The following is a 144,179-nucleotide window of genomic DNA, read 5'->3' as shown; positions in this document are numbered from 1 at the left end:
CTCACGGATGTGAAGACACCACATAGAAATTCAGGTATGATCTGAGTATATGAAGAGCCGAATGGAAGTTGAGAGTCGCTCACGTAGATGACTGACAGTATTTTATTTAATTTATGTTTTTCAGATTGTGTTGTTTGGTCCTGAAGAGAATCTCCCGATTTCTAGGGATTCGAAACGCGTCGACCCTCCTTGTTTTATATTCTTTGTTTAAATAGACCAATCGTTTCTAAAAATGTATTGTAAATAGAACAATGATTGATGGTCTATTCTATGAATATTATTGCATTTGTGTATCTTTCCATTGAGTGGAGTAGGTTCCACCTGCTAAACATAAACAGAATCCTTGCAGGGCCTATAATATAAAATAAATCTCTAATAGAGGAAAATTTCCCTCTTTCTTCCTACCACCAATTTTTGTTGTCTGTCCTCAATTGATGTCCGAGAGTGTTATGTGTTAAATGTTTAAACTTTCTCTTTTCCATTCCCTGGCATACTTGCCCTACTTTTTCTAATTTCATAGCTCAATCGTCCTTTTTTCCCTACATTGTCTATAATGAATGTATTAGACTGAAGCCAAATTATACATTCTGTTTGTGTATTATTAAAAAATAAAAAACCTCCTTTCTTCAAAAAGAAAACGAAATTAAAATAAATGTATCTAACTTTTGGAAAAATCTTGATCAAATGATATTAGAACATGATGTCTTTATATTTAAACGGGAGTGGTTTCAACAACGTTGTGGAGTAGTGATGGGTTTCAGGTTTACGCCGTCTTTTGCCTGGTTTGAGTCGTCAGCCCTCGGGAGCTAAGGTGCATGAATACATCGTATACTATGGCTGGGGGTATTGATGACTGCCTACTTATTTGGACAGGGACTGAGCAGGACTTAAAATATTGTTTTGAACATATGAACAATAATTTGTACAATATGTCATTTACCATGACCTCAAGTAAGGAGAAGATCATCTTTTTAGATAGAACTGTTTGCGGCCAATGACAAGATCAGCTGCAAATTGCACAGGAAGAGTACGTCTTGTAACTCAGTGTTGCAAGCCACTAGTGCACACCCTAGGGTTTAAGTCAATGCAAATCATTGCCACAAAAGAAATTGCAGTAACGATGAAGACTTTCTTAACTGCTCAAACAATATTGAATTGAGGTTCCTGTCTCGGGGATATGACCCCAATATAGTATGCAAAGCTAGAAAAAGAGCAGCGGAACTACCCAGGAGTGACACAATGAAAACCAAAAGCAAGCCCAGTATCAAATCAACTTTGTTGGTCAAAATGGTCACCAATTACCATCCCTAATCTCATAAAATCTACAACATTTAAAAAAAACATTGGTGTTTGTTGACTTCTGGTTGTAACTTGCGTTCCCATGTTACTAGGACCCCGGGTATTATATATCTTAAGGGCCGCACGCTACGTAACGTTGTCAGCCCCAGCTACCCTAAATCTAAAGCTGGAGAACTGACTTGGCTGTACACACTTAATAAGGGCTCATACAAGTGTGGTAATTGCAGCATGCGCCGACAAGCCTTACACGGTAAACTAGAGTTTGAATACAATGGTTCCATCAACTATCAAATTAAATAACATATAGATTGTTCTACCAAATTTGTGGTATATGTGATTTTATGTGAATGTAAAAAAATATACATTGGAAATACTTTATGATGCCTTAAAGACCGTATAGCAGAACACTTTAGAGCATTACGGAATCAGGATGCAAGATATCCTATAGTTGCACATGCCCTTGAATGTACAGAACAAAGAACTAAGATGTCCTTCACATTCCATGGAATTCAGGTGATTCCATATGACAGCAGAGGTGGTGATAGGGATAGGAAATGTGAAGCCCGATGGATTCTCAAACTGCATTCGGTGGAATGGGTCATTACCATTGACTCAAAGTTACAATATTTTTGGGAAACTTGAAGTTCTGATGACTCTGGCGAGATCATAGGTTTTATCCACTCTCAACTTATTACATAGAAGAACTTGGTAGATGTCGGTAACAACAGAGCTCAATCATTACGACATGCCTTATGGTACTTGCTGTTTTGGGACCACTTTGGTCTGCTCCATGAGGATTCTGTTGTAGTCTGAGTATGTAGGAAACTTAATTAGGATGTGAAATGTAACTGGCTTGTTTGGTCGAACTAGCATTATCATGGTGGATTGTATTTAATGTGATGCTGCTATAATATTGTACATGTAATCATTGTAACGATTGGAAATTGTGATACATGGAGGGATTACCGGCTGGGATTCCCTATAATCCGATGTGTACACTGATTTGTTTTGATATGTTCATAATCTCTGTTTTATTCCCTGTACCTAAGCAAATGAATAACAAATGTTTTTTATTAACAGCCTCTTCCTTCTGATTTCTAATCTTTATTTGGCATGTAAAACAATTTCTCTGTTAGATTCTCCTTTTGACTCTATCACACTAACTGTGCACAATTCCCCATCCTCATCTGTGACAATTATTAACATGTAAACAAGCATTTTCTCACCTTTGTACTCGTTTGGAAGGGCCGCTGAACCATCCTGTCCTTCGAGACCAGTCATTGCAATAGGGAGTGTCATCTCCGACTACTTTGCCAGTTGTGGCGATGTTATGGCTAGTCTCTTTTTATTTTTGGAGGTACTGTTGCAGGGTCCTTTCCGATCAATTGAGAAAAGCAGATTGATGTTTGTAGTCTTCTTTATTTAGATATTCTCACTGCAACGCTCCTACGCTCCAGCTTAAGTCAGAGACACAGCGCAACTGCCTAAACCTCGAATCTCTCAAACAGTCGAATCCCCCAAACATTCCAATACCGCAGAGTCCCATAAATGAAAGAACATATACATTCTGCCTACTAAAACCATAGAATATAACACATCTTCCCCTTTTTCCAAAATAACCAAACCAAAAAATTCATTGAATATAGTCTTTAACCACTTGCATGCTAATGACAAAGCCAGCTCGTCATGGGCTTTACCTATGGTGCACTCATGACGAGCTGGCTTTGTCATGAACAAGCCTTTTTCTACTTCTTCAGCGCACAGCGGGAAAACGCGGTAGCGCTGAAGCAGTTAAGATAGGATGGAGCATGAATTTTAGGTTTACCTCTTATCGACACAGAATCTCCATCAAAACCGACATTGTTCTCCTCCAAAGATGTAGAAATTGAAGATGCAGATGTAGAACTTTCTTGTGAGACATCCTCAGGAAGATTTGTTGAATCATTGAAAACAGTATTTTCAGTGGTATGAATATTCCTCTTCATAGAATTTAATGGTGTAATATTCTGTTGAGAATCTCCGTCACCATAAAGTTGAACGGGATTATTTGAAGAAGAAGAAATCAAATCTTGACAATTTGGAAAAAACACATCTGAACCATCGTAACTCATATGAGATTGAGAATCCTTTCTTAATTGTTTTTTATTCAAAACAACATTTCTCTTACTCCACCATTAACCATTTTGAACTAGAACAGAATGTTTGGAAACTTTTATAACACTAGTCATAGAATAACATTTTGATTTATAACATTTATCTCTAATAGGTCTTTTAACTTTTACAAAATCACCAATTTCAAATTGTAATTCTTTTGTCTTCATTTTATCATCATACCCTGCTTTCATTTTGTTTTGACTCTTTATAACATTGTCACGTATATGTTTTACATCAGGTAACTTTTCAGAACTTTTACTTTGATCTAAAACCCAATTCGGATTAAGCTTAGATGACCCAAAGCATTTTTTCAGAAGGACAAAAGGTGTAACACCCGTCGTGGAATTTGGTGTGTTATGGTAACTCCATAACCTCTCTTGAACAGCTTTTTGAATGGAATTACCCTGAGTAACAGCTAGTTGTATGGTGTCTTTTAACATTTTTTTACCCTTTCTACCATTCCATTTCCTTGAGGACTATACAAAGCCACTGTCATATGTTTAATATCTAATTTGGATATAAATGAACACATAGATAGATTTAAACTGAACACCGTTGTCAGAAACTATACATTTGGGAAAGCCTTCTCTACAAAATATTTCATACAAAAAATTAATTACAGATTCAGTGGAAGGTTCAGAAAGAAATTTACACTCCACCCATTTTGAGAAATAGTCAACATCGACTAACGCAAATCTCATGTTCTGCTTCAAATTATACATAGGTCCAATAAAATCCATGCCTAATTTCTCCCAAGGTTTTTCTGGAAAATCCACAGGATGAAGAAGAGTCATTCGAAGTTTCAAAGACTTATCAGACTCAAAGCAACTTGTGCAACGCTCAACAAAATTCTCTACGTCAACATCCATCCCTGGCCTCCAATAACAGAACCTCAACCTCTTCTTAGCACCAGTCATGCCAAGGTGACCTTGATGTGCTAAATTTAATAATTGTGATTTGAGTTTACTTGGAGGTATTAATAAAGTTCCTCTCATCACAAAACTATTCTCCACTGTAAGTTCATCTTTAACTTTGTAAAACTGACGTAAACCAACGTCCAAATTCCTTTCAACAGACCAACCATTTATAAATTATATTACTTAATTAAATTTTGGACATTGTCATGTTCAACACAATCTAACCACTATGCACAATTTATAGTACTTTCAGAAACAAATAATCCATCAAATAAACCCACAACACATTCGGTGTCATCATTGTGAAAAGTGGAATTATCATCTAAGTGTAAAGGACACCTTGACAAGAAATCAGCACATGTGTTTTTTCCACCAGGAATGTATTTGATGGTGAAATTAAATTCAAACATTCTTGAAAGTAATCTTGTCAACCTTGGACTTACTTTATCATGATCTTTCTTTGATAATAAAAAGACTAAAGGTTTATGATCTGTTACCAGAATAAATCTTCTCCCCCACAGAAAAGTTTCAAAATGTTTAGTGGCCCATAGACAAGCTAACGCCTCCCTTCCAATAGTGCTATATCTACGTTCAGTTTGCGATAATGATCTAAATGCAAAACCAACCGTGTGCTCAATTCCATCTGTAAGTTGTGTAAGTACCGCACCAAGTCCAACACCACTGGCATCGACTGTGACAATTGATTGAATGTCATCTATAAAAGAACGTAGAGCAGGTGCATTTATAATAAGTTTCTTTAAAGTGTTAAAAGCTTCAATTTCAGACTCTTCCCAGATGAATTTTTCACCTTTCCTCAGCACTTTTCTTAAAGGTTCTGTTTGGAGAGCAAAACTATCAATGAACCTTGAATAGTACTCACAAATCCCCGGCAAGGATCTTTGTTGATCTCTATTTGTGGGACATGGACTATCAGTAATGGCCTCTACAAGGTCTTGTTCAGGAGAAATGGCAGCCTCAGAAAAATGATGTCCTAGATAGTCAATACTATTTACCATAAATTTGCATTTCTCCTTCCTGACCGTAAAACCATTTGACTCAAGAATTTCAAGAACCTCAGATAACTTGATTTGTTCATCGGAATTTTTAGAATATATCAAGATATCATCTTGATATGCAAGAACATTGCTGCAATTTCCAAACAATTTAAACATCAATTTTTGAAAAACCGAAGCGGCTGATGCAAGGCCAAAAGGCATCCTTAAAAATCTATAAGCACCAAATGGAGTATTAAATGAGGTTAGCGAACGAGAGTCTTCAGTGAATTCTACCTGATGATATGCGGATTTTAAATCAAGCCAGGAAAATCTTTTTGCATCTCCTAACTGGGCCAACATGTCTTGGATTTTGGGTAAGGGAAAACAATCAATATGAATATTTTTGTTTAATGATCTTAGATCAACACACAATCTGATGTCTTTAGAGTCCTTTTTCTTCGCGGCAATGATAGGAGAAAACCATTCAAAGGAATTAATAGGTTCTATCACTTTATCTAAACAGAGTTTCTCCAAATGTTATTTGAGTTGATCCCTAATACTAAGTGGTACATTTCTTACTTTATGGATAACTGAAACAGCGTCTTTTTTAAATATGATCTTATGTTCAAAATTATGTACTAGCCCCAATTTATCATTAAATAGGGAATCATGCTCTCTAAGTAATACTTGTAGAGAAGTACTAGAAACTGGAATGTCCACTAATGATATATGATATGAGGTACCAGGTCTTAAAACCATTCCAAACTTTCCTTGATCTTTCCAACCTAATAAATTGTACCCATTCTTAGATACCTACATTTTAGGAGAAATAATCCTGTCTTCAAATTTATTAGAATCTTGAAAAAATCCAAGCATGTCAATATTATGCCCTCCAAATGAAATTGTGTGAATATCAGGCGGAAAGAGCTGTACAGTGTTCCATTTTTTATGAAATAACGTATCAGTTATAAAGATAACTGGAGAACCAGAATCCACAGTTATTTGAACATCTTCTTCACCAATGGTAACTCGACATAGAGGACCCCCATCATCTAGATCCGAGTCAATAGACAGGACAATTTTCTTTGAAGTTTTAACTGTGCAAACATTATTTTCTGGTGATTCCTCTACATTTTCAATGGAATGCACCTTGATAGGATTTTTATTACACATCCTTGTAAAATGACCATATTTTTTGCAATTAATACAAAGCTTACCCAGAGCAGGACAATTTTTTGCATTAGCAAGATGGGAAGAAGATCCACAACTATAAGAATGGCTGTGTTTTCTAGTATCTTTGCTGTAATCTTTATTTTTGTTGAAATTTGATTTAGGTTTAGTGCTTAAAGCATTATTTGCTTCACACACATTCTCAGTTTTATTTTTATTCAATTCCTTTTGAGAAACAACTGATCTTTCAATCCCTCTAGCTAATTCAAGTGTTTCCTTTAAAGAAGGATCTCTACAACAAAGAAGTCTCTCCTGAACCTTCTTGTTATAGCAATTAACAATTAGTTGATCTCTAAGATATGAGTCTATATTACCATCAAATTTACATGTTGCAATTAAGACTCTTAATTCCGTCAAAAACGTATCTATAGTTTCAAATTCATATTGACGTCTATGTAAAATTTGTGTCTTTCCACAACAACACTTGTTTCATCAATAAAGTAGTTAGCAAGTCTAGATACCGCTTCTTTATACGCATCCCAATCAGTTTCGCTAGTTTGTGTGGCTAAAGGTAAATGATAAAAAATCCATTTACCTTCAGCACCTAGATTGTTATACAAAAGTGCTAATTTTCTGTCAGGTTCGAATTTAGAACCATCTAGAGCAATAATATTATTATCAAAACCTTTAAACCACTGTTTCCATTTCGTTTTGGGAATACCTGGTTCAGCCAAAAAATGTGGAGGAGTAATTATATTTTGTGTCATATTAAGAACAGTAAGTTTTGAATATACCTTGAGAAAAAACTTGCAATAATATATATATATATTGAAATAAATAATAGCGAATACTGACAACTCACTATTCATTAACTTAAATCAGTGAAAAAAATTGCAAACATAATGATATTATATGTGAAATAATCAGTGTCAAAACTACATTGAAATGAGTATGTGCGCAATTTTGAAAATTACTTTAAAAAAATTTAAATAAGACAAATGAGTTAAAATGTGCACAACAATGATCATATATACATATGAGTTAAGTATTTCTATATACAATGTAAGGATCAATGTGAAAATGTTTCAAATTAATTGTCGAGAACCTGTTATGTGAATTTGGGTAAATGTGCGCATCATCGTAGAAATGTTTCAAAATAATGGTTTAAATACTTTTGTGCGCATTTGAATAGATGTGCGCATCATCGAGATTAAGGTTAAAACCTTTTGTGCGCATTTAGGTAGATGTGCGCATCATCAAAATTAGGTTTAAAATATCCTTGAATAAAGACTTAATAATTCCGTCTTTAAGTATGTGCCTGGTTTACAAATGGAGGAAGTGTTGCGTCAAATATGCGTCCGATATGTGAAATAATTTACGTGACGCTTGACGTGTCCAATACGCCTGACGTAACCTTACGCTGAATGGGAGAGAGACAAAATGGCCTTGGAATATGATATGCTGAGGATTCTAAGCTGCGTGTGAAAGGAAAGGTGATAGCTCGCGGTGAATGTCAGTTGAAAAGGTCGGAGTAAAATAATAAGAAAATACGACCTGAAAGTGATCTTCAACTAATTCTGTTCCGCTTCAGCTCTCCTTGTACCTTTCAGTTTTCCGCTATAGCAAAGTCCACAGAAATAAGCTAATGAAATGCCAATAAATCTACCCGAGGTTCAGAACATCGCAGTGAAGTGAAAAATCCCATCCTCGTCGCCACAATGTTGCAGGGTCCTTTCCAATCAATGGAGAAAAGCAGATTGATCTTTGTAGTCTTCTTTATTTAGATATTCTCACTGCAACGCTCCTACACTCCAGCTTAAGTCAGACACACAGCGCAACTGCCTAAACCTTGAATCTCTCAAACAGTCGAATCCCCTCAAACATTCCAATACCACAGAGTCCCATAAATGAAAGAACATCTACATTCTACATATTAATAACAGGTACCACCCCCTGTTTACTGATTTATGTAACTTAGTGTAGTGCTTGTCTGTTACATCAATTGATATCTGTGCGGTTTGTGAGTGGAACATTTTTGCCAATATACTGATTAACTATAGCTTGGTTTGACAGATATATGAAGAATTTTAAATAATGTCACAATTGCAGGCATCATGCAAACTTTTTTTAATTGAAATATACACAGGTCGATCTAGCTAGCTTCGTCGTAATGAAGCCTGTTCCCGGTTTATTATGGCGGGCATTTTTGCTGTTATAGGCTGGATATAGCAATTAGTCCTTTCTTGATGTTTGTTAGCCAAATTGAGGCTAAATAGTCTAAACTAAGATGGTACTCACGCAGTACACCGTCATTTCACTTTGGCTAGGAGACTTTCCGTGTCGGTTTTTCCGCTTACAGACAGGTATGGGATACTGATTTCTAACAGATATATCACTTTGCTTTTATGGTAGTGGATATCACGTTCCGAGATTATGGGGAACGGGTGTTTTTTTTTAACTATAACTATCATTAGCCAGTGCACTGACTTTGCGTTGTGAATAGTTTGAATGTGGTTTTTAATATCAACGATACTCGTATTGACTATGAATGGCACTATTTGACCTGCATTTTCATGTACATGATATGTACATTGTGCTATTTAAGTAATTCTGTGAAATTTCCTGAATACTGGTTATATTTATTGTTATTATTGACTGGTGACTGTCCCTCCCCTTTTTTATTAATATTGGCTTCTTATGCCTCACCTGGTGGTCACTCCTTTTCTAACACAATTTTACAATAAGGCACCTTATGTATTATAGGGGCCCATGGATAATTGTGGGGAGTACTAAGATGGTCTTTTTCAAACTTAGGAAGGCTGATACACACTTACGTGTTGACGTTTATTTATCATCTGGTTTAGACTATACTTTTTGTCGCTGTCCTGACTACTTCCAACTAATATGAAGGTGATTAAGAAAAATTATTTTTATTGCACCCTTGGATAACTAGTGGTAAGTCTGTGTAGGTTTTTTGATATTAATCATGTCACATGTGCATTGTGGTCTGCTCTGTACTTGATGGTTAACATTGCAACCATTATCAATGTTTGTTGGTTAGATTTTTAGGACTGTTTTAATTTATGGGATATCAGCAACTTTCGATGCTTGACTGAATATAGGATTTTTGTGCCCGTTGGATATTTGAGTCTTTGGTGAGCTTTTTCTGTGATTTTTGTAGTATTCATTCTATCATTTAGAAATTCATGTTTTTCTGTATCATTTTCTTTTCTCTTAGATCCCATATAATAGCGCTTATCATTAATTTTAAAATTGTATGGTGCACTGGGGTTGTGGTTTTACCCGCTCTCTCCATCTCTTTTATCTCTCTTTTTCTTTTGTTTTTGGAACTTTTGGTCCACTCACTGAACTCTCATCAGATGATGTACACAAGACTTGGCAGTTGTCTTCTTTTCCTTCACGTGGAGTTTGTCTCTCTCTGGTAACATTTCTTGCAGTGGTGATGGTTTGTGGTTGTGGCATTGATGCCCGTTAGTAACCTTTGCATTTGTTTGTTGTAACCCTGACGAAACACTTGTTGGCTCAACTTGTGGCTACTTGTCACACCGATGGAGTGAAGTACACTGAACCTACACATGAAACTTGAATAAATCATCAAGAAAAAAGATTATGAACACTATTAATTGGACGTTTTTACTTTGTTCTGTGAATGTGGCTCAGGAGTTTACTATTTGTTTTGGCTACTTGAGTGTGGAATTATCTGTTCTCCATTAAGAATGCTGGGCAGTCGTTGTTTAAATTCCTTGGAGCACTGCCACAGATGAAATAGATATCACGCTTTCCTAATACACAGTAGCATAACCGTGCACAACCTTCATACCACTACTGCCTTTTCTTGTCAATGTTGTCCATGTAGGAGTGTAGGATCTGCGTACTATGGTTACCCCCACTTTTTGCTGATGTTTCACTGTTTTTCGACTTTAGTCTGGCTGCGGCCCTGCTATTCAGGCCCCCAGCCTAGCTGCTTCCTCTCTAAATTGATTCAATGTACTATAGGTACACTCCAGTTTGGGTACTTGGGGTACCCTTGTGAGTCCCTACTGTATGGTACACTAGGTACTAAGGGCATAGGTACCCCTGAGGCCTACCAGGCGCTGCAGCATGTATTATACCACCCCTGGGAAGTCTTCCAAAATGACACCACAGGACTGCTACTGCTGCCTGGGTAAGGTGGTGCATGCATCCCTTACCGAGATTTAGGTTACCTATATCTACCTTAAATCATTAAAATGGAGACCTATGACAGGCCTTATCAATCCTGAAGGCAGCGTGCTTGGTTTTATGTGAAAGGGTGCCCGTGCATGAGCAAGGCCCCTCTGCAGCCTCGGAACCTATTCTCTAGGGCTATTCTGTGATGCAGCCAGACAATATACGCTTGAGTGCATTATATCCTCACGGTAAATGCTACCTTTGTGTTGGTTGCACGGAAACATGTTGTGTCTGTTGTCAAACACTTTGGAATCCTACACCCCACCAGTCTTGGCGGTAGGAGAGACATGTACGCATTGGTCTACCTGGTAACAGTTTTAAAGAGCCCTGGCATCACAAAATGGATGCAGCAGCCACAGACATGAGTCTGGCCTCCTGCTGCTGACCGAAACTCCGGCAGGGGAGGCCTGGACAATAGGTTGCCCGTCACAGGGAGGTGTAACCACATCCCAGACAGGTTTTAGTGTATTGGGGCTGGGTGGGTGCACTTTGAGAGTGCTTTGAAGTGTGCACTGGGGGCACAGTTGGTGTTCCTGTGCATAGTCCAGTTCAGACCGGTTGCAGGGGCTACCAGCCCCTGCTCTGGTGCAAAACTTGACAAAAGGAAATGGGTGTAACCATCCTCTCTTCCCAAACCCTCCCATAGGTGGGTTCCCAAAGTATGTCCAAACCCTTCCTTGGGTATAAGAAAGGAACACAATGGCAACAGGACAGTAGATATCCCTTAACAAAACTCTACAACTGAATCCTTGAACTTCGACGCTCTACTCAAGACTAGAGGACTGAAGAATCCCCTTGGGGTCAAGGAGTGACTCTCCTGCTTGGCAGACACCAACGGACGGACTCCAAAGTACCTGCAGCCCAGGAAGAGGATTTCCAGACTTTGCAGAAGCCGAACCGAGTCCCCAGCAAAGCTGAGACCTACAGCCCTTGTGTGTGACGGGGAACCGAAATTCCTGGACACCGTGCACATTTGCTAGTGCATTGACTTCTCAACATCTCTGAAGTTGTGCTTTGGGTTAATTGTAGCCCAAACCTCGAGCATCATCTGCACTGAAAAATGTGGGCCTACACTCTACGAGTGTTCCATGAACCCGCTTCTTGCATTTCCGCTTGAGGTTCCTTTGCGATCCCTGGTCCTTCAACTGGTGGGTCCCCGTGAAGGCAACTCAGATTTTTCTTGGGCTTCCCTGGTTGCTCCAGACGTGCCCTGACACCCCTCTGCGTGGTGAGTCCCTCAGACCTTGGTGGTTTGCACCAAAGCATCTTTCTCCTTTCTGCGTGGGTTGCTGTTGACAAGGCTTGTTGGGTCCCATCCGGGCACTGACACTGCAGCACTCGACATCCTTTGTGGGACAGCTCGATTCCAGATCTTGGTCATCATGGATGCCTCCTGGTCCTTGCGGCTGAAGAGTCAAGCTTCACCTATTCGCGTCTGATGCACCCGACGTCAGTGAGCATTCGTCTATCATGCCCCTGGTCACGGGCTAGTGAACCAGACTCTGTCCCCTCTGCTTTCAGGTTCTCCTAATCTTCGATCCAGGCTTGGATCACCCCGAACACTTTCCTCTTCGGCGGCAGCAGCACTTTGAAGCAGATCTCCATTGAAATCAACGTCCATTCCAGACACCAAAAGACACCTATGCACCTGGCTTCCCTGGGTGAGGTAACTAGAGTACTCTGGTGCTCCTGTGGGTGTTGGCCCTAGAATCCCTTAAGTCTAAAGGGATTTGCTCAAAGTCCTCCTTCAAGTGTCTCTTTTCTTTAAATTCATAACCGCGACTTTCCCCATTGAAGTTAATGGCGATCAGCGGCTGTGTTCAGACACTGCACGCGTCCCCTGTGGGTCCCCTGCGTCACTACCTTGGGTGGATTCTTGTGGCCCCAGCACTTCTACAGACTCTAGGCCTTGTGTCTAGCAAAGTCGTGGTTCTTATACTACTTTATGATATATGGTTTGGTACGCTAGTGGAGCTCAACATATATTGTGCCAATTTACTGTGTGCTATTAGATTTTCTGTATGTACTTTTGCTCTAGCCTCATAAAGAGACTAGTGTGATGTGTTTTGAATAAATACATATATTTTATATATATACCTGGTGTGGTTCTCCTTTCATTTGGGCATTCACGAGATTATAGACTGGTAAAACAAGCTGCTTTACATTCCTTAAAGACTTAGCCTGAAGGCTGCTCTCCATAGCTACCACTAGGATAGCTTTCAAAAAAGGTTGTCATTAACCTATCATCAATAAGGGTCGTTTCGACTGATGCAAGGTGCCCAATAGAAAAGTGGACAGCATATGCCAGGCCAACCTCCCACACTTCATTCATGTTTACTCCTCACTTATCTTCTCTTCCTGCAGTTACTAACTGGATGCAATTTGGCAGCTGTAGGTCTTTCTAGTTTTACGCATAACATGCTCTCACACTGCTAATGAGAGGCTATGTAGTTCCCTTTTACGCAAAAATGTGCATAGTTATGGTGTGATCTTCCTTAGTGGCAGGACATCTGCTTATTGGCCCTTCTTCAAGTTGTCTCATGTGGAAAAATTAATTCTGTGGTGAACTACTCTTTGATTGCCCTATGGTTCAGTCATTATATGCTTGATGACTAGCTCCAATTTTACGTGAACATATTTTCTTGCTGATTTTTGTTGGATTTGTATTGTTTCCCTTATCATATGCAATGTCCTCCTTATTGTCTTACATGGGAAGATTAAAAAAATCTTTCATCAAGAATTCCAGAAGCTTCACTGTATTCTCTAAGATGGAAGACTCTATTTTCTCTACCAAAAGGGCCTGCATCATCTACTTCTATTCTCTTGGCTGCAGGAAAGATTACTACGAAGCGCTTGAAAAAGTACCCGTCCGCTCCACCAAAATCCTCATCCCCTGTCTCACTGGAACTGTTGCTGGAGGAGATATGTGCCCTCTGAGCTTTTGTGGAGGAAACAAACACCAAGCTGCAGTTCCTCACCAATAACTGGTCCCAGATGGATGAAAGACTCACGGCGGTTGAACATAGTGTGTCTTCTTTTGCGTTCACTGATACTAAGGTCAATGTAGTCCAGTCCCAGGTTACCACACTTCAAAAGCAGGTCAAAGACCTTGAAAATCAAAATAGGAGGAATAACGTACATATTTTGTCAGGATATGCTCCGCAGGGCCCAGTTGTCGCAAGTAAGGGTCCACCTCCAGACGTTACCAACACCCTGACTAAATTGCACAGGTTATTGGAACCATCAGGCAAGGGAAAGGAAAGGGACAGCAGGAATGGAGACCCGAAACAACAAAAGACAAATATATAACAACTGCATAGAATAGACGGCTACTCTCACGTGGTCTCACTAACGGTTTCTATATACCTGATTAGGACTGAATAGAGACATCAATGATATACTCCAAAGAAACTGTTCCTTGGTTCTATATGAAACCATTTGGTTCCATACAGAAACATCAATCAAAGAATTCCAAATTGTTCTGTGTCTTCAAAGAAAAGAAAAAAAACCTTTCCCAGAATAAAGGAAAGAAAGCTAAGGGAAGGATCAGGCTCCTGGTTGTCATTATATCAATGAATAAGTGAAAGGATTGCAATTCATCCCTACAGTACAGATCAGTGCAATATAGGCACCACACAAGGTACTGGATCTAATATGCGTACAACTGAATCAAAGACAGAATAATTGGTTACAGTCACCAATAAGTTATTTCCAATCTCATCTCCTGTATCTACATGCAAGAAAACGATAATGCGTGGTTGAGACCACCACTGCGCTCCGCTTCACCGGTTAAGTCACAAAACCAGAATACTATTGCACCGCACAATGTTACTGCTCAAAATGTAATTCCCAGAAGGAAACAAGAAAACGGCAGCGCGTGCCGTCCCACCATCGCGCTCCGCTTCAATGAAGAATGAAGGGCAAAGGAAACGGCAGCGCGTGACGACCCACCACCATGCTCCGCTCCAAGAAAAATGAAAGGGCAAAGGAAAAGGCAGCACATGGCCTCTTACCACAGGGCTCCGCTTCAGGAAAGAATGAAAGGCAATGTAAATGGCAGCGCGTGGCATCCCACCACCACGCTCCACTTCGAGGAGAATCCTAGTCAAAGCTGCCAAACACCGAACAGCACTGGCTCGAAGTAAGGGCTGGAATCGAGTCCGGGAACCAACACAAACTCCTCCTAGCGGATGGTGTCAACCAATGCAGGAATCAGAAGTGCACAGAATTACAAGCATCCACGTAAGCGCAGCACAGCCTTAAATACATATCTCCCATGGCATCTTGGGAGTTGTAGTTCTTTGTCCGTGAGGAAGGCGCTGCTACGTAAAACCTGACATATTTATTGCAGACTAGAAGGGAACAGAGGGCTCAGTCCCTCTCCCCTTCCTCAAAAAAATGTCTATGCCAGAGGATACTGTGCTCCCCATCTGGTGAGATGAGTCATATTGTATTTTCTCGAGCACACAGACTTACTAAAGGTTCTTGCAGCTGTCAAGTCAATTCAACGTGTCTTATGGTCTGGTTCAACCTTATTTTTCTCAAAAGATTACGCCAAAGCCACAGCAAATAGACGTAAAGAATTCCTCAATATGAGACCTGATTTACGCTCTTTAGGAGCCCGCTATGGACTTTTCCATCCATGTTTCCTTAAAGTCACCTACACGAATAGAACGACAACTTGCAATGATCCTGTTAAACTACAGAGGCCATGAAACTCTCAGGAGCCTCGTCATCTCACACCGGTTAATCATATTATTCTTATGAGATAACTCTCCCAGTTTTCTTCCTCTTTCCTCTCTGTTGTTATATTGGAATTATATTCCATGGTTGTTCAATAGTATGTGGTTAAAAACAAGTTAAAAAACTGGTAGCAGCAGTATGAATTAAAACTTAATCGCAGATCCAGGGGATCGGAAATACTGTTACTCACCTAAAGGTTAGAGTTATGGGGTGTCAACAGTACCCGGTGGGTTGCTGACGACAATCGATCAGAACATTCATATGCTCCAATTTCTCGATGCGACAACATCTTCAGACTGTAACTGTATAATTTCTTGCTTAAACTCTTTTCATGTGAAATGTCCTCCCACATTTCCTTCAGTTCTGTCTTTTCTTTTTTTGTGATGTAAGACGTCACATATCGAGCCACAGCAATAGAGTTGTCAGCAACGAATTGAATATCCATGTTAGCATTCCACATGGACAAAATCACTGGGTTGTAGTCGTTGATGTACTTGGACTCTTCGTTTCTTTTTAAATTGTATGTATTTTTTGGTGACTTCCTCGTCACAGTATGTCGTAGAGAAGACATCAAATTATTTACTCTTCCTTTAGAAATCACTGGTCGTGGAAAGCTGAAACGACATTTTGTGTAGAACTTGTCCTTGTTTCTGAATTTTCGGCGACAGTACTTTCCACAACGATGGGATTGAAAGCGTAAAACTTGTTGCCTTAAACTGTTTTCTTCGGTAGTTTTCGGAACAGCACATGTTGAATACTCTTCAATGAAGCTCATCACTGTCTCATCCGAATCTGTTCCAAATTTGGGTGCATCTTTAATCCACAACAACATATGTATGTGAGGAGCACCTCTCGCTTGATACTACTTTCTCCAAAAGAAATCCAAAACCTCTCCAAGGGGAGGATTTTTTTGTTGGTAATAAAAGACATCATAGCTTCAAATCTATGATTGAAATATCTGCATACATTCACTGGATCCAAAGAACACAGTTCTCCAGGTGTTTTGAATTCTATATTTTGTATATTTGCATTTGCCTCGCGTAGAAATTCAAGTAAGTGGTCCCATGCATACTCGGCACAGCTAAGAGTGAGGAACCATGTAGGATTTCCTAAGTTTCTAAGCATACATTTCAATTCCCCATGACGACGGTACCAATACTCGTTTGTACCACACTGACATGCCATGAGATTGATTAAATGAGATTCCAAAATATTATCTTGCAGATTCACTTTCTCCATAAAGTCCCTCGCCGAAACATTTTGCAGATGTGCTCCACTTTTCAGTATATGGTTTACAGCATAAGAAAGCCCAGACAAGTCACTTTCATACAGTAAATAAAACAAATAGGGAATGCATTGACGAAACCTTGGATCTTCAGCATATAATCTTACAGTTCGATATTCAGATGCAGAAATTTGAAGTGGTCGATCGTCATATCGTCCACCTCGACCTGTTGGAAATAGCTGTGGAAAACAACGAGCTTCCAAACTTTCTACTCATACACTAATGGGACTGCCTTTTGCTGCTTTCACTTGAAACAATTCAATTGCATTCCCCATTACTTCTTAGGAATGCAAAGGATGAACAGTATAATGTTCATATATTTCTTCACTTCTAGACACATCAACTTTTTCAATTTGGCCGCCTGAACAATCACTGTCTTCATCTGCAGCTGTTTCCTCTGCTGCAACACATACATCTTTGTAATACTCATTGTTTTTGACTAAATACAACGTTGCCTTTTTGACTTTCCTAACATCCACTAAATCGTGCCAGAACCCCATTAACTAGAATACCTAAAGGTTCCTCTTCTATTTTCTATACCAATTGTATCAATATTTTTTTTTAAATCTAGAGGCAAATTAACAACTCTTCCCTTTAAGCCTCTCTGCAAATCTGTAGGAGGCAATTTCCCTATCTTAGGGGGCCATTAGGATGGCGGGCGGGCTTTGCCCGCCCGCCACCCTATCGGGAAACGGGACCGCCCGCCTCGAGGGCGGGGGTCCTGAAATGTGCATTAGGATGCGCCCGCCACACAGGCGGGCGCATCCTGTATTTTTGCCATTGCGGCGGGCGGAGCAGTAATCTCCGCCCGCCGCCTTGTGAAACGTGCACGTTGTGCATTTCAAAGTGCAACATGACAGGCAGGTGCCTGCCATGTTGCACTTTGAAATGCGGAGGGGCACCATAGGTACCCCCCATGTGCACCCCCCACCACCACGGAGTCCCTGGGGGCCCACAACGGGCCCCTGCAGGGGGACTCCGCATGCCTTTCCGTGGCGGCATTGCCGCCACGGAAAGGGGTGCCAGAATGCGCATTCTAATATGGCTGGCGGTGTCTAACAGACACCGCCACCATATTAAACATATTCCGCCCCGGCCACAAGGCCACCGGGGCGGAAAACAGGCGGGCGGTGATTATCACCGCTGCGGTCCCCCCCGCCATCCTAATATGGCGGGGGGGAATTTGGCAATGGATGGCGGGCGGATTGCCTCCGCCAGGCCGGCGGTGGCTACCGCCAGCCTGGCGGAGGCAATCCGCCCGACATCATAATGGACCCCTTAGGCTCCATGCGAACAATTGCCTGAAAAGGATGGACACATTGAATCAAAATAGACTCATATGTATTTAAATCCATCAATTCACGGGGAATGTCTACCAACTCCAGATTATTATGAACAGCTCTGGCAGGCATTCTGTTTTGATTTAATTTATCAGAACAATATTTACAAATACGCTGATCACAACTCAAATCAAAACAATTCTCCACCCACAAATAAGTTGCAAAATCCTTCCACTCATAATTATTCATCTTTTCACTTTTTAAGTATAAATCAACTAATCTAGTTTGATGTTTATAATGACTTTGTCGACAACACACACAAGTAAAATGCGGCCTTTCACTAGATTTTACCTTAAATCTGGTAATTTCCTGCTCAAACTTTTCTGTACTTGAAATCTGTACATTCTCTTCCACATTACCTTGAATTGCTGTCTCAATTTCTACACTGTCCTCTTTTTCACCAAAATAACAAATCTCAATTTCTTCACAAATTTTCTTCACATCTAATTCAGTTCCATGCCAAAGAGCACTGTTTAATTGTTTAAGCTTAAGTGATGGACATTTTGCATAATACAACATTCTCACTAATTTCCTCATTTTGGTATGATGCACTGCTAACATCCTAAAATGATGAAAAACACTCTGACAGACTTTTCTAGAAAGACAAGCCAGTGAATGCCCTTGCAAACCTGTGTTTTCTCTCACTCTGCAAGGATCTAAGTCTTGCAACAACTTCACTTTCTGCTTTAGACTTTTCTTACTATATGTACGTAAGAAATTACAAAACAAATCAATTGACTCTTGTCGCACACTACAAATACGACTACACTTCCAAGTGTACACTGGACCCTTAGTACGTCTCCCTAAAACTTCATCAGTTAACACCTCTTCTGGTTCTCTAGGCACAAGTTTCTCTTTTTCAATCGGTCAACCGTCTTTCACTTCATACGCTCGACCACTGGTGTCAACTGCATGCACTAAATCATTCTCCTGGAAGTAACTCTCCTCAATAAAAAATGGCTCACAACTTGAACTGTGCATCCATTCTCCTGAAAAAACTTTACAAAAATTAGTCCGATTAATTACTCTTTTCCATCTACTGTTTGATTTGAAAACATCAATTGTCTTGTTAAGTGTCCAAATTCTATTGATTATTAAAATAAATAATTTTTTCTTAACTTCAAAAGCCTGATCAACAATCTTCTCTACACTTTTCTTTTTCTTATAAAAAGCAGCTCTCTGTTTACCTTTCCTAATGTTTTTTAACAAATTTAAAACCACCCTATTGCGAAACATTCGTTTACGAATGTCTCTAAACTGATTCTGCCTTCTATTCCTATACAAATTATTCTATCCGGCTCCAGTTGCAGGATTCTTTGAGGTTCTCTCCTTCCTTTTCAAATGTACTCTCTCATTCTCTTTTTCTACATGCTGTCCAACATTTTTACTTGATCTACATATGTTCCGTAAGAAAGACTTAGTGGTCCTACCAGGAGCTTTGTTCCTGTTTTTTGAAGTATTTGTTGTTGAAGAGTGCTGTAATTCCGTTGCTGTTTTTGTTTGGAACCATATTTCATTCTTCTTTCTTCTTTGCCTTGAGGGCATCTTTCCTTACTCTTGAAATCTTGATTTCAATCTGTGTTAAAAAAAAATAGCACATTATAGACCACTATTATCAAACAACAACAAAGCAATGACAAAAAGCAAACAGTCTATTCAGGGTTACAGATCAAGTGAGGATTCTCCAAGGATGCAGAAGAGGTGAGACCTGTATTGAAGAGTGTAGTGGAAGGGAGGTATGTCCAGGGGTACAAAGAAGGTGAGGCCTGTGTCTAAGACTGCAGTGGGGGATAGGCTTCATGAAGTCTAGTCCACTGCACTCTTAGACACAGGTCTCACCACTTATGCTCTCCAAGAAAAGCCTCTCTCCCACTACAGTCTTGAACACAGGCCTCACCTCTTCTGTCCCTCTGGACATGCCTCACCTCATCTGTACAATCTACTTCCTAATCTGAGGTAACACAGGTGACATGATTGTGAAAAGGTCAAAACATTTTATGTAATCATGCACACACTATTTATTCTTTCTCAAAAATGTAAAACACATTATTTTGCCCCAAAAATGTTTCACTAGTGAAATGAAAAGCTTATACATATGACCTTTTCTCTGTTTTTCAAATGTTATTCTAAAAAAAGATTATGAGGCCTAAGCAGGAGTGCAGATGTGATAAAACCTGTCCAGGGGAGCACAAAAGGTGATGCTTGTGTCCAAGAGTGCAGTGGACAGGACTAAACTGGAGTAGTGTGCAAAAAAAAGATGAGCCTCATTTATAAAGCCCTGCGTCAGTTTTGCGCTACTGATGCGTCACTTTTTGTGATGCATCGGCGGCATAAAACATGTGCCTTGTTGCGCCATATTTAAAAAGTGACGCATGTAGGCAGATGGGTCACTTTTTAAACCTCTGCACCACATTATACCTCTTTCAGGTGTAATGTACACACAGAAGGGTCATTTCTCCGCAAAAAGCCTCGTAATAGTGACACAGTGAAATGTATGAGATTTCACTGCGTCACTTTTAGGACACTTTTACGTTAAAATCTTGCGCCTGCCTTACAGCAGATATAAGACTGAGGCAAACGCTTTCACATGCAGCTTTCCCCATGTGAAAGGATGCATTGCTGGAGTACAAGCATTGCATTTCAGTACTGAAAACTCACTGTTTTACAAAATACATTTCCTCTCTCTTGCAAACAATCCTACCAGGCATTACCAAAAAAATAACACAAACCAACAGCAAAGAAGCTCAGTGTGCTTCCTAATCTGAGGTAACACAGGTGACATGGTTGTGAAAAGTTTAATTTTTTTTATGTAATCATGCACACACTATTTATTCTTTCTCAAAAATGTAGAATTCATTGATTTGTCCCAAAATCGATTTTTCAATAACATTTTAGAAACACAGTGCAGGTCCTACTATTTATTCTTTCTCAAAAATGTAAAACTCATTAATTTGCACCAAAAATATTTTAGTAGTGTAATGAAAAGCTTATACATATGACCTTTTCTCTGTTTTTCAAATGTTATTCTAAAAAAAGATTATAAGGCCTAAGCAGGAGTGCTCATGTGATGAAGCCTGTCCAGGGGAGCACAAAACGTGAGGCTTGTGTCCAAGAGTGCAGTGGACAGGACTAAACTGGAGTAGTGTGCAAAAAAAAGATGAGCCTCATTTATAAAGCCCTGCGTCAGTTTTGCGCTACTGATGCGTCACTTTTGTGACGCATTGGCGCATAAAACATGTGCCTTGTTGCGCCATATTTAAAAAGTGACGCATGTAGGTAGATGCCTCATTTTTTAAACCTCTGCCCACATTATACCTCTGTCAGGTGTAATGTACACAGAGGGGTCATTTCTCCGCAAAAAGCCTCGTAATAGTGACACAGTGAAATCTATGAGATTTCACTACGTCACTTTTAGGTCACTGTTACATGAAAATCTTGCACCTGCCTCACAGCAGGCATAAGACTGAGGCAAACGAATTCACATGGGGCTTTCCCCATGTGAAAGGATTCTGACACATAAGCAGGAGTGCAGATGAGATGAAGCCTGTCCAGGGGAGCACAAAAGGTGAGGCTTGTGTCCAAGAGTGCAGTGGACAGGACTAAACTGGAGTAGTGTGCAAAAAAAAATGAGCCTCATTTATAAAGCCCTGCGTCAGTTTTGCGCACTGATGCGTCAGTTTTTGTGACGCATTGGCGCATAAAACATGTGCCTTGTTGCGCCATATTTAAAAAGTGACACATGTAGGTAGATGCGTCATTTTTTAAACCTCTGCGCCACATTATACCTCTGTCAGGTGTAATGTACACAGAGGGGTCATTTCTCCGCAAAAAGCCTCGTAATAGTGACACAGTGAAATCTATGAGATTTCACTGCATCACTTTTAGGACACTGTTACGTCAAAATCTTGCGCCTGCCTCACAGCAGGCATAAGAGTGAGGCAAAGGATTCTGACACCTAAGCAGGAGTGCAGATGAGATGAAGCCTGTCCAGGGGAGCACAAAAGGTGAGGCTTGTGTCCAAGAGTGCAGTGGACAAGACTAAACTGGAGTAGTGTGCAAAAAAAGATGAACCTCATTTATGAGGCCCTGCGTCAGGTTTGCACTGCTGATGCGTCACTTTTTGTGACGTATCGGCGGCATAAAACATGTGCCTTGTTGCGCCATATTTAAAAAGTGACACATGTAGGTAGATGCGTCATTTTTTAAACCTCTGCGCCACATTATACCTCTGTCAGGTGTAATGTACACAGAGGGGTAATTTCTCCGCAAAAAGCCTCGTAATAGTGACACAGTGAAATCTATGAGATTTCACTGCATCACTTTTAGGACACTGTTACGTCAAAATCTTGCGCCTGCCTCACAGCAGGCATAAGAGTGAGGCAAAGGATTCTGACACCTAAGCAGGAGTGCAGATGAGATGAAGCCTGTCCAGGGGAGCACAAAAGGTGAGGCTTGTGTCCAAGAGTGCAGTGGACAAGACTAAACTGGAGTAGTGTGCAAAAAAAGATGAACCTCATTTATGAGGCCCTGCGTCAGGTTTGCACTGCTGATGCGTCACTTTTTGTGACGTATCGGCGGCATAAAACATGTGCCTTGTTGCGCCATATTTAATAAGTGACACATGTAGGTAGATGCGTCACTTTTTAAACCTCTGCGCCACATTATACCTCTGTCAGGTGTAATGTACACAGAGGGGTCATTTCTCCGCAGAAAACCTCGTAATAGGGACGCAGTGAAATCTATGAGATTTCACTGCGTCACTTTTAGGACACTTTTACGTTAAAATCTTGCGCCTGCCTTACAGCAGATATAAGACTGAGGCAAACGCTTTCACATGGAGCTTTCCCCATGTGAAAGGATGCATTGCTGGAGTACAAGCATTCCATTTCAGTACTGAAAACTCACTATTTTACAAAATACATTTCCTATCTCTTGCAAACATTCCTACCAAGCATTACCCAAAAAATGAAACAAACTAACAGCAAAGAAACTCAGTCTGCTTCCCAATCTGATGTAAAACAGGTAACATGTTTGTAAAAGATTCAAATATTTTTATATAATTATGCACAAACCCATTGATTTGCACTAAAATCGTTTTTCAATTAATATTTTTGAAACACTGCACAGATCCTATATACAAGCATTCATTTTCACTACTCAAACCCATTGATTTGCACTAAAATCGTTTTTCAATTATCATTTTAGGAACAGAACACAGGTCCTATGTACAAGCATTCATTTTCACTACTGATAGCCATTAATTTGCCCTAAAATTGTTTTTTATTTAATATTTTATGAACAGATGACAGATCCTATTTATAAGCATTCATTTTCACTAATAAAGCCCATTGTTTTGCACTAAAATCGTTTTTCAATTAACATTTTAGAAACACTGCACATATCCTATATACGAGCATTCATTTTCACTACTCAAACCCATTGATTTGCACTAAAATCGTTTTTCAATTACCATTTTAGGAACACAACACAGGTCCTATGTACAAGCATTCATTTTCAATACTGAAACCCACTCATTTACCCTAAAAAAGATTTTTAAAATAACATTTTAGATAGAGAGTGCAAGTCCTATGTACAACCATTCAACTTCACTACTGAAACATCACTATTTCACAAAATACAAATCCTCTATTTTACAAATATAGAAACCATGCATTTTCAAAAAGCATCACACAAACCAACAGCAAAGAAAATCAATGTGCTTCTTAATCTGAACTCTCTATCTAAATGAATCATAACTCACCTTTACAAATGCTTTGGGAGATTCAGAACAGTGTCAGATACACCCACCAATATTTCTTTAGCAGAGCAAAAGGTATGTTCTCCAGGCACTGCAACCATTAATGGCACAGAAAACCTCTAATTGTACACACATATTCCTCATGGTAACCAATCAAAACTCTTCCCTCTCTATTTTCAAATCAACACCCTTACCCCCTCAGCCCTTTCTACCTGTTACCATAGCAACTCCCTCCTCACTGAGCTCCCAGGGTTAAAAGTTTATTCTACAATGTTGCAAATCAAATGAGCAAGGATGTTTGACCTCTCAATACACCAGCTTATCCACTGCAATCTTTCTTTAAATGACTTTTTTTAACCATTCAAATTACTTCTTACACACAACAGAACCATGCACCCTAACTTTCGGTTTTCAACTATCTGAATCCACCAATCATTGCACTGAAACTCCACAGTTTTTTTTGCAAACTCCTACTGTTCCAACTGCCATTTCATTCCTACACTTCATCTGACTGCACCAGAACCTCCTCTCACCATGTACTCTGTCTGGATTATTGGACATAGCTACATTCACTGGGCTCAAAGGTATGCAGCTACCAGAAATTTTCACAACCTTGATTTACCAAATGTGCACATAAAATGGATTGGCCAAAGAGGATTGAGATGTCATCAATTGATACCATTGGTGAAAACCTTTTACCATCTGCCGCACCCTGACCTCATAATTTTGCACTGTGGTGGAAATGACCTAGGCACTTTGACTGGGGTAGGTCTGGAGATGGTTTTAAAGGACACCTTTGGGCAATTGATGACACTTTTTCCACAAACTGCCATGGTATATTCCAATATATGCCAGAGACAGAAATGGAACTGGTCCAACCAATTTTGTCCACAATTTGAGAAAGCACGGAAACATGTGAATAAATCTGTTTCTGCTTACATGGGAGACTATGGAATGGGTTCAATATACAACAACAACTTGCGTTACAACGGTAAACAGACATAATATCGAGTCCAAAATATCGTTTGGACAGAATATCGAGTTTGAAATATCGTTTGGACAAAATATCGACAGGACAGAATATAGACAGACAAAATATCGTTTTTAAGGTAAGTGAAGTAATATCGACTGTAAATAATATAGAAAGTGAAAATATCCAAGTATATAATCTAGATAGTAAAAAATATAGTTTTTTTAAACATATTTAATTATTTATAGTGTTTTTTCATGTTATAATATGTGTGAAAAGTGTCATTTTATGTTATAATTATTTTTAATTAATGATTTTTTTTTATTATTGTGTAATTTTATTCTGTAGCGGGTTGTGGGTTTATGGGGGAATAGGGTGGGAAGTAATTTAATTATATTTAATTAAATATGTAAATGTATTAACTGGTAGTAATATTTAATTAATTGGTAATTAAATAATATTTGTTAATTATTTAAAATGTAATTGGTAATTAATTTAATTTAATTGATTAATTGCTAATTATGTAAATTTAAATAATTTATTTCCTGTAGCGGGTTGTGGGTATATAGGGGAATAGGGTGGGAAGTAATTTAATTATAATTAATTAAATATGTAAATTAATTAATTGGTAGTAATATTTAATTAATTAGTAATTAAATAATATTTGTTAATTATTTGAAATTTAATTGGTATTTAATTTAATTTAATTGATTAATTGCTAATTATGTAAATGTAAAAAATTTATTTCCTGTAGCGGGTTGTGGGTTTATAGGGGAATAGGGTGGGAAGTAATTTAATTATAATTAATTAAATATGTAAATTTAATAATTGGTAGTAATATTTAATTAATTGTTAATTAAAAAATATTTGTTAATTAATTAAAATTTAATTGGTAATTAATTTAATTTAATTGATTAATTGTTAATTATGTTAAATTAAATTATTTATTTCCTGTAGCGGGTTGTGGGTTTATAGGGGAATAGAGTGGGAAGTAATTTAATAATAATTAATGAAATAATAACATTTATTTAATTGTATTTAATATAAAATAATTGTAAATTAATTTTTAATTATCAAATAAATAATTGGTAATTAGTTATAAATTAGTATTAATAGGTAACTAATTGAAATATGTATAGTTAATTAGTAATTTTAATATATTAATTATTATGTTATATTAAATAGTTAATCATTTTTAAATAAATTTATATTGATATTATTTTGTAATTTATTTATTAATATATGAAGTATTTACTTTCTCTAATGTTGCACCCACTGGAGTGGGAATAGTAATTTTAACCCTTACGCTATCCAACGCTTTACCTACTGTTGCACCCACTGGAGTGGGAATAGTAATTTTAACCCCTACGCTATCCAACGCTTTCCCTACTGTTGCGGGAAACATCCTTTACAACGCAACTTTTACAACGCACTACCATTACAACAAAACTTTTACAACGCAAAAACTATTACAACGCATGTTTTTACAACGCATGTTTTTACAACGCAGATACCTTTACAATGCATACCATTACAACGTAAGTATTGGTAAGTATATAATAATTTTTTTAATATAAATTTTTGTAATTTTTGGGTAAAGGGGTATTTTTAGGGTTCAGGGTCAGTTTTTAGTTTTTGGGTAGAGGGGAATTTTTAGGGTTCAGGGTCAGTTTTTAGTTTTTGGGTAGAGGGGTATTTTTAGGGTTCAGGGTCAGTTTTTAGTTTTTGGGTAAAGGGGTATTTTTTGGGTTCAGGGTCAGTTTTTTGTTTTTGGGTAAAGGGGTATTTTTAGGGTTCAGGGTCAGTTTTTAGTTTTTGGGTAAAGGGGTATTTTTAGGGTTCAGGTCAGTTTTTAGTTTTTGGGTAAAGGGGTATTTTTAGGGTTCAGGGTCAGTTTTTAGTTTTTGGGTAAAGGGGTATTTTTAGGGTTCATTTTTAGGGTTCAGGGTCAGTTTTTAGTTTTTGGGTAAAGGGGTATTTTTAGGGTTCAGGGTTAGTTTTTGTTTTTTGGGTAAAGGGGTATTTTTAGGGTTCAGGGTCAGTTTTTAGTTTTTGGGTAAAGGGGTATTTTTAGGGTTCAGGGTCAGTTTTGGGTTTTTGGGTAAAGGGTTTTTTTTAGGGTTCAGGGTCAGTTTTGGGTTTTTGGGGTACAGGGGTACAGTGTAAAAATAAAGTAAAATTAAATTTACATTAAATTAATTTAATGAAATGAAATTAAATTAAATTATATTAAATTAATTTTAAATAATTTAAATTAAAAAAATTATTATATACTTACCAATACTTACGTTGTAATGGTATGCGTTGTAAAGGTATCTGCGTTGTAAAAACATGCGTTGTAAAAACATGCGTTGTAATAGTTTTTGCGTTGTAAAATTTTCGTTGTAATGGTAGTGCGTTGTAAAAGTTGCATTGTAACGTCATATATCCACTGTTGCACTCTTTGGAGTGGGAATAGTAATTTTAACCCCTACGCTATCCAACGCTTTCCCTACTGTTGCACCCACTGGAGTGGGAATAGTAATTTTTACTCTTTTGTATTTGTACGTTAATAATATTGGCTATTATTTAATAAAATTGTGTTACTATATATATATGTTTTAAGAAATATGAATAAAAAAATATTATTTTTTTACTTTCATGAATTATTTAATTATTAAAAGTTATTTTAAATATTGTTAAGTATATTTTAGTAATTAATTTTTTATATTAATATAATTAAACATTGTTTTTATTAAAGTCGATATTTTTTACAACTATATTTTTGTAAACGATATTTAAAACTCGATATTTTTGTACTTACCTGTTTGTACATAGAAAGTCGATATGTTGACAGTCTATATTTTGTCAACGATATTTTTGAAGGTCGATATTTTGTCACTCGATATTATTTCAGTGATCCGTTACAATATGCAAGATATCTACAGAGGAGATGGTGTGCACTTTTCAGATGAGGGGAATAGAATATTCCTCCTGAATTTAAGACTGTGCATTGGTACCTACTTGTAGGTACCTAAATCAGCCACAGAACCCAAAAGCCCTTTTCAGGGCTACCCTATCTCTAATCACTCCAAAAGATTATCTTTTTCTAACTTTTTTCACTATTTTTCACCAAAGTACGCTCCCCGGTACGCTCCCCGGTGCGCGTACCGGGCGCTCTCCCCACGAAAAATTAAAATTTTTTTTTTTTCTCGCCTATATGGGCCTCCTAAGACCCCCTCAGACAACCTAGAGGGTCAGGGAGTGCCTACGACGCCCCCTTATACCCATTCCCAACGTTGTTTTTTCTCCATTTTCTGTCTCAAATCTACCGAAACACAAAATGGAGGACTCCCGTTGCGCTGCCGGTACGCGTACCGGGGCGCGCACCGGAAGGCGCTCCCAAAATTTTTTAAAAGTTCATTTACATAAAAACCACTGGAGACACTTTCACCAAATATAGAATAGGCCATACTACATACCAGTCCCTACCATTTTCCCAAATTTGGTGGAATTCCATTGAGCCATTTGGCCTGTAGCCCTCTCTAAATATCCTGAGGTGGATTACTTGACAAAAACACATCTGAAGTGTTAGAATTTACAACCAATTAAAATGTTACTTTCATTTTCTACTATTATTTCATGACATTTGATTGGTTATGTACATGAATATATATAAAGAAAGAGAGGGAAACACAGCCATTTTGACTACTACTTCCTGAAGTACATTTCAAAAGGATTTTCACTGAGAACTTAAACTTCTTTTTCAAAGGTAAGATGTTATTTTGAAAACTGAAGTATGTTGTGCACTTTAAGTTAATTTGAAAAACATTTTCTGATAGTTATATACTATCCCTCTGTAATAGTTATAGATTGAGATAGGCTTCTCTGTTATAGATATGGATGGAGTTAGGCTTGTCTTGTATAATTATCAATTTACTTAGTCGTTATGTTATATACTTTTTTATATTTCTACTTCCGGCCTGATACCATACACTGCCCAAAGATAACTTCACTGTTAAAAAATTAAAACTACCTTAAACCCAACAGTGCACTATCTCTACTGATATATTTATTTTTTATGCAATTTACAGCAACATAATGGAAGGAGATCAAAATAAATGTAATATTTCATTCGAAATTGATCTTCAGGACAACCCAGAGGAAGAGAATAACGATTCAGATTTTTGGGATCAGTCACTTGATGAAGAGTTTCTGAAATATGTGGAAGAAATGGAATCATGTAATCCAAATGAGGACATTCCCGACAACATAATGTTGGAAGTCTTATTAAATTTTGAAAAATCAGAGCAATACATTTATATTTAATAATTAAAAATTGTTCCAGACATTATTCTTTTTTATATGTAATTCATGAAATAGTACCAACATGAATATAATATAATGTGAGACTTATAGTATACTGTGCAATTTTTTTTGTGTTACATAGTAATTTTGCTCATAGCTACTTCCTTTCTCCCACTTTATTATCTCCAATGTGTATTTGACATCGCTTTTTCATCTCCTGCCTCCATGTTGTTTCTGCTTTCCTGACAGACTATGGTATGGATTCCATATACCACAATAAATTCTGTAACAACATGCAAATTATCTACAGATGAGACAGTCTACATTGAATTTAAGACTCTGCATTGGTACCTACATGTTGGTACTTATATCACCCACACAACACAACAACTCTATGCAGAGCTACCCTACCTCTAACAACTTTAAATTATTATTTTAGTGTTTCACTGTTTTCCCCATGTGTGGGGGGAGGTGTGTGTGGGGGATGTGTGGAGTGTGTCTGTGAGGTGTGTGTGTGTGTTTGTGTGTGTGTGTGTCCGGGGGGGATGAGGTGTATAGGTGTGAGGGGTATGTGGGTGTGGGTGGGGATGTGGGTGTGTAAGGTGTGTGTGTGGGTGTGGGTGTGTTGGGTGTTTGGGTGTGGGTGTGTGAGGTGTGTGTGGGGTGTGTGTGGGTGTGGGGGGTATGTGTGTAGAATGTGTGTGTATGTGTGGGATGTGTGGATGTGTCTGTGAGGTGTGTGTGTGTGTGTGTTTGTGTGGGGGTGAGGTGTGTGTGTGGGATGTGTGGGGTGTGTCTGTGAGGTATCTGTGTGTGTGTGAGTGTGGGTGTGTGGGATGTGGGTGTGGGTGTGGATGTGTAAGGTGTCGGTGTGGGGGTGTGGGGTGTTTGGGTGTGGGTGGAGGTATGCGTGTATGAGGTGTGTGTGGGGAGTGTGTGGGTGTAGGGGTGTGGGGTTGTATGTGTGTGGGTGTGTGTGGGACGTACTTGTAGGTACCTAAAACAGCCACAGAACCCAAAAGCTCTTTTCAGAGCTACCCTACCTGTAATCACTCAAAATGATTATTTTACACTATTATTTTCACTATTTTTCACCAAAGTACGCTCACCGGTGCGCGTACCGGGCGCTCCCCCCGTTTTATGGCCCCCACATCAAACCTACGGGGTCAGGGGGGGTCTACCCTGCCCCCTTATGGTCATTTCCCCCTTTGTTTTTGTCACCTCTTGTGTCTCGATCCTACCGAGACACAAGATGGCGGCCACTGCGGACTGTTTCCAATGTTTACAGACACCCGAGAGCCAATCAGCTTTCCGTGCGCAAGTCGCGTGGCGCGCCCGGAGCGCTCCCCGGTGCGCGTACCAGGGCGCGGCTATAGATATATAAATTTTTTTTAACCTAAATTACTCAAAATCCTCTGGAGCACATATCTTGAGACATAGCAAAGGCACATCGGGCTACCAGTCCCTACAATTTTGCCAAGTTTTGTGAAAATCCATTCAGCCATTCGAGCTGAAAGTGAGTTTGACCGCCCTATGGAAATTAACATGGGGAAAACACGTTTTGGGACCCCCCTTTTATCTCAGCCCCCGCTTGACAAATGCCCCCCAAACTTTCATGGAAGGAGCGGAGCGCCGCGAGGCAAAGTTGAGGAAAATTTCAGGCAGATTCCTCCACCGGCGCCAAAGTTATTCCAAATAGAATGTACCGATTTCCCTATGGAAATCAATTCTAACTATAACTACCTACTGGCGACCGCCAGTAGGTAATATATATATATATATAAATGAATATATACATGTGGTTTTTAATTTTGAACATTATTAATATTGTTATATTTTTTTTAATCAACTAAATATATCTAATTACATTTTATATATTTAATGTTTACTATTTAAATGTATATATATTTAAAAAACATTATTTTAGACAATGATATTAGTGACAATATCTTATTTCTGATATTTTTGTTATGTACATGATAACTATAGGATAGCTATTGGATGAAGATTTTTTTCACATTGATGTTTATGTAACATTGTTTTTGTATGAATATATTTTCAGGTTTGATATTTTGTCAGGGAACCAATGCTAGAAGCAGAATAATTACACTCCATGGCGCACTATTCCACATCACACAAATCAACTAAAAACGTTTCCATTCCAAACCGCATAATTCTACAACAAATCTTATTTTTATAATCAACAAAGCAGTAACATAACATAAAAATATACATCTGAAATATACCAAATAATTAAGCCTGGGCAAAGCACGTAGCACAGTGCAAACACGCGTAGCGTAGTATAGTGCAGCTGTCATTTTTTTTCCTGATCACGGTCCTCAACATCATGTTGGCGCCCGCGATCAAGCAGAATGACATCCCGGCGAGACTTTTTCCTCATTCGCAATCAGCGATCAAGTTGCCGATCACGAGCATTGAAAATAAACCTCCAGGCGAGCTTTTCAACGCGGGGAGGTCAAGTTTCTCATTGCTATGCTCACGACCGCTCACGATGAGAAACTACCAGTCCTCGTTGAGAAAGCTGCAGCTCGAGTAGAAATCTACTCGGGCTGCAGAAAACGACCGCTCGCACTGTGCAAGATGCTGTTTTCAATGATTGCACTGTGCGGACAAGCAGTTCACGTAGTTCAGTACGCAGTTCACGTAGCGCTATATATAGCTCACATAGTGCGAAGTGCACTTTGCGTCGCTACGCGTAGCGCTACTTTACAAACTACGCACTGGGTTACAAATAATCACACATCATAAAACAAAACTCAACATAAAAACACAGCAAAACACCCAATCCCACCAAGCATCCTTCCAAATAACTCCAATTCCCTATAATTCCTATCCACATAATTCCACTATTCATGAAACCACATAATTCAACAACATAAAACTAACCCACAACACACAATGTAACTTCACACAATAGCACAACTACTGATTACATATATTTACACTACACACCACAAGCATCCTCTCCATAACACATAAACACATTTACAATGCCAATAACTCTAAACTTCACCATTGCAATATCTATTGCATTTTTAAAGCTTGTTATAAATTGGTGTCAGACTTTTATTGTAGTGCATTTTCTTCCTATTCAGATATTGTGGTACTTCTTCATGCTTTACACTTGTTCCTTTGAGAAGGCCTGACTGCTCAGAGCCACAGCTACTCAGGGCTGAGCTAAGGTTTTTCAAACAAACCTGACTGGACCCAATACAGGTTTGTGACTTTATTCCACAGTGAGGTTGCACATTCATACCATATAATAAACCTTTTACCTCACAGAAAGGCGTTGCCAGGCATCTTTTTTCTTCCACCCCTTCGCCCAAGGATCACGGCTAGTCTCCATTGTACTAAAGTCATACCCATGTTCCTAATGTCTACTTTGGGGCACGTTGACACCAAACAACAGATGCCCACTTCCACCCAATTCAACTGCACACACTCCACCAACCATAGGCGGATGAGAAGCAGAGTGGGCCCATCAGGAAAAGAGGTCAATGTGACATCCCTGCAGAGATTCCACCACTCCAATAAATCACCAGAACACAAGTGCCCCCTTTCACGGATTCATCTGAAAACAAATCCAGTTGTAAACCTTATAATGTGGGTCCAATGATCATCTGGGCCTTCAGGTTGGCATAATACAATACCAAACCATGAACACAATGCTTTAAATATAAACAAAATGCTGTGTAATTTCAACACCAGGGCCACATGTCTGCATGTTGCATTTAATCATTTTCATATTTTAGTAAAAAGGATCAGACTCCAGATTGTTCTCTGTTTGATAAAAAGTGAAATACGGCCAGTTAGGAAGATTTGAAAAAGCTTGCTCCTACCTGCATACTTTGTAAAGAGATTATTCCCTGAATCACTCATACTTCACAGAAGCACAGAAAACAGACAGTTTACTTAACTATTAACAGCAAAGGAAATGAGGGGATCCTACTCGATTCCGGTTCAAGCAGCTATTTCTGAGCAAGATCTGGCAAGACAAAGTCGGGATTTGAAATGTAATGCACCAATTGGTTTTGTCTATACTAACACTACTTTATTACTACCTAATGAACCTGCTTTAACACCATGCGTGCGGCGCATTTTACCGCTGTGCGCTGAAGTTTTAAAAAAACCCCGGTTCATGACGATCTCAGCTCGTCATGAGCGCACGAGAGGTGTACCTCATGATGAGCTGAGCTCGTCATGAGCGTCAAAGGGGTTAAAAACCAAGAATAACAACATATTGAGAAACAAGAAGAAAGATCTAAGCCCATGCCTTGCGGTTGGTATGCACCTCCATGATGCTGGCTCAAAACTAAGGGCCTCATTATGAGTCTGGCGGTCCACGAACCACCAGACTCATGGAGTCTCAGCCATAGCGGACTTCCAACAATCCTATTAAGACCAGGGATGTCAGGCGGCCCAGGAACCACTGCAATCGCTAGGGATCAGAGTTCCCTGGCGGGGGCGCCGCAATCCTGAGGCTACAATATGCTTAGTGGAGCCACGGTTAGGGGGTAAAGGGCTGCCCAGTATTTCGTACGCAGACGAAGTTGTCCTAGTTAGTCACACGAAAGCTGGCCTTCAAAACCTTATTAACACGCTTCATGGTTATGCCGTTGAAAACCTATTAGATGTGAATATCAGTAAGACAAAAGTTTTGTCCATAACAGGGAACAAAAAGTCATACACTTGGTCGCTTGGCACAAAAGAAATTTCAATTTGCTCAGAATACAAATACCTGAGAATCCTAGTTGACAAAGGGGGCCGCTATCTAAACCAACTAGCGGCCATTAAGAGGAAAGGCATGTTAACAGCCACGACACTGAAACAGCTAAAGCCCAACCTGAGATGTGAAACTCTACTGACACTACTTCAAGTAGCTAAAATCAAAAAAGAGTCTTCAATTACGTATGGCAGTGAGGCCTTAAGAGGAATTGACGCAAAACTTCTGGATACAACCATTTCAAAGGCCTATAGACTTCTGTTTAACCTGCCATCGTACACTTCGCAAGCCCAGATTTGGCTCGAATTTGGGCTGACGAGCCAAACTCTTGCACGAAGAGGGTCATACATCAAGTGCTGGCACAAACTAAAGAACTCTCCAGAAAATACCCTGAACCGACAGCTCTGGCTAGACATAAATACCTCATCCAGAATGCCGGCAAAAAAATACTTAGAGGAGTCCCTGGCTGTCACAGGACTGACAGAGCTATGGGAGTCTCCCCTATCACATGCGCAATTTAAGCTCATAGTGAACAAGAGCTTAAAGAGACACTCGCATGTGGAGGACAAAGCCACGTTTTCTCACAGACACCATGCCTGGATGGCCCTGTGTACTTATAAAACTCCGGGGCTCCAAGCATAATTTGGTCTGGAGTATGGTTGGAAAACTAAGGAAGCACTTTTAAAGCTTAGGTTAGGGCTCCTACCCGCCATTCCTCACTTAACACCGTGGCTGAGACAGAACTATGGGACTAAATGCCGGCTTTGCGGAACGTGGATTGAAGACTTAGAACATCTATTATGCACATGCTCGAGGCTGAACGAGGAAAGGGTAGCCCTGTTGAAAACAGCCTTTAACAAACTAGGAGTCCGCACATGCAGACAAACCGTCCTCGCCTGCTTCGACCCTGGTCACCCGCCACTTTCTGAAACTAGCAGAACAGAAACAAACAACCTAGGCATTTGACTGAGAGGAAATCTTGGGCCAGGATCATCCTCCCATGAACAATATATCCGACCAGCATTTTTTATTCTCTTTTATCTTTGCCTTTTACTCAAATCTCTTATTTTTAAAGGTCTCTTTTAACTTCCTTCGTGAGACTTGTTGTTTTACCCTATTCTTCTTTTTGTAATGGTTTTTATTAACCTATAAACAATAAATAAATTACTTACTTACTTACTAGTGGAGCCACTGCAGCCCACCAAGCATATTACAAGTTTCCTCACTGCCACACTTTTCATGGCAGGGCGACCACCATAAAAGTATGGCATTTAGGAAACAAACGGGGCCCTACAGGCCCCCCATGTGCCTCTGCTCCATGGGGTACATAACGAGGGCCACATGTTGTGCCCTTCTGTCTGTATGTACCCCAGTAGCTGCACGGCATGGAATGCAATAGTCTATGCCGTAGAGCCCCCATGCTACTTTGTGAGTCAATACTGTGAACGGACATAAACACAGAACTCTGCAGAAATTGCATTAAGCAGCAGAGCTATCTTACTGAACTCTACCAGGTACTCAAATTTCACTACAACAGCAGAGCTTTAAACGGATAGGCACTCCTTACCTACACTGCTTTACTTTGGAATTGACAGTACCCGTACCTCTCTTCAATGCTCCAATGCATTTAATGGGAGAGTACCATCACTGCTCAGCAGCAAATAGATACTCTGGTACAAGGAGTACATGCACTCCTATATTTCTATTTCGGCCACTGTGCAGGGGGTGTAAGACATTTTAAGTACAACCTTTATGTGACCAATTAAGTAAGCTAGAACGGAATTACTGTCATATTTGTCCTTCATACCAATTCTTTTGTGCAGGCTCATGTGCCACCTCAAATTAAGAATTAATAACTAAAAGAAGAATGATGGAATGGTTAATGCAATGTCTTTTTTAAAATATTTTCTTTATTTACCAATTAATTCATTTGATTCTATTACAGATAGCATTAAACAGAATTTCTTTATTGCCAGAAAGTGCAAATAACACACATAATTAACAAACACAGTTTCAAATAATCAGCGCAGTCCCTCACCTTTCGTCGGAGTGGAGCTAAAGCAGAGACCCAGCCAGGTCACTATATGCAGTCAAACAAACACTGCCCCTCATCCTCTAATTCCGATTCCCCAAATATATAAAACATTAGACAGTTACTGCCCTCCTGGTTAACAGCCTGTAGCTAGCCAGTCCTCACATCTGAGGGAGTCAGTCAGCAAACTGATTAATGAGGAGCATACCTTTTTACCCTGCTCCGTATCTCCCCTGTTCTTACATTTATACAATAACCTTCCTACATTATAGATACCCAGTAATCACCCATTTCATGCCTGAACTGTAGGAGGTTCTGCATTTTTCCACGGTGTAGCAGTCAGGCTACTGTTATAGATATAATAATAAAGTTGGTCTGCATCAAACCTCTTTCATTATGATTATCATAACTTAGGAGCATCATAGGGGGACTGATACCTGTATCCCTCCCAAACTGTTTTTTTCCAATACTCTTCATTACTCTGTTTCAAAGTCAACAATTTCTCCCAGCCATAGACCATTTGTATCGTGTCCACCGGACCTTCTTCACACCTATAGCACTTATCATCTTCCCATTTACTCCATTCAAACTACTTCGCCACAGTATAATATAAGTTAAAACAAATTAAAGTGCTGAGCTCTCAAGTTAAATGAGGGAAGGGCCTTCATTCCTAGTCCAATGAGCATATTCTGATCCACGCCCCCCTCTTCTAATTTCCTGACCCAGTTGAGCTTGGTCTACTCCAGATCATCTAGAACTGTATCCCTGAAAAAGATTGTACATTTGCCCTATCCAACTGTATGACTGACTTATGGCCTCTGAAAAAGGTACTCTTTCTAGGGAACCCTTACTAACAATGACTCAACTCAGAGTTTCCCTTGCCAGCACATTCTTAAACAAGGACCATGCGGCAATAACAGAATCTTGTATCTCTGTAAATGAACATAGCTGGTTCAGAGCATATAGGTCCCATACCTTGATACAGCCTGATTTTTCCCATTGTCTGCCCGTTATATCATAAAAATTGGTCAGAAAAAGCGAGGACCACCATAGTGGGGGATATCTGTTATATTGTTTGATCTTCAACAATTTTTGAACCTTTCTCCAGACTTTCCAGGGAGTAATCACAATTTTGAACTACACTTTTTAAAAGTAACTCAGCTCCACTTGTCGTAGGAGACAGCCCCAAGATGCCTTACCAAGCGCAAGCTCATCTATTTTTTTTTTTTTTTTTTTTTTGGGGTTCAAACTGCTTTATTGGAGGAAACAGAGTATGGTACACAGCTCGATCCGCCTACAACCCGGAGGCTGGCAGCAAAAATTATGAACAGTACACAGCCCAGAAGCCGGCATCCCGGGGGCCCGGCGGCGTATAGGAAAACATACAGGACGCTGGTTCTGCAGCCCGGGGCGTAGGACAAGCAAGGATGAGCAGCAGTTGAACAGGGTGTTGTAGTCGAGAGATGAAATCCCTCTCCTTTTTTTTGTTTTTTGTTGTCAAACAGGAAACAAAACTTCCCAACTTAGGTAACAACTATGAGGCTGTATAAGACTGTGTGAAAGTTCCAATGAAGGGTGGTGTAGCAAGGCGGGTCAGGCAGGCCGCAGCCCATGGGGGAGCTAATGTCCAGGATTGCAACCCAGTGAGGCAGAGGTCTGCAAAGGTGCATCCCATAGAAGCATGGATTATAACGGGGTGTCACTCAGCAGTAGTGTGAGGCGTGCTGTGGATGCAGAAAAAATAGGATATGCATGCCCAATCACGAGGGGGGTGTGGGTCAGGCCAAGAGAGGGCGGCCCAGGTCACTCAGGACGCTGCAATGGCATGAGAGCGCATGGGGACAAGGAAAGTCAGACGGTGCAGGAGGTATTAACGGGTTGCGATCCGGGAGGGACGTCAGCGCGTTGAGGAGGGGGAGGCAGATCATCCGATCGTGCATCGTCATCCGAGCGCGTGAGCAGGTAGTGCATCAGAGGTTCCCAAATATCCCTGGGCCTACAAGAAAGGGGTATCAATTCAGCAAAAGTGGTATGCTGGTCTTGGCAATAAGTCAAATCCGTAAGCCAGTCCTTAAATTTGGGTGCCCTTCCTCTGCCCCAGCGACAAGCAACACGTCTCTTGGCTAAGAGCAAGGCGGTGTCAACAAATTTCCTGCATCCTCTAGGCAAGTGCACTGTGTATCCGAGGATGGCGATCAAGGGGTCTGCGGGCACCGTCTCACCCACCATCTCCGCGATAGCCTCCACAACCAGCTGCCAGTAATGAGCAACCTGGGGACAGTCCCATGCCAGGTGTAGGAAATCAGCATGGTCGGCATGGCAGCGTTCACATCGGTCGCTGTCAGCTAACCCGAACCTATATTTCCGAGCCGGAGTATAGTACATCCGCTGAAGGAATTTGTAGTGAATAATTTTCAATCTGCTGCTAGCAGAGACGCGAGAGGTGAGCGTGCAACAGTATTTCCACTGCTCATCGGTAACATCGAAGGCAAGTTCAGCAGCCCATCGTAGCCGAGCATTGGAGACCGGTTCCGGAGCAGCGTTTCGGATTTGGCGGTAAAGACCAGAGACCAAGTGGGTCCCGTCTTGTGATCCCAACAGGAAATGCAGTGGCGCTAGGGTCTCAGGTTCATTGGGATAATCAGGTAAGATGTCCCGCATCCCCGCACGTAGCCGAATGTAGTAAAAGAGTTCAAGGGAGGTGTGGTCCTGTGCCTTAAAGAACAGTTCCTTAGTCTTGAAACTACTCTCATGGAACAGGTCGCCCCAGCAGGTGATGAGTAACCTATCACATAATTGACGGAAACCTCGTTCCGACAAGAGAGATAATTGCGGGTGATAAGTAAGCGGTAATTTGGGAGAGTAGGGCATCGGACACGACAGGTGTCTAGCGATGCGGCGCCACGCATCTAATGTGCAGGAAACTGAGGTATGCGCAGTGGTGATGGATGTCTCAGGACAGTGTAGCAGTCCGTTGAGTGGTATAGGGTGCACGATCCAGTCTTCCACCGCTATGTGCGGCATGAAAGGAGTTGGAGCCATCCAATGGTAGGCAAAGTGTGCCTGTGCACATTGGTAGTAAGTTTCAAAATTAGGGATGTCAAAACCTCCTCTATCGTAGGGAAGGGTCAGCGTCGACCATTTTAAGCGGGGGGATTTGCCGCCCCAGAAAAGCCTGCGCAGCTCCGCACGGAGCGTCCTGAAGAAAAAGGCGCCAGGGTAGTAGGGGATAATGAGGAAAAGATATAGGAAGCGGGGCAATATCACCATTTTTATGAGTGAGGCTCTTCCCGCCATGGAGAGTGGTAACGTGACCCACCTGTCCACTGAAGCCGTTAATTTGGTCATGGCCACTCCATAATTGGCACGCAGCGTCTCATCTTTATCGCGAGATATGCGAATCCCCAAATATCTAAGATCATCGCTACACCACTCCAGTGGGTAATCGAGAGGGAAGGCATGCACTGCATCCGTGTGTGGAAAAAACTGCGATTTTGCCCAATTGATGTGGACACCCGACACTCCTCCGAACAATATGAATTCTCGAAGCAGGGGATTGAGATGCGTCTCGGGATGTTTAACGTAGAGCGTGATATCATCAGCATAGAGGGATACATCTATTTGCCGCTGCAGGCAGTGCACTGCCCCCGCTCGGTGTAACTGCCGTAAACGACAGGCGAGTGGTTCGACCGCGATGGCAAATAGCAGGGGAGAGAGCGGGCATCCCTGACGGGTGCCTCTAGTGAGTGCAATTGGTTGTGACAGGCGGCCATTGATTAGCACCCTCGCCGTCGGGTCCGTATACAAAAGTCGAACCCAAGAGAGAAATAATTTGGGGAAACCCATGCTGGCTAAAACCGAAAACAGGTATGGCCACTCGATCGAGTCGAATGCCTTAGTGGCATCTAGGAACACGGCCGCGACAGGGGTGTCAGGGTGGACCGTGCGAAGCAAGGTAAAAAGGGTGCGAAGATTATGGGACGTAGACCTTCCTGCCACGAAGCCAGACTGATCAGGCAGGACAAGCCGGGTCATGAGCAGCGACAGCCGGGTAGCTAAGACTTTGGCTAGTATCTTAACATCGCAGTTTAGGAGGGATAGTGGACGGTACGAATCGCAGGTGGCAGGGTTTTTATCCGGTTTCAGAAGGGAGGTGATCGCCACTTCACGCATAGAGCAGGGAAGTATCCCGTCGGCTAGTGATTCCGTGAAGACCTCACTGAGCACCGGTGCCATTATGTCAACGTAGGTTTTGTAAAATTCGGCCGGTAAGCCATCGAGCCCCGGCGCCTTGCCATTCTGAAGGGACATGATGGCCTCACGGATCTCATCCAGCTCGAAGGGAGCCGCAAGAAACTCCCTGTCCCCATCGCTGAGCCAGCACATCGCCACATCGTTAAGGTAGGCAGCATATGAAGTGTTTTCCTCTGCTGTAGAAGTATAAAGTGAAGAGTAGTGTGCTGTGAAGGTGGATAGTATCTCTGCCGGGTCCCTGACAGCCGTGCCGGTGTCATCAATAAGCTCCAGTATAGTGTTGTGCACCTGTGGTGGTCGTGTGATTGCAGCAAGCACTTTTCCGGGCCTATCTCCCTCACAATATCTCCGGGCCACCCAGTGTTTACCCCGGTATTTCGCCTCCCTGGCTGCCTCTTCTTCAAATTTTGACAGTGTCTCTCTAAAGGTGGCGTGTAAGTGTGGGTCAGAATCCGTGATCATGCGGTGTTCCAGAGTCCGCAGTTCGCGTTCCAGTGTAGAAATGGACTGCAGGATATCACGCAGCACCCCATGACTTTTAGAGATGCAGAAGCCCCTTATGGTGACCTTAAAAGCCTCCCAGATGTGCTCAACTGACTCTACCGAGCCCTTATTTCTAGGGAAGAAATCTGCTATCTCCTCCCCCAGCTCAGTGCAGAAGACATTGTCCAAGAGTATATCAGGACGCAGTCTCCACTGAGGTCGTGGATTGTCCCACCCGGGAATGCTGAATTGCATAGACACAGGGCTGTGATCGGAAAAGGTTCTAGGAAGGTGCTCTACTCTTAACAACTCTGCAGCAGCTTCTCTGTTAACTAGGAAGTAGTCAAGACGCGCCCATGTCCCAGTGTGAGAGGTAAAGTGTGTCCCTTCCCGCCCCTGGGAATGTAGATGTCTCCAGGCATCCAAGAGACCACCCTCCTCCATGATTCCCTCCAGCGTCTCCCTGGACCGGGGCTTGTAGGAGCTGACACCATCCGCCCTATCCATGGGGGGCACCAGTGCGAGGTTGAAATCACCACCCCATACAACATGTCTTGCCCCAACAGCTACAATCTTCCCCCACAATGTGGAAAAAAAGGCAGGAGTATCAACATTCGGTGCATACATAGATACAAATACATAGACATCGCGGCCAACCCTTCCCCACAGTAATGCATACCGCCCCTCCCTGTCCATTGCCTCTCCGAGATGAAGAAAAGGCACTCCGCGGGCAATGAGCACTGCAACCCCCCTGGCATAAGTCGAGTAAGAGGAAAAACACGAGTACTAGCCCATTTCGTCGCAAAAGCGGCAGCGCCCTGAGCAGGCAGATGCGTCTCCTGCAACATAACTTGCACATGATGTCTGTTCAGATAGGCAATGATATTTCTGCATTTCTTAGCATTGTTCAGCCCCCTGACATTCCACGATAAGCACGTCAATCTAGCATTTGCATTCAATACCGCCATGGATACAGAAAGCCTATATGTGAAAGTGACCTAGCAGGCCTAATGACAGTGCCACAGCCGCCCCGCCCCCACCCAAAGAAACACCAGTTCAGCATATAAAAATACAGTCTGAGCAACAGAAGCCTCTTAAAATCCAACCTCCCCCCACCCACCCCAGCATCCCAAACATGCCAGTAGCCATGGATCCCACCCTCGCAATCCCGCCCCCACCCCCCTTTCAACCGCAACAGCAACTCCAAAAAACACAACCAAGTAATGGGGAGCACCCAGTAGGGGTAGAGCATAGAGTGCGCACTGCCACTACCTGGTCCTTAGTCTCCACCGAGGGTGGTACAGTACTGGAGCTAAGGCCAAGGGAGTGGTCCTTGGCACACATTACCACTGGGGTGCAGTATCCATGCAGGTCCATCGTTCTCACAGCACTCCAGCCACCAAAGTTCTATACGCTGTTGGAGGGCCATCCGTTGTGGCCGGCACCGTGCATTTACCATGCAAATATAGTTAATTATCTTGTTGTCCAGGGGGTAAATCAGCATTCTCCAGGTCCTCTGCAGGCACATTTCCGCCTCTGCACGCTGTTCGAACCGATTTCAAAAAATCCTCGGCCTTCTGCGGGTTAGTAAAGAAACGCTGTTTACCCTGATGGGTAACTCGTAGTTTCGCCGGATAGAGGAGGGCGTAGTCAATTTGGGCTTCCCGCAGCTTTTTCTTTACGGGCAGAAACTTGCGCCGTTCGTCCTGGACCATCGGCGTGAAATCAGGATAGATTGAGAACGTAACCCCATTATACTGCAGTGATTTCTGAGTCCGGGCTGCCCTGAGGGCCGTGTCGCGCTCACGATAGTTCAAAAGCCGTGCTATTATAGGCCTAGGAGGTAAGCCAGGCTGGGGCACTGGTGCCAGTGATCGGTGGGCCCTCTCCACTATAAACTGGGGAGAAAAAGCGTCCTCTCCTATGGACCCTTTAAGCAACTTTTCCACGTAGAGCTCCATTCTGCCCGTGGCCGTGGATTCCGGCACGTTCGTTATGCGCACGTTGTTGCGGCGGCTTCGTGCCTCCAAATCTTCGTTCTTTGCCGCTATGACACGTAGCAGGTTGTCCATCCTGGCCAATTGTGACGTATGGGTCGCGGTGGTGTCTGTATTGTCGGAGATCCGTTGCTCCGCAGCCGTAATGCGTTCCTCATGGCGGTCAACCTTGTGCACAAGGGCATCCAACCGGGCCGTGACCCCATCCACCTTCTCCACGACAGTGGCGAAACCCTGTCGCATCTCTTGGATCAGACTTGTAAGATCCGCCGCCGGGGGCGGGGGGGTGGATTGTGGAGAAGATGTGCTCGGCCCTGGGTTCATCTGCGTCGATTTAGCGCTCTTGCGCGCGTTGTCGAAGCTCAGTTTAGGCTGGCGATTCTCAGGTCGCCCCATGGCAACTCCCAGCGACTGACCACAAACCCGGACGGGCAGTAGCAGGGCAGTTCGATAGGAGTATAGGCCTTGTAAGGAGTGGGCAGTTGGGGGTGGGCAGGTGGACCCAAACGCAGCACGATCTGATAGAGCAGAGCAGGAGAGACGTCGCTGAGCCCCGCCGGTGTGCACCCCCCCAGGCCCCAGTGGAGCGCCCGTGAATGTCCGAGCAGAGATATGCAAGCCTCGTTGAGGTCACTAGCGGTGTTGGGCTAATGGAGAACAAGTCCCAGGCATTAGGGTCCACAGCAGCCCTAGGTCAACAGGATCCAGGTCAGCAGGATAGGCAGCGTCGGTCAGCAGCGAGATAGCGTGCCTCACGGGAAGCGCCACACAGGGGGGCAACACAGGGCCTCCACGCAGGGTAGAGATACAGCAAATCCTCAACCAGACAGGGCCATCTGGCGTGGAGACGGCGCAGGGGTCCGCAGGCAAGGAGCACGCTCCAGCGGTAAGTGCCAGCGCGGCGGGGCAGGCCCCAGTCCCTGCAGGTCCGCCAAGCCGCGCCGCACAAGCCAGTACCGTCAGTGAGGCGGGGAGCAGTCCGGGCAGGATGGAGCCTCGTCCGGCATGCGAAGAGCAGCCCCCCTCCTAGCACCAGCAGTGAGGGTCTAGCGGCGATCGGAGGAGGGGGGGGGGGGGCGATCCAGCCCGAGGCAGGGCCCACAGTCGTCTCCTACCTGCGCGGCGACCGCCGCACTCCTTCACAGTAGGGTCGCAGGCTGTGGCGATGAAGAGCGGCCTGAAGCCTCGTGGCGATCCCCAGGGTCGCGTGGATATGGCAGCCGGACCGGCGCTTGCCTCAGTTCCAGTGGCAGAGTCGGCTAAGCTGCAGCTGCACGTATCTTCGGTTCTGGTGCACGCAGAGCCTCCAAATTTGGATCGGGTGTGGAGAACGATGCCAGGATACAGGATAAGAACTTTTGGGGTGAATCAGCACCCCGTGGCGCAGGATCAGTGGAGGATCTTGTACCAAGGGACGGGAGCTGCGTGTCTAGGCAGCCATTCCGTAAGCGCGCCCTCTAGCGCCCCCATGCGCAAGCTCATCTATGGTAGGAAGTAAAGCACTATGTTCTTGGTCCGCCCTGTTTCTACTTCCTGCAGAAAACAATTCTTCGATCTGTTGTAGGAGAGCTGTCCAATAATAAAAAAAAAATAAATAAAAAAAAAAAAGCTGGCAGCTGCCCACCCTCCCATCCCTTGTGGGATAATAAAAAAATGTGTGTGAATGCCTAATTTTCTTATATTGCCATATGAAGTTTGTGCATATAGCATCCATCTTTGTAAGGAAGGACCCGTCGACCTTACGGGAAATGGAAGTAAACAAATAAAGTCATTTAGATAAGACTAACATTTTAGGAACATTACCTCTACCTCTGATTGATTGGTGTTACCCATTGATAAGTCTCAACCCTAAACTGACCTTTCTAATCAAAGAACCAAGATAAATTAGATAAATTGTAGAAACCTTGGGGTTTATCTTAATCCCAAGATATATGGCTGCATCTGTGTGGTGCGGAATTGTGAAAGAAAAGTTATCCATGCAGATAGCTTTTTTTTCCCTATTCAGTAAATAACCAGATTTCCTCTCATATTCTCTGGCTATTGCTCAAACTCAGCTATTGCCTTACTAGGGTCAGAAGTTATCACTGTAATGTTTTCTGCATGCACAAGTACCTTTTTGTCAAATCCATTAATTCAATCAGGCTTTATAACCTGATTTTGACTGATTTGGCGAGTACGATTGGAGAACAGGGACATCCTTGTCTTGTTCCAATGGTTATGTCAATTCTCCCTGATTGTTGACCCATACTTTGAAGTCTAGCTTAGGGGGGTAGCATAGGTTGCCCAAATAGCCTTTACAAAGCATGGATCAAGCCTCTTTTTTTTCTACGATGTGCCATAAATAGCAGTCACTTGTAATTTCTACAACATCAAATAAGGTTATAGCTCATATGACATGGTTTGCTATTCCTCTGCCAGGTATAAATCCATGCTATCAAGGTGTGCCCGGAAGGACTGTGATCCTCCCTAAGTGGACTACCAGAATTTTGGAATGCAGCTAGGAGTCAGTAATTATCAAAGAGATTGGCCAATATGAGGCTGGGTTATCCAGGGGCTTGCCTTTTTTGGGGAAAAATGGCAAAATCAGTACCCTCATTCAATCAAAAAGGAGCCCAAGGGGGAACAAAGGGAAAAAGGCCGCCCCCCCCCTCATTCACTATTCAACAACAAAAAGGCCTTCCCCATCAAACACCAATATCCTTTCGACCGATAGCAGAGTTACACAGCCGATTTATACTGCTGCCCCAGATGTGTACCTTAACACTAATCTACAGATTTATGGTGTGTTCACGTTCACATAAAAAGTTACACCAAGGTCTAGTCCCACTCTAAAAATTGCAAATAAAGTGAGCAAAGAGAGAGTGCCTCACGGTAACAACACCCGAGGGGGTTCCTGGCAAGCAATTGCCAGTTTACCCACTTCACATCATCGGCCACTCTCTCTTTGTGTGAGTAAAAAACGAAAAAGAAGAACACAAATAGTGATTCCCTAATTAATATAAGTGTAGTGCACAAATGAAAAACCTCTGTTCCCTCATCTAAACTAAGGTGAACCAAGTGTATGTGTGAACCTAGAACCCCTTTGATAGCCAAGGTCAATCGGCCACCACTGCTAAAAAAAGGGAGAGACTTGCTAGCTATACAACTTTATTCTGATGCTCCAACAGTTCCCAGTTAAAAATGGTTCTTAATATACCATGTATATTTACTCAATGCTGACATGTTTCACTGCCATAAACTTCAGCAACTTCGCCAGGGCTAGATTGGGGTTCTGTTTTCAATCTTTACTTTAGTAAGTTCACAGGACCTGTAGTGATATTTAAAAACAAACACAGCGGAAATGAAAAGTTAGTCCCCAACACAGGACTACATGAAGCCACAACAATGTGAACGTACAACATGTAAAACACACACACGGTAGAATAAGTCCGCTATTACCTGAAGGCTGCCAGCTATTGCATACCTGCAGCCATCAAGTGCATTAGACACCATGTCGTAAGATCACGTGTCTACTGATGGCGTAGTTAAAATCTGGCCCCCTGCAAAGCAAATTACAAACGTACAGTGTGGCCACCAAAAAATTCACATGTATATCGTAACCCTCAGCCGAGCATATCGTGCCCTGCCCGGGAAAGCCGACTCGCTCTCCCTTGGTCCAACGTATGTTGCCCTCTCCCACAAACAGATACTAATCAGAGCGCTAATGCTCGACATTGACCCTGAGATTCTCAGCATTAAAGCAACACTTCCCCCTGTGGTGTCGCTAAAAGGCTAGGCGCTTTGAAATCATTATAGTAATGCCGCAGTTTGTACCCAACAGCTTGCGCAGCAAGCCTCGGTTGAAGGGACTCTCTTACCCCTACCGAGTGCACTCGGTCCTGAACGCTACTCCCGCCTAATGCTGGCGCCGCCTATGCTTAAGCCTCATTGCGACTGCTTAAAAAACGTGCTGACGCGTCACGTTACGCGTCATGCGGCGGCTGGGGGCTATCTTGGAACTAGTCCAATCACATAAATAAAGTTTGTTCAAAAACAAAATGTCGAGTGGATACCTCACTGAGACCCTCTCTCCCTGGGAGGAGAAACGTTATTCAAGTGTCAGGGAGGTTGTGGACCGAACGGCGAGAGCAGGGTGCTGTTATAAATGAGAGAGTCATAATCGGGTGTGCAAAGTGTAAAACATTATCTTTCTTTACAGAGCCATTGTAAATAAATTTACCACAAAAGGGGACATTAGCAAATCGTTAGCAACGCTGTTGTCAGATACTCAAATGTTTCGGTGCCACGGCTAAGGTCACGTAAGAGTACAGAGCTACTCATCACACTGCAGCCTCCAACAGATTAATAGAGCCAGATTGCCCAGGCAAAATCCTGCGTGATTCATCATGTCTACAATTCACTATAAAATAGTGTGAAAGAAACTTACTCAAGGGATGGGAGAAATGAATGTGTAAACAAAAAACACAGGGGATATATATTTGCTGCTGACTAGTCTAGTCTATGCCACCCCACTTGAAGCGCTATATCTATTAACTCCACCTCTAGGTCTTCAATTACAGTTAGCATCATCTTGGGTAGAGCAACAAATAGAACAGACAGTCACCCCGACTGGCAACTCCACGATTTCCCACCAATTTCTATTTGTCCACCAATTTCTTCTTTACAGGCCTGTGTTGCTTTTGGCAAACACAGCGAACCTCCTAATCATTGTGCTCTGAGTCAAAACTGCTACTAAGGTATACCCCCTAATTATCAACAATTCCCTCTTAGCCCATGGAGTATGCGTTCCTCTTGACATATGACCTCTAAACCCATGGATTTCTGTGACCCTCTGATGCTTTTCATTATCATTATCATTCAGGCCCCCAACGTTAGCTGAACATAGGGATAGTGTATCCATTTGGAATCCAAAGCCTTGTCCCTAAACCTACTCCCTACATTTTTGATATCTTAATATCCCTTACACTAATTTCTTTCCCTCTTTTTTCCCCTTGCTTACTCTTTGGGATTATTTTATTTAGCCCGCCATCCACAATTCCTCTGCCCCAAACCCTCAAAACCCACCCTTACCAACCACCCATCCACTCTGATACCCCATCTTGCCCCTACCCCTACACACCCGAGAAGCTGACAGACCATGCATTGGACTGTGGAGATGAGAGCATACTCTCTGACCAGCCACCCAGACACGTATTAGTTATTTAAAAAGCAACACATTACCATTGTAACTTGTTTAGAGGTTATAGAGATTAGAAAATCATAATTGAATATGTTTCTTTTTTCTGTCTATTGGGCTCTTCCTTTCTTTTTATAGCCAGACAGAACCTATTTCATGTGTTAGAGGGAGTGTCTTATGACTTCTTCAGGGCTCAAACACTATGAGAATATTTCCAAATAAAATAGATCCTCTACATATCACATTAGTCCGGTGACTTGTTAAGTGGGTTCTAAATATTGAAATACACTTGTGAACGTATAGTGGAAACCCATGCGATTTGTATTAATTGCAATTATACTTTTGTTCTGTTGCCTAACCCATCACATAAATACAATGATGTTCTTATTTGTTGAAACCATAAGGAGCATGGCACCATCTCTAGAACTTCACCTCAAAATATAATAAGTTATACCCTGTGTGCCAATTTCTAAAAGCAAAACGCATTTTCTGTGACCATGCAAACATTTCCAAATAGCTGAAAACTCGATTGTCTATGCTCTTGAGGAAAAGTGACAGTGAATTTTCATTAGAAGTGGTAAGTTTAGCCACTGCTTTTAGATCTTTATAGAAGCAAATCAACATGTTATGCTGTTTGGCACTCAACAGAATTATATTTATGTTATGGGGGTTGTAATAAGAGCCCTTTCTTTTGTATTTACGTATCATTTAAATGTGATATACTTCAATACAAGACTTCCAGCTCAGAATTAAAGCTGGGTTGCAGGTATGATCATTGTTGACCTAACCTAGGAATAGATATCGATAAATACATAACATTTTGTATCGTGGTGGTGAATAAAGAGCGTTCTTCAAGAGGACAGAGTCTCAAGTTTTCGGTAGTTTGAAGATGGGTTAAGCAACAGGGCAAATCCATAATTGCAATTAATATAAATTGTATGGGTTTCGACTATATTGTCACACGTGTATTTCAATATTTAGAATACAAATAACAAGACACCGGAGTAATGTGATATGTAGAAACATATTCAATTATGATGTTTTAATCATCATAAGTGTACATATTACAGTAACATCTAGACTCATACAAGGATTGCGTGAGCTAGAGCGGTGTATTGTATCTGGACACATAAACACTGGGCCAAACTAGCTCGCCTCGAGTACGAGAGCCATCTGTGTCCTTATCAAGATGCTCAACCCTGTTAATATATGACTGTAATGCCCTTTAAGAATGCAGCAAGTGGTTTATGGTACTTCAAAAGACGTGTGTAAAACCAGCCAAAACTTTGTATACCAAGAGACTTTCCTCAGAAGCATTCTGTTGAGACTCACCTGACCTCTACGTTTAATTGAATCATTTTGCTCCTGTATTGCCAAATACTTCTTATCTTCTCATTTCTTTAAGGTACATTCATATCCAATGAACAATTTGGCGAGCCTGCCATGAGTGATTGGTTTATCGAGCTTGACGGCTGCTGAAGGACAAGGACCACTACACAAACTGATTTATTTACACAAAATAAGATAGGTGAGCAGATGCCATAATTGATTAGAAGTTCTGCTGAACCCATAGGAAATAAAAAATTAAACCAGTGGGAAACCCAATAGACCCTTGGAGGCTTGGGCAGAAAGACTAGTGATAATTAAAGATGTTTACAAGGGATTTAATTTGTTAATCTTAGTCAAATGGTAAATAAACTTGTTATTTAGGTGTTAAGCTCCAATTGGTAACTCAACCTTGAATAAATCTAGACATCAATGAAATCGTTCATATTGTGAATATTCAACTGAACACTTAAAAACAGGGGTATATCTTTTTTCAAAAAGACACAATTTTAATGAAAACAAAAATGTAAAGGGTCCATTCAGAAAAAATAAAACACCATGATGGAGGGTACATGAAAGAACCTACAAATCATATGTGTAAACATCTATTCCAAATGAATACATGGAGAGAAAGGGAACCTAACACAATAGAAAACAACTCCGCAAAGGCAACAAATGCTAGGGAATTAGATGTAACAGTCAACGTTTCAGTCTGTTATGGCAAAATCATCCATCTGACCATCTTCAGGACATACAGTTGAATATTTAAAGAGACCCTATGATCAAGTTTGGTGATCAATTCGAAAAGTCAGATCTTGAAAACACCACACGGGCATTACAAACAGATTCCTCCGATGAAAAGGCGTATAAAAAATCCATACTCCAAGGACGCGAATTTCTAAATAATTAGTCGTCTCCAATAAGGCGCAGTAGTTTCTTACCGATTTAAAAGAAAAGTGCATGGGATCAGCTCTTCCAGAGAGCAAGTCGTGAATAAATCGTAGTCTTAGGACTCCCGCATCTAAAAACCAGCCGGTCAATTTGAAGGTGATCCACCTGGAGGCAGAGATTAATTCTGAACTTTAATCCCAGTAAGTAGCATATGGCAAGCTACAACAAAAGTTGATCGTTTTTTGTTTTTTCCCTAATCAGCACGCTAGAGAGGGTGAAGGTGACTACTACTGTTTTAGGGCAACTGTGGGGAACACAGTGTGTGCTTCATCCCTGGGAGTTAGTAAGGGATTTCATGGACTTTTGGGCATGGATCAGAGGTATACCTCTGTTGTTAGTAAGGAATCACTTGTTCCTTTAGGCGTGAATCAAAGGTACGCTTTTTCCTTGAGTGTGAGAAGAGGATCGTTTGGACCTTTAGGTATGGTGCAGAGGTACGCATGGGCCGTGAATGTTATATAGGTCTACCACCTTGATCTTAATTTTTAGCCAAATGGTTTTTCTTTGGGACTGCCATTTTAACAACTGACAGTGTCTAAAAGAAATTAAATGTGGATTTTTCTTTTTTGCTTGGATTCCTGGGAGTTTGACAGTCAGCATGCACTACCCTTAGGTGTGATGTAGGGTGTAATTTGGATGTTAGTGAAACATTTGGACGTTGGTGAAAGAGTTATATCTTCTGTCCGGCTGTAGATGTTGAGAAGTCCTGTGAGTCACTTCTGACGTTTCCTCTTGAAGCCGCAAACTCCCAACTCCCTCAAGGATCAATCAACACAATCAGGAACACAACTCTGACCGTATCGACTTTTCCCTCAGGGAAAGGGGAAGTGGACAGAGAGACTAACAACAAATAAATAAACACTGTCTTCTGTTGTTGTCTCTCAAAAGTGTTCCAGGCCGTAGACCTCTCTTGACTGCGCCTCACGGTTTTTTCACGCAATTCTGTTATGAAATAACATTAGTTTTGAAAAACAAACTCAACCCAACTTCTTAACACTAAATCATGTCTAAAACTTCTGTAACTGACCATTGAGTCAGGTGGCCCTTGTTCACACTCTTTTGATATCAGAATTTGCTCAGTCTTTTCTCTATACCTTTCTATAAAAACAAGAGGAAAGTTTCCACATTAACGAGAGCTTCTCTTAAGTATTAAGTTAGTTTGTTAAATGGTTTAGTTAACCAAAAAGGTTAATTCATGCAAACTTGTACCTGAAGACTTCAGCAACACTTCAGCTGGTTTGGAATCTGCAGTTAGGAGATAGAGAGAACAACAACCTACTCTCTACAACAACTGCAAGACTTAAAACTGAGAAGTAATCTCTAAAAGAATAACCCTACTTGACAGAGTCTGATTCTGCATCCTATTTAACAACTTAAGATATTATTGTACATTCTTTAGAATAAAGTCTTTACATTAACTTCTTGTCTTAGCTTAGGCTTGTTTTCTGCCGTAACTGACAATACTATTCCCAGTTGAGAAGTCTCTAACGTTTAAAACCCACTCAGTCAGTTTTAATAAATTCTCCTTGACTTTGCCAAGGCTTGTTTCTTTAGTCCCTTTAAATAACTAAAGTCTTCTTCAAAACGCTGAACTCAGATTCAGTTATCCTCTCGTGGATCTCAAACAACATCAGAATTAAAGTTCCTTCACCTTTAAAGATTATTGCCTTACTGTACTCTGTACTCGACTTTCACTTGCGAGCAGACTGCAGCCTCGAACTGCCATCAGCAGAAGGGAAAAAACGGAACTTGCTTTCCCACTATGTGCGGCGGGAAGGACTCAGGTTTTCAGCTTCGGCGAAGCCGCGGATCACTCAAGAGCAGGCAGCTGGGGGGAGGGCTCGAAGAGGGATCGGGAAATCAGCTGTGAAGGGAAGTCTCTTGAAAAAACTAGGATTAAGTTATGGCCTTAGGCTGACCGTCAGGGCGGGAGCAGAAGCGCTCGACAGGGCAGCAACACGAGACGAAGCGCCAAACCGTTGGGCTTCCGTCTATTTATAAACAAAGGCTGTCACGCGAGCAGCGCGAGCTTACACCTCATGTGAAGTCTTATCTCGAGCCAGCGCGAGCCTCTCTCAATAGATGAGCGCACAATCTATTATTAACCCTTACAACTTAACACAAGACTAAAATAAACAAGCATTGTTAAAGGCAAATACCCTAACAGTATTTATAATGACACTAAACAGGAAATTACCTTCTTAACTTATTCCTAAATTTCTAACTCTCGTTGAATCTTGTCTGGTAATTAAATTAACTCATGAACAGATCCTAAATTCCACAACATGCAGTAAGACGGCCAGTAGCACCCCTAACAGTTCCTCCCCCCAAAGGTCGTCTTACAGGTCGAGGTTTGTCAGGATGTAAAGCATGAAAAGACCTAACAAGTCTAGGGGCATGAACATTCCTTTCAGGTTCCCAAGATCGTTCAGAAGAATCATAACCCTTCCAATCAACCAAATAAAACAGAGAACCTCGAATCCTTTTAGAATCTAAAATAGATTTAACCTCATATTCAACATGATCACCAATCACCACTGGTGGAGGTGGATTATCAGGTCGAGTAGAAGGTTCAAAAGGTTTCAAAAGAGAAACATGAAACACTGGATGAATAGCATATTCTTCCGGTAAAACTAATTTCACAGATACAGGATTCAAAATTTTTTCAATTTGAAAAGGCCCTAGATACCTGGGTTTCAACTTCCTAGGACCCTCTAACTGAATGTTTCTAGTAGAAAGCCAAACCAATTGACCCTCATTGTACAAAGGAGAAGGTCTACGATGAGAATCGGCTGTTTTCTTCATAGTCTCCTTACTTTTAATCCACAGTTTTCTTGCTTTTTCCTGAATATCCATTAAAGAAGCCAACCTGTCATTAACTGCTGGCATGGATTGCTGTTCTTCAGGTAAGAGAATAGGGAGAGATCTTGGATGTTGACCAGTAAGAAAATAAAAAGGAGAACAACCCAAAGCCGAATGAGTGGTATTATTATACGAAAATTCTGCCCAGGGCAACACTTCATCCCATGGCCTAGAAGAAGTTGTTAGCAAACATCTTAAACCCTGTTCTACCTGTTGATTAACCTTTTCGGTTTGACCATCAGTCTGTGGATGAAAAGAAGATGACAGAGCTAACTCAATTCCAAGCTGTTTACTAAGCTGTGACCAAAATTTCGATATAAATTGAGGACCCCTATCTGAAATAATCTTTGAGGGAAGACCATGAAGTTTAACAATATTAAATAAAAACACATTACTAAATTCAGCAGCAGATGGAATCTTATGTAAAGGAATAAAATGTCCCATTTTAGATAACAAATCAACCACTACCAGAACAGTAGTATAACCATTAGATTTAGGAAGATCCGTAATAAAATCTAAACTGATCGTGTGCCAAGGTTGAGGAGGTATAGTCATTGGACGAAGTAAACCCATAGGAGCTGCATGTAAAGCTTTTTGTCGCGAACAAACTGGACAAGCTTTCACAAACTGCTGAATTGCAGGAATCATTTTTTCCCACCAAAAATGACGCTGACATAAATCCAAGGTTTTATTAATACCTGGATGAGCAGCAATTGCCAAATCATGATTCCACTGCATAACTTTAATTTGTAAGTCTCTTGTGGGAATATACAACTTATCATTGTGATAGAAAAGACCTTCTTTGATAGAGTTCCCTCCCTTTGATAACCATTCATGAGAATCAAAAGTTTTCAAAATCCCCTTAACAGAATCTAAGAACTTCTCAGAATGAACCTCTGCAGCAATTTTTTCCATGGGCAAAATACTTGGTGGTTCTTTAATAGAATTCATATTTTTTTCACAAACTAATCGAGAAAGTGTATCTGATAACAATTGTTTATTACCAGGTCGATACATAATTAAGAAGTCAAATTCACTAAAAAACTGTAACCATCTCATCTGTCTAGGAGTGAAGGCCTTAACAGAGGAATAAAATTGTAAATTTTTGTGATCAGAATATACAGTGATAGTATGTTTAGCCCCCAAAAGATGATGTCTCCATTCCTGAAATACATCTTTAATAGCCAACAACTCTCGTTCTGCAACTGTATAATTCTGTTCAGCTAATAATAACTTCCTAGAAAAGAAAGCGACGGGATGTAAATGACCAGTAATTGCATCCTTTTGAAGCAACACACCACCCACAGCTGTCTGAGAAGCATCAGCTTCCACAAAAAATGGTTTATCAGGATCAGGGTGAATCAAAATTGGAGCAGAAGTAAAAGCTATCTTTAACAAAGAAAAAGCTTGATCTGCTTCCTCAGACCAAGAGAAAGCTTTCCCCTTTTTTAATAACTGGGTAATGGGAGTGACAATTTCAGAAAATTTTGAAATGAATCGCCTGTAAAAATTGGCAAATCCCAGAATTCTTTGTATATCTTTGATTGAAGCAGGAATAGGCCAGGTTAAAATTGCTTCCACTTTTTTAGGATCCATATGAATCCCCTCAGGAGACAAGCAATAACCAAGAAACTCCACCTTAGAGGCATTAAAAACACATTTTTCCAGTTTAGCAAATAATGAGTGATCTCTAAGCCTCTGTAAAACAGATTGAACATGCAGTACATGCTCTTCAGTATTTTTAGAATAAATCAAGATGTCATCAATATAAACTATGCAACAGACATCCAGCAAATCATGCAAGACCTCATTGATGAAATATTGAAAGGCTGCAGGAGCATTGCAAAGACCAAATGGCATGACAGTATACTCAAAAAGACCAAATTTCGTACGAAAGGCGGTCTTCCACTCATCACCCTCCTTGACTCTAATCAAATGATAAGCTCCTCTGAGATCCAGTTTGGTATAAATACTGGAACCCTTAATTTGATTAAGAAGTACAGGAATCAAGGGTAAAGGATATCTATTTTTAATTGTTGCTTTGTTAACAGCTCTATAATCAATACAAGCCCTCAAATCACCTGTCTTCTTCGCGACGAAGAAGAGAGGAGACGAGACTGGAGAAGTGGAATGACGGATAAAACCTAATTCCAAAAGTTCATCCAGATACTTCCTTAGATAATCATTTTCTGGTTCAGTCAAAGCGTAAATCCTACTGCAGGGTAAAATAGCACCAGGTACTAAATCAATCCTACAATCAAATATTCTATGCGGTGGTAATTTTGTTGCTTCAACAGGATCCAAAACCCTAGAAAAATCCTTATACTCAATTGGAAGCTGATTAATTTCAGAATTCAAAGTAGCACAAAAAAGAGGCATCACCGGGTCTCTGGTCTCCTGGTAACAATGTAACTTACAAAATGAAGACTCTAAGGTAACAGTTCTTTTAACCCAATCAATCCTTGGATTATGTAATTCCAACCAAGGAATACCTAAAATTACTCCAAAGGAAGGTGCATCTATAAGATCAAAAACCACTTTTTCAGTATGCCCATTGTCTGCCACTAAAGTTAAAGGTTCAGTATTATATTTAATCATCCCAGAAGACAGAACCGAACCATCAACAGCTCTTACAGTTTCCGGTTCCTCCTTGGCAATAAATTTCAAATTTAATTTATGGGCAAACTCAATATCAAAAAAATTCCCAGTGGCCCCTGAATCCAAAAGTACAGGGATGCTATGTCTTTGAAGAGTAGTTAAAATAAAAACCATCCGAATTGTAAAATGCTTAGGAATATGTGTAGTTACATTAGTGACAAACTGAGAGATCTTAGAAAAAGATTTACTCGAAGAAACGATCTCATCTTTCCTCGAGAATTCTAGTTTTCCGACGGATTAGATGAAAAAGTTTCTATCACCAGGGCCTTCTTTTTAACAGGTTTAACTGTACAATCCTTAGCGAAATGACCAGGCTTGCCACAGTACAAACACAAGTTACCCTTACGTCTTCGTTCTTTTTCTTCAGGGGTTAAAGGTCCTTTAAACCCTCCCGAAAGAACAGGTTCTACCAAAGTATTTTTAACATCAGACTCCTTTTTTTCAACTCTAACTTGTGAACTCCTAAATTCAGTTCGTGTTTTCTCGTTTTTACGTTCACCTAAACGGTGATCAAGCTTAACCACAAGATCTTGAAATTCCTTAAATTCCCCAGGCTGATCGACAATGTGTGCAAGAGAATCTTTCAAATCGTCTCTCAGACCTCTATAAAATAAAGAAATTCTTTTATCCTCAGGCCAGTGAGTTTCAGTTAAAAGTCTATTGAAGGTAGTGATGTAAGAAATGAGATCCTTGCTCCCTTGTCGAAGACTCAATAACTCATTATCAGAAGACTGAACAAAGGTGTGCTTAGCAAATAAACTAGACATGGCTATTTTAAAATCCCGCAGATTATGAAGCAAGGGATCATCATTATCTATCAAAGGCATAGCCCAATTTGCAGCCACCCCTCCCAAATAAGAAATAATAAATGCTACCTTAGCTGTGTCTGAAGAAAAAATCTGAGGTTTACACATGAAATGCAATTGACATTGGCTAAAAAAGGTTGCAAACCTACTGTTATCTCCGGAAAATCTTTCTGGATTTGCCAGAGGGACAGATGTCGGGGTGACTACAGTGACTTGAACTGGTTGACTTTCAGTCCGATCATCTGAAGCATTTTTTTTTTTTTTTTTTTTTTTTTACACTTATAAAGCGCGCTATTGCCAATCGGCGTCCTGGCGCTGAAGTGATAATTCCAGAGAAGCGAGAATCAAAGAACTTATTGGGAGAATAGCCATGTTTTTAGCTCCTTCCTGAATGCCAGGAGATTTGTATTGAGTTTGAGGGAGAGAGGAAGGGAGTTCCACGCCATCGCAGCTCCCCTGACAAAGCTCCTTCCGCCCCAGCGTGCCCTCCTGATCCGGGTGGTTTTGACCAGCCCCAGACTGGCCGACCTCAGTTGTCTGCCTGGTCTATACCACTGAAAAAGATCTTGAAGGAACACTGGGCCAAGGCCATGCAGTGCCTTAAAGACAATGCAGAGGGCCTTGAACCTGATTCGCTTCCGTACCGGAAGCCAGTGAAGTTTAACCAATTCCTTGGAGACTGAGGAAAATCTGGGCAAGCCCCCAATCAAGCGGGCGGCCGCATTTTGTAAAACTTGAAGCTTGTTAAGCACTCCCTGTTGTGCCTCAAGAAAAAGGCTATTACAATAGTCGATGCGAGATAGAACGAGGGCTGTCACCACCGACTTTCTACTGCCCTCAGGAAGGTAGGGTAGAACCTTTCTGATAATTCTCAGAATGTAATGTACTGAGGAACTCATCGCATTGACTTGGGGTTTAAAGGTGAGAAGGTTATCAATGACAACCCCCAAATTCTTCACCTTTGTTACAGGGATGGGAGGAGACCCCATATCAGTGGGCCACCAGTTAGGGCTCCAAAGATTAGTGCTTGGGCCAAAAATGATCACCTCTGTCTTTGATGAATTCAATTTTAAACAACTTTTTGCCATCCAGGAGCTAATTGCAGACATACAATCCTGGAATCTGCCTGCCACCTCCGTCTCAGTCCCCGGGAGCACCGAGACCACATGTGAGCATGTGACTGTCGGACCTCGGTTCCAAACCTGCTTGGCGCTAAGACTGGCTTTTTCTCCTTAATAGGATCTCTCCAGACAGAGAACTCTGCTCTAGTTTCATCCAACTCCTGACGAAGTGTAAGGTTCTCTAAACGTAAATTCTCCATCTCCACAGTCATTTTCTGCACTAACTGTGACAACTCTGAGACATCCATGAGGGTGAGTTTACAGGCTCAAGAGGAAACGTTTAAGATAAGGCTTCGTCTACTGTTGAGAAGTCCTGTGAGTCACTTCTGACGTTTCCTCTTGAAGCCGCAAACTCCCAACTCCCTCAAGGATCAATCAACACAATCAGGAACACAACTCTGACCGTATCGACTTTTCCCTCAGGGAAAGGGGAAGTGGACAGAGAGACTAACAACAAATAAATAAACACTGTCTTCTGTTGTTGTCTCTCAAAAGTGTTCCAGGTCGTAGACCTCTCTTGACTGCGCCTCACGGTTTTTTCACGCAATTCTGTTATGAAATAACATTAGTTTTGAAAAACAAACTCAACCCAACTTCTTAACACTAAATCATGTCTAAAACTTCTGTAACTGACCATTGAGTCAGGTGGCCCTTGTTCACACTCTTTTGATATCAGAATTTGCTCAGTCTTTTCTCTATACCTTTCTATAAAAACAAGAGGAAAGTTTCCACATTAACGAGAGCTTCTCTTAAGTATTAAGTTAGTTTGTTAAATGGTTTAGTTAACCAAAAAGGTTAATTCATGCAAACTTGTACCTGAAGACTTCAGCAACACTTCAGCTGGTTTGGAATCTGCAGTTAGGAGATAGAGAGAACAACAACCTACTCTCTACAACAACTGCAAGACTTAAAACTGAGAAGTAATCTCTAAAAGAATAACCCTACTTGACAGAGTCTGATTCTGCATCCTATTTAACAACTTAAGATATTATTGTACATTCTTTAGAATAAAGTCTTTACATTAACTTCTTGTCTTAGCTTAGGCTTGTTTTCTGCCTTAACTGACAATACTATTCCCAGTTGAGAAGTCTCTAACGTTTAAAACCCACTCAGTCAGTTTTAATAAATTCTCCTTGACTTTGCCAAGGCTTGTTTCTTTAGTCCCTTTAAATAACTAAAGTCTTCTTCAAAACGCTGAACTCAGATTCAGTTATCCTCTCGTGGATCTCAAACAACATCAGAATTAAAGTTCCTTCACCTTTAAAGATTATTGCCTTACTGTACTCTGTACTCGACTTTCACTTGCGAGCAGACTGCAGCCTCGAACTGCCATCAGCAGAAGGGAAAAAACGGAACTTGCTTTCCCACTATGTGCGGCGGGAAGGACTCAGGTTTTCAGCTTCGGCGAAGCCGCGGATCACTCAAGAGCAGGCAGCTGGGGGGAGGGCTCGAAGAGGGATCGGGAAATCAGCTGTGAAGGGAAGTCTCTTGAAAAAACTAGGATTAAGTTATGGCCTTAGGCTGACCGTCAGGGCGGGAGCAGAAGCGCTCGACAGGGCAGCAACACGAGACGAAGCGCCAAACCGTTGGGCTTCCGTCTATTTATAAACAAAGGCTGTCACGCGAGCAGCGCGAGCTTACACCTCATGTGAAGTCTTATCTCGAGCCAGCGCGAGCCTCTCTCAATAGATGAGCGCACAATCTATTATTAACCCTTACAACTTAACACAAGACTAAAATAAACAAGCATTGTTAAAGGCAAATACCCTAACAGTATTTATAATGACACTAAACAGGAAATTACCTTCTTAACTTATTCCTAAATTTCTAACTCTCGTTGAATCTTGTCTGGTAATTAAATTAACTCATGAACAGATCCTAAATTCCACAACATGCAGTAAGACGGCCAGTAGCACCCCTAACAGTAGAGGGCTGATAGTTGTCATGTTGTTCATTTTCTCTGCACAAATCAGTGCAAATGTGTGTCCTCTGGGCCTATAGCAACAGACTATCAGGCTCACCTAGCTCTGCATGTTACATGGAGCATCCTCTCTCCTTAGGTTGTAGGCACTAGAAGAAGGCTACCTTGAACAAAATCATATTTTTTTCCGTCAACCTTTCTCTCTTATCTCTTTTAGATGTTCTCTTTTTTGCATTTATTGATATTTTGGTGCTTTAAGTAAAATGATGAATGTATAAATATTATGTTGTGTTAAGTCTCTATTTTATGGAATAGTAACCAATTTTTATGGAACAGTATTTATTGTGTGCTAGTCTACTGCAACAGAATTACTCGTACTGCTCTGAACTGCATTCATTTGCAGGTCGATACCATTTCATTTGCATTTGTCTATTGTTTAATGTTAAATGTAATTTTCAATGCAATTATTGCATATGGAACTCATAGCCAGTAGATTATTTTTGGTACCACCATATGTACAATGTTTCTCATAAGGATTTGTGAATATTTAAAGAATCTCGAGACAATCCAAATTTGAAAAATCTTTAAAACAAGTTCCCCAATTCATCATGGCGACTATATTAAGCCAGGTGCAAGAGAGGTTTCTAACCCATGGTTGGAGATTAGAGAGATTGAGCCGCGAGTAGCATGACCTTACCAAGGACATGTCTTCCCCAGGCCTGAGGGCGGAACCTTCAATATCAACATCATAGAACACACTAAAGCTTACAATCCAGGGTAGACATTGGGGCCAAGAGAGAGATATGAAATTGACTGTGCTGTAACACTGGGCCAACCCCAGGGTGGCCTCAAGATATAAAGCACATAACCCCAAAACTTGCAATACCAAGGAAGAGAGCTTCAGTTCCTCCAACTCTGACAGCGAGGACAAAAAGACAGAAGTAAGGTAGGGAGGTCATGCCAGGAACCCAGCGGGTGCTTAAAGACGTGCTCACCTCACTGACAGTACAGGACCACCCTGGGAAAGGTCCCTTGGCCATGATGTTAGTTTATGGGACACAATACGACTTTCTAGTGGATACTCGGGCGGCAAGGTCATGCTTGCTGGAAGGCTCAGCACCTGTGTCCTAGAACATTTCCACAGTACAGGGATTCCTGGGTTCCATGACCAAGGTCCCCCTCACAGAACCTTTTGGTCTAGAAATAGGGGGAAATAAGCTTTGGGGACAATTGCTATACTGTATGTCTTCCCTAACTAATATATTAGGGTGAGGCCTGTTGTCCAAACTTAGGATGCCCATCAAGTTCACTAAGGATGGATTCATAGCCTGTTCCTCCTCTGGAGTCTCCCCTCTAAAAGACAAACCATCAACCCTCTCCCTCATCCTGGGAATGCCATTGAGGCCCTGATCCTGGACCCTTAAGCCCATGCCAAACGGTTAATCGTGGACCATATGAGGAACCTCCTAGAATTATGTAAACTAGCTAAGCAGTGGACAGTCTCTGTACACCATTTCTTGGAAACAAAAACAAATAATGTAGCCTGTAGGGTGCAAGGGAAGTCAGAAGGCCAAGACCATGGCATGCACTGACCCATTGCTTTGATAGTAACTAGACCATGTGCTCCACTTGGGGTGCCAGATCCAGCCTTTGCCACAAACCTGGACCCTCCTCAAGGGAGAAAGTGGTACAGGCAAGATGGCACCATGATAATAGGTACATTTCCGGTATCAGGAGCCTCCCTGTCATCAAACATGACTTGGCGGACAGGAATAGTGGTACCCCATGGAGGTGTCTTGGCTGCCACCTGGGTAGAGTCCTCAAACCTGCAATGGAAAGACCACCGGCCTCATCCCCAATGCAGGAGCCCCCTAGGTGTGATGAGGTGCCAGACGAGAGTGCCCCCAAAGGTGCTGTAACAGCCACAGGCAGGCAAGGTCCATCAGACTGGACAAAGACTCAGCTACAGGGACCCAGAGGGATGCAACAGAGCACCTGCACCCAAAAGCCGAAGGACCGGCAACCTCCAACTTCTAAAGACTGCCACTACTGTTACCGAAATAACTGTATAGACAAGTATTGTCTTCTGAAAATGTACCACAAACAAAATAGAATGGTCCCAAGGCAGTTCCCACAGACAAAGCAAACAAAAGGAGATGATGGACAGAGCGCTGAAACTTTTCAGACACTCACCCCCAGTTACAGATATGGGTTGAATCGATCATCGTTCTTTAGCTTACTTCACCACCCCAGTTCAGACACAGTAATATGCAAACCAGACTTGACCCTGTGCCTCATGGGAACAGTTCAGCCCGAACTGCCAAGCCATGTCTTCCCTGCACCGGAAACAAGCATCATGGGACCAGTTTGGAGCAAACAGCCCTCATCAGCCAGTGGCAAATTGAGCAAGGGAGCCATGTCTGGGAATACCCTGTTAACTTAGGGCTAACAAAGCAAACACAAGGGGATGATGAACGGAGCACTGAAACTTTTCAGACACTCGCCCCAGTCACAGATCTGGGTTGTATCCATCATCTTTCTTTAGCTCACTTCACCACCCCAGTTCAGACCCAGCTATATGCAAATCAGTCTTGACCCTGTGCCTCATGGTAACAGTTCAGCCCAAACTGCCAAACTATGTCTTCCCTATACAGGAAAAAAGCATCCTAGGACTGGTTTCTGGCTAACAGCCCTTCTCAGCCAGGCTAGATTGAATCCAGTGGCAAAGTGAGCAAGGGCCCCCACCTGGGCATACCCTGCCAACTTAGGGCAAACAAAACAAACACAAGGAGATGATGGACGGAGCGCTGAAACTTTTCAGACACTCACCCCAAGTCACAGATCTGGTTTGAATTCACCATCGTTCTTTAGCTCACCTTGCCACCCCAGTTCAGACCCATCTATATGCAAATCAGTATTGACCTTGTCCCTCCTGGGAACAGTCCAGCCTGAACTGCCAAGCCATGTCTTCCCTGGAATGGAAACAAGCATCCTGGGACTAATTTCAGGCTAACAGCCCTGATCAGCCAGGCTAGCTTGAATCCAGTGGCAAAGTGAGCAAGGGAACAAAGTCTGGGCATACCCTACTAACTTAGGGCGAACAAAGCAAACACAAGGGGAGGATGGATGGAGCACTGAAACTTTTCAGACACTCGCCCCAGTCACAGATCTGGGTTGTATCCATCATATTTCTTTAGCTCACTTCACCACCCCAGTTCAGACACAGCTATGTGCAAATCAGTCTTGACCCTGTGCCTCATGGTAACAGTTCAGCCAAACTGCCAAACTATGTCTTCCCTATACAGAAAAAAGCATCCTAGGACTGGTTTCTGGCTAACAGCCCTTCTCCACCAGGCTAGATTGAATCCAGTGGCAAAGTGAGCAAGGGCCCTACACCTGGGCATACCCTGCCAACTTAGGGCGAACAAAACAAACACAAGGAGATGATGGACGGAGCGCTGAAACTTTTCAGACACTCACCAAAAGTCACAGATCTGGTTTGAATCCATCATCGTTCTTTAGCTCACTTTGCCACACCAGTTCAGACACAGCTACATGCAAATCAGTCTTGACCTTGTGCCTCATGAGAACAGTCCAGCCCGAACTACCAAGCCATGTCCTCCCTGAAACGGAAACAAGCATCCTGGGAATAATTTCAGGCTAACAGCCCTGATTAGCCAGGCTAGCTTGAATCCAGTGGCAAAGTGAGCAAGGGAACAACGTCTGGGCATACCCTGCCAACTTAGGTCAAACAAAGCAAACACAATGTGACGATGGACGGAGCGCTGAAACTTTTCAGACACTCACCCCCATTCACAGATCTGGTTTGAATCCATCATCGTTCTATAGCTCACTTTGCCACCCTAGTTCAGACACAGATATATGCAAATCAGTCTTGACCCTGTGCCTCATGGGAACAGTCCAGCCCGAACTACAAAGCCAGGTCTTCCCTGAACCGGAAACAAGCATCCTGGGACTGGTTTAAACCAGTGGCAAAGTGAGCAAGGGACACACGTCTGGGCTTACCGTGCCAACTTAGGGCGGACAAAGCAAATACAAGGAGATGATGGATAGAGCGCTGAAACTTTTCAAACACTCATTCCAAGTCACAGATCTAGGTTGAGTCCATCATCTTTTTTTAGCTCACTTCACCACTCCAGTTCCCGCAGATTACCTACCACCAAATAAAACCTAGAACCAGCCAAGTATGTAGGGAACCCAAGAACTCAGTGTATCACCCTCTGCATGCCACTCTCAGTCACTTTTCCTTACCTGCCACCACCTCCAGCCTTCAGGACGGCCATGCTGTGTCGTCTGGGTGTCCACACTAGAATTCAATATCTGTTGTTCATTCCTCATGGCGAGGCTGGCTGACCCCGCTCCTCGGGGGGGAACAGTCTGACGCGGGAGCAGGGCAACCCCCCATCCGATGCATAGAAGCAGACACATAGGACTGCTTACCCAAGTCCAACTTTGTCAACACCATGTAAGTCTCCACCACCTCATGGTTTGCTGCTGAACCGAGGCCTCTCTTTAGTCTCAAAACAACACAAATGCTCCAGCATCAGCATCCAGAGGTAGGTCCCTTAACACACAGGGAGCAGCGATGGCCACAATTGTAGCAAAATCATTAATAAAACATGGAAAATTCAATCACATGACCAGTGTTCATAGGAAAATCCATCACATTTATTAGCCCTACCACCATCAGGCCGAGCAAATAAAGTCCCAACGATACCCCTGATTATTTTCAAGAAAAGACCAAAAACATAGACAGTCCCAGCCATTACTCTGCAGGTTCCCCTGGGGGTCCAAACGTAACCTTCCAACCACAGCAAGTTTCCTTCTCTTAAAATTAACCCATGCACAAAATAACCGCCCACTGGGACTCACAGAGAACAGCACAAAGCAGCCCAAAGATTCTCTCCCCTTCCATACGAACAGTGTAGCCCAGTAAAGCTGCTTAATTAGAGACAAACCTTGCTCCAAGCCATGTTTCGCGGCCAAAAGGATATGCATATGTCATCAGAACAATTAAACTAAAATCAAAACACGCACTCTTCTTCACAATTGTAAATAGCCCATGCAGGGCAAAAGGACACCCCTGCCCCGGTCTAAGTGTCACACCTTTAAAATGAAGCAGGAAAAGAATATGGTCCCGATCATAGTTAGGAGAGAGGGGAAAACCAAACAAGAGCATAACAGTTTAACACCTACTACTTCCCAGAAATTCTATCACCTCTAAAAACAGTTTAAACTCACCCTCCTTCTAAAAACATTTGCACTTCATTTTACCTATCCCTTGAAGAAATATTTTACTCATGGCTAAACCATCCAGTGCATCAGTAAAATGTAAACACATATTTTCCAGGAAACCGCCTGAGAATGTGTTTTTTTGCTAATTTACCCACAAAAGCCCATCTCTTATACTACAGGTCCATGATCGAGCTGTAAGTGCACCAATTCCGCTGTGGGCTACCATTCCTTCAAACAAAGCTTTAAAAGACTTTCTCTCACAAGGACAATCGCTCAAGTAATACAGGACACATTGACTTTTTGCAACAAGTATTTGAAAGACATTGCTTACACTACATCGAGACAAAGAAGCCTCTGAGCTCCCAGAAGATGACTCTACAGCCAACAAATGCTTTCCAAGTTGTCTTTTTGTATTTTTGTACATACACTACTTAGAGCACCTCATGAACTAGATGTATGTCTAATCTTGTAAATTCTGCTTCTGCATTCTTGCAACACAAGCTCAGAGACCTTTCATACCTCACATCACTTACACCAAATGAAACTCTGGCATTCCTCATGCCCTATAAAGAACACTCCTGCATAATACCTGGTATCAACACCTGACTGCCGTAGGCACACAAACTATGAACAAGTCATGTTATATATGTTCATTGATGCCCCAAGCTGTAGGTGAAGTCAGGCTCTGCCTGTCTAAGGCGATAGCCCCTGAATGAGAAGGATGCCTCATCCATCTGTACCTATGTAAGATCGGGGTAGACATCATTTGGTATGAGACCAACCCCACTGCACTGTATCTCTTTGCCAAGCCAGCCTCACATCCAATACAAAGAATACAGGATGAGCAGAAAGGGCACCAATGGGTGAGGACACGAGACTTCATAGGGAGAAGGTTCCTGGGGTTAGCAAGGCTGCTGAGCCAGTGCATGAATACGTCCAATACTGCCTCCTTCTTCACTCTTATGGTAGCATATAACATCTTTGGGAACACCTTCTTTAGTGACAAATGGACACCAGACATGGAATTCCAGTGCAGGGCTGCTCATCTCAATAACGCAGGGGGAACTAGTACCATGGGAGAGGGTCCAGTTCTAGCTTATAAATCTCATGCCAGGAAATCAGGGTTGCCAAGGTTAATAGCTACTCATTGGTGGAGAGGGAAGGGCAACCACTGAGTATACAGAAACATACACTGAACTCTGTGTGCTTCAGAGGCAAAGGAACAATACCATTGGATAATAATTGGGGTTGCAAAGTGATGTTATTCATTTGGGACCTTCAGTGGGGTACGTCTACACTGATAGGTATATACTGACGATGTGGTACCCTTGCCTCAGATGGCAGGGCCACTGCATCCTTGTTACTAAATACACCCTAACCCTGGTCATCCCCGCAGAGGATCTGTCTGAGTTGTTTCAATATCAAATACAGGAGAAAACAACGCTGTTGCATTGGGCTTGAATGAAAAGAACAGCTGATTATTTTGACTGGGTTAAGTACAAGAACATTCCAGAAGAATTTAGACTGTTCACAGAGACTCATGTAAACAACAGCAGATCAGTACCCTTCTTCAACATGCAAACAAAAGCCAGTTCCCGATGAGTACAAATAACCAGGTGGGAGCTGATGCAAACTATCAAAAATACTGAGCTAGGCTCAAGCGCTATCAAGGAAGAACTGTTGCATCATCTTATGGTGATGCAACATTGGTGCAAGTTAGACTTGATGATAGCAATGGAAGTGAGTGTGCACCAATATGGGTGCTTCCTGTTGTATTTGTAAATTACATGGACAATGGGTCAATAGCTTGTGCCATCCAAGAACTGCATCATCTGCAAGATGACATAAAGAAGGAGGGAGGTGCCCTGGAGAAGGACTGGTTGTATAGTATCTTTTAGTGGATCCCCCAATGGGTGTCCAAACTATTCACATAAATGATCACAGATTTAATTAGTGTACTTCTGTTATATGGTTTTCTAGACTTGGGACTTTCCTGCTGTAAAAATGCACTCCTCAAATTAGGTAATATGCACTTAGCTAGGAAAAAAGTAACATACTCTACACTCACACACTTTCTAATGACATAACTGTCATGTCATTTGATGAGGCTTAAAATAGTTGAAAAACCAACTAGAAGGGGGAGTGTTGAAATGGGTAAATATGATTGCAAGGTGTACCATGATTCGTGCAGTCCTGACAATACCGATAAATGCAATGCCAACGTAGTTCATCACTTGTAGCCATTTGACAATTTCAATGTTCATAAATACAATGTAAAAATATGTCATAATCTATGCCTGCACAACAGTGATGATACATGCAGTAGCTATATCAATGGATGCCATAATCCATGTGCAAACAACAATATTGTTAACTTTAAAAGTTATGTCAATGTATGTCATGATCTGGGAATGCATAATCCTGACTTATTTTTGCTAGCCTTTTGAACTCATTTTGGCTGACGTGTAGGTCTCAGACTTCACTCAGGCTTAGGGTTTTTAGCCCTCTTGACAAGTAGCCATGCCCTGCTAGCCATTGTTTTGTGTTCAGATTGGACCATATGTGTTTCACTAGGCTACCCTCTTTCGATGACCTCAGCTTGTGGCAACACGTTAGAAAATTTGTCATTCTGCCCAGCGATTGTTTTCAAATACCCAGTTCCAGCCTGATTTGTGCCGGTGACGTGAAAGATGGTAGCTGGAAGACTGTTCTAAAGATTTTAACTATGATTTTATCTAGTTAGCCACTGACCTGTTCATTTAGTGACTCACTTCCAGGGTTGGGTTGACTTCTGCCTGTGCCACCTGAAGTGTTGGAGTGAATGTTGGGCCAAATAGTTTCTTGTGGATAGATCTGAGAGCAAAAGCTAGCTCTTTTCCTTTCTTTTTTTGTTCTCCCAGATGGCTTTTATATATTTCGTTGTTATCAAAGAAGACTCCTAATACTCATGACTTTTGGATTCTATGATGCTTTCCGAATTTAGCACTCATGCCATCTTCTTTGGCATTCCCGGGCGAACCACCAAGATTTTAGTTTTCTTATTATTTATCTGGAACTCGTTCCCATTGAGTAAGCGGCAGTTGCGTATCTTTGTGTTGCTTAGAAGGACCACGTCATCGGGGTATAAAAGGTCTGACAACTGTAGGCTGCCTAGTTTGGGAGCATAAGAGTTGACTGCGTTTAGGACTTCCTGGAGATCCAATAAAAATAAATTAAAAAGTGTAAGACACATCCTTGTTTGACTCATTTCGTTGTAAAAATTGGTTGTGACAGTCTGGAACCATCGCCAATCTTTATCCTGACCAATGTGTCCTGGTGCAGTAACTCTAGGGCTCTTAGTAAACCATTTGGGTTGTTCAGTGCGGAGAGCTTCTGCCACAATTTAGCCTTATTAACCTTGTCGAAAGCTGATCTATAGTCTATAAATCCCATGTAAATCGGTCTGGTACTAGACTCCACCTGGTCTATCAGACAAGAGAGAGTCATGAGGTTAACCGCAGTGCCAGTTTTGCTTGTGAATCCAATTTGGTTTGGAGAATTATTGAATGTTCCTTGGCCCATACCCGCAATGAGTTCAGCAAGATCCCTGCAAAGTACTTTGCTTCATTATCAATGAGAACGACCAACTGATAGTTTCCTGGGGATTTTTTTGTCCCCTCCTTTAAAGATTGGAGCAAGAATTGATCCTTGCCGAAAGGGTGGAATGGTGTTCTTTACTAAGACGGAAGTAAAAAGTGGGGCTAGCTTGGAGGCCCAGAAGGCCGGATCCTCCCTAAACAAGGCCTGAGGATTACCGCCTAGTCCTCGGGCCCCATCTTTCCGACCCTTATTTTTATCAGCCTTTCAATTTGGTCCTCCGGGACTTTACTGTGCTAAGTGCTGTTATCCTGATCTTGTTTCTCTATTTCCTTTTTAGTTATAGGATTTTTATGGAAAAGCTCTTTTGTTGTTAGCCCTTTGTTAAAGCAGTCTCGTAAGGAAAAGAAAGCTAAGACACCACACCTGAATCTGTTAATTTGTGCTTCAACTTCTTCTAGAAACATGATGCAGATGTTTCATGAAACAAGATGGCACCCAAACATTAATGATTTTAAATGCAGGCCTATATCAGCTATGGTCAGTAATAAATAATAAACAGTTATTAGCAGTCGTGTGCTTACATGTTAATGTCAATACATGGTAAAACATTTATCAAGAGAAAAACTTTTACAGTTGAGCATTTCAATGAGAGCTCCTGTATGCATATATGTAGACTAACTTTATGTTCTGTTATGTTATTATGTTATATGTTATGTTATCTTAAGTCTATTTATTTCACTCACGTACACCCAGAGGTTTCTTTTCCACTGAATAAATCAGACTGAAGGAAAAAAGATTGAGATGCCCAAATTCTTGCAGGATACCTTCTGTGCCACTATGCCTGTGTGCAATTACTAGGCTACATGTGAAGGCAGTCTCACATGCTCAGTTCCACACATATATGTACACATGTAACCAACCCAGTGCATCATGCCCTACCTTCACCACAGTGGCCTCATCTCAAAAGGTAGAGACTGGCTGTAAACATGCACAGTCTAGTCAACATGTAATTACTGTGAGTGAGGCTCGAGTAGTAAGATTCACCCACAGTAAAGGTCCAAGAACTGAGTGATCAAAAAGCAAAAAATATGGGTTGACTAAATGAGTGTAATTCATCTTTCTACAATGTGAACTAGCACAGATTGGTGTTTTCAGGTGATGGTTGGTTGTAATTAATGTCCCTGACCTGGGAGGGCTTTAAGAACAAAGGTAGGTGAACAGTACAAAACAACATGTCACCAATTTGTTCTTCTTTTCTCGGATAGCTTTTGCCGCAAAGCATATTGCTGGAACAGGAATTGTGAATCTCTTTTCAAAAAACCCTGGGTGGAGAAAGTGTGGTAATTTTAGTTTGATTTACTTACGGGTCGTTGCAATTCCTAACATATCAGAACATAACATGTTTTTTCTGATGGATACTTCTACCTGCAGATTCCTCACTGGTTGAATATCCCCAGGAGACAGACTAGATTGAGCCATTTTACTATAGCTCTCATGCACCAGTTGGTGGTGTTTGCACTTGTCTCAGCATCGGTTGTTGCATGCACATGATTTCACTGGAGCCATATTGCACCACCTTTTGACACAAAAACAGAGCTGTTCTTCATTGAATGTTTTCACACCAAAGTTATATTGTTTGAATTGCTAGGCAGAATGTCTCCTTCAAAAAGGTCAGGATTCAAACCCTGCCACTTCTGTCGTAGGTAGATGTCCATTGCAAACTACCGCAAGATTTGCAACCCTACGCAGAAAAAAGCTGTACAATCATTGCAGTTTCATGCATTCAAAAGGCATTTAAGAAAAGGAGACACGTGTTTATGGTGCACAATACATTCTAGGCTTTGTACAGATTGCTCTTCAGGTCAAGGTTGAAATAACATCCTTCTTCCAAGTCATCCACAGAGAACTAAAATAAGCAAAAGAAGAGGTGCTTGTGGGACAGCAGCACTGCTAGATATGGTTCTCAAGCCAAAATCAGGTCACCTCACTGCTAAACACCATCAGAAGAGTCATCTGTGAGCTTGAGTTGCTGGATATCACTCCGGCTGAAGATCTGGCATCGACTCCTGCCTTTGCCCCCACACCAATTTCTTTCTTGATGCTGTGCCTCCTTCCGGAATATACAGAGTTCCCAGCACCAACCTGCCACAGTAACTTGCTTTCACAGAACCAATGATGCCACTTTTTTGTGATGCAACAGTTCAATCTGGTGCACCTTCAAGCACACCAGATTTCAGTCCTGAGGGTTATCTTGCTGGTTCTGATGGCTTCCTGTACACTGATGGTCACCCACACACACTGGCATATAAGGGCACTCCAGTGGTGTCCCAGTTTGCAATGGTTTCAACACAGGGCCAATTTGATGTCCATCATCAGAATTCCCCCAGACACCAGTATGTCCAGTAGGGGAAATGTCCTTTTTAACAAAGGCTTTATTAGGAAAACGAAAGCGGCATAATGATGGTGTCATTAGTACACCCGACTTTAATGCGAATCATTCACTAGCACGAAGGGAAGGGTTTAGTGCTATGGGAAGGGGCAATTTTTGGTTAAGGGAAAGAGCAGATTTAGGTTAAGGGAAGGGGCGGTTTTAGGTTAAGGGGAGCGGCGAGTGTTCGGTTAAGGGAAGGGGTGGTTTTAGGTTAGGGGAAGGGCAGTTTTAGGTTACTTGGGGGCGGGATTTAGGTTAATCGAAGGGGTGGTTTTATGTTAAGGAAAGGGTGGTTTTAAGTTAGGAGAAGAGGCGGGTTAATGCTAAGGGAAGGGATGGTTTTAAAGCTAAGGGTGTGTGTGGTTTTAGGGCTAAGAGAAGGGGCAGTTTAAGGGTTAAAGGTGTGCGGTGATTTATAGGGCTAAGGGTGTGGAGGGGTTTAGGGGTAAGTGGATGAGGGGGTTTAAGGGTAAGGGTGAGTTCAATTGCCCAAAACACTCTTCAACATCCCTGAGGTGCAGTTGCACCCATGAGGCAGAAGAGACCAGCATCTTCTCTGGCCCACAAAACCTGAAGACACAGTTGCGATCAAGGCATTGACTGTCATTCTATATTAAGTAGCACACTATGTGCCGACATGATGATGAACTTGGAGAGACAGGCATGCTAATGCCAGGTTCGAACTAATGCTTTCATAACTAGAGAGTTTGGCCTAGTGGCTTTAGCACTTCCGACATACATACATCCAGTAATGGTCAGTAGAGGAGATCTTGTCATGCTGAAATTCCTTTTGCTCACAACCAGAAGTGGCAAGGGTGATGATGGATGCCTCAACTTTAGGGTTAGGTACTCATTGGAGGAGATAGAGATCAGAGGCCTCTGGTCTTTTCAAGATTGATCTACTTGGGTCTTGATAGAAAACATAACGTGCAGGACAGTGTAGGACATCATCTTCTCTATCTAGAAGCTCTAAAACCGTTGGTTTGAGCTTTCTTGATGAGAGCAACATCATCGATGACAGCAGCATTCTTGGTGTAATCCACCCCTTCATCAATTTGATGACATCTACTCCTGCATTAACAGCACTATCCTCCACTGTAACTATATAAGTTCTCTAGTATACAGAGTATTTGTGGCAATCCTTTTTTCAATACGGATAGATTATTCGCTTCCTTTGACAGTAAAAAAGGTGATTACATTGTCTGTCACAGCTGTTTCCTTGGTGTGCTAATCCTCTGCTATCTCTCTTTAATCATCTATGATGCATCTTTAGTCACTACTCATCTAACCAGGGCCACTGCAGCCTCCCCTGAGGCTGTCACAAAACACATCTCCAGGTCAGAAAGAAGATGGCGTGGAAAAAGATTGGGACTTAGCTCCAATACAATCATTCTTCAGCAAAGGAGGCAATCAGAAACTAGGAGTCAATATTTGAGGGTACCAGCCTATTAAGTGTGTTGACTTGGAAGAAGAAGAGGAAACTGTTCTACAGACCTACTGAGAGACACCAGCCCTGATCAGCTTTTGTGTGTAAACGTGAACACCGCTAAACTAAGGCTGTTCTGTATTAAAACTGAGATAGGGGCCCAGATACATTAAGCCCTTGCATTGCCATTGTGTCACGAATGGTGTTGGCCCTTTTTGCAGCGTTATCCCCAAATGTTTTACCTTCTTCCTGTGATTTTTCTGAACCTTTTTTTGTTGGCTTTAGGACTCTGAGTACTTTCCCACCGCTAATCAGTACTAAAGTGTGCATGCTCTCTTCCCTAAAACATGGTATTATTGGTTTACACCTGTTTTGAATATTTAATTTGTTTGTAAGCCACTTGTACAATGATATCACATTTACCCAAGGCTTGTAAATTAAATGCTACTAGTGGGCCTCCAGCACTGCTTTTGCCACCCGCGGAAGTAGACTTTCAAACCTGTCTCAGGCCTGCCACTGCAGGGTCTGCAGGATCAGTTTACTGTCACATTGCCTAGGTAGTTAAAACTACTTGGAAAACCTTGAACTTCCCTTTTACTACATCTAAGTCAACCCTAAGGGCAATGTGCCCTGTAGTTAAAGGGTAGGACATGCGCTTTCATTGAGTGGCATGTCCTGAAATGGACAGGTGTGGTGCAGAGAGAGCGAGAGAAAAAACAATGTTTATTCAGACCATAGTCTTTAAACAGTACATGGAACATGCTTAGGATCCCCATAGTGATAACATTATTAGATCTATATAGAATGAATAAGCAATTCAACCAACAGAAGAAAAAATGTAACCCTCTAAATCAATCATAATTATTGAACACAGTTTACAAAAATCTAAATCCATAAAATTCACGTTAATGGAAGAACACTAAACACGTTTAAAATCAGTGCCCCTCCTTTCATTTCTCCCTCACAAAATCTTTTGTTGCTTTCAGAAATGTTCCCAATGCAATTGTAATATCTAGAGATGGCATATCCGTAAGTAGACAAACTGCTTGAGCACGTGAGTTCACCTTGTATTTTAAAAATATTTGACCTAAAAATTATTTCCGTATTGCTAAAATCAGTGTGCACTCGCAATATATTCAAAGTATCATGTCTTATTTCTAGGCCGCATTTACAAATGCCATCTGATTGGCTTTATTTTTCCTTCCGTCTTCCAGGGATTAATGCCAACTCAAACCATTAGAATTTCATGTCTTAACCCTTTATTGGACATAATATCCAAATATGGGACCCAAGCTGCATTTTCCCATGAGCTCTTTAGCCATTTGACCGATTTTTTCTCACTCATATAATCTAGATCTTGCGATCTTGAGTATGAGCCCTTGCTCTCTAGCGTTCTCTTTGTAAAGTCTACTTCCAGGGATGGCTGCAAAAGTCTCACCTTAAGGTGCTCAGCTATATCCTGGAGGGTTCTTTTTACATAATTTGCCTAACCAATACTACTTGTCTGGATCTCCTTTCTGCACCAAGTTGAGACCTTCTGCACATCACCTAAAGCCTGGCATTTCTAAAATCTTAATCAGGACATTTATGTCTTTACACTCCATGCTATTAGCCCTAGCTCCATTCTAAATGCTTGGATCATTGTACAGCTTGGTACAGACAATAGCATTTTTAAGATGTGTCCTTCTTCCCGATCCCACCCCCATTTGCCACTCAGATAAAGCACTTCTGCACCGTACAATACTTGCGGGGAAGATTGCTTCAAATGCCTTTAACATAGGTCTGTGTTACATATCACCATATTCTTTATTACATTTTTTCAGCCCACAGACTGTTGAGAAGGCTTTCGCTGCTTAAGCCTCCAGATGAGTGCTCCACTTTAATGCACTATCCAACCAAAGGCCTAAGTATCTATATTCTTTGAATAATTCCAGGTTGTCTTGTCCTAAAAACCAACAAAAAATTATGCCTCTTTTCCCAATGCATAAAACATTTGTTTTTTCCATATTAACAGTTAAAAACTTTTTGTTAGAGTAATTTTTAAACACATTTAATTTCTTTTGAAGTCCCATTTCAGTTTGATCAAGGATTACAAGGTCATCTGCATATAAAAGGCAGGACACTTTATTTCCACTCATTCAAGGACTTGCACTTCTTTCTACTTTTAACACAGCTGGGATGTCTGCTAAAAAAATGGAAAATAGCAAGGGTGCCAAAACGCACGCCTGTCTAAGGCCATTCTTTACCGATATTTTATGCGTCAATGACCCCTGTGTATCTCTGATGACCTAGGCCCAATTTCCACTATGTAGCTCTTTTAAGATCATCAAAATGCCATCTGGTCTTACATATTTTTTCATATCTTCCCAGAGGCAGTTACGGTCCACGGAATTAAAAGCTGCCCAAAAGTCGACAAAGCAACAAAACAATTTACCATTTTGCTCTATCGATTTCTGGGCCAGTGCCCACAGGGCAAAGCAATGATCTATAGTGAAGTGTCCTTCATTAAAACCTCCCTGTTCAACAGGCACAATAGATCCTTGTTCTGCCCAATCTTTTAAATTCCCTGGTATTATTTTAGCAAAGATCGTTTTGCCAATATCTAATAGGTTAATTAGTCTGTAGTTCTTTGGGGCATAGACATTCCCTTTCTTATGAATTGGTCTAATTATTGCGCCCTTCCAGTTTACAGGGATCATCCCTGATTCTAAGATTACTAAAAACATTTGAGAGAAGAATTCTGCCCACCAGGACGACTTTGACTTTATTGTCAGGGCAGGTAGGATGTCTGGGCCTGCTGCTCTTGTTGAATTCAAGGTCCTTATTGTATTAAGCAAGTTTGCAGATGAAAAATCTGGTTTTAGGTCCTCTACCAGGCCTCTCCAATTCCTTAATTCCTCCTCTTCCGTTTCTCTCCCCGGGGTATATAGATTCTGCAGATAATCTTCACAAGCACCCTCTTCCACCACACAGTTCATTGAGGCCACCGAAAGTTCTGTAGCTGATTGTACTAGCTTCCAGATCTGATGTATGTTCTTAGATTTGATTGCCTCCAATAGTTTTCCCCAGCACGTTTCTTTATGGGCCCTTTTGGTACTATGAAGTAGTGAGGTGTATTCTCTCTTTAACTTGGCAAGGTTATCGGCCCTAGCCTGGTCAAATTTTTAGCATAAAGTACGCTCTTGTCTCCTTAGTTCTCTTTTCTTAATTAAGCAATCTATATTGAACCAATTTCCTTGTTTAACCTGAATGTTTGGTTTGTACTTAGGTACCCTTGTATCAGTTCTTAATTCTACTCTTATACATTGTACCACTTGATTTATTTTCTCAACATACCAAGTTAAGTTTAGGCCACTCACACTTCCTAACTCAATATTTTGTTGCAATCTAGATAACCTTTCTATATATTCATCTGTAAACTGTGTTGTTATCCACTTTGGGTAATCCATCTGTTGTGTGATTACTTCATCGCTGACAGTCAGCGGGGAGATTGCCAGCATAAAAACATAATCTATAGTGCAATTTTGGGTCCCCTGTTTAAAAGTTTTCTTTGCAGGGCAGTCTTGGGCCAACCTACCATTTAAGCAAAAAATACTTTTTGTCACGAGGTAATTTCCCAGATTTGCTGCATCAGTTGATAATGGGCTTTCAAGAAAATTTGCTTGGTTTATATCATATGACTCCAAAATTTCTGTGTACCAGAGATCTACCAATTTGGGGTTTAATTTATGATTAAAATCTCACACCAATAAAATTATGTCGGATCCATACTTATCACAAAATGAATCCAAATCATTCTAAAAATGTCCCATTTCAATCCCATATTCCTCCTGGGAACCCCATTGCATGTAAACATTTAGAATCAACATGTTTCCATACTTTTTATCAGCAAACTTTGTAGTTACCCTGCAACCAAGCAGCCATTTACAGGTTACAAGTAGCTGAAAGACATTCTTCACTAGATTTGCAGATAATAATGTCAATAAACATCCAGCTGAGCGACCAGACCTTGATTTTTTTGCCGGGCGATGGATTTGTCGAAACCTTCAACTACAGGGGAATCTCCACATAGCCAGGTCCCTTGGATGCAAATGATCTCATTGATTTTTGCCAATTCTTTTATAAGTTCTTGCTTTATTTGGTTTCCTAGTCCATTTATATTCCAAGAGACCAGTTTTATGCCATGTGGCTGCCCCGTTCCTCTAAGTATCGCTGGAAAGAACCTGCGGGACTTGTACTAAAGCTCCAATTCTTCCAGGCTGCCACCAAGTCTGAATAATTTATTACTATATTAAAATTTTCTAGCCCTTGGTCCACTTCTCTTTTTCATAGTCTAACTTGTCTCTTTCCTAGTCTAGCATGAAGTATTAAGAAGGCTTTCTTTTGCGGAGAATTATATTCTATCACTACCTCTTCTTTGGGCACTAGCCAGATCCCTTTTTTTAATATCTCATTCTCTGCTTTCACTATTGCCATTTTGACCAGATCAGAATAAAATTGTACCCTGCTAAGCTCATTTCCGTCGCTAGTTGATTGGAACCCCACCTGTCGCAGGTCTTTTGATCCTATTCCTTCGGGTTGGGACAATTGGCAAATGAGTAAAGGATAAGGGATCTATTTAAATATGATCAATTCTTTGTTTTTTTTCTCTCCCCTTCCTGTTTTTGTTATTTCTGACCCCTTTCTCTGAGCTATTACCCAGGTATAGCCTCTCATTAAGTAAGGTAGTAACGCAAGGTATTCTAGCTACATTAAGTGGCATATGTTTTATTCCCTTTTCCTGGTAATTTTGTTTACTGCAACAATTCCCCTTTTTTACTGGATTCCTCACCAATTTCTCAGCACTTTTGTTACTCATTCTTCTTTCTCTCACAGTTTTAAGGGGTCCTAACTTTGGATCTTGTTCAGCTCCTCCTATTAATTCCTCCTGCTCCCTTCTTTTTTTCACTGCTCTTATGTTACCCTTTCTAGGGACATCTCTTCCTATTGGTCTCCCTCGTTTTGATAAACCATATCTAATATAATCGCCCCTTGTTTTTACCAAAATCGGCCATCTTGAGACATAAACCTCATGGTTGGCAGTTGGGGGCTCAACATGGTTAACAGTTGGGGGTTCCACATTGCCAAACCCCTCCCCCATCATCACCGGGGCTAGAGACACAGGGTCTGGGACTGGTCTTAGCATTGATGGCATTTGGCCCCTAATACCATGAAGCTCTCCCTCAATTTTTGGTGAGGTGCATTTTCTTTGTTTTTAAAATGTTGTGGTTCCATTGTAACTTCCGGGAGCCCCTGGAGTGATTTTTGCATCATTAACATTAATTCCAACATTGAAGAGGCTGGAGCTCCCAAGGATTCTAGATTAATCTCTAAGGATTGGTTGTCACCGTTATTGTCCAGAGGTACTGAATCCTTTACACCATGTAATTCAAGACTTTTTGTTCCAATTGGTTTTAATCCCGGGACTTGGGCTTCTTCTTCATCCTACCTTAAACTCACTCTGTTTGTTTCCTGAGACATTTGGATATCACACTGCCGTAACAGCCGCGGAGTTGAGGATAGACAAAGTGACATTATTGCCCCCTTATAACTCATTAGAGACTGTATGGATTGATTAACTAAATTTACAGAGTCCAGCGTACGCTCATCAAATATTATGGAGGAGCCTCCCTTCCATGATTCCTCCTCTTCTACAGCGGCTGGGGACTTGGCTGGTGAAAAGACCCTTTTAAAATGTTTCCACACAAGGTATTTAAGGGAGTTTCAAGCTGTACCTCCCTTACTTCCCTTAGGGGCTTTCTCTATTTCTTCTGTGCACGTTTAAGTTTTGGGATTGGTTTTGCCCCTGGGCAACTCAGACTCTCTCCAGAGGTTTTTGGATCTCCAGCGGGGTCCTTTTGTCTCTGTACAGGCCCCAGTGTGCTTTTGTTTTTCCTGGGGGCTATTCTTGACCTCTTCAAATTATACTTTTTGGCAGCTCTAACAGTTTCACAGTAACACACCCGACCCTACCCCCTATTACCAAACACAATCCTCAGGGAGGGGGAGGGCGGGGGTCGGTAATACTGGTAAAGAAAAGTAACAAATTTACACTTACCTCTGTTGTGTCTTTAATGTGTACTTGCGCCCATGCCCGTGCCCTTCCTGACTTTCTCTTGGGGGGCCTAGTTTAAATGCAAAGTTCCTCTTTATAGATGGAGAAGTGTGGCTCACCGATTAGAGCGGCAGACCCTGAGGCAGAGGTCTGGACCGGGACCAGGGTTCAATTCCCGACGCCGCAGGGTCTTGGGCTCAATGTCCACGGACTCAATAATGCTCGCCTAGGTGCCTACCCTATTCATGGGTCCCACTCTGCAACTCTGGGCAATAGCTTGCTTAATCTCCACAATGGCCCCGAAAGCGCTAGGATGCCTGGCCTCACCTTGGAGGTGCCCAGTAAGGGGCCATCTCACAGGGAAAGCCAGGAAGGGTTCCACAGCGGTATACAGCACCAAGACACCTTTCAGGTGATAGTGCGCTTTACAAGTATACACACATATTTACAGATGCAATGTTCCTCTTTATGGAATCTCGCTATGTAACTGCAGCGAGAATAACAGAAGACTTTCCTGCACTGCTTTGGGCTTGATTAGACGTCCTCTATATCGACAGCCACTCTCGGCTTTCTCTCCCCTTTCGTCTCGCCTCTCCGGCTGAAGCTGCTGCCTCACCTTAGCCTCACGTCTCACCCGGGCGGGGATCGGGCTTCAGGCTTCAGCAGTAGTGCGGCACAATGCTCCACGTTTTTGGGCGGCGGTGTCTCGGGGGTTAACAAGAGTCTCTTCCAAACCTTTACTGGAGCCTTGGTGCCATGGGGCCGGATTCCCACATGCGGGTTTTCCTCGTGTCTCGGCTCCTGCGTCTCGGGTCTCTCTCTCACCTCTCACATTGGCTGACGTCTGACTTTGGAGTCGCGGGCTCACGGAGGGGTCACGGGTCTCGCAGTACACAGCAACACAGTGTAATGCAGAGGCCAGGGCAGCTAATTCTGGAGCACATGTTTCATGGTTCGATCTCTGGGTGGCAGCTCAGCTCAGCACAGCGCCATGTGACTCTGGGCAATAGCTCATTTAATTTCCACGACTGCCCCCAGCACCTTGAGACCCGTAAGGGTGAGTAGTTTGCGCTTTACAAATACGGATTTACAAACAGCCTATTTTGTTTCTCACTACTGTGAGGCCTATTCCTCTCTTAGGCTAGCATTGGGAATTCTCTTATATGGTCTTAAGTGGTAATTCCTGATTTGAAAGGATTAGTGTTGCCATTTTTTGGTATGGTTATAATTGTGATGATAAATCCTGCTTACTAGTGTATGTGGATTTTACATAACCATTTTGGAAATGTTGATTTTAGAAAGTGGTGATTTCTCTATGCTCATGACTGTGTGCTTTGCAGCCTGACTCCAATCCACATCTGAGTCTGGTTGAGAGCTACACTTTTGGCATACTTTCCAGATAGCCATCGAACAGGAAGGGTTGGGTGTGAAAGGGTGAGAGCTGCATACTCACAGTCTTCCTGGGCTGGAATGGAGGTAGGTGGATGCACTAACATTTGTAAAGGCTCTCACACAAAGGGTTGATTTACCCCCCTACTGACGTAAGTAATCTCTTTCTTTCTTGATGTCTGTAGCCATGGATGGGGTTAAAAGGGGATTTCTTTTAAAGTCACTTCGTGAACAAAGATATTTTGGAGTAGAAGTACAGGGGCTCTGACCTCATGATGTAGACGCTGCATGGACTTGTTTAACCAGACACTGCTGGCCCAAAGTACTGCACCAGATGACTGCTGCAATGCCAGAAAGAACTGCCATTTTCAACTACTTGCTTTGTTGTCCTAATCTGCTGCCTGCTAGGTTGCTGAAGGGACTGCCTCTCTGCCCAGTGGCTCTGTATGCTGGCCTGACTGCCTCCTGCCCCATCAGTGCTCCCCTGTTATTCTCCAGTGATGGGGAGGCTAATTTCCTCCCTGTTTTGCCATAATTCAATTGCTAGCCTGTGTTAACGACTCCTTGGGGACAGGCCTGTTAAGCACTGTGCCTCTACTGTAATAGTGTGTGCTGAGACCTGAAATATTGGCTGGACCAGCGCATTCTGTAGTGCTTCAACTCTACTGTAGCAACACATACTGAGCACTTATATTTTTGCTGTACCAATGCATGCTGAAGCGCTTCGCCTTTAAGGTAACAGTGGCACAGCTTGTGCTCCGAATGTTTGTTGTTTCCCTGAGCTAAGGCATGTCATTCTGAATATGGCCTCCTTTGGTGAGGGGCCTGCAACGTACTCCACCCGAGAAAAAAGCTCCATCTGGTAGGCACCTTCTCTGTGTCTAGGGGCCACGTCGCTGGCCACTATAGGACACGCAGAGTGCAGGAAGGAGCTCAATTTGATGGCACCTGCACGCCTGTTGAGAGAAGAGCCTTGCGTTCCCAAGGCCAAACCTTCCGGCCGGATGCAGGACTGCCTGGTTGAAGGAGAAAGGACTACTCCACCGCCTGGGAAGGTATGGCACCTCAGGAAGGAGTGCAGCAGGGTCCTCTGCGAGTGTGGGGCCCCGCACTGTTATTCCTAGAGATGTAATACCCTGCAGCTGTGCCGCACATCCATTGGCCACTGCCCCCGAGCCATTCTGCCCGTGGGGGACTCAGTGGAGTCTCCCCTCCTTGGTTTTGGTGAGTGCTTCCCCTCACTGGAATCTGCAGTGTGAGTCTGTGCCTGCGCTGGTTCACATATCTTGGAAGGCACTGGTTAGCTGGATAAGACAGCAGGATGGGGAAACGTCTCAGCGGAGGTCCTGATTTTACTGATGCTGATTTGCTGGATACTGAATACCTGTAACCAATGTAGTCATTGTGCAGGGGTTCCTACAACCGGTGTTTTTACTGTAACACAGATGATTAATCCTACTTTACCGACAAAGGTATCCTGAATGTTGTAGTCATCTTGTTTACTATGAGAGAAACGGGGGATAATTGATGATTCATATGCTTATGTAGACGAGTTCTGATTTATGTCTTTTACAATATGATGATTCATATGATTTACTGTTGCATGTTTTCATGCTATTATGTATGACATTTTGATGCCTGTACAGGCAGACAAAGAGTAATATTTCAGTCATTGCACAATATGCACAGTACTTACGATATATGATGCGTTTTGGTCTTATGATATGTACACAAAATAGAAGCCATATTTTTATAGAATCCCATGTAGAATCTCCTTTGAAGTGTGTTGCTCAAATGTTTTACACATATTCTCTGATGATAAGCCTGCCTGCTCTGCGCCAAGCTACCATAGGATGAGCAAAAGTTATCTTTGGTGTCTATATTACGTGCCTTGACTAGAGTGGGGGTTCTGCTTGGCTTAGATGCTTAGCTTAGCCAACCAGAAACCCCATTTCTAACACAAGGCGACACAAGGCAACATAAGGGCTTAAGTGAAATTTACTAAGCAGGTCCTCGTTCTCCTGTCCAGCTTGTCCTCAATACACTTCCCTCGGCTGCCTATCCCCCTGCTGCCCACTCGTTGTGTCCCCCCTGCTCATTTCTCGCCCTGTATTGCCTTTATTTATTATTTTATCTGTCCTCCATTTTGCATTTTCTGCTTGTTTTTCTAATCTCTGTTTTGCCCTCTTATGCTCTGTTTTGCCTTTGCTAATATTGATAAATATGATGTTGATATACCCACATAATTTATGTAAGTATTATTACGAACTTGCATCACTGTTGTTGAATTCACACAAAATGACCTTCCACTCAAACCTGAGGCAGAAATATGTGGTCAGCCAGGCCATGCAACCTAGGCCTGAAGCAACTGATTAACAGATCACAGGTGGTGGGACTCATAGCCCTTACTCAAATGTATGTATAGGAAAACACAGATCGATCACACAGCAAGGCAATGGCACCGCAATGGCCTCATGAGATTGTCTTCCAATAAAACATGTTTGGATGGAGGGGGCACATTCCCAAATCACCATGAAGTCAGATTCTACACTTAGTCAGGACAACTTAGCCAATCAGAAGACAGCACACACACAACTTACAGTTATCATGCGCTCCCTATGTCGAACATGTGGACACGTACCCACTAGCTGTGCATTGTGTCCAATCACGGTCAAGGCCCACTTATCAAGTGAGCAGATTTATGACTTTGTGCCTAGCCGCAAATTCCTGTTTTAAAAGGAATGCACAAATTATTTATTACACTTTTTGAGAAGTATAAAAAGACAGCCAAAACCGATGTAATTTGAGACAGTCTTCAGACCCTGACTCTGTTGCATTTAATTAAATCGACTGTTCCTGTTTTGCCAAACACCTCTTATCTTTTTTCCAAGGTAAATTCATATTCAAGCAACATTTTGATGAGCCAGATAGGAGAGATTGGATCTTTTAGCCCGACTGCAGCCGTAGGAACACGACCTTGCCTGTACGGATTCAACAAGAATGGTGAGCTGATGCCTCAATTCATTGGAGGTTCTGAGGACTGCACAGGGAGGAGATCAGTTCCCAAGCTGCCGTCAGTGTATAAGAGACTACATCTGATCCTCAGTCCAAGCATTTGGCATATAGAAAATTAGGTTGGAGATTACCTTTCTTTGATACTCAGCAGGCTATGAAAAGTTAGAGTTGTACTATTCGCTTGTACCACCAGATTAGATAGAGAGGCTATGCTTGTCTCTAGATGTAACGCAGGGACAGCTTGCACTGCTGGGTGAGACACAGAGGGTATGCTGGTCTCTGGGTGTGATACAGGGCCACTTGACCTACCAGGCATGACACTGAAGGTAAGCATAGGCTCTCGGTGTGGTATAGTGCCAGCATCTCAATCTTATTTTTTTTAGTCTAAAGAGGTTTTTTTAGTGCTATCGGTGTCTTAACACTGGTAGTATCTAATTGTAGTAAGAGGTGTTATTCGCTTGAACCACAGGGCATGACACAACCGGTATGCATGACACCTAGGTGTCACGTAGGGTGTGATTCATATGTTAGAGAAACATTTGGACCTTGGACAGTAAGGTGCAGCTTGTGCTGTACCAAGGAGGGTCTGCAGTTGTTGATTCGTTCTTCCTTCCCCACGTAAATTGTGGCTATATTTGTTCACTGAGCCGATACTGACAGACTGTCAGGTACACTGAGTTCTGTGTTCCACGCAGAGCCTCCCCTCGTCATTGAGTGGCATGCACTAGGAGCGAACTAAGATTTTTGTGACAAGATCAATATTCTTTCCTGTAATTTTTTAATCCATGTTCATTGTGGTTGTCAATTTATGCACTTTTTTCTGGATATTGTGGTACTGATAAAATTATTACAAGCTGGCATTTGTGTTAAATGTTATGTCCAGTTAACAATTTTATGTGTGTACGAAAACGTTGTCATTTGTTTACATCTTGTTATTCTGCTGCTAAAAGTCCAGTTCCTGACTTTTTTGAGTCAACCAATGTATTTTCTTACAGATTGTTATTTTTGATATGTTGTTTTTTGTATTGTGAAACTTTGTTTTATGCATCCTTATCCTATACTGAGCTCATAGTAAATGTAGTTTTTGCCGGTATAATCCTGTGTGCATATTTTACCCATGATCCGAGTAGTTTTTGAAGTTTGTTTTAAAGAAGTGTTACTTACAAAGTGTACTCTCCCTTAAAAAGTTTGCAACCCATCATGGAGTTGCTGGTAAACCACATGCTAGCTAGGTTCCCCACGCAGGCTAAGAAGCTAGATAAATGCTGCCCTGAATTGCACGCACACACTAAGACACATGCGCTCCCCTGGTCAGAGGGGGGAACCTTCAACACCAACTTATTAGAACACATCAGGACACACATTTGGACCCTGTATGTAGGGCAGAAGATGCCTAGAAGAGAGGCACTGTTAGAACTTTGGGCCATCTTCGAGGTAGCCTGACCTACAATTCTGTCCCAGTCACCACAAGCAAGGTGTTGCTACCTCCCCCAGAGGTGCTCTCTCTAATACTGTCCATCTCTGGCATTCCTATACTGGGTAACCCAATCTGCCAGTCAAGGGGGATGTAGGGTAGGGAGCTACATGATCTAGAGCAGGGAGGTTGCCAGATCAGAAAAACCTGTACAGGGCTAGAATTCCCCTAAAATCTACCTCTCGTTAGCCCACAAAACATACAGCGCAAGCTGCCAAGAACTTCAAAGTGGGTCTAAACAGTAAGATGACTTGTAATAGCGAGGAAGAGGACACCAGTCACCCAGGGACCAACAGCAAGTTTGAAGATGCAGGAATAGTCATGCCTGAAATGGACAGGATACCCAAAGATACATACCCACTACTGTCCACCCCAGGCTGCCCTGAGGAGGACCCCATCGCCATGAGGCTGATAAACGAGACACATCACTACTTACTACTAGACACAGGGGCAAACAGGTCAAGCTCACAGCAAGGGGCAGTACCCCATCAAAAAGCATTGCAACCATAAATGGGCTCTCAGGCAAGGTGACAGGGATATCCTTCATAGAACCCTTTAAGCTGGATATAGGGGGGAAAGAGTGAGAGAAAAGTTGTTTTATTTTACCTCCTCCTCAGTTAATATCTTGAGTCTGGACCTAATGACCAAACTGAAAATGGGAATCCAGTTTGATGAGAACCAGCTCCTCCTCTGAAGTTACCCTCACAAGGCACCAACCAGCATTACACCCCACGCCACATGAAAGCCAGCCAGAGTGGCAGTCCTGGAGTATAAGGAAAACTTTCTCTAGTTATGTGAAATAGCCCAGCGGTGAGTATGCCACACATACTACATCTTAATGGAAACTGCAAGAAGGACAAAAACACTGTTAGCCAGTAAGGTATACAATGAGCAAGCAATCTGGTACCTCAATTTGTGCATGCCTCCTGTGTCCCCCCAAGGTTTGGTGGGGAGCTGGCCCAAGGTGTACAGGGTCAATGGTCTGACAAATAGACCATTCATACCCCCGGGATTACCGAGACCAGCCCCTGTCGCGACTCTAGTACCTCCATGATTGAGCAAGTGGTACAGACAAGGCTTCCTGGCACTATGTGGTGTGTCAGCCTTGTCTGACACCCTCTACCTGCTGCAAAATGCAGAGCCCAGGCAAGTGACCATTGGAGGGAACTCGGCACACCTAATAAATGATACACCACCACAATAGCGCCCCACCACCAGCCAAATGGGAGAGTCCCAGAGCCACAGGGGTCTAGCCACTATGCATAACTCCCATGCAATAGCCCACTAGGAAGGACCAACAACAGGAGAAAGTCCAAAAAAGCTCAGCTACACCGGACCTCCACAAACTAAGTAAACCCTCCATCCCCCCAAGTGGGCTGCCTTGACTGAAAGCATGCAAATGGCACTGGGCTAGAAGTGGTTTCACTGCAGAACCCCACAGCGTTCTGGTCCAGTTATGGCAGCAGAAGTCAGGAAGGCTGGCAGCAACCCATTCCTAGAGACTGTTTCTACAGCCTCAGGATGGGCCCCCTGACTGACCATTACAGACTGAAAGTGTACAATGAGCAAAGATCAATAGGCCTGGGCTAGTCCCCACAAAATCCCCATCAACAAACACAAGCCTTTATTAACCCGAGTGCACAGCACATTCAGCCACAAGGAAATCAGTCAGTTACCACACTACTGCAACAAGGACCAGGTGGTTGGCCAAACACATGGCAATTACAACAGGCAGGGAACCCAGTCCAGCAGCAATAACGACTAATGACACAGCAAGGCAGGGAGTGGTGACTGGGGAGGAAATGCCTTTATGCAGGTGTCCTATCCAAATACGCAGTAAAAAACCCAGAACCCACAATATAACCCATCCACTTAACACCAACACCAGGAATATCACTACAGCAATAAGGACTAGTAGGACAGCATTAGAAGAAAACTCAAGCATATGCTTGCATTCATAAAAAACCTGTTTGTGGAACTCCACGTAGCGCTGCAGAGTTTCTGGGTCACTTCACATAATTCATGTAGCAGACTACTCTGTAGTCCATGCCGAAGTCAGCAAGAATGTGGTACCAAGTCAGAAGGTCGATTCACCAAGACAATGAGCCAACTCAGTTTGTTATTTGCAGTATGACAAGTCTCAGCCGTCCACCAGACTCAAATCATAAGCAAGATTGTTTGCCTCCTCCTCTCCTCTAAGGCTCCTAATATCCAAAGTCTACTCATGGGATTATGTCCCTGCAAAAAAGCAAGAGTAGCATGTCACAGTGTAAGATGAAAGTGGGTGCGCTATGACTTCGGCCACCACGTGCAGATAATTAGGTTCAACTGGTTCAAAGGTAGACTCCACCTTGATGCTGAGAAGGTGCTGCTCACAAGTTTTGGGGTAAGGAAAGAAAAGCCTGTGAGCAAATTTGCAGTTTTTTACATATATTCCAAGAATTTAGGAGATTCTAACTGAAGCTCTGTACTTGAAGACAACATGTTTTCTCTTTTGATTTTGATTCTTCAAGCTCTTTATAAATTATAGAAATTTTAATTTGAAAAAAGTTGGGTAACTGGTTGCAAAGCTATGAGAGCTTTAATATTTTGTGGATTCGGTAGGAGTGGATAACTGCTGCAAAAACTTTAAAGAGCTCTCTTGAGGATTTAGTTGCTCCAGTTTTGTTGGCTCTAATACCTTGTGAACAGCTTTCTCTTTCACTTCATAGTATTTTTTCTCCAGACACGCTCCTGGCAGCGATAAGCCTGAATAAGGAACCTCTGTATATTGTGAACCAAAGGGGCCAAAGGCACTATTCTCATCATCTTGACTTTCCATCATGGGAGCCACCATTTGTGCAGCTGCTGAGACTCATACCCTGCCTTTTTCTCCTTCCTGTGTCCTAGGCGTGCGGGAGGTATCCATTGGCAAACCACTCCAGATGCCACACACAACCAGCCAGAGAGATCCTCCGCCCCTTTGTCCATGTTATCCTGAGCAGCAATGGAATTATTACCTAAAAAGACAATTAGGAGTAATTAGAAAAAAATGCTGTTTACGGTGTGTCCAGCAACATGGGTGTAATTGTGACATTCTGTGTCAACCCCAGGAAGGCCAAAGTCTTTTTAAGCACTACTGAATCTCTATTGGTGCAATCCTTGAGATGAAAATTAAAATCCCCGAATTGGTAATATTCCCATTTACTATGAAGGGTTCTATGGGATTCAATGGGATTCAATTAGGAAGGACGTCCTAGGTCCAGTGGGCCTATAGATTAGTGTTCTGGAGATGGAGCTGATAGGGAATAATACAAAGCTTCACACAAGCTACTCCCCAAGCTAGACTCTAGAGATTGGTACTGAGGTTTTTAAATAACCACTAGTTCTCCTCCTGGCCTGCTAACTTTAATCTGAGAATCAAAAAGTCTGAAAGAATCGCATCCACTAGTCAGTGCCTGAAGCTTCATTGCCCGTGATTCCTTAATGAAGACCAAGTCCTGGTCATGAGCAGCTAGAAAATTTGTGCATCCAACTTTATGTTTTATTATTGACCTTGCAATAATTAGGAACCCTTTACATTCCATGCTTCCTAAGGTATCCAAGCTGTTTTTATAATATTATCAAGGTTATGAGGTGCCCTAAACAGGTGAGTAGGATGCCTTAAAACCACTAGTGTTGCTCATGCATTGTCTTAGATCATACTTGTCAGCGAAGCCAAAAGGCAGGCTTTCCCTCCCACTGTAGCTTCAGTAGTTGTTATCTGGGATATACAGTGAGTGGGGTATATCCAGGCCAGCAAGACCAGACCTCCCGGCACTGGGTGCAGTGCGGATCTAGACAGGCGCAGACAGATTTGCCTTTGGTCCATGTCCACGCACAAGTGCCCCTTATGTTGTGTCACTAGACCAAATGACTAGAACACCATTGGGCAAGAGTTTTGCGTAAGTGCCCATGTGGTGACATCTCTGTACAATATACTATTCACATTTTGCTATTCTGTAGGTATTATGATACACAAGAGGGAGATGGATCATCTCCGTCTTAAAGAAATTGGGGCTGAAACAATGACCTGCATTTTTAGCAACACAATACCTAGAGAATGAATATGTTATTGCATCAGTTATTGCGTTTAAAAAAAATGTTTTTAATTCACAGAAAACATTACTTTTGTAAACTGTGAATATGAATTCAAATGCCACTGAGACCTCCTTATTTTATGAATTATATTGTGTTTTTATGATTATTACTTCCAACCATTATGTATTTAAGCAGCAAAGAATTGAAAGAATTGTATTGTGCTTTTATGGTTATTTGTATTATATCTGAAAACAGACATTTGAATTGAATTGCATTGATTAGAACACCAAATTCCAAAACGTCCCCCTGTCTTAACAAGAAAGTTCAGCATCTATCTTTCCCTCCGCTCAATCGGTTGCAAGTGGACTGTGGTGAACCAGGGAGAAGGTATTCAATATTCAAAAATAAAAGTTTGTCCGGAACTCGGGAGAATGCTTTAAAACAAACAGCATTTAAAACATACTTCAGCGCTCGCCCACCACCAAGCTAGTATAGGTGTTGTAAACATACAGCTTAAGCATGGGCCTAAAATCTGTTCAGTTCGCGAAATTTGTAGATTTTCTGCAATTTCGCAGTCCCCGAATCTCGCGAAATTGCAGAAAAATCTGCGAAATCGCGTTCGGCACGGATTTTCAAAAACTGAAGTACATGAAGCACTTATAGGGTTACAGCAGGTGCCCAAGTTGAAGCTAATTTCTTTGTAACCATTTACAAAATGGTTACAAAGAAATTAACTTCAACTTGGGCACCTGCTGTAACCCTGTAAGTGCTTCCTGAGCGGCGCCTCCAGAGTTGTTGCCTACTTGCAACTGTTCTCTGACCCTGCTCTGACCCTCGAAGCAGGGTCAGAGAATAGTTACAAGTATGGCACAATGCTCCAGGCTGTCACAAAAATTAAACCACAACAGGAAGCACTTACAGATAAGAAAGCAAGTGCCGGACTTGAAGCTCAAAATCAGTAAGACATTAACCAGCCCCCGGTTGAGGCTGGACAGGTGTGCTTTCTCCCCATAATCTACAGTGGTGATCCAGAGGGTGCTGTGATGAACCAGAAGGTGCAGTTGTGAACCAGAGGGTGCTGTGATGAACCAGAGGGTGGCAGTGGTGAACCAGAGGGTGGCAGTGGTGAACCAGAGGGTGGCAGTGGTGAACCAGATGGTGACAGTGATGAACCAGAGGGTGGCAGTGGTGAACCAGAGGGTGCTGTGATGAACCAGTGGGTGGCAGTGATCAACCAGAGGGTGGCAGTCGTGAACCAGAGGGTGGCAGTGGTGAACCAGAGGGTGGCAGTGATGAACCAGAGGGTGGCAGTGGTGAACCTGAGGGTGCTGTGATGAACCAGTGGGTGGCAGTGATCAACCAGAGGGTGGCAGTGGTGAACCAGAGGGTGACAGTGATGAACCAGAGGGTGGCAGTGGTGAACCAGAGGGTGGCAGTGATGAACCAGAGGGTGGCAGTGGTGAACCAGAGGGTGGCAGTGATGAACCAGAGGGTGGCAATGATGAACCAGAGGGTGGCCGTGATGAACCAGAGGGTGGCGCTTCTAAACTGCCCGGGAGCCCTGTGGGTGTGAGCCCCTGTGCTGCTGAGCTGCCCAGGGATTGTGAGCCCACGCGCTACAGAACTGCACCGGGGTCCAGTGGGTGTGAGCCCCCGTGCTTCTGAACTGCCCCGGAGCCCTCTCGTGCTCAATTGCCTGGAATCCCTCTGGGTGTGAGCACACATTGTGATAAGTGTCCCCCTGCCCCAAGTACATATATACCCGTACCGCACAGCACCATTATACTCTTGAACCATGAAGTCTGGTACCTGGATGCTCCTTATCCCTGTAGGTGGTACCACCATCTGCTGCAGTCAAAATATAAACTCATAACTAGCTGCACAGCACCAATAAACACGTGTCACCCCTGGCACCGGTATGCGCATGTAACAGGCATGGAGCACCCACATGCCACTGCACCCTACTGCCCAGCACCAGCATATGGCTGTAGGGGGCAGTTTAGTATGAGATGGGACATTGTCCAGCAGCAGCAGCTGCTTGCGTCTGAACCCACTGAGCAGGATCAGAATGGCTTTGTACCAGCACGCGCAGCAGAGCTATCTTGGCCATCTGAAGAATTCTGGGGTCCTGTGCCAAATGTATTTTTGCATCCATGAGTTTCCCGGGCACGATCCCCGTGTTGCTCCTGTGACCAGGAGGCTGCTTTCTCCTCATCTGCTGCTCTGCTCAGTCTCTGACCCTTTTTAAACAAGATGCATGTGAAATCGCATAGAATCCCCACCCGTTTGGCCCCACACACTAGCGGTATGAAACGTCTTCCCACCCGTCCCCACTATAATGGCCAGCTCACTCAAGGGACCTCGGCGCCTTTTGGCGTGCTGGCAAAGTTACAGGCACACGTGGTCACATATTCCTTAGAAATGAATGGGGAGTCAATCCTTATTTGCGATTAGCAATTTGCTAATCGCAAATAAGAATGCGATTTCAAGGGTGTCAGGGGTGTCCAAAGGACACCCTGTAGCACCCCTGAAATGGAAATGTAGCCTAACGTTGCGCACACACATGTCCAAAGGACATGTGTGTGTGTAACATACCACTTAGAAAAATGCACTGAAGTGCATTTTTCTAAGTGTTCGTAATTTACCACTAAGTCAGACTTCGCGGTAAATAGCGGCCAGAAATTGCGAATTCGCAAATTTTATAAGTTTCATGAATAGCCTTTAAGGAATCTCAAATTGAGATTCCTTAAATGCGATCGCAATTTGAGAAATCGCAATTATTTGCGATTTTTCAAATTGCAAGTTCATGACCCATTGATGAATTCCAAATGCCATTTTTGCGGGCGCAAACGCCCGAATTTTGCGATTCGCACCGTTTGCGCTCGCAAACATGCTTGATGAATTTACCTGTATGTTACTAATATCGATGTTACTAATATAGATGCTAGTAATATCGATGTTACTAATATCGATTTTTGTATGATTTTTATGTATATTATTATGTATGAATTTTTATTTATGTAATTTAAGTACATTTTGCATTTTAGTACCTCAGCGGGTACTGGGTTTATAGGGGAATAGGGTGGGAAGTAATTTAAATATAATAAATTAATTATTAATTTTTAGGAATTATAAATTAAGTTTAATAAATTGGTAATTAATTTGTATTATTGGTAAATAATTTTGAATCATTGATAATTATGTTCTGTAGTGGGTGATGGGTTTATAGGGGAATAGGGTGGGAAGTAATTTATTTATACTAAATTAATTATTAATTTTTAGGAAATATAAATTGATTTTAATTAATTGGTATTTAATTTTTATTTATTGTTAATTAATTTTATTAATTGATTAATGATAATTATGTTCTTTAGCGGGTTACGGGTTTATAGGGGAATAGGGTGGGAAGTAATTTAAATGTAATTAAGTAACAATTTATTTTAATTCATTGTTTTGTTAATTATATTATTGTTAATTAATTATTAATTTGTAATTTATTATTATTAATTGGTATTTATTATTCATTTATTTTTACTTAATAATTTATTGCTAATCATGTTTTTAATATTTATGTATTGGTATTTGTAAATAGTTTATATTTATTTAATAATTTATTTTTGTATTATTTTAAATTATTAATTTATTTATAAGTATGTTATTTTAACTTCTACGCTATCCAATACTTTCCCTACTGTTGCACTCTCTGGAGTTGGAATAGTAATTTTTACCCCTACGCTATCCAACACTTTCCCTACTTTTGCACTCTCTGGAGTGGGAATAGTCAATTTTACCCCTACGCTATCCAACACTTTCCCTACTGTTGCACTCTCTGGAGTGGGAATTGTAATTTTTACTCCTATGCTATCCAACACTTTCCCTACTGTTGCACCCTCTGGAGTTGGAATAGTAATTTTTACCCCTACGCTATCCAACACTTTTCCTACTGTTGCACTCTCTGGAGTGGGAATAGTAATTTTTACCCCTGCGCTATCCAACACTTTCCCTACTGTTGCACTCTCTGGAGTTGGAATAGTAATTTTTACCCCTACGCTATCCAACACTTTCCCTACTGTTGCACTCTCTGGAGTGGGAATAGTAATTTTTACCCCTACGCTATCCAACATTTACTTACTTTTTTTAATTTGTTTTACATTTATATATATTTTATGTGTATACATTTATTTGTAATTTATAATATTTTTATTTATTTATAAGTTATTAACATTATTTTCAAAAGTTAGTATCAAGAAAGTATACACTATATATTATATTTATATTATTAATTATTTTTGTATTCATGTATGTATTATTTATTAATTTTAAATATTATAACATATTTTTAACTAAGTCTATTACATTTATAAGTATTATTTTGTTTATATTACATTTTTTTTAATTAAAACAAAATTATTTTTTAATAACAATATTTTTGACATCGATATTTGTTTTTTCGATATTTTTGTACTTACCTTGTTAGAGATAGCATGTCGATATTTTTGTAATCGATATTTTTGTTGTGATATTTGTATAGGTGGATATTTTTGTAATCGATATTTTGTCAGAGATTCATTATACATGTGATTGTTCCACATGATTCGCAGGGATGCGGGAAAGCTCAATTGGGTCTTAGCTCCTAATGCATTCAAGGTCGTCATTCTTTTGCCCAATACCCATTGCTTTGTGGCAGTAATGTGAGAGATGTCCGAACGGATAGAGAAGGAAAATGCAACAGAGAACAAACTACACTTAAGATGGCCAGCTCTCAAGGCTAGAGATGACATTGTCTCCTTGATAGTATACGTGAGGAAGTTCACCAACATTTTCCTAGGACGCTCTCTTACTGGGACTCTCCTGAATGGGTCGCAGGGAACCCTTTGGATATCTGCACTCAAGTCCAAACCTATATCCTCAGAGTCTTTCAGATTAGTTGCCTTCAGGAGTCATATCGTTCCTTTCCAGAACTTCCGGGACATTTAGGAATTTTACGTTATTTTTTCTAGAATGGTTTTCAAGCCGCTCGATGTCATCTTTCAAATCCTGATTTTGCTTGGCCATTTTGCTCATTGAGGCAGAAGACGCGCACAGAGCTTCCTTGATTTTTGGAATTTCAGCCTCAAGAGCGTCCGTTATCTGTGCAACCTCCTCTACCCTCTGTGCAAGCACACCGCAGGAAGCCTGGATAGCTGCCTGGTTAGCCTCCAAGATGGTAAACCTCCTGCTTATGTCTTCTCTCAAATTCATCAGGAAAAAAACAGCGTCCCAGGTGACCCTGATGGCCCAGCAAACCCGGATGTGGGTTTGGTGGACGGTAGGGGTGGCAAAGGAGAATGTTGAGGAGGCTCAGAATTTCCTAGAGTCTGTTTCCCAGATTGTGACCCACCCCCCTTCGCTGAAGGTATACTAAGGATATTATCCTGATCCAAGCTCTGAATCTCCAGCACTGCAAAGCTATTCGACAGTTCCACTGACGGGTGGATGGATACCATGTGATCTTGCAGCGGCAAGCTCTCCGCAGTAGCAGCATCAGGGGTGTTAGAGAAAGGCTGGGGACTCTTTTCATTGACTGTTAATCTTGCCAGAGTAGTGGTGGCTAGAGCAGCTATATCAGTGGTAGTAGTAGTGGTCATCATATTTAAAACCTCAACCTTATCATTTGTGGTTTTATTCTGCCCACATACCACAGTATTAGTAGAGATGACCTTATAGAAGGACGTCAGTGATGGCGTACTTTTTAATTTGCCCCCCCCCTAGTTTTATTTTGGCCTTTACCTTTTCCTGGGGGTGTTCCCTCTGTTACACAAGCACCTGTCGCCTGCCTTGCGGTGGCTTTTACTACCACTATCGGGGGTAACACAACCTTTGATTTAGGGATCACTGAAAGATTACTGGGAGGCCTGTTACGCAGTGTATATCGGCAGACCGTGGGCTCTTGGGAGGATATTTCTTTAGCGAGGCGCAAACTTCTATCAGAGTCACTACCCATACACTTCTCCATGCAATATACTATTTGACATGCAGGGGTTTTAAGTGTGTAAGGCGCAATATCCTCTTTATCCACTTTATGTACCCCCAATGGTGGAAGAAAACATGAATCTCCCAAGCCCAACCCAATCTGAGACGAAGGCTCCCACCCCTTGCCTCGAAGCAGCACAGTTGCGCTCCCCGCGCTGCCCGCACATCTGTTATTGATCCTCGCATAGCCTGGTCCCATGGATCAAATGAGCAGCAAAAGAAGAGTCACGCCCAACAAGGCCCTGTGTCCCTCTCTAATCTCTCTCACCTCTACTCAGAAGCTACACTCGTAGGGCAGATGATGTGCTGGCAGCATCTCTATGTCAGAATCCCTATGGGAGTTGTCTTTACTGTTGTCCAAACCAACAGTGTTCAGCCAGCACAAATAATACACAGTGCATGTTGACATAAGTAGTCTAACAAAAGTTTTTGTGTTTATGCTCGGAATGCTGATGCTTCTTCAAGCAGCAGTGGGCATGCTGTGTATTTCTGATAGCATGGCTTAGGCAGTTGTTGAGATTAGGCCTGGGAAAACCTAGATGGGTCTATTTTGAATTCCTTTAGTTAGGTTTTATTTTTTATTTCTTTCTTGATACACCTATATTTACTGGTGATTCTAGGTTTCAGAAATTCTCAAACTGCTTAGTGATTCGTGACAACCCAGTAAGAGTATAATAGGGACCAAAGGGAGGAAGATGACAGCAAAAAGGTGGAGGGTGTGGAGAAAGACCATAGAGAGACACCACTGAAACTGGACCAGTGCTGAAAAATGGGGGAACATAATGAGCAGCTAGAAAACCAAGCAACTTGGTTGGTGCAGAAGTGATTGTGAGACCAACAGCTCAAAGTAAGATGTGGCAGGTGCAGAAGTATTTGAGGTGAATTAATTCTGAGATGGGTCTCAGGTAGGTTGGCACCGCCACCCACTCACTGCATACACATAAATGTTGAGTTTTAGTACGCACCACAATATGTTCCCACTCAATAATGCATATAAACCTAGAACAGAAGTTAGATGAGCCCTGAGATTCATTGTAAAAATTACTTATCTACAGCCTCGTTGATAATAGCAGGCGAGTCAAACGCTCTCTAACATTACATACCCTTGAGGATATGATTTTAAAAATAAGAATGACAAAGGGCCTCATGCTATGCTAACAAAGGGCCTAATACCAACCTAACAAAGGTTCTCATGCTGAGCCTGTGCAACAAGTTGATAAACCCCTTAAGGTGATATAAGGTTCGGATAATTCTCTAGTCATTTACCTAGCACATATGACATTATCAAAATTTGAGTGTCTAGCCTATCATTGAAAATAACAGTTCAATCCTTTGCTCATTCTTGGCTTTATGAACTCTGGGTTGTTTTAAGTAAATATCTCTGTAGAACAAACTGTGATTGCTCGACAGTCCACTCCCAGCTACAACATGTTCTGTGCCCTCCATTTAAAACCTACCTACTTGCGTATCCTGGAGGTGAAGTCAGTGGGTGGCAAAAGTTCCTATTTACCTATTAAATAGCTATGAAAGTGGCGAATTTGTAAAGTGGGGCAGTTGTGAACTTGTTTTGCAAGGTGTGGAAGAATCGATGCATTTGAGCTTGCTGCAGGAAATGTTTGTTTTAATTTCATGGAAACCAACAGTAAAAACTGGCACAGCAGACCATACAACAGGACCACAAACAGCCCAAACAAATGGCCCACACACTGATCTGGCAGACCAGCCCTTCAGGCACTGCCTGATTGCCGTACAGGCTAGTCTCTTCTGGTCATGGATTGCAATAATCTAAATCTGAAGTGTGACCCCCATCCTATCACAGTGGTATTTGATTCTCTGTGAGGAGAAACCCAGCTCCAATATGTCAGGTCTTGAAATAGAAAATTGAATTCTAACCTACAGCATGCGCAAATCAGACATGCATCAAATCAGAATTAAAAAACACTGGCCCAGCACAGTTTGAGTGCCAACTGCATAATTTATCTTATGTGTATTTGTAAAGCGTGCACTAACACCTATGAGGGTATCCTGTGTGAGCTTTACCCTGCCTATAGTAGGTCCGTTACTTGAAAAGCCAGGTCTTCAGCTTCTTGTTTAATTCAAGAAGAGAGGAGGAGGCTCTAATGTGAAGTGGGAGTCAATTCCATGCTTCAGAAGTAATGTAATCATTGCTCCGGGATGTTCAGGAAAGTACTCCAGGCCAGACAGATCACCACAAAGCAGTTAGCAACTCCAGCACCTCAAGACCCTCACGGGTGATTTGCTATGCTTTATAAATCCCTGATTGTGGACACCTGTCATCCTAATCTGGCTTGGTGCATGCGTGGAATGTGTACGAGTAGGATTCCTATGGAGCAGAAGTGTCAGGGTGATTGGTGAAAGGAGATGCAGCAGTTCTGTTAGTTGTGACCATAGTCACAGATTGGAAAGGGGAGACTACAGCAGCTGCTCTGCATTTCTCAAGATAGAGTTTAAGCTTCCCTCTGTTGGACAGCAGTAAAAAGTTGTAGGCACCATTTCCAGTTTGGATGAACTGGCACACATGTTGGACTTTGGGAATGACATGAAAAACTGTGCTTGTGACCCTCCTTTTACGTGCATACTCTCTTGGGCTTCTGTAGGGTTGATGTAGATGTTTTTTCTGAGATTGCATATGTCTTTAACTGTAAATGTGAAAACGTTTTTGCACATAATGGTTAGGGCAGGTGTAGCCCCACACATTGTTCTAATAGCAGAATGGGCCAACGAGGATCTCCTTAACACAGAGTGAGAAAGAGCTAGCAGGCCTGTAACTTAACGTCGCAACAAAGTAGGAGATTCATTATCTTTTTGCCTTGGCTTTTAGAAGATGGGAGATTTAGGTGCTTCTCTGTGCATTCTTATATTCACCCATAGACTCAAATTATAGCACTTTTATGCTGAACTGAGAATTAACTTGGGATATGCACATGTTTTCAATATGGCTCATTGCAGTTTGTATGGAAATAGATGCAGATTTGATAGATGACAGAGCAATCATTCTTTGAATAATCTTCATCTAAAACAGCAACTGGTATATTGTGAGTATTTAAAACAAATGCAAATTAATCTTGGTATGATATTAACACAATGTCACTGTTTATTTTTCCAGCAGCATGAATGGAATTATTCAGATTGAACTAGCATAAACAAGTTGCTGCATCTCTTTGTTAGACATCGTATTGCCGCCACTACAAGTGGGAATTTCTAGCATGCAACTGATTTTACAGTGGCTGGACTAAGAACCAATGCTTCCTACTGCTTGGCATTCTTAAGGTAGCCATTGCAATGATGAGGAGGCAAAGGTGTGGTGGAAGGTCTTTTCAGAATCAGTTCTTCACAAAGTGAAACCACTCATCCCTCAGCACCCAGGTAAACAAATGTATTGTGTATGGTTAATCAAAACCTTTACAATATTGCAAGTATTAAAAACGAATTCAAACTGTTTTTAAAATAAAAAGTGCGGTTACATTCTGTAATGTCCTTGAACTTTGAAAGAAAAAGAAAAGAAAAAAAAAAGAAAAGATAAGAAGCAAGTGTTGCTTAGTCTATGTTCTTGGCCGTTAATTGTGGTTCATGCCTTCTGTTTTGTGCCATTGGTCACAATTTGTTCGGTTTTCTGTATTAGAACGGTCACCTTCTGTAAAAATCTGGTGGCCCTGCAAGCTGTCTGCAACTGATCACTGTTCAGTGCTAACATGACTGCGGGCCGACATGATCTGATTTGGGATAAACAAAATATATACAATAAGTAATGACGTCTCAGGTTGGCCAAAGCTGGGCAGATACACAGTATATGAGTCAATGTTTCATCTGATTGGCCACAGAGTCTACAGAGTGATGTCGGCCATGTTTGCTTCCATGCAGGGGTTTGATCTTTTGGAATGTAGGTTCCCATCCGGACTCTTAGAAGAGTTTGTTGGACGGCTGGGGTTATATGGGTGACCAAGTAAGGTTGCGATGCGCATTTCTTATACGAACCGAGCACCATCCAGCCATGTTTTTTCTTTGCTAAGGCAGCTTTATCTATCGTCCAGGATTTTAATTTTGCTGCACTGTTGACTACTTTTTTAAAAGCCGTAAATGTGTTGTTGGTGTTCCATACCTCTTGCATATTGAGATTTGTCAGTGCTTCTTCAAGTTCTAATTTTCAGGGTTTTCTTGCATTTGTTTGGTGGTTTATTTCAGACCAGCAAAAAGCCATCAGCGTATCCTCTTGTACTGCTCTTAGTTTCCAACTCAATTTCAGTAGGGCGGCTTGTCTGACTTGTTGCTGATTTAGTAACCCAAATTCGAGTCGTACTTGCGCTTGAGATGCAAACCTCGGAATCTGAAAGATGTAGTTCAGAAAGTTTGCGTCTTTGCCTCTATATAGTTCGGAGCCATACGTAAGGAATGGTAAAAACTTCGCCGCGATCACCTTCAGTAGGTGTGAGTTGGATGGACATTTCAGCTTTGTTTTTAATAAGTTTAGAGCGAACCGAAGTTTATTAGACTGGGCTTTCCTGTGCTGTTGTTGTTCTTTTAGTGTCCACCTTGAATCAACGACTACTCCCAGGTACTTGTAGGAAAGGCTTTGCTGTATGGTGTTGCCTGCAATGTGCCACTTGAATGATTTCCGCCCTGACCGAGATCCGAAGCAGACGATCTTCGTTTTGTTGTAGTTGAATAGCAGTCCATGCGCACTGATGTATTCATGCAGCCTTACGATGGAACGTTGTAGACCCACTTGGGTCTGGCTGCAAAGTACGATGTCATCTGCGTACTGTATACTCCTTATTTTATGTTGCGCCAACTTCGGGTGATCAGTTTTTATCTCGGAGATATACTTATCAAGGTCGGCAGTAAAGATATTAAAAAGGGTCGGGGCCAGTACGCATCCCTGCTTCAGGCCCACATGGGTGGGGATTTTTGCTGTTGTTCTGTCACCATTACCTATTTTTATTTTGACCCAGGGTGATGTGTATAAGTTTATAATGGCCGTTAGCAGCTTCGATGGTGTCCCCCAATTGGCCATCTTTTGCCATAAGATCTCCCTTGGGACTGTGTCGAATGCCGCTTTTAGGTCGACAAAACAGGTATACAGTTTTGTTGACTTTGCCTTTGCTCTGTCGACAAGGAGGTTTAATGCGAGCAGATTGCATGTCGTGTTGGTTCCGGGCCTAAAACCTGTCTGGGTGATTGGAAGAATCTTATTCGAGGTGACCCAGTGTTCCTGTGCTTTCAGGAGATTTGATGCGTATATTTTGGCTTCCACGTCGATGAGGGCTATCATCCTGTAATTGGATGGGTCAGTTCTTGCCCCTGCTTTGAAGATTGGATGCAAAATGCTCCCTCTCCATGATGGAGGTATGCTTCCTGTTTGAAAGGCATTGTTGAATACTGGGGTAAGATATTCAGCCCAGAATGATTGGTTGTGTTTGAACAGCCCATTTGGCAAACCGTTTGGGCCTGGTGCGCCTTTTGTCCTCAGTTTTTTAGGACCATTTGTACCTGGAATGGAGTGACCCAATTTTTGTCAGAGTTTTGGTTCGCTTCATGCCTTTCATACTGTTTGTTGGATAGTTGATCTGATTTCCATGCTTGGAGATTGTTCTTTTGAGTTTGCTCTAGGTGCCGGGTCCAGTCTTCTTGTAGTATGTTTGCGTTGAAGGCCTGGGCCGCTCCGTTAGCCACTTTATTAATTTCTGCCCAAAATTTCCTATTATTATTCAACTTACTGGATTCTAGTAGTTTTTGCCAAATTAGTGTGTGGTGTCTTAGCTTTTCTGACCAAACATCTTTTTTGTATTTTTGCCTTAAGTTGTGAATTTGACGCTTGGTGTCATCGCACTTTAGCTTGTCTTCTCCTAATAACTTTCTGATTTCTCGATTTAGTATCCTTTTTTTACACGCTATTGAGCCCAGGAGCGCCTGGTGAGTTTTACTTCCGTTCCTTTTATTGCTATAAGTTTGGTAGCCAAAGCTTTCAGTTAAGCTTAAGATCATCTTTTCCGAATTGCCCTGATATTCTGAAGGGCTTATCCCCGTGGTTTCTTCGTGCACCTTTTTCGCATGTTTCATATTTTCATCGATGTTCTTTCCGTTCTATTGCAGTCGTTTTAGATTGTAGAGGCTCGGATGTTCGCTCAAAGCTTTGCATGTTGGTGCCCTTGTATGTTGGTAGCTGAGCTCGATTGACTGCAGGCTGTGGTCGCTCTCCAATATGTGGATTATACTAAAGGCAACGATTGATTCTAGTGCCTCTAGATCCATTATGGTGTAATCTAGTACCGCTTGTGCGTGTTTGGTGATTCTGGTCGAGGATGCTGGTTGATCTTGCGGAAATCGGCCGTTCAAAGGGATCATTTCAATGTCGGCGAACATTTGAGTGTATGTCTGGCCAAGCTTGTCTTTTTTCGATGGTTTGTTATTAGTGGTGGAATGGATTTGCCCGTCTCTTTGTTTTGTACTATGTTCTGTGCGTTGTCCTTTTGAAGTAAAAACATGTTCAGATCACCTGATACAATCAGTCCTGCCAATGGGTAAATAAGTTGTATGGATTTAAGAAGTACTTTCAGGGTCAGGATTTTGTCTGATTTGTTCTTGCGGTCCGGATGTATGTAGATGTTACAGATGATCAATGACCATGCCTCTTGTTCACCCTGTGGTCCTGGACTTAGGTCTGGTGGTAGCTCGATTCTGATGCACTGTTTGTCCCGTGTCGATGGTGACATAGGACCAGGGGATGCTGGTGTTCAAATATATCGATAGGCCTCCGGAGGCCCTGCCTAAAAGGCCTCTTTTAGTGGCGTGTTGTTGGATTTCTTTGAAACCGTCTATATGATCAGATGTAGTCGACCAGGTTTCTTGGAGTAAAATGATGTCGAATTTTTTTAAGAATTCTAGTAGGTCTACGTCGTTTGTTTTGCCACCCAGTCCGTTTATGTTCCATGAACATATTTTCAAGATCGGTGTTCATGCTTCCTCCATCATGTGAGCATGGGGGCTTGGCGTTGTTGATATTATTTTCCGGGTCTCGCTAACTCCTCCTGACGACCCTTGATGGATGATGCGTAAGTTGGTCCATCTTCCTCTAATACTGTCTGAGCGACCTACTGCACCCCGAAGAATTCCACCCTCCGGTTGACGACTTTCCTCTGCAATCAGCGATAACGGGGCAGGGTATTTTTCTATCTCTACTGGTCTGATTTCGATTCCCCATTTTGCGAATTTTTCTCTTTGTAGCCAGAATTCTTTGGCTGTCGTGGGGTCCTTCCATGTGATCTCTGCCATTTCTCTCCCAACAACATTCGGTATTGGCTTGAATTCAATACTTTCTATGTGGGTTGAATTCACGTTTCTCAATGTTTCAATCAAGTTGGTTAATTTTAGGATAGCGCTCCGGTTAAGAATGTCATGCTTCCCCCTTGAGATATAGAGCGGAATGATTTCGTGTTTTAATGAGCCTGGAGGGTAAGTTGGATCTGTCCCTATTTTGTGGTCCGAGAACTTAGTTGGAGTGTTTTTTTGGGTATCTTGTCTTGGTGGCCCTAGTTTGAGAAGATGGGGTATGGGCTCGGTGTTGCTTGCGAGATGATGACATTTTGGGTCCTCTAGGCCTTGAAAGGGAGCACCTGGTGACAGCTCGTTTGCCAAAGAATTTTCTTTTTGCACCTTGACCATTTTTGAGAAGTAGTGCACGATGCTTTTTTGTTCCGCTTGTGGCTTCTGTGCCTGTGAGCAAGCAGCCGGTTGCTTGATTGTGTAACCATCAAATAAGTTGTTATCCGTTTGTCTGGTAGGGTAATCGGTTGCTATAACTGTCCGAGCCAGGGATACGAGTGTGGGATCCCGTCGTGAGTCTTCTTTGTCTTCGTGATCCTTCATGCTTGGGTCTTTGTCCTTTGGTGCTAGCGATGTTGTTACTAAGGTCAGGTCTGTCTTTGAATTTCTGGCCATTGGGGGATCTTGTTCAAGGTGCCTGATGTGCAACGCTATTGTTTTTTTGGCTTGATATTTTTTTTGTCTGGCTTTCCTCATTCTCTTCCGTTCTCGTTTTGTTAAGTGATTAGATTGTTTTTGTTGCCCGTTGGTTGGTGTGCCGGAAAGTTCTTTCCCGGAGATGACTGGGTCGTCCGAGCCTTTGTGGTGGGCTGTGGTATTTTCAGGAGTTTGTATCTGGACTATTGATGTTTGATTGGTTGGGCTGGCTTCCAGTGGGTCCACTTTTGTGTTCTCACTAGTTGATGTATCACCATTAACTAAGCTTATCGAGTACTCATGAGGGGTTTCCATGCCGGAGGTTTCAATGATTTTTTGACGCTCCTTTGTGTTGATTTGGACTTCCTCCAAGATGTCAGTTAGGATAGTCGGTAGCCCTTTCAGTAGGTTCATTGTTTCGAAGCACTGGCATTCGTGTGCGGGTCTTTCTGTACCCGTTCTATCAGGGAATTTAGCTCTGATATCTTTCTATCTATGCCAGCCACGTGAGATGCAAGGATTTGCAGGAGGTCTATTTGTGATTCCAATTTATCGGAATGTTGAATTAGAGCTGAAGAGATGGTTTCCATGATACTTATGAAAGGCGACCACAACGGGGCCTGTGCTGGAGAAAAGTTGGTAGTATCATAGCGGCTGGTTTGGGGACTTGTCTCAGCCTTATCCCCTGGTTTGGTCCGAGCTGAGACTCGTAGGTCTCCACCCTGACGGGTTCCTATTAAAGGGGTTTGATTTTCCATTTTTTTCCTATGATCGTGGCCCTTTGGGGATGTTGTTTTGATGGGCGAAGAAATGGTATAATGAAGGGGAAATAGCCCCAACGGGCCATGCGATGGTTGGTTATTTGCCACGTGGAGAAATAATGGGCTGCTTTCACTTGAGCGGTCGAGTGTTTCTGCGCCAGAAGGGCATTTAGGTGTAGTTTCATCCTTTAATGGCGCCGCTTCGCTTAAAGATCCTTTCAAGTGATTATGCGCATTCACTTTCGTCAGTTCCCCTTGTTGCCATTTTGCGCACTCTTTTAAAATAATTTCATCCTTTAAGGAGGCCCCTACGCTTGATGGTCCCATCGGATGTATGTGGGTATTGGTATTTGTCTGTCCCCCTTGTTGCAGCTTCGTCGTTTCTTTGTCTGTGTGGTCCTTGTCCGGTTTGTGCGTGGTGTCGATTCTTGAGGCTGGCGAATTGTCAGCCACAAGGTCCTTGTTTGGTTTGTCCTTAACGACCATACTTGGTGCTGGTAAATAGACTGCCACATTCTCGCCCGCGTGGTCGAAAGCCATCGAGCCGAAGGATGAGCCCAAGCTTAAGGATCGGCGCATTTCTGACGCGTTCGGTGTTTTCGCGCGCAGGGGTTCTGTCTCTGTCTCGGCTTGGTCGTTATTTGCTGCATCCCTTGTGTTTATTTGTACTTGCACCGTTAATTTATTAGCCATTTTGGTTAAAGTTTTCAGTGGACGAATAGTCTCAGATGATGAGTCGGTCCGAGGCAGCTTAGATTTTGATAACGAGCCTACTGACTGGAACTTTCTTTTGGCGCTATTGACGGACTGTGAATGGTGTGCTTGCAGCACTGAGGTCGCCGGGGATGCTGGTGAAATGAGAAAGTCTGTAATCTTGTGGTTTTTGAGACCTAAGGTTGGCTGTTGCATCGCACGGGTGGGGGTCCTGACAATGCTGTCTTGAACGTTTGTTGCGTCCCGGGTGTCATTTTTTCTTTCACTTGTATTGCTACTATGCTGTTGGTTTCTTTTTCTCCGGTTGTTTGTGGGGTCTGTTCTAATTTTCCCAGATCTCATTCTGAGAAGGGAGTGCTGATGATTTAAAAAGTCCTGCACCCTTCCCTTTTGTCCTCCTCAGCCCCTCAGCCCCACCTCGGCCCCACCTGCTAGCCGCGTTACGTTAGCGATTATTGAACTCAGTTGGGGAAGACGGGTTTTAATAGGAAGTTGTTATGGACCAGTGGGCTGATGGATTGCTGGGTGTGTGGGGTGTGTGCGCTCTTTGTGCACACTTTCTTAGTAAGGTTTTGCTGTTGCTCCCTCTTGTGTGGCGGATGCTGTACGAAAGCTGTACAAAGCTGTACAAAAAGTAAGGGATACAATCACCGTCACCGTCACTTATGGAGATGAAGGTCTTATGGGAGTCCTTTGTTGGGAATGGGGGTTTTCTCGGGCTTCCTCTCAACCCCTGTGGCCCCCCTAAATCCCCTGTGTGATGGCACTACTGGCCCCTGCTCAGCTGCTCTTGATCCTCGTTTTCCTGGAGCTCTGCAGGGTTGGTGGCTACTGGGTTCTCCCTGCCTGCTGCCTGCAACCTGTTGCTCCAGGACTCGTGTGCAGAGTCGAATCGAGTCAAGCCTGTTTTGCCTCGGGCGGCGCTGCTCTACGAGTGAAGGTCAGGCGGTGCTGCGCTGGCTCTCTCTCTAAGCAGGCTCTTGACAGGTGCTGTATGCTCTGCAGCTGGAGCTGTAGTTACACGCTCATTTTTCCCGCTGTTTAAACTGACTACCTCCCCTGCCTCCCCTGCTTCTCTGCGGCAGGGGGATTGGCGGAGCGAGTGGAGGTCAGGCTGGAACGGACTTGTGCCCTTTCAAGGGTTTCTCTCTAGCGTGAGAGGCAAGATGCCGGTTGCAGGTACACGTTGCGGTTTGCTTCGGGGGAGTGGGGTGAAGCGGGGGCAAGGAAGGGGAGCCGCACCAACCTGCTCGACCCTATCCTGGGCGCTGCCTCCTCCGCTCGTCCTCCACACGTCCTCCACTCAACCCCCGGATCCTTTCTGCGCCGGCTCTTGTTTTCGCCGCCGTGACTTGCCGCCGTGACTTGCTCTGATCTCTGATCTCCGCTCTGCTCCTCCCCGGTCCCTCAGCACCCATTAACCGCCCTCAACATTCTGTAACTTGACAGCGTGTGGGCTCCAGAGACACACACACAAAAGGAAGGATAGACTGGGGCTTGTAAAGGGCAAGAGAACAAGGAATATAACAAGGTACATATTGACATGCAAAATAACTCAGCCTATTACATCTTCTCCCTCTTATCAGTGACTCATTCCAGTACCCCAGTCTTTAAATAGAATAGAAGGAGCAGCAACAACATCAGTGAGATTGGTTCATTCACTGGGCAATAAAACATTGATGGCATTTTTATCACTTTTTCTCACACCATCAACTCCACTGTGCACATGGCTTTTGGTACTGTCTACAACTCAGGCATTCAAGCATGAGCGAACATTGATCTGCCTGAGGGTTCAGTGGGTTTCATGATAACAATATTAGACCCATTCCATCACTGACCATTGTCTAACAAGACTGATGCACCTTCAGTTTTGACTAGCTTCCTGCATTCACTGTTCATATTTATTTTCTTTATGGAGTATCTTACCCTTAATTTGTCACTAATTTGCACCAACATCCTCTATACAGAATTCCTAGCATCATAGTTACAACGCATATAGCGTTGCCATTTTAAAAGCATATTCCGCATTTGAACTTCTTTCTCCAAATTTTCCAATGCAAAGGCCAACAAGATTCTAATTGTGTAATGCCCATTAAACCCCTGAGTAAAGCAAATAGGGTTCTGTGTGTGGTGTTATGAGGGGTGGTGTGGCATGAACACAATCTCAATCTAAGGGCTACCTGAATCTGAATATATTACTTTAATGGCAATTGAATGGTTTCTTTGATTTGCAATTTGGTAGTTCGATCTGGCCATTTCTCAAAGCATGGTGTCAGGAGGATTTTATAGGTTCATTGTGGTCCATCGCGGGCTATAACTTGAAAGCGCTTGAGCCCAACACACACACACACACAGATGCACCAACACACATACACACACACAAGGATAGGTGGACTGAGGTTGGTGACAGGCAAAGGAACAGATAACGTATTTGTATACAATTACCTCAATATATTAAATTACCTACGCTGCTCAAATATCAATACTGTACTCTCTACCATTTGATACTTCTACAGAACCTTCTGCAACCGAAAAAGCAACTAGATTCTAGAAGATCCATTTGTACTCAATGGTTTCTTCCAAATGTATTTCTTCCATCTCGATTGACTCGTGATTTTGATCTCAATTACAATTCATTTGCGAATATTTTGTGACCGGATTCACGGTCACAAAACATTCATAAATACCCTTATATTCAGTTTTTGGAAGGGATGCCCTAAACACTCCCCTTTTAAAAATACCAAATCGCAAACCCATTTTGTGAATCGGGAACAGGTTTCCAAATCACAAATATAGCTTTGATACATGGGAAAAGCCTTTTTGCACTCGCAAACAGGCAGAATCTGTGAATCAGCCTATTTGGGAATGTGAAATAGCTACATACATGTGGCCCAAAGCACCTACTCTGATTTTTGGAGAAACAGTAAAAAACACAGTTACAGAAAAAAACACAGTTAACACATATTGTAACAATACACCCAAATGAAACAGTGCAGTCAATCTTGCTCTTCAATCAAATCATAGTAATTTTATTCTGGATCTCATCATCCACTGTGCTTCCCCCATGCGGATAACAGACTGAACCAGACAAAAGAAAAGATTCCGCTTGTAGTCTAATAATGTGTGTTTAGGTGCAACTTTCTCAGACCCCCTTGCCCCAGCTCCACAGGAGAGTACCTTATTTTTAAATGTGAGAACACGAGGTTACAGCTTGAAACCATTTTCCACAGTGCATTTCAGTATGTACAATCCCTTAGGGGACCATTTGTGAAAGCAAATGTCCAAAAGCTAAAAACACTTGAGGGTGTGAAGTGTAAAAACACTTGAGAGGTAAATGGTAGAGGTGTTGAATCCTACTTCCCACTCTCAACTTTCCCAGTTTAAGTTAAGGGCTTATGTAACCCTTATACGTATGTCTAACCTAGCCACTTTTTAAAATGTGTTTTATCCAAAGAACTTTTTAAATGAGATAAAGGCATGGCAGTCACCCACTGATACTACATAGGGTTCAAGTACATGTGTTATACTTAAGATCTAGGGTGAGTCTGGTCAGGAGGCAGCATTATGAATACCTGAGTAAGATTCATCTATGGAAGTCATTAAGAGGTAGCCAGAGGTAACGCATGCAAACATTGGCTTGGCGTATGGTATCCATGTTTTGTCCTGGCACTGCCTTTACTACCCTTTGTCTCAGGGGTAATCAAGGCGGAAACAGCAACAGCAGGAACTAGACTAGGCTCTAAAAAGACAGCCTATTTTCTGTTGCCTTATCCTTCTGCCTTACCTCAGCAGCAAACCGGAAGCTAATGAGGGTCAATGAGTAGCAGAAAGAATAAACCGTTTGATGCAATTATAAGGATCAAAGTGTATGTGATATCATTGCTGTTACCCCAAAGATTCTGACAGTCACATATATTGATGCAGACTGATGCAAGTCTGCAATAATGAGAAGTCCATACATTTCTATGTGTCGTTACCTTCTGAAATTTCTGTTTCATAGAAGGTTGCATCACTATTGCTCTTGGTGATTGTTACACGCTCCACTGGCTCTCCTGTTGTAATTTGGCAGCAATCGGGGTTAGCATCTAGCTGAAGCCATCTTGTTTTCGGCAGCCATCTTGTCTGCCATGTGCTACCACGTGCTCATCATGTGCTCTATCCTTCCTTACTGTTGTTTGTTCTTGTATTTTGCACATGCTCAGTTGAGCTTGCAGCTGTCCATGCAGCTGTCTTTAGTTTGTAACTGTCAGGATGCAATTGTTAGCTCCTCCCTCTTGTTGACTGTGCATTTTCTGTATGACCTTATTTGTACATAAAACCTTCTTTTGTACTTGTACCACCTTCTTTTGAGCCCCTGTGTGGGTATAAAAGGTCCATGTTCTTTCTGTTCAGTGTGCTACTTCATACATTACCGAAGGATGTTGTGTGAATGTAGTTCCACCTCATGAGGTTTAATAAAGCTTTTGTTTATATTCCAGTATCCGTGCCAACTTCCATTCTATTGGTCTGAGGACTTGTGCCGAGAAGGGCGAACCCCTAGCACTGGTAGGCCTTGCTGAGGCTCACCACGACAAATTGGCGCCCAACCAGTGGGGCTCATCGGCGACTCGGATGCCCGAAGGAGTGCTCGAAACGAAGGATTGGAATCTAGCTTTGGGCGATCGCTGCCCGAGGAGACCCGCGTCTTGGCAACCACAGTGTTTTTCCTCTCTTTCTGATCTGACCCTCCAGGTGGTGCTGGTCCTCGACTGAGATCTATTCTGTTGATTTGCCGTGCAGTGACCATTTGGTCAATTTAGGAACTTGGCAGTTGGAATCTGGACACCAGGGATTGGTAAGAGTCGTTTTGATGTGACACTTGCTGTTGGTTTGATGCCAGGGATTAGTAAGATCGTTTGATACGGTTTACTGTTGGTTGTGGAATTTGTATTGGCCAATTTGGGATTTGTGGGTATATATACATTGCAATTTATATAGGCAGGTAATGAGGAGAATTTTATATAATTTGCCGCTCATAGCCGTCTTTTCACTGCAGCTTGCCTCTGTGCCAGGAAGGGAGACCAGAAGGCCAGGAATCTCGCGTACCTGAGCGCAACCACGCCCACAACCACCGCTACATCACGGCTCGCGGCCCCCGCTTCGTGGGGCCGCTCGTAGCAGTCTTTTCACTGCAGCTTGCCTCTGTGCCAGGAGGGGAGACCAGAAGGCCGGGTATCTCATGCACCTGAGTGCGACCACGCCCACAACCGCCGCTACAACACCACTCGCGGCTCCCGCATCGCGGGACGCTCGCGCCGGGCAAAGCCCGGGCCAAGGGCGGGCCCGTTTCAGCCCGTTCGAGGATGGGACGGGGCCACCATCTTTCAATTGTCTTTACCAATCAAACCAGGTCAGTTTAAAGACTCCATGAATGTTCCTGTTGAATGATTATTGCACAGTTACCTATATTCCATCTGTTTTGAGAAGCCATCGTTGAAATTAAATTCTGCAATGACAACCCCAAATGCGAGAAAGGGGAGAGAGTCGATTCCAGGGGGGTCGTTTGCTGGAACCCTGGATCAAAATCTTACCTATGCTGGCCCATAAAATAGATATTACTGATAGAAGGCTGTCTTTGGACCCTAATTTTGATAAACGGTCATCTCTGGGTTGCCTTGCGCAGGTACCATTGCCCACATGTCAAGGATGTGTTGATACTTCTGTTAGGGGGGTTGGCAGTGGGGGTTGTCATCTGGTGCAAATTGAATCTAGACCCCGGGTTTCGCCAGCCAGCATGGATGTTGTACCCACTGCCGAGGGTGACCCGCCCAAAAGTTAGGTTCCCTGGGCCAGCCCTGCATGAATCTTCAAACCCGATCCGCTACTAGCATAAAGACGGGCGCTGAAGCTGTGGTAGCAGCCTCCAAAAGGAAGCGTGCGGGTCACCCCATAAACAAGAGGAAGGCTAAAATACAGAAATGCAACATTGGGGGGTATGGACAAACGCCGAAAGCCAACGGGAGCACAGATATTGACCAGCTGACCGAGCAAGTGCCTATGTCTTCTCCAGATATTAATGTTGCATCCCCTACGGAACAAGGAGAAGAGTTCTGGGTAAAAATGGAAAGTATTTTTACCAAGACTTGTCACCCTTTATACGATAGACTCAATGCTATTGAAAGCAAACTGACATGCCTAGAACGACTATATCCAAGTGCTACGGGGAAGGGGGTTGTTCCTCAAGTTATTGCTGCCAATGATACTTCAGGGAGGCCGCAAGGGTGTGACCATGTTCCTTGTTACTTCTCTGTGCCACCCCTAATGAATAATCTATTCGGCACCACTCCCCAAAGTACCCCGGTACTGGGGCCTGCCGCCCAGCCTAGTGAGGGCTTTGTAAGTAGTACTCCAGAGAGGAATAGAACCAATGGGTGTGAGGGGGCGAGGGGCACTAAATTCCCAAGTTCCACCAAATAGGAGTAATACTGGTGATTATTGAGTTACAGAACTAAAATATCTAGATCTCCCCCCTGAGTCTGCCCCGTATGTAATAGTTCTTGCTGGGGTTCCTGTGTTGGAACGGGGAAAAAGGGAGGACTATGGCGATCTGAAAAATAAATGTATACATTGGCTTAATACGAACAGGCCATTACCCTTGCACGCCTCTAGCGAAATTCTTTTTGCGCGACGCGTAGATTGGGTAGGAACAAGGGCGAAAAGTATATTGGGAGATTGCGTAGTTATTAACTTTAGGAACAGCAGTGTGGTGGACCTTTTCTCTAACTGGGCTTCAGACCACCTGGGAACCCAAATCCAATCTCATCCTCTGACCTATTTCTATCCTACTTCTGTTGGGACCAGAGGGCTACAGACCTGGGGTGGTTGGGCTACATTGGGATCTAGGAGGCAGGCCAATAAAGTTCCCTGGAAGGGAAATTATAATAATTCCCCCAGAAGTGATTTGTTTCCACTGAGCAACAAATGCAGTGTCCTAGACCAGATAGACTGACGGCCAACCACCTGCCCATCCAAACCCTCCTCTGTTGCCACAGAGGGCCCACTTGCTGGCCGGGTACGCCCTGATATTTGTGTGTGTCCCACCAACATATCTAGTCCGCAGAGGGACGGGATGGTTTGGAGGGACGCAGGGCGCCCAGGCTGGGGGAGTGGGATTGGTAACCACAGGGTGGGGGCAGCGTCTGAAATTTCAGCAATCCAGATTGATGCCAGTCGCACAGTTGCCCCAGTAGCTGTGGGTGAAACCTATGATGGTGAGATAGAGGAGATAGGTCAAATATCTGGTGGGAATAACACTGAAGATCTCCTTGCTTCTGGGGACTGTCCAAACCCAGGGAGATCTGAAAACGGGGTGGGGGTGCCCAAGGACTCTATTAATATTCTCTCCTGGAATGTGGCCGGGATTAAAAATAAAGTGATGTGCCCTGATTGGGGAGCTTTTGTGGAGAGAAGTGATGTCTGCCTATTTCAGGAGACTTGGGTGTTGGGGGATGTACAAAGGAGAAGGTTTTCTACCTTCAGTATATTGGCAACTATGAAGGGTAAGGGGCAGACCCTCCGGGGGACTTAGCATTTGGGTGGGTACACACCTGGGGGCCCATGCAGTACAGATCCCCACTGACTCGTTAGATGTGCAGTGTGTGCTCCTTATACTCCCAGATAAGAGACAAACTGCCCTAATTAATATCTATTCTCGACCAACCCAGAGTGGGAAGGAGTCGGTAACTATTGATCAACTTAGACAGTTTATCTTAACCCTTGACCCAGCAGTCACATTAATAGTGGGAGGCGACTTTAATTGCCAGTTTGAGCCACTTACAGAAGCAATTCTAGATGGCCCAGATGATGAGTATCTATACTGGTATATTCCGGAACCCCAGATTCCGGTAGTTAAAGCTTGGTCCTCCTTGGTGCTACTAATCAACTCCTTTACCCTTTTGTCCTCTCTTAGACCTTGTAAAGGGAGGACAAATTCAGATCGACCAGGCCAAATGACATTTAATAGAGAAGGCCAAAATTCTATCTTCGACTATATTCTGGTGGAACCTAGAACCTGGGGCATGGTTCTGCACTTCCAGATCTACCCCAGGAAGGACAGTGACCATAATCCCCTGGTCATGACGCTGAAACCAGGGAGTCTGGGTTTGCTTAGCCCTGACTCTGACCCAAATTCAATGGATTCTCTGCTCCTATTAACTAACAATAGGCGGAGAGTTAAGTGGTCGCAGATACTAGGCGAACCGAAGAAACTTGCTGATCTATATCAAAGGGCTTTGCCGTGCCTGAGTGACATGGCCGGGATGGAGGACGATGTTCTGCATCCAGGATCGGGTGATGAGCCCATGATTATCCATCATGGGCTCATCCAGAAATTATCTAATGTGTTCTACCCGATAGGAAGATCGAAGGCAAAACCAGACCCAGTCCATCCCTGGTATAATGCCAGTTGTAGGAAAGCTAAAAAGGAATTGATCCTAGCGGTCAAATTTGCCCATTTGCGTGCCCTTGAGGACCTTTTGACATTCAGGAAAGCCGTAAAAACGTATATCTTCCCAAATAGCTGCTAGTTCTTCTTATTCTGGATTTTTCCTTTGCTCGGTGTGTTGTGTTTCTTTCCAGGCGCAGCGCCGGGACGCCTCTTAGCTGGGGCAGCTGTGCGCTTAAAAATGGAGGTAACATAACATAACATAACTTAACATAACATAACATTACAGGACAAAATCAAGATCAAGTGCTACCATCGTTTGTACAAGCAGGTCATCCAGAAGGAAAGAAAAGAGTGGGAGGCAGACAATTGGGAAGATCTTAGAACTGCTCTAAAGTCCAAGGATTCTAAAGCCTTTTGGACAATTGTCAGTTGCGGGAGTAGGGCTGGTAATTCGGCAAATGAACCCAATATAGCTGCATCCACCTGGGAACTGCACTTCGGGGCCTTGTATGCTTCTTCGAATAACGATGGCCTCAAAATCTCTCCCCCATGCCTCCCCCAAGAGCATCGACTGGAGGGGGCCTTGGAGATTACACCAAGGGAGGTGGAAGCCGCTATTTTGAAATTAGCTCCTAATAAGGCTCCTGGTTTGGACAAGCTACCAGGGGACTTATTTCGGTCCGAACCAAAAATATGGGCCCCTTATGTATGTGTACTCTATAATGCAATATTAAATGGTATGGATCCTCCGGATACATGGCGTGGTGCCAAAATAGTCCCTATATATAAAAAAGGCTGCCCCCTCAAACCGTCCACTTATAGGCTTATCAGTTTGATAAACGTCACCCAAAAATTGATGGGACAGATCATTCGAGATAGAATTCAGAGCTGGATGGAGGAACATGAGATTCTATCTCCTATCCAGGCTGGATTCAGGCAGGGTACATCAACTGCTGACCAGATATTTAGATTCAGGTCTTATTCTGGAAAACTGTGATTGTGGAGTGTGGCAGCCTCTACATGATCTTTGTTGACCTGCGGTCAGCATTTGATTTGGTACCCAGGGACAAACTGTGGAGGGTTTTACATGAACTCGGTCTACCTTGCTACCTTCCAAGGGCCAGATGTAGGAAGCGTAATTCCGGTCGGTAACGGCCGAAATTACCGAATTTCGGCCGTTACCGACCGGAATTAGGCTTTTCATATGTAGGTGGCTTCATTTCAGATTCAGTAAATTACCGAATCAGTATTTAAGAATTCGGTAAATTACCGATTCTTAAAAATACTGAATCAGTAAATTACTGAATCGGAAATGTAGGGAGCACTCAAATGATTGCTTTTCCCATTTTAGGATTCGTTATTTACCACCAACTAGAAGTTGGTGGTAAGTAATGAAAAACCTTCGAAAAAGCATTTTTTTGCTTTTCCAACAGTGCCATGTTGCAGACATACATGCCCTTAGTGCATGTATGTCTGCAACATGTGCACCCATACACATTTGATGGGTGCAACAGGGTGTCAAAGTGACACCCTGCCACCCATCAATGTTTCCCCCATTTACTGAATCGGTATTTACCGATTCGGTAAGCTATTCATTCCTATGGGCCTCCAGGCCCATAGGAATGAATGGCAATTACAGAATCGGTAAATACTGATTTGGTAATTACCGAAACTTACCAATTCGGTAATTTTTTAAGAAACTTTACCTACATCCTATTTGCCTGTTCTTAAATACCGAATCGGCATGATTCGGTATTTAAGAATCAGTAATCTGGGATTACCTACATCGGGCCCTTAATCTTTTAATGAGGCTCCATACAGGTACCTATGCCCAAGTAAGGTGTGAGAAGTATGGCAAATTGTCAGCTCGCTTCCCGGTAAACCAAGGGGTGCGCCAGGGATGCATCCTGGCCCCCACTTTGTTTTGCCTCTATATAAATGGACTAGTTGACCACCTTCTTGGAGCCATATATATAGATGCCCCAAGGTTAGTTACTGGCCGGGTGCCTGCTTTGATGTTCGTGGACGACACTTTGTTGTTGTCCAAGACATCAACGGGCATCCAACGTACTCTGGATGGCTTCGCAGCCTTCTGTGCAGCCAGGGGTCTGGAGATAAATCTAGACAAAACCAAGTTTATGATCTTCAACCCCCCGAGACAGACACGCCCGAACCCATGTCTGGATGGATCCCCATTAGAGAGAGTAAAGACCTTTGAATACCTGGGTATTACTCTGGAAGAACACCTGGAATGGGATCCGTAGCTAGCCAAAGCTGCACTCAAGCTAACCAAAGTGGTGGGGGGGGATACAGAAGTTGCACAGAGAGACTGAGTTTAAGCCATCGAGATTTATAATATCCAGGCTAGATCAGTTGCACTATATGGGGCCGAACGCTGGGGCTACCAAAAATCACCCAATCTAGCTAAGATAGAACATGCTTTCCTGAGGAATATTTTGGCGCTCCCTTTGAGCACCCTGCTTGTTCCCCTACATATGGATCAAGGGCTACTCCCCATTGAGTAAGTTAAGACATTACGCCCCCTAACATATTGGAAAAGATTGTGGTCCGTGGGATGCTCTGAAAAGTAAGAATATCCGATGGCTGAACCATATAAAGTAAATCAGCTATGGAATAGGTCTATATGAGCTCTGGAAATCCCCAGACGTAGCTTGCCTGGACCTAACCAAAGCTGATTTGGTCCATCACTACAGGGAACACAACTTAGCATCCATCCACGCGAGCTGCGAGGGGGGGAGATTGACCACTGAGTTCCTTCAAGTTAAACCTGACTACAAAAAGGAAGAGTTCTTAGATTTGATATACCCTGCATCAGCGAGAAAATTGTATATGCAATTTAGACTGGGTACCCTTCCACTTAGAGTGTATACCAGTAAATGGGACAGTAACAAGAGGAAGGAGTGGCCTCTCTGTGAATTTCACCTGGAAAACGAAACTCATGTTTTATTTTTCTGTCCAGCGTATCAGGTTGCGCGCAAACACTGGGTGCTAGCTATTTGCAGAAATTTAGGTTTTCGCCACTGTGCAAAAGCTCTTAGAGTGCTAAAGTATGATACGCATCACTCTATTGTCTTTTCCGTCTCGTGATTTTTTAATGCAATGTGGCATAGAAGTAGGAAATTGATTAATGTAGCCATTGTATAGTACAACTTTTTTGGTTTTAAATCTAACTTGAAACATTTGATAATGGATTCTATGTTTAATCATGTTTTACAATCTGGTATTGTAGTGTTTTATCTAGGAACCTGAATCGATATTCCTATTTTTATGCCCTTGTCCGGTTATAATCAATAATGTCCATACAACGGCATAATAATCATATCTATAATTCAGTCGTAGCGCATGCTGTCACATTAAGCAAGGCTACTTCTCCGGCCCCCTAGTAAGCACACTGAGTTCTCTAAACAAAACCAAGCCTCCAGCAACCTGGGAAATCCCCCTTGCTTTTGTTTTGATTTCGTCCTAGAACTCCTGTAAAGCACTGTAAGAACGGCCAGTTCTTAGTGACATCTTTATTGACGTCTTATGTCCAACCTTACGTCAAACCCAGACACCTTTCAGGTATAAATATACCAATGTTGCCTTAAGCAAACACACAGTGGTGATTCTGGAGCAGAGCAGCTATCTACTTGCCCGAGAGCCCAGCTGATGCGAGGTCCCACGGACGGTGCCCCTCCTCCTTGACGCACTGAGAGAGACCCTGTCTTTTCTCCTGCCGAGAAATCCAGCTCCGGTGTTTCCAGATACCTTCGCGGGTTACTGGGATATCGAGTCCTGAGAAAGAGATACAAGACCTCCTGCTTTCTAATACCCAGGTACCGAACTGACTAAACCCTTACAGAGAATTCTTGAGTCAGATTCTTGGCAAAACAAACTTAACTTAAACTGCTACTTACTTACTCCTTCCCACGTATTAGGCTTAGGTCAGGTACACCGGGGTAGGCGTCTTTAGAACCACCAGTTGAGTACGATTAGTCAATGTATATATGTATGTATATATTTTATCTATTTTAAAGTATCATATGGCTAAGAAACCATATCAACGCTTTTACAGTATTATTTTATAATCCTCCTTTTACTGTACGCATAAATGTATATGATTTTAGTAATTTTGGGCTAAGCTAAAAGGGTTGATTCAGGTATTAGGCCTGGATTAGGATTATGCTTTCTTTACGTCTGCATATTGTAGATGGCATGTGCACTTTATACGGTACTTTATAGAAATCTTGCCGCTGCTTTCATTTAATATTTATCTCCCATAGATAAGATTTTAATGGTGTAACTCTTTGTACTTTTTAATACTGTTTTTTATGAATTAATGTTTTATTGTAATGTTATGTGGAATTCCTTGGAATTCCAAATCATAATAAAATGAATTGATTGATTGATTGATTGTACACACTTTACTTTACCATGGGCATTACAATCGTGGCAATTCATTTCTCTTGTATGAGGAAGAAGACTGCTCAATAAATAACACCTTTTATTGAAAACGCCCGTCTCTCTTTTCTCTGCATTCTGGTGAAACTAAGTACGCACATTTGACTGAGTGAAATAGCTGTCTATTGTTTTCACACGACTCTAGAGATACACTCTTATTCAGGGAGAGCAAAGTTGTCATGTTTTTTGGTTGTCAGAAGCTAATCCCTTCTTGTCTATTCAGGGAGGTTAAACTCCTCCTCGTTTATGCGAGAAAGTTTCTAGTGACCTCTGAGCTAGCTGGCAAACCTTAACTCTAATATAGTCAGTAGAGACCTAGATAACCTCATTCCTACGTCTACACTACTGAATATATTATTCCAATGCGCAGAGCCTATTGAGAATATAGGAACTACACTACATGGCGCCCAACGTTTGGTAAGGCAATAAATCTAATGCAAGACGTTAAAGTAACTCAGTCGTGCTTTTTCACACAGACCATTTTCCCGTAAATACTCCAAAAGACGTCTGGAGTGGGTAAAAGGTTAAAAATCCACCGGAACTTAGTAGGAAGTGATTTCTATGTATAGTTTTTGGTATAGTCAACGTTGAAGGATACAGTGTTCCAAAATATTGTGCACCTAATCTTTGTTTCCTTGAAACTTGATCTGCAACAAAAACCTTTCTGTCAGTAAAAATTTCGGAAAATGAAGAAGAAAGGGAGACCACTAGAATAGCAGCTCAACTCCTAGAGGATGACACTAGTCTCCTGCAGACCGACCCGAATGCTATACTCATTCCGGTCAACATAAGAAAAACTATATCTCTTAAACTTATAGAAAATGGACTAACATCGAGAGGTGGTATAGTCATATTCGTAATTGAGGCACATGAATATCGACAGACAGAGGTATTCTATTCATGGATAAACTTTCCAGCAGCAAACGCTGTCACACACAAATTCCACTATTACAAAATAGAGGAACCTCCGGATGAATACACTCCTTTCGAGGAGATGGAAATCCCATTAAAATACCAAGAGCACCTGCTCTGGTTTAAAGGCGCCCTAAAACATAATAATCACATCACCAGGCTCGGTCCACTAGGTAGACCAGGAGCAACGTGGCCGGTTCTAGCCAGCTACACACCACATCCAGACATTGAAAAAATGTCAATACCAGAACTTTTAGCACAGCTAAAACAACTGATTAAAATTCATAGACAATTAGTCCAATATGTAATGCGGACTTCAACAGTCCAACCAGCTATTAACATTCCACAGCTGACCCCTCATCAGGGGAATACAAATAAAATAACACCACAGAACATTCAATCATGTCTGGGTAAAGTACCCATAAAACAGGAACAAATTCCATTCTGATTAGCACAAAAAATCACTCAAATAGAGGCTGTATTTCCGGATACTACCCCTACTGAGAAACACAGAATTCTGACTATCTGTCTTCCAATGGGGATCGCACCACATGTAGAGGACTGTGACACTTGGGGCACAATCTTTGCTTCCATTTACACAAAAACACATGGTGTTCCGTCCATGGCGGTAATACCCGATGTGCTAAGACAGATTCAAAATGAATACGGTCCAAAACCTGCTTTAACTCTTGGTATGAAATTACTAAAAGACTTCAAGCAGGTCTCGGCTATATTATTAACCAACATAAAAGGGGAAGCAGCATCTGTGGCGATCCGCCAAAAATTGAAAGAAACAGATATAGCAGAACAACCATTTGAACTTGCCAGAATCATAGAAAAATCCTATGAAGAACTAGGAAGAGATAGTTTGGGTGGGAAACCCGTAAAACCCCAACTAACTGAAAATCCTGAAAAGATATTTATTAAAAATAATCTAAACACTCCAAAAAAAGAGCTGGGATAGAAATAAACAATCCACTCCCAAAGAAAAAAGTTTCCAGTCCAGAGGAAGGTCTCCTCGGCGGAGAGAAAGATCTCCGGACCAAGGACACAAGTCTCCCCAGAGGGAGCCCTCTGAGAAAAGATACAACCTTAGAAATAGGGATAATCTAAAGAAACCTGATAGATATCAAGATATTGATACACATCCCTCTCGATCTTTTCAGACTTCCTCGCAGAAATCGGAAAGAAGAGGACGGTCAGAACACAGGGAAGAGCACGTCAAGTCCAAAGACAAGGAACCTGCTCATCAAAGTAAAAAATTACAATTTCCAAGAAAGAAGGTAGCCAGCATTAAAATAATCAAACATGCCGAGGATACTGAGGACACAGCTGAAAAACGGAGATTGGGCCCAGACAGTGCTAGACAGCGCAGCAGAAGTGACCATAGCTCGCAAGATCCTGATGAATCATCTGGAGACAGTGGACACGAATGAATACATTCAAGTGGAAACTGCAGACAGCAGAGTTAGCAAACCTCATAAAATATACGAGATAACACTACGTATAGAGGGAGATAAGACTAGGAAAATAAGGGGTCTATTTTGGGATAACCTTTCCAAAGGCTATGACATCCTTTTAGTTGAAAAGGACTGGCCACCAGAGTTTGTCAGGGAGTGCCCTCATGGTGAAGAAATGATTATGCCTGCCTTCTCAAATCACATTCCAATTCATAAAAAATATACACTTGCAAGAAAATGGGCAGTAGCCCAAGCTCCTGCATTATATAAAAATCATGTAGGATGGGATGAGGATCTCTCCTCCTCACAAAATCCAATTAAAATGTCAACCAACTGCACAAAGGCAGTACCCAATTAAGCAAGAAGCTAAAAAACAGGTCAGGGAGATCTTAGATCAACTTGAATACCAGGGGGTGATTGAAACATGCACCTCTCAAATGAGCAATCCTTTGTTTCCAGTCTCCAAGCCAGACGATTCATATCGTCTAGTTTTGGACTACAGACACCTTAACTCATATTGCAAGACATTTGCAGTACAAAACTCACACAGTGCAGCACTAATGAATAACATTGTGCGCAAAAAATACAAAACAACATTAGACATCTCTAATGGATTCTTTTGTCAAAACATTGCACCTGAAAGCAGGTATTTGACCGCTTTCTCAATAATGGGCTCCCAGGAATTTCTGTCGACTCCCACAGGGGTTCAAGAATAGCCCAGGATTATTCTCAGCAAGAGTAACAGAGTTACTACAAATGTATGATGATGAGGCATTATCTTATGTCGATGACATCTATCTGATAGATGATGACTTGGATACTCACTTGAAAAGAGTGAACACCATAATACTTGGGTTCACAGCAGAGGGTTACAAATTCAACTTTAAAAAGTCACGAATTGCCCATCTAACAGTCCTATTTTTAGGATATGAATTATCAAGTGAAGGCAAGAGCCTAGCTGACAACTTCTTAGAGAAGTGCGCTGTACTCCAAGCACCAAAAACGCTGAGGAACTTACAATCAATACTAGGTTTCCTGAATTTCGGAAGAACTTACATTCTAAATTATGCAGAGAGGGTTAAACCTCTCTATGAATTAATAAAACCTGATTTTAAACCAATCAATTGGACTCAAAAACTCACAGAAATTTTGAGATCATTACAAACAGACATATTAGCAAAAACAAAATTGCAAACTCGCGATAATACACGCAACCTTGTAATCCGAGTCATCCCAGGAAGATGCGGATTCACGTACCTGACCTCTAATGAGGGAGAAAAGGTACCAATGGCATACAAATCACACTTGTACTCACAAGCTGAAAAAACATTCAGTCTCGCAAAAAATGTTGTAAATGCGGTTCAAACAGCTGTAGCAAAAGAAAGAGCCCAGGCCCAAGGCAGACAGATTACTGTTTTAACAGCAGAATCAGCCTTCGAGTCATTAACAAGCCCATGTAATTTAACTACCGTGGCATTAGATCCAAAATGGATACAATGGAAAAATTCTCTTGCTACAGAAAAAGTGAAATACTATTTTGACCAGGAAATGAAAAAATTTAAATATCTAACGTATGAAAAAGAATATCCTCTGCCAATCGGCATTCTGCTCCTACAACAGTACGCCTGTGTAATATACACAAACAGTTATGCAGAACCCTCAGTTTGGGGAAAACAAGCTTATAAGGCTACGTGTGAGGTTGTCAAATGCCGGTGGCACGGAGGTAAATTGGGCCAACTGGTAACAATGTCACAATCTGTAAAAGACAATTCAGGTCAACAAACTGAATTAATAGCTTTAAAAATGGCGCTCAACATTGCAGATCACGAATTCCCGACACTAATAGTGTGCGATTCGCATTCCTGCGTCAAATCATACAATAATGACTTGCAGAAATGGGTTCAAAACGGTTACAAAGATGACACAGGTGCCACAATCAAGCAAAAATCGTTTTGGAAACAAGTAGTTCTTTTAAAGAAAGAACTACAAAAGACTCACGTGATACATACACTGAGTCATCAGCGTGATGGCGTTCACGCTGCAGGGAATTCATTGGCTGACACAGCCACAGCGGAAGCAACGAAACCGGCTTCCGTAGCCACAAAAAAGCGTTCAGATAAAATACATAGACGGGGAAACCATGCTGGCGGTAAAAACGTCGTCAAAAGGCAACTGTGCAGCACTACCCGTGAACTATCCACTCAATTATACATACATAATCGATGCAAACTCCATTCCTTTTGCTCGAATCCCTGGAGTGGGGGATAGAGTAATTCCAAACACGAACAGGAGAATCTTCTTAATACAAGAAACACATATGGGATTAGGTCTAAGGCATCAGATGATCAAGGAATCTCTGACAGAATTACAATCAGAATACTGGTGGCCGGGAATGAGCGTGGATAATCACAAATTTGCAAAAAATTGTGAAATTGCAACAGAGATCGCAGTGGCGAACCGGCCAAAGTAGTGCCAGAACACCTAATAGAAAGCATAAGGCGATCTATACGCATGATTAAACAGGAAACATGCGTCCCAATGTATATTATTTAAGACTAGATTCACTTAAAATGTAGACACCAGCGCTCGGCTGATGCCAGAACTGTTATAAAAGATTTGCGAGTCTATATCGGCACATACGCAATTGACATGCTACATTCTGACCAGGGTCCTGCTTTTAGCTCTCGAGCTTATAAGGAGGCCATGACCAGCATGGCCATTGCATTGCGGTACTTTTGTCCCTTCCATCCTGAGGGAAACGGGATTGTGGAAAGAAAAAAACGAGACATAAAGCAATCTATAACAGCGAGGGTATTAGGTACGGGTGATGGGTGGGTCCAACATTTAACAAGTGTCCAACGTAGTCTTAACAATCTACCAAGAAATTCTCTAAAAGGTTTCAGTCCGTATGAACTATTGTTCGGGACTAGAATGCACATTCTGGACCTCGATAGTCAGACTTCAGTGGTAGAAGAAAAATGCTTTGATATCAAAGATCGTTTGGCTATTTTACAGGACTTAAATGAAACAAGAAAAGACCTGAGCAACGTAAAGCTAAAATAGCAGCCAACAGCCACTGAAGAGAAACCACCTGTCCCAGCAAGGCCTGTCTGGATTCCAAAGATTGGGGATCTGGTCAGAGAGAAGATCGCGGTGAAGAAGGAATTTGGGCCTTCTTACAGAAAAACAGTACCTGTCTTAGCTGTCAACGGAACAAGATCAGTTGTACTACCGCCCCTTGTTGGTAAAAAGGAGAACCGAGTTGTATCCATCGACCCGGTAAAACCACAATCATGTGGCCGATAATAAGTAGTAGGCCCAGTGGACTCCCAAGAAATAGCAGAAGACCAAATATTGCTACAATCCAAGAGGTTCAAACTGAGAGACTAATCACATTTGATAAACCTGCAGTGATTAAAAAGGGACTATGCAATAATGCCATGGAACTTGTGCCTCTTGAAGCCTAAATTGCAACAGTTCATCAAGAAACACCTGTCTACAACGATGTAGCCACAGACTATGCTAATGAAACAAAGAAAATTCCACAAGCAAATAAAAATCCGGAAGCGATTCCAACAATTGACAAAACTGCATCTGGCTACTTCATCAATTTCGATGACTTTTCTGAGGATCCAAGCGAACCTGAAGAAACGCCAACAACAAAAACTTTTAAAGACAAAGTAACAGAACTCTTTCATCAACTCAAAGAAACCTATCTGATTTCTCCATGGATTGAATTTTGGATTGTGTTAGGTATACCTTTCCTCCTGCTTTGGCTCATCATGGTTCTTTGTTTGGGAAAATTCATTGAGGGAAAATATAGTACAATGGACACAGCAAGTCAGAACATCAACTTGGTCCTAAAGCCACAAAAGTCATCTCACATCGAGAAAAGAGAACTATCATCCGTGAATGTCACAGCCAATCCAAAAGCCGGTGGGGTAGCTTGGGACAAAACAGATTATGAAATTTATGGCCCGGTCGAGCTCTTGAAGTATCCACACCAGTTTAAGATTTCATTGAGTGACTTTGTAAAACCGAGCACATTCTCTGATGATTGGGACTTTGAAAGTATTAATGATATGATGTCAGATTTAGTAATGTCAGCAAAATTTACAGAACATGATTACTTGCAGGGTTCATCTAATTATGAAGACATGTACTGCTACAACCACTATGCACATCACTATTTGCATAAATCTGCTCAACCTAGAAATGTTTTAAACTATAATCAATGGGAAAATTGTGCAACTCCACCAAAAGGCAGTTCAAAAACATTTTATGAGAAATTCCCATACTTCTCAGGGTTTAACACAAGTGAAGCAGAAGCCTTTTATTTCAAAATGTTAAATAAGACAGGAATGAAAACAATGCTGACAAACACTAAATTAATCTATTCAGAAGCATTTTATGAAAAAATGACTACATTTGGTTTTGATTTTTGGAAAAACAATATTGAAACTAAAATATGGGATACGTCTATCTCAACATCTGTAGTGCTATTACTGTCAGGTGTTGGCTTTGGAATTGACGGTTTGTTCAAGTCTTTAATTTTGGCTAGGCCAAGACAGGTTGTCTGTTGAATGGTATCATTCAAGAATATAATTTGTTCTGGGATCATGCAGGCTCTGAATAATGATTCTATACCTTGGACCTGCCAATCTTTGGTACCCCAGATGGTTTTTGTTTCAATATTGTTTTTCCATTTTTGTCTGTGGGCCAGATCAACCATTTTTTCCAATCATGATGTGTTCTAAAATACGGGAAATTGACCGTATTAATTTGGAAAAATCACTTTCTGTTGTGGACAATGGGCTAATGACTCTGTCTTCCAGAATATATTCACTGGATAGTATTGTATCATCTGCTATAGACATAATAGAACAAGACTTGCTAATGTTACAACACGGTCAGTCCCAATTACGTTCTATTGTACAGCTTGGCTGGACGTTACAAAATCTGCGTTCAGGCTACGTGCCCTGGCGTTTAATCAACACAACGTCATTATTTTCTATCTTTAACCTTACTGATACACAAATCAGCTTGGCACAGAAAGGAGCGGAATATACAATTCTGAACATTGAAAAACTTGAGAGATTACCATTGACAATGTGAGAACGACCTGTCATTGAATGGATAATACACGGGATAATAACTATTCCGATAACAACTTTCAAATTTAAATTCTGTCAAGAGTATATACCAGCAGGCCAGTATGAAAGGTTGGGTAAAGGGTACATTAAGTCATCATTGAAATTACCTTACACGCACACATGTTATAGTGAAAAGGAACAGAATGTATTTCTTAGTGGTAATAATTGTAAAAGGTCACTAAGTGGCATACTTCTGTGTCAAGGTATTAACCTGCATGGGGCCTGTGAGGGGACTTCAAATAACGTTTCATGTCACCAGCATGGCACACCTGCAACTCGAATAGAGCCATTCTTTAGACGGCTTTCTAACGGGAGCTATATTCTAATAGTGGACCACAGATGTTGTGGCATGGTGCCAGGAAAAGCTTATCTCGTGAGCGTTAGTTCCATGGTCACTGGCTGTATGCAAGTATTGTTTCCAAACAGCACTCCAGACAGGGAGGCAAAAATTTGGCCCTTTTTGAATATCTCTTCTATTCGAATTGATACTTTAAGCAGAATGAAGTCTGTCCTTTTGCAGACAACTGTGCCCTTGACGTCATCAAAAGAAACGTATGATCTACAAGTTGCAAGGACAACGGCAGAGATACATACACTTTTATCAACAAATTGCCCCCTACATTTCGCAGAAATGTTAAGCCAAATCCTAAATATGTCTGATACCAGCGGTATCCCACATGTATTTAAGACAATTTTTTTCGGGACTGTTAACACCCTTCACAACGGTTCTGGGCATTTTTCCTAATTTTGTCCATTCTGTCTTTGGCGGCCTACCACTCCTGTTGGGACTCGCAGCAGGCATTTTATTTTTGATACTTCTGCTTCGTTATGGCAAGCCAAAACGCAGACAAGACTCCAGCAACAATGGAAGAAACGATCCTAGCTATACGCTATCGGGACCGCATAACTAAAGTCCTTGGATTAGCCAGGCTAAGAGATCTGAATATGACCTGGTTTCTTTCATTCAGACCCATCTGGCAGAGTTGTATCTTACCTGTGCTTCGATGTATGCTATGCGGAGAAGAATGGTTGTTGGACGTCTGTCTTACACTACAATCAGCAGTACCATTGGATACAGATACTTTGCTAAGTCCGGTAACGGCTCATGCATCGTGTTGTCCCCAGCGATTACCAATCCTGATGACGGCATTCGTTGAGACTTCACCACTGCGATTAAAGGGTAGTGAAGTACGAGATGAGAGCAACATCACCCGGGTACGACCTTCTGAGAGCACTGCTGATCCTGACATCGATGATAGCAATCATGCTCACCACTGCACAGTTGCGGCATTTTCCAACTTGGTCAAACTTTCACCTGAAGTGGTAAACCACGTTTTTGAAAGTCTGTCTGAAATGATGTTTTCCCCCGAACAAAAAGAATAACTTTAAAGCAAACTAGTACACAGCGTTCCCTGAACTCTGAATTCTGCCTTCGACTTTGATAAACAAAAGCCACTGAACATATTTGGAACTATATTTTTTTTCTCTCTCCCCTGAAAGCAATTTTTTTTTTTTCCGATTCCAAAATATTTACCCTTTTTTCTGGTACATGTACTCTGCTTGAAGTAGAACTATTCTTAGAGAACAGAGCTTCTATTTTAGGAACTCTAAAGACAATATATCACGTCAGCCTCTAGCACAATTACAGCAATTGTATTTATATGTGATGGAATGGTCTCGACCCTTTTTTCTGTATTAAGAGCCATTTCATGTGTAAATTTCGCACATCATTCATGCCGATATAGATATACATCCTTTTTAATGGAGGTTTACACTGCTTGAAAAGCGTACAGTACCTATAATCATTTTCATGTATTTCGCATACACCATTTCAAATGCAAAAATGTATTTTGGGGTGGGTTGGTATACACATGCACCTTTTATGTTTACTATTGCTTACGTTTTAGTAATGATGGACATTAATTCGTGGAGTGGGTGTAGTGTTTTATCTAGGAACCTGAATCGATATTCCTATTTTTATGCCCTTGTCCGGTTATAATCAATAATGTCCATACAACGGCATAATAATCATATCCATAATTCAGTCGTAGCACATGCTGTCACATTAAGCAAGGCTACTTCTCCGGCCCCCTAGTAAGCACACCGAGTTCTCTAAACAAAACCAAGCCTCCAGCAACCTGGGAAATCCCCCTTGCTTTTGTTTTGATTTCATCCTAGAACTCCTGTAAAGCACTGTAGGAACAGCCAGTTCTTAGTGACATCTTTATTGACGTCTTATGTCCAACCTTACGTCAAACCCAGGCACCTTTCAGGTATAAATATACCAACGTTGCCTTAAGCAAACACACGGTGGTGATTCTGGAGCAGAGCAGCTATCTACTTGCCCGAGAGCCCAGCTGATGCGAGAGCCCACGGACGCTGCCCCTCCTCCTTGACGCACTGAGAGAGACGCTGTCTTTTCTCCTGCCGAGAAATCCAGCTCCGGTGTTTCCAGATACCTTCGCGGGTTACTGGGATATCGAGTCCTGAGAAAGAGATACAAGACCTCCTGCTTTCTAATACCCAGGTACGGAACTGACTATACCCTTACAGTGAATTCCTGAGTCAGATTCTTGGCAAAACAAACTTAACTTAAACTGCTACTTACTTACTCCTTCCCACGTATTAGGCTTAGGTCAGGTACACCGGGGTAGGCGTATTTAGAAGCACCAGTTGAGTACGATTAGTCAATGTATATATGTATGTATATATTTTATCTATTTTAAAGTATCATATGGCTAAGAAACCATATCAATGCTTTTACAGTATTATTTTATAATCCTACTTTTACTGTACGCACTTTACTTTACCATGAGCATTACAATCGTGGCAATTCATTTCTCTTGTATGAGGAAGAAGACTGCTCAATAAATAACACCTTTTATTGAAAACGCCCGTCTCTCTTTTCTCTGCATTCTGGTGAAACTAAGTACGCACATTTGACTGAGTGAAATAGCTGTCTATTGTTTTCACACGACTCTAGAGATACACTCTTATTCAGGGAGAGCAAAGTTGTCATGTTTTTTGGTTGTCAGAAGCTAATCCCATCTTGTCTATCCAGGGAGGTTAAACTTCTCCTCGTTTATTCGAGAAAGTTTCCAGTGACCTCTGAGCTAGCTGGCAAACCTTAAGTCTAATATAGTCTGTACAGACCTAGATAACCTCAGTCCTACATCTACACTGCTGAATATATTATTCCAATGCGCAGAGCCTATTGGGAATATAGGAACTACACTACAGTATAGTACTGTTATACTGTCGATTTTATGTATTGCATGAGATGCTTCTATTTATTATTTTAATATGTATTGTATGCATTTGCTATGAACTTCTTATGGTCCCCTGTGGCCGAAATAAAGTTATCGAATGAACGAATAAGATTTGAACGGCACAACTTGATTTAAGTGCTACTTTGTATATAACACTGCATATGTTGCACTATTTTTGGCATGCCTGTTTCTAGCACACTTTGTAGAATGTGTTGCTTTTGTGATGGTGACTTGAGGAGACACAACCGGCCCCCCCCGGAGTGGATGCCCAATAGGGATATGTATATTAAATATGATATTTCTTCTATGGAATAAATATACTTGTAAGCATCCTGAGTTCGTTGGCCTATGCATGGGTCATTTGATTTACGAAAGATTCAGTATGTGGAACAATATATGTTTAAGTGCAAATCTAGGCAAGATATGTTTGACTGTGTGCGGAAGTGGGAGAAAGAAGTGCGTGAACGAATTGTAGTGTAGTTCCTATTATCCCAATAGGCTCTGCGCATTGGAATAATACCTTCAATAGTAAAGGCCTAGACCAGACGTTAACTAGGTCTACTACTGACGATATTAGACTTAAAGTTTTGGGTTTGCCAGCTAGCTCAGAGTTCACTAGAAACTTTCTCGAATGTTCAGGAAGGAATTAACTTCCCTGATTAGACAAGAAGGGATTTAGTTTCTGACAACCATAGAACATGACAACTTTGCTCTCCCCTAATCAAGAGTGTATCTCGAGAGTCGTGTGAACAAAAGGCAATTTATTTTACTCAGTCAGTACGTGCATTCTTAGTCTCATCAGAATGTAGAGAAAAGGAAGAGACGGGCGTGTTCAATAAAAAGGTGTTATTTATTGATCAGTCTCTTTTCTCATACAAGAGAAATGGATCGATATTATTGCAATACTTATAGTTAAGTAAAGTGCATACATTAAAAGCAGAAGTATAAAATAATACTGTAAAAACATTGATATGGTTTCTAAGCCATAAGATGTTTTAAAATGAATAAAATATATTATATACACATATACATTTGACTAAACGTACTCAACTGGTGTTTCTAAATACGCCTACCCCGTGTACCTGACCTAAGCCTAATACGTGGGCAGGAATAGAAAGTTACAGTTTAAGTTAAGTTTGTTTTTGCCAAGTGAATAACTAAAGAATTCTCTGCGAGGGGTTATTCAGTTCTGTACCTGGAATTAAGGATGAATGAGGGATGGTATCTCTCTCTCTGGTCTCGATATTCCAGGCTGCCTGCGAGGGCTACCCGGAAGCGCCGGTGCTGGATTTCTCGGCAGGAGAAAGCAGCGCGTCTCGTTCTCAGCGCGTCAGGAAGGCGGGGCTGTGCCAGCGGGGTCTGCTCTGCTCTGGGCTTCGGCAAGTATGGCTGCTCCGTCTCGTCACCACCGCGTGTGTTTGCATAGGGCAATATCGGTAATATTTATACCTTTAAGGTGCCGAGATTGACGTAAGGATGGACATAGATACGTCAATAAGGATGTCATACGACTTGCTCGTTAGCACATTCTTTTGCTGAAGTTCTCGGTGAAATCAAAACAATGGCCGCAGGGTTTTGCCCAGGTTGTCATAGGTTTGATTTGTTATGAGAACTCCGTATGCCTTATCAGGGGCTGGAGGAATATCGCTTGTCTAATTAGATCGCAAGCGTTATGACCTAATCAGATAACACGTTCCTGTGCCGTAGTGTGACTGCGTCAGATAACGGTATCTGCATCATGGGGGTTTTCTGCCTCATGGGCTGACTGCTAGTTAACTTGTTGGTTTGTTTAACCAGAATAGGGTCAGGAATAGGGGGATCGATTCAGAACCTATAGGAATACATCACACCCACTCCACGCTAACTATGGACATATTTACTAATCTATGCATAGTAAAACATACTATAGAGTATAGTGTATACCTTACCACCCTGTGGAAAAGTAAATTTTGCCATGTTGTATGTGCCTACGTGTTCCCCATCTTATGCTATATGTACATGATCGATATGCATGTATTCCCCTCTGATCGATTAAAGACGCAATTACAGTTGTGTCCATCTCTAGTATGCCAGTTTCCAGTCATCATGAAAACAACGAATATCAGGCCTATGTAAACCTACGTTGCCATATTTCACAGTGTGCACGTTAATTCATTGAATTGTCCCCGTTTCTAGGCCTCAAAAGGGCCCGGATTCAGATTCAGCTCCAGTCTTCTGAACCCTCTCCGAGGAGCGATACAGCCCCCACCTGCATCCCTGACCCTTAGCTTACTTCATGCCTCGCAGTGCCCGGCCCGGCCTGGCTCTGCCTCCCAGTCTGCCAAAAGTATGTTATGTTTCTAGTTATCAGTCCAGCCCTCCTTCTCTGCATTCCTAAGCTACTGAATCGCATCAATAGTTTCCGTCATGGTCTAGTCTTTATGTCTCCATGTAAGAGAAATACTGTATTAGTATTCATAGAATATTCCTAGCACACGCAATACATATAGAATTATGCATGCATCAGTCCTAATGTCTATTAGCCTTTGCCCTGATAACTTTTGGATTCTATCAACATGTACTCTAAACACCAGATACTAGATATGCCTGGGTACATGTCGCTCTGACACTCCAGACTTTAGTCTCCTCTTCTAGCGCAGAAGTCATAGCCCCCAGTTCTCCCTGGTAATACGTCATTGCCCAATTTGCGCGCACCACTAGGTTAGAGGTCCCAGCTGCTCAGGTAGCCCCCTCCATGTTTCCGCCCCGTTTATGACACTTCTGTTACGTTTACATCACATGTCTATGTATACGCCCTGTACACGCCTTCTTGTTACATCATTTTGCTCTTATCTTTCGCGACTGTTACGAGTCACGCCTACTGCTACGCCTACTGTATTGAATGTAATGCAATTGTTTTGATATATATATATATTGTGCACTGTTACAAAAAGTTACCCATTATTCCCATTACCGTCCAAGCCTTGCGCGCTTATTCCCAGATCCTGCCCCCGGCAGCTGCCATCCTATTCCCGTACAGGCTGTCCTGTTCCTGTCCTTTATGCCTGATTAAAGCCTGTAAACTCCAGCTACCTCGAATCTTGACTCTTATTTATTGAGCTACCTGTTTATTGATTATTCTGAAAAATAGATCCAGTAATAAATTATTTATTTACCACATAATGGCGCCCGAATAGGGACTTGCCCTTTCCCCACGCGCCGGAGAAGCCACGCAGGCCCCCTGATCCTCTGTAGCCGTGACGGAACCATACCGTGCACGTGCAGATATTTCTGCTTCAAGTATCCCTCAGGCCCACGGAGGAGACGGAGGTTGCGGTCCAGCGTCCAGACGAGGCGGTGAGGAACGCGGCGAGTCCCGACCAGAGCCCAAGCCGAGAGTCCAAGGTCCGAGGTATCCGGAGGCCCACCTGTAACCGAAGTCCGAAGTCCGTCCGTCCGTCGTCGTAGCAGTCCAGTCCAGTCCGAGGCCTTCCGTTCTTGCTGCCCGGTGAGTACCATTGCTGGGGTAGTATCTAGACAGGGTCAAATTAATTTGTCTCTGGTCCGTGGGTTTGGGTACGCAGATCCAACACGAAGTGTTCACCTAGGTGGACGCGGGTCCTGACGTGTCTCTTTATGGGACCGGTAAGTTTCGTACTGTTTTAGCAGTGCATCTAGTCATTCTAGTAGGTTTCTGTTCCAGTAAGTTCTGTTCTCGAGAAAATTCATGTATTCTGTCCGAACTGTTATTATAAATGTTATTCCATGTGTTTTCAATGTCGTGGTATGAGTGATTCGTTTTTCAGTTATTATTGTGTTCATCGTGTATTGTATTGTGTCCAGACTCCAGCCTAAGTTATGCCTCTGTTCTCGAAATTACGTCAGTTAAAAACTAGAAAAGGTCTGCTCGAGGAAGCAGTTCCTGTCCCGCCTAGGGACAGTCCAGGTCATTTTATGTATCATAAACATGGCATAAGTGCCATATTATATCTAGACTTATGGGTGGAGTACACCAAGGAATTAGAAGAGAAATATAGATGGCCCGTGTCAGGTACATGGGATGCCGAGTGCATCATGCGAGTAGAAGAAGCATTATGGAAAAAGAAAGCCAGACAGTCCCAGAAAGATGCCATCGAGTTATGGCGCAAAGAATCTCACAGAAGAACCGAAAAAGAAATCAGAAAAACAGAATTAAGTAGAGAATCCTCAGAAAGAGCCCAAGAGAGGGAATTAATCGAAGTAGGTGAAAGAGTTAAAGCCGAACAGTCAGACAGACAGAGAAATGCCCTCATTAAGGGTATGTATCCTCTTCTTGCCGAGGGCTTGCCAAAGGCAAACCCGGAAGCACCATGTAATTTTCCGCCGCCCTTAGTTCCGATTAAGCTACGTCATAAACCGACCGCAGCTGATATTTTTCTCTCGTCCTATTTGGACGACACAGTCCCAGAATATGCAAATACTGTTCCGCCAGCTCCTGTAAATAATGTAATTCCTGTTCCTCCAGCCACCGGGGCACCCTTTGCAGCACCTGTTACGGCACCCCCGGTCCAGCCTACAGTACATGTTCCCGCTACATCAGTCACTCTACCAGCACGTACAGTACCGGTCGACGCTTCTAGTCTAGGGGCCACGGGGGGAAGTCCTCCTGGAACCCCGCCGCAACACAAACGTCTGTCATTACTTGAGCTACATGAACGTGCGTTACAGCGTACGCCCAGACCCCAGTCCGTTGCAGATATCAAGCGAGCCCTTACCGAATGCCGTTATGATCCAGTCCCAGGCGATAATGATATGGTCCTGTATTCATTGCGTGTAAGACGGGTGACCGAGTACTTGGACACCCTACCGAATATGAAAGAAGATCTAGACAGAATATATCGTTTCATCCGTACAGGAGTAGATCCAGAAAGTATTGGCGAAGCCATGTCTCAAAGGAAAGCCGAGACTCAGCTCATGCTTTTAAAGTTTCTAATTAATTGTTTAATAAGGGAACAAGATTATCCAACTAAAGATCCGACCGAAATGAAAGTCCTGACCAGGTGGAGTGACCATATAGCCGAGGGAAGACACAAGACACAGAACTGTATAGACAGTATGTACAAGAAGATCCGTAAGGAAATAATAAGGTTACACGAGAAACGCAAAGCAGCACAAGTGTCCGAGAAAGAAGACGACTCTCCTACTGAAGAAGTAGACGACGAGAATCCCTCCAGAATAGCGTATGTAGGTAGTACTAGACTTCCCGACCGACATTCACGCCTAGATCACAAGAAAGTTTTTCCTCCTCCAGCACCAGAACAAGGTTCTCTTGAGCAAGTATTTCAAGCTACCGATCACATTCTGAAATCACGAATCGGTTATAGTGAACTTAGTACCATGCATGAACAAGAACTAGCCCGATCAGCAGTCCGATGGACTACTGATTCTACCACTTTTCCAGACGAAATAGTGGCACAAATGTTCCTGAAACTGCCCCCAGCCGAGCAGCGACTGGTGGGTATGTATATGATCCAGCACCTCATCACACTGTATGAGGGTCAGCATTCTGATCCAGGTCCGTTACATGATGTTCTGAACGAGTTACTCCAGTATAGATGGAGAGGTCTAGGTACCGATTTAATTAGTGTCATTCTAGAACAGCGCCACAAATACCGAACGTTTCTGAACCCACATTTTGTTCATGTCCCACCCCCAGAAAGTAAATCATTTTACATAGATAGACAGCATCCGTTACGAGAAGTACACCCAGTTAGAGGAACGGGTGGTGATCTAGAACGAGTATTTGTTTACACCCCTATCACAAAGATGGAACTCTTAGAGATGAAAAAATTAATTCCCTGTCACGACAAAGATCCAGCAGGGTTCCATCGAGAATTAAAAGACATGCTCCGTATGGGAGAATACACGTATCCAGATATCATTAAAATGCTAAAGGTCCTGTTGCCCGCAGGGGTATATGAAAAACTCAAGGAAAAAGAATGGGAGGTGGGAGAGAAAAAGATTGATTGGACAGCTCTAGAAGCTGAAGATAAAATACGAGTACCAGGTACTGGTCTTGGGGACAAATGTAAAGAATTGCCCGAGTTATTGATACAGGTTTTGCCAAGGTTACTAGCCACGAAAAAGGAAGATTGGGATGCAATCTCAGCATGCAAACAGAAACAAGATGAAGACACTAGTGATTTTTATTCTAGATTTGAAAAATGTTTTATTATTAACAGTGGTTTGAAGACGAGTAGCGAATCGTACCCCCATCTTTTTGTTACTAAACTAGTCGAGAATTCAAGTCCACAAGTTAAAAATCGAGTTTTGAAAGTCGAAAGTACCTGGCAAGCTAATACCCCGTCACAAATGCTCCAGATGCTCCAGTATCACCAGAACAGAATCAGGGAAGAGCAAGAACATGAAAGGAGACGTATGAAAGATACGAAAATGAAAGTATTAGTTGCACAATCTGTTCCACAAGACAGTCAGAAGAGGGGTCCGAATCAAGCCAGTCATCCTGCAGCTCCCGTTAAAGGGACTTGCAATTACTGTAAACAGCCAGGTCATTTTATAAACGAGTGTGCAGTTCTGAAACACAACATAGCCACTGGTAAAACTAAAGAAAGACCACGTCCGCCCAGACAAGAACAAGTTTCACAGACTTCTCAGTCACCCCAGAATGCACAACAGACAGTTCCAGTATCGCAGCCTATCGCTGCAACACAGCATGTTACACAGCAAATGTACCAGTATGCTCAGTCAGAGTATCCAGAGTATCAACAGTATTCATGAAACAGCCTAGAGAGGGAGGTAGGCTTGCCTCTCATCGAGATACCTGTAGATCAAGAGGGTCCCTATGTACACAGTCAAGTATTAGGGAAAGACAGAAAGTTTCTGATTGATACAGGGGCAAGTAGGACTACTATCAGTCATGACGAGGTTCCAGGGGCTCCGCTCTCAGGCTCTAAAAATGTTTCCCTTGGATTTTCAGGAAAGCCTATTGTTAATGAAATTTCGAAACCAGTTTCCCTAGAAGTTGGTCCATTGTCCCGAACTACTGATTTGTTACTTACGAAATCTTGTCCAGAAAATTTGTTAGGCATTAAAACACTAAAAGAATTAGGTGCAGTAATTTGCTGCTCCCCAGAAGGAGTCCGATTGTTTTTGCGTGACTTTAAAGGTCACTATGTATTACGTGATTTTGATCCAAGATTATTGAATGTACCACAGCATTTATGGGCGCAAGGTCCAACTGATGTAGGCTGTATGCACATCACACCCCATCGTGTGACTCTCAAACAAGGTATAGTTTTGCCACGAATTAGACAGTACAGATTGCCACCTGAGGCTGTAGCAGCCTTATCCAAAATTATCGACGAGCTTATTGCTAAAGGAGTGGTTGTAGAAACTGACTCCAATGTATGTAATTCTCCTATCATTCCAGTCCTGAAACGTACTGATCCAAATGCACCCCCAGTATATCGATTAGTGATTGACCTTCGAGAGCTTAATAAATGTATCATACCTCAGTATCCAGTAGTCCCAGATATTTCATCCCTTTTGACAGTCATTGATTGTGAAGCTACATTTTTCACAGTTATCGATCTCAAGAATGCATTTTTCAGTGTCCCCATTCATCCAGACAGCCAGTACCTTTTCTGTTTCTGTTTAAATGGAAGAAGCTATAAATTCACACGAGCTCCTCAAGGTTTTACAGAAAGTCCTAGTATTTACAGTCAAGCACTTAAGAGACAACTAGACAATATCCGCATGCCAACTGACACTGCCCTGCTCCAATATGTCGATGATCTACTGATCACAGCCCGTTCTGAACGTGACTGTGAGCGTGCGTCACTTACAGTTCTGTATTTCCTGGCCGAGCAGGGGCACAAGGTGTCCCCTTCCAAATTACAATTCTGTGTCCAGCAAGTGGTATACTTGGGACACTTGCTGTCCAAGTGGGGTAGGCAGTTGACACCTGATCGTATCCAGTTAATAGCGAGTCTTCCACAGCCCAAGACACAGAAGGAGGTACGAGCTTTTATCGGCCTTACTTCTTACTGCAGACAATGGATTCCTCAGTATGCATTTCTAGCCAAGCCACTGATACAGTTAACGACACAGGAGGCAGCCGTATCGACTGTCCTCCCTTGGACCCAGGAACATACACTTGTTTTTAATGAATTAAAGAAAGCCTTATGTCAAGCACCTGTTCTAGCAACACCGAACTACAGTAAGCCTTTTACACTTTTTGTCACAGAACGTGATGGTACTGCATTATCTGTTCTCACACAAGATCAAGCAGGACAGTACAAGCCCTGCGCTTATTTCTCGAGCACATTAGATCCAGTAGCCCAGGCTCTGCCTGCGTGCCTCAAGTCAGTTGCAGCCACAGCTCTAGCAATCAGACAAAGTGATTCCATAGTATTAGGACACTCCCTGACAGTACAAGTTCCACATTCCGTGGAAGTTCTTTTAAACCGAACACAGACTCAGCACTTGACCATTGCACGTTTAACAGGTTATGAACTGACACTGTTCCAGCCACACATAGAAATCAGACGCTGCAACATTCTAAATCCAGCCACACTGTTACCGTCAGTTACTTCAAATCCGGCCACACATGACTGTGTGGAAGTTGTCAACACTATGACAAAGCCAAGACAAGACCTGACAGACATTGCATTACCTGATCCTGACCTGACACTTTATGTGGATGGTTCATGTATGAGAACGAGTACAGGAGAACTAGTAGCCGCGTATGCAGTGACTACTGACACCGAAGTTATAGAAACACATCGTATTGACACCCTGTCTGCTCAAGCAGCAGAGCTGGTAGCTCTGACCCAAGCCTGCATACGTGCCAAGAACCTGAAAGTAAACATATACACAGATTCACGTTATGCATTCGGAGTTGTACACGACTTTGGAGTGCTCTGGCAGGAGAGAGGTTTCATGACTTCTCATGGAACCAAGATTCAGCATGGTCTCCTCATTCAAGCTCTGTTAGATGCAATACATTTACCGACAGCTATCGCTATCATGAAGTGCAAGGCACATACGAAAGTCACTGACATCATTTCCCAAGGTAACGATCTAGCAGATCGAACAGCCAAGCTTACAGCTCAGACCCCAGACATTCCGACACAGACACTCACTCCAGATCCGACTAGATGTATGACAGTTAAGGACCCTACACAAGATGTCATAGACATACAGTTACATGCTACTCCTGAAGAAATCAAGAAATGGTCCGAACAAGGAGGGGTCCAGACAGATCAGGGATGGTTGACGAAGGGAAAAGCCACATGGTTTCTCCCCGACTCTATGGTTCAAGTCATTATCAATACCGCACATAGTCCAGCACATCTAGGAGAAAAAGCTATGTTAGACAGTATTCAGAACCTTTGGTTCAACAAGCACTTACGAGCTGCAGCCAAGCAGAAAGTCCGTACCTGTATGATATGTTGTCAGTTCAATCCAGGTAAAAGTGTCCCGGTGGAACAAGGTGGATTCCAACCTCCTGATCACCCTTTTGAAGTCCTCCAGATGGATTATATTCAGATGGAGCGATGTCGAGGTTTCAGGTATGTCCTCGTAGTTGTATGCGCTTTGTCCAGGAGGACAGAAGCATATCCAGTTCCAGATTACACAGCCGCGACCATTGCCATGCAGTTGGTTCGTGAATTCTTTCCCCGCCATGGACTCCCTAGGGTCGTGTATTCTGATAACGGCCAGCCATTCTCATCTGAACTTATGAAACATGTTTCCCTTCTGTTAGGGTACCAGTGGAAGTTCCATTGTGTGCGCCACCCTGAAGCAGCCGGTCTCGTAGAGAGACATAATCAGACCCTGAAAATACGTATTGCCAAGATATGTAAAGAGAAAGGTGTAGACTGGCTAGTTGCCCTGCCAGTTGCTCTATTTTATATGCGGATGGTTGCACATTCCAGATCAGGTCTGTCCCCGTATGAGGTCATATTCGGCCGCCCCCCAAACATGTGGGGTACACCTAGACCCCGCAGTATTACAGATGTCTCCAGTAATATGCTGACAGATTACCTAGCTTCCTTGATGTCTGCCCTACACTCTTGTCGTTCACAGGTTGCCGCCGCATTTCCAGACAACACCGAGGTGAAACCGCATGAAGTCATTCCAGGAAACCTCGTGTTGGTGCGGAATTTTGATCGTTCAAGTCCGCTGGAACCCCGTTGGAAGGAGCCTCGGATGGTATTACTTACAACAAGGACCGCAGTCAAGTTAGAGGGCCGGAAGGGATGGGTCCATCTGTCCCACATCAAGAAATTCCATGGAGTTCGTGAAAAGACATTTCCTAAGGACTGCCTAAAAACAGACTCTGAACTTGATTCTGCACTAAAAGTTCCTCTGTTAGAGAAAACTCCGCAACAGGAGTATAAATTAAAACTCAGGTCTAGTAAAATAAGTCAGCCAGTTTAATTGTCTAAGTCCCTCTCGGGTGAAACGGTTAGACAGGTTCCTGACATGTATGAGATAGACCCCCGTAGTGAGAGAGTTAGTCAAAACTCTAAACGATGTATCATTGTTCTAAGTTTCCTGCTATTTTTGAGTCTTATGGTTACCTGCACAAGTTATGCATTACATTTATGTTTTCCAAGTTCACATGTAAATATGTTTTCTAATGATACAGTAGAGCACACATTTAGTGATCTGCCTCCTCACGAGTTATCCTATCGTCTTGCTATGCGAAATAATACATTTATTAGAATGTTACACTATTCACACCAGACCAGCAATGCCACTAATTGTTGGGTGTGTGGTCGACTCCCCCCTTTCCAGACACCGAAGGGAGTTCTGCCACTCTTTCCTTATCCGTTTTCACATAATGGTTCGTGTGGAGCATGGTCCACGTTAACGTCATCCTCAAATGATATGTCCCTTCTGAATAGAACATGTTTCCCAGACAAGCAAGGTCTCTCCCATAGAACAGGGTTAGATCTAGAAAATGAAGTATATGATTTAGGTAATTATTCTTCGAATTTCATGGTCCTGAATGTTCAGTCTGATACTACTCCAGATTTACCTGCCATTTCAGTACTACCAGTCAAAGGCGAATTATGTGTCAGAAAGAATGGTTCCGCACATGTAGGACATAGTGATTGTACTACTACTATCGAGTATAGTGACAGTGGGAAATCTATTTTCAAAGCCTCACGTCATTCTTATTTTGTTTGTGGTCAGACCGCATATGTTCGTCTGCCCCTCGATTGGGATGGAACATGTTATATTGCCTTCCTACTGCCACCAGTTTTCCTAGCCCCATCTGATTATCACAGAAACACACATCTAGTACACGTCAGACCTAGAAGGGAGATCGAGTCCCCAATTGTCGATCAAACTGAAACTACTCTAGAACAATATCAAGACTTCAATAAAGGTTTCTTCTTCTTTATAGGACCTATCCAGAATAGTAAGCTAATACGTAGGTTAACCAGAACCCTTGAAGCAGTAGTGAATGAGACTACTTCCGCTCTAGGTAACTTAACCGAAGAGCAATCTGCTATGAGATTTGTCGTGCTCCAAAATCGTCTCGTTCTAGACGTCATACTGGCCGATAGAGGAGGAGCATGTAGAGTCATCGGATCTAGTTGTTGCATTTTCATTCCTAATAACGCGCCGTCTGTTTATTCAGCTATAACCAGACTTCATAAAATTGCCCATCAGTTACACCAGAATCCAGGCACCTGGACATGGTCCGGTTGGCTCTGGAGTATTATATCTGCCTGGGGATGGAAAGTATTGTCATTCCTAGGTATTGCAGTAATGATTATATTCAGTTGCTGCCTCTGTATACAATGTGGCCCTGCGATTTGCGGCATGTGTGCTACCTCTTGTATTCCTAGTCCTAAATCCCGTTCCAAGACAATTCGAGACGAGCAAATGATGCTATATGAAGTGATAGATGGTATCATGAATATTGATGTTTCCTGATGGAAACGTAGGGCACAAGGAGGGAATGTGGAAAAGTAAATTTTGCCATGTTGTATGTGCCTACGTGTTCCCCATCTTATGCTATATGTACATGATCGATATGCATGTATTCCCCTCTGATCGATTAAAGACGCAATTACAGTTGTGTCCATCTCTAGTATGCCAGTTTCCAGTCATCATGAAAACAACGAATATCAGGCCTATGTAAACCTACGTTGCCATATTTCACAGTGTGCACGTTAATTCATTGAATTGTCCCCGTTTCTAGGCCTCAAAAGGGCCCGGATTCAGATTCAGCTCCAGTCTTCTGAACCCTCTCCGAGGAGCGATACAGCCCCCACCTGCATCCCTGACCCTTAGCTTACTTCATGCCTCGCAGTGCCCGGCCCGGCCTGGCTCTGCCTCCCAGTCTACCAAAAGTATGTTATGTTTCTAGTTATCAGTCCAGCCCTCCTTCTCTGCATTCCTAAGCTACTGAATCGCATCAATAGTTTCCGTCATGGTCTAGTCTTTATGTCTCCATGTAAGAGAAATACTGTATTAGTATTCATAGAATATTCCTAGCACACGCAATACATATAGAATTATGCATGCATCAGTCCTAATGTCTATTAGCCTTTGCCCTGATAACTTTTGGATTCTATCAACATGTACTCTAAACACCAGATACTAGATATGCCTGGGTACATGTCGCTCTGACACTCCAGACTTTAGTCTCCTCTTCTAGCGCAGAAGTCATAGCCCCCAGTTCTCCCTGGTAATACGTCATTGCCCAATTTGCGCGCACCACTAGGTTAGAGGTCCCAGCTGCTCAGGTAGCCCCCTCCATGTTTCCGCCCCGTTTATGACACTTCTGTTACGTTTACATCACATGTCTATGTATACGCCCTGTACACGCCTTCTTGTTACATCATTTTGCTCTTATCTTTCGCGACTGTTACGAGTCACGCCTACTGCTACGCCTACTGTATTGAATGTAATGCAATTGTTTTGATATATATATATATTGTGCACTGTTACAAAAAGTTACCCATTATTCCCATTACCGTCCAAGCCTTACGCGCTTATTCCCAGATCCTGCCCCCGGCAGCTGCCATCCTATTCCCGTACAGGCTGTCCTGTTCCTGTCCTTTATGCCTGATTAAAGCCTGTAAACTCCAGCTACCTCGAATCTTGACTCTTATTTATTGAGCTACCTGTTTATTGATTATTCTGAAAAATAGATCCGGTAATAAATTATTTATTTACCACAACCCCAAAATACATAAATGCATTTTGAAATTTTTCAAATATACGGAAGAATTGCAATCATATGTATTGTATGCACTCAAGCTGTAGAATAATGCCAAAGTAATCACGCATTTGTATACATTTTTGCTATTTGGTATATGAGAATTAACACATGAAATGGCTCTTAATACAGAAAAAAAGTTCGAGACCATTCCATCACAGAATAAAATATTTATGAACATACCAGCGGGCAGCTAATGTCTATAAGCTATCTAAAATTTAGAAACCTTAGTTCTCTAAGAATAGTTCTTACTTTAAGCAGAAGATAGTGTACCGAAAAATATGCAAAAATATTTTGGGGCTGCTGAAAAATTGCTGTCCGTGAACTGGAGGTAAAATTGTTCATGTGACTTTATTTTTAAAGTTGAAGGCCGAATTCAGGGAACGCCGTGTGCGAGCTTGCTCAAAAGTCTCTATTTCTGCTCTGGTGAGAACATCATATCATTTAGGCTTTCGAAAAAGCTGTCAACAGCTTCCTGGGAAAGTTCCACTAACTCGGAAAAAGGTGTAACCATGCATTCATGCGCATGATTGTCTCCATTGACATTCTGATTCGCATTGCTGACAGAAGGTCGTACCTGTTCGATGCTGCTTTCATCTTGAGCTTCACTACCCCTTAATCGTAGTGGTGAAGCTTCCACGAATGCCGTCATCAGGATTGGTAGCCTTTGAGGGCAGCACAAAGCGTGAACCTTGATCGGGCTCAACAATGTTTCTGCATCCATTGGCGCATCCGATTGTAGCGTCAGACAGGTGTCTAACACGCATTCTTCTCCGCATAGCAGACACCTTAATACAGGTAAAACACATCTTTGCCACATTGGTCGAAATGATAGAAACCAAGTCATGTTCAGGTCTCTAAGCCGGGAGAGTCCCAGGATTTTTGATATCCGGTCCCGGTATCCAATGGCTAGGATTGTTTCTTCCCTTGTCGCAAGAGTTTGGTCTGTGACATGGGTTGCCATAATGAAAAATAAGGACTAAGAATAGGATTCCTGCAATTAGTCCCAAGATCAGGGGAAGTCCGCCAAAAATCGAATGGACGAAATCTGGAAAAATACCCAGTATGGCTTTGAATGGTGTTAATGCCATCGAAAATACTGTCTTAAATACCTTTGAGACCCCATTGGTATCAGAAATATTTAAGATTTCATTCAGGATTTCTGCGAAATGTATGGGGGAATTAGTTGATAACAATGAATGTATCTCTGCAGTCGTCCTTGCGACTTGTAGATCATACGTTTCTTTTGATGACGTGAGCCTTGTAGGCGTCTGAAGAAGCACTGTTTTCATTCTGCTTAAAGTATCTATTCGAATAGAAGTAATTTTCAAATTGGGCCATGCCCTTGCCTCCCTGTCTGGAAAGGAGCTGGGGAACAATGAGCGTCCACAGCACTTGACCTTCGCAGTCGTAGTTACGAGATAAGGTGTCCCGGGCATAAGACTACAACATCTGCGATCTACAATTAGAATGTAACTCCCATTATAGAGTCTTTGAAAGAATGGTTCAATCTCTGTTGCAGGTGCGCCTTGCTGGTGACATGAAAGGTTGTATGAATTCCCTTCACAGGCTCCATGCAAACTAATTCCGTTACACAGAAGCGTGCCGCTTAGTGACATCGCACAATTATTGCCACTAAGAAACACTTTCTGTCCTTTATTACTGACACATGCATGTGAATAGGGCAGGTTCCATGTTGTTTTGATGTACCCCTTTCCCAATTTCTCGTACATGCCAGCCTGTATATATTTTTGGCAGTATTGAAACCTGAAGGTTGAGATTGGAATATTTATTATCCCATGTATTATCCATTCACTGACAGGTCGTTCTGACATTGTCACTGGTAATCTTTCGAGTTTTTCAATGCTCAAGATTGTATAATCAGCACCCTTTTGTGCCATACTGATTTGTCTATCAGTAAGGTTAAAGATTTGGAATAGTGACGTTGTGTTGATTAAACGCCAAGGCACATAGCCTGAACGTAGATTTTGTAACGTCCAGCCAAGCTGTACAATAGAACGCAATTGAGACTGACCGTGTTGTAATAACAGTAAGTCTTGCGATAATATGTCGATTGCTGAAGACACAATGCTGTCCAAAGAAAAAATTCTGGAGGACAGAGTCATTAACCCATTGTCCACTACAGAAAGTTATTTTTCCAAATTAATACGGTCAATTTCCCGTATTCTCTCTGCTGTTTCAATTTGAGTAACCTTCCAGGCCTCATTGTATGCTGCATATACAGAGGCTGCTATGAAACGTTTTTGACGCTGTTTGCGCGGTCCCATAATGAAATCACGCAAGTCAGCACCATCAGTAAGTAAAGTTAGGTGTTGCTTAATTTCTGTCAGTGTGGAAGTTTGTAGCCACTGAAGGCATAATTTGCCCACACTGTAGGTGGTTATTATCCCTGGGTGATGTCTTTGAGGATATCTAGGGTCTGGCCTGGTCATTTTGAACCCCTGTGCTTTGTTCAGGAATCTGTCTTGACAGTCATTAGTATCTGTGGGCCAGATCAACCACTGTTTCCAATCTGGATGTGTTCTGTTTTGGTTTAATACATAATTTACGTCTATCTCTTCATCTATAGAGCTATTGCTGTATATTGTTGGTTTTGGAATAGACGGTTTATTTAAGTCTTTAATTTTGGCTAGGCCAAGACAGGTAGTTTGTTGAACAGTGTCATTTAAAAATATCATTTGTTCTGGGATCATGCAGGCTCTAAACAAAGATTCTATACCCTGTACTTGCCATTCTTTTGTGCCCCAAACACTTTTCAATTCAACATTTTTGTCCCAATAATCAAAACCAAAAGTATTCATTTGTTCAAAGAATGAGTCCGAATATATCAATTTTGTGTTTGTTATCATGGTCTTTGTCCCTGTCTTATTTGACAATTTGAAATAAAATGTTTCAGCATTACTTATGTTAAAACCTGAAAAGTAGGAATATTTGTCATAGAAGGTTCTTGAGCTTCCTTTTGGAGGGGTTGCACAATGTTCCCATTGATTATAATTTAAAACATTTCTAGCTTGTGCAGATCTATGTAGAAAATGGTTACCATAGTGGTTATAACAGTACATACTATCATAATTTGTAGAACCCTGCAAATAATCATGTTTGGTAAATTTAGCAGACATTACTAAGTCAGACATCATATTATTAATGCTTTCGAAGTCCCAATCATCAGCAAATGAGCTTGGTTTTGCAAAGTCACTCAATGAGATCTTAATTTGGTGTGGATATTTCAGGATTTCGACCGGACCATAAATTTCATAGTCAGTGTTGTCCCAGGCTACCCCACCCGGTATCGGATTGGCTGTGAAGTTGACTGAAGAAAGTTCTCTTTTCTCGACGTGTGACGATGTGTGTGGTTTGAGGATCAAGTTGATTTTCTGACTTGCTGTGTCCATTTTAGCATATTTTCCCTCAATGAAGCGTCCCAAAGTAAGTACCATGATGAGCCAAAGTATGAGGATAAATGCACCAAAACCCACCCAAAATTCGATCCATGGAGAAATCAGATATGTTTCTTTCAGTTGTTTCAAAAGTTCTTTAGCTTTATCTTTAAAGGTTTTTGATGATGTCTGTGTCTTTGATTCACTGAA

The sequence above is a fragment of the Lissotriton helveticus genome, chromosome 4_1, assembly GCF_964261635.1.
Source record: "Lissotriton helveticus chromosome 4_1, aLisHel1.1, whole genome shotgun sequence".
In the NCBI taxonomy this organism is placed as follows: domain Eukaryota; kingdom Metazoa; phylum Chordata; class Amphibia; order Caudata; family Salamandridae; genus Lissotriton; species Lissotriton helveticus.
The sequence above is the reverse complement of the archived record's forward strand: the minus strand, read 5'-3'. Positions refer to the sequence as shown.